Below are 144,179 nucleotides of genomic sequence, written 5' to 3' on the forward strand. Positions count from 1 at the left end.
TGGCTGTGTAGGACCTCTGAGGGTTAATCTCAAACTGTGAATGAGGGCAGTTTGAAAGAAGACTTGCGGATGTGGCAGTCTTGCGAAACGTCTATGAATGTTCTGCTCGGGAAAGCTGTCCTGAGGGTTTAGGTCAAACTGTGAATGAGGGCAGTTTGAAAGAAGGCTAGCTGGAATTTGGCAGTCTTGTGACTCAGGTGAGCTTTTCCCGAGAGCTATCTTTGCAGTTCAAAGAGTGTCAGGTGTCATGTCCTGTGTGTATTTGTCCATTACTGTTTGATATACACGAAGAGGGTGATGGTGCGAGAAAGTGGCTACCTGAAGGATCAGTTGGGCCATAAGCCACTGCTCCACACCACCTCTGACGTGCTAGTTTTGACCCTCGAACAGTCAGGAGTGTGCGAGGAGACCGATCTCTCGCAGGGATGCGAGCCCCCACCCTAGGAATTCTTTGATAAGACAGCAGTCAGAGGAGTATTAACCAATTTGTTGCCTGTATTCTCCTCTTGAGCCGTCCAAAGAAAGAAAGAAAGAGAGAGAGAGAGAGAGAGAGAGAGAGAAGGGAATGCTAGAATGTGATATTAGAAGAGGAGAGAAGATGTTGCAAGAAGCAGAGGAATGGCATGTGCTGATAAAAAAAAAAAAAAGAGGCGCTATGTGTGATAACGGCTTATTGGATGTGGCAGAAGCATGGTTCAGGATGGCAAGGACATTGCAAAGAGGGTTGGATAGAAGAGGAAATCAAGAAAGATGCAAATTGTACTATGTATGTGAATCACAGAGTTAATAAATGTGGCTGTACCGCCCCCATATACAAAAAAAAACTGGAACGAAGGAGGAGAGGGACAACTAACGCCCACTCCCTTCTCACCACCCCAACCCGAGCATAACCCACTGTGACCACTCCCATGCGGCCATCTTGGTACACCCAAGCCCTCGCTTCAGGCACAGCCCAGTGCACTTACTGCCGGCGGCCATCTTGGTACACCCAATAGGCCCAGCCGTGGCATATAACCAGTTCTTCCCATTTAAACCAGGATGGTTCCTACCACACACCTGTCTTCCCTAATATGGAAGCACTACCTTCACAGGCCGGATATGTTAATGATGAAGAAGCGTCCGAGTGGGAAGACCAACAACAGGCAGCAAGGCCACCTGCTGATTTAACCCCTAATCCGGCTCCGGACTCACAGTTCCGAGAGGATCTCAAACATATGCTGACAACCATGAGAAACAGTGCCCATTCTCAGCCCCCGCCTCAACACCAGTCTCGGTTACCAGAAGGGGCACTGGTGATGTACGTCGCTTTTACCCCATCACAAGCAGCAACCTTAGTGACAAGTCTGCCTGACCCAGAGAAACAGCCAATGCTCTTCTATCGCAGGATAGTGCAGATACAAGAAGCTTACTCAGCTGCCTGGAGAGACTTGATCAGCCTATGCCAAATTAAAGCAGGACATGTCTTTTGGCCAGTCATGCAGACAGCCTTCAATGATGCCTGCCTGGCAAGTGCCACTTCTTATACCTCAGGCTTGGAGTTCTGTGCACAACTCCGCGACTGGGCAAAGGAGAAATTGGCAGATCAGACCACCACAATCCAAGATATTGCCCAAGATAAAGGGGAGTCTGTGGAGAAGTATCATGCTAGACTCATACAGGCCTTTGAACATCTGGGCTTCTCCCTCTATGAAAAGACACACACATTATCATCTGCTTTTGTCTCAGGACTCAGAGAGGATATCAGAAAAAGCCTGATGGTGGCCCACCCTGAATATCGCGCAATGAAAATGTCCAATTTACTGTTGGTGGCCAGAGGGATAGAAAACCAAAAAGGAAAAAACCAACGCCCCTCATGGTAACAGACGAAGATCCCGCCTACACTCGTCCACCACCACTGCCCAATAACAGGGAAAAGATCATCTGTTACAACTGTGGGAAGCGGGGTCACATCAGAAGAGTATGCAGAGCCCCAAGACATCTGAGACAAGACAGGGATCCCCGCGAAGGGCAACATGGACATGAACCTTCACCACCACGCCCCAACTCATGCTAGGAAATGGGCAAACCCGTGTCACCCCTTATGACAGTGTCCTCAAATGAGACTGGGGGACCCCTAGCAAAGGTCACGTTACCTATACAAGGAAAACCTACCACTTTTCTCATTGACATGAGTGCAGCCAGGAGTGTGTTGAGGGCTGAGGACCTGCCTGATAATTCTTTCCTTTCCACTATTGATGTTTCCTGCGTGGGAGTGGATGGGGTGCCCCGCTCCAGTCCACTCACTGAGCCTCGCCAAGTGAGGACATTTCCTGATTTGCTTACCAGATTTGTGGTGTCCTCTACATGTCCCTTGAATCTACAAGGAGCTGATGTGCTGTCCAGACTACAGGCGTCAATCATTTTCACACCTGAAGGGGGGGGGGGTGAAGTTACATACTCCCCTATCCTTGGAAGACTCATCTGCTTTGTATTCTCTGCCTCTCCTGATGACACTTCATGGAGCAATAACTCCAAGTTCAATACCACAGGAAGTACTTGACAGAATCCCTGCGTGTCTATGGTCCACAGGCCCGGAAGACATTGGTCACTTAAAAGTGCCACCAGTTTCAGTCAAGCTCAAAGAGGGCGCATCATTACCCCGGAAACCACAATACCCACTTAAGTTGGCGCAATCAGAAGCTATCTCGAAACATGTAGCTGCCTTGGTCCAGAATGGGGCCTTGATCCCCTGTACCTCACCATGTAATACACCTCTTTTTCCTGTCAAGAAGAAAACACCTAAGGGAGAACCTGACAGATACAGGATGGTGCAGGATCTGCGAGCAATTAATGAAGTCACAGTGTTGGACACCCCAATTGCGCCAAGTCCACATACCTTATCAGCTGTACCTCCAATGGCTGAGTACTTCACTGTGGTGGACCTGGCAAATGCATTCTACAGTGTACCCCTGCATCCTTCCTGCAGGTACCTCTTTGCCTTCTCCCACGAAAAGAAGCAGCAACGTACCCAGACAGTTATGCCAAAAAGGGGCACAGAACTCTCCAAGCTAGTTTGCAAACGCTATGGCTATCATCCTTGACATATAACAAGAGGATCACCTGGAAGTGACTCTCCTCCAATATGTTGATGACCTTCTCCACTGTGCAGCTGACTTACCCACTGTTGAAGTCACCTCAGAAAGCCAGTTGTGCTATCTTGCCAAACAGGGCTGCAAAACCTCAAAGCCCAAATTGCAGTGGTGCTCAACATCTGTAATTGTTCTTGGACACTGTCTTGTCCCATGGGACAAGACACCTCACTGAAGACAGGGTGAAAGCAATCTCTGACATCCCACTGCCACAAGGCCAGAAGCCCCTTCATTCCTTCCTTGGACTAATTTCCTATTGCAGAGCATGGATTCCAGAAGGCTCCCTACTGATGCAAGCTTTGTATGATGCCCTGAAAGCAGACCCCTTCCAGATGTCTTCTGAAGCAATATCCAACTTTGAGGCCTTCAAGCACACCATCTTTGGTGCTAGGGCTCCCAGACTACGACAAAACGTTCAAGCTTTTTGTATCCGAACATCTGGGACATGCTACAGGTGTACTCGCCCAATCACACGGCATCTGCCTACGCCCTATAGGATATTATTCCTGTCGGCTGGATGCGATAGCAAGAGGAGGCCCATCGTGTCTGTGAGCTGTCTTTGCTGCACAAGCCTTGTTTGACAAAACTTCAAACTTGGCTCTCGGACTCTGCCTTGTTCTGCTTGCTCCCCATGACATTGCTCCCATACTCCACCAAGATCCAGCCGAAACATCTGTCCATTGCCAGACACTTGAGACTCCTGTGTTTCTACCTTCTAGACAGCATTACTCTATTACGTTGTCAAACACCGAAACCTACCACCCTTCTTCCACTTCTCGAGGGGGGTAAGGAGGAGGATTTGAGTCTTGACTTGTCACCCCATAACTGCATCGAACGAATGCGGCTGGAAACCACGCATATCCCCACCGTGAGTGAAATACCCCTGCAGGATCCAGGTCACCACTGAGAACTCGGTTCTCCAAACTGAAACCTTACCGCCGGTGATGTCTGCACAGGTGGCAGAGCTGCAAGCACTTACTACAGCATGTAAATTGGCAGAGGGAAAAAGAGCCAACATTCATACGGACTCAATATATGCTTTCAGCGTTGCCCATGATTTTGGTGTTACCTGGAAGGACAGAGGGTTCCTGACGGCTGCAGGAACACCTGTGAAACATAACTTAGCCATCAAGGACTTGGACGCCCTGCTTCTCCCAACCCAAGTGACTATTCTAAAGTAAAGCACACGACAAACTAAACTCGAAGGAAGCTCGAGGTAATCTAGCCAATTCAGCTGCCAAACAGACAGGCAGTGTTCCACGGGAAGTGGACAGCAGGGTGGTAGAAGAAGACCACCCTGTGCATACCCTACAGACTCTCCCAGTGGACAGAGTTTATCTGAAATAATTACAGGAAGCAGCAAGTCCGGATGAGAAGGAAAGCTGGAAAACGGAGAGGAGGAACTCTCAGAGATGGACTATTCAAGTGCAACAAGAAGCCTTGTCTACCCAGGAGTATGTACCCAGCCATGGTGCAATGGGCAAATGGAACTGTCCACTTGACAAAGACTCTTATGAACTTATGAGTTACTTCATTGACCAACAACTTCTGCAGATCATGCACTATCTGCGACAAATGTAACCCAGAATGTACAGAAAAGGCACAGAAGAAGCACCTGGCAAAAGCTCTATACCCCTTCCAGAGGATACAAATTGATCACTCCCAAATGCCAAAGGAGTGACAGATTCGAATACGCCCCCTAGTGGAGGTGGACATGACTGCCAGGACCACAGCTAAGGAACTACTGAGTGAGATAGTATGTAGATTTGAGGTCCCAGAGGTGATAGAGAGCGATCAGGCCCAGCCTTCACAGCAACCCTTACAAAAGATTAGGGCAGCACTGGGGGTTCAGTTGGCTCTACACACCCCTTACCACCCTCAAAGTAGCGGGAAGGTAGAAAGGATAAAAGGGACACTAGAAAAACAGGATGTTAAAAATGGCCCAAAAGACTAACATGAGTCGGCCAGACAGTTTGCCCACTGCCCTGTTCAGTGTCAGACACACCCCGGGGGAAATATGCCCTATCTCCTTATAAAATTTAGTTTGGTTCAGCCCCCAGACTTGGCTGTCACTTTCCACAACAGTTACAGTTGCAATCTGATGTGTTGACTAATTATGTGACCTCATTATCACGAGAATTAACCCAAATGCATGTCCAGGTGTTTTCTTCCATTCCAGATCCTGAATTAGATACAGGAACACACCAACTACTGCCTGGAGATTGGGGGCTGGTAAAGAAATTTGTGAGAAAACATTCTCTTGAACCCAGATATGATGGTCCATTCCAAGTTTTGCTCACCACAGCCACCTCAGTGGAATTGGCCGGGAAGAATACCTGAATACACGCCTCCCACTGCAAGAAAGCTCCACCCCCGAGGACAAGATCCCGCCCACTTCATGACGACCATGCTGCATATCCTTTTTCTGTTTGGTCTAGGGGGGAGGCTCAGGAGGTGGTCATCACAAAAAAAAAAAAAAAAAAAATGATAACATAATTACATTTTGGTACAACTCTTCAGGGACACATGTGACCACTTTTACCTTTGATTACTGTGACATAGTACCTTGTCCGTTTGACTCTTTCATGGCAATGCCATTGGTACAGTGACATCCCTGTTGGTAAGGTGAGACATCCCTGATGGTAATATGTGTGTTTTACAGACAGTTACTGGGGCCAGAATTGTGGTTCCTGGGAGGGACAGTGGGTTGGAACATAGGACCAGATTAGAGGGTATCTGGACCGGTGAATGTGCCCTTGAAAAGGTGATTATGCCCCTCCATATCCTAGCAGAAGATACCCCTGATACATACACTGACCCAGCACACAGTCAGAGGAGGAAGCGAGCAGCTCTCTCCGGAAGCTTTGACCCTCATGTGTACATAGATGCTATAGGGGTCCCAAGGGGGGTCCCCGATGAATTCAAAGCCAGGGAATTGCTGGCCAGTTACCCCCCACTTCCTACATGACATTCCAGAACCGGATGGCCTTAGACATGCTGTTAGCTGAGAAAAGAAGTGTCTGTAAAAATAGGAAAAAAAACGGGAACCTGTTGCACCTACATTCCTGATAATACCGGCCCAAATGGTAAAGTAACTTTAGCTATAAAGAAATTAGAAGATTTGTCATTGGAGTTGAAGAAGAACTCCGGTATTACAGACCCATGGGATCAATATTTTAGCTGGATGAGTGGGTGGCAGAAGGTGCTCGCCCAGATAGGGGTAACGGTACTAATAATCTTGGTTCTTTTACCCCCCCCCCCCCGATTGTATGCTGTATTCTACCTTTCGTAAAGAAGTTAATGAGCAAGGCTGTAGACAACAGCCCACCTACATTTCTCCACCAAGAAGAAGAGGACCCTCTTATGATGGAGGGTGACAAACCCTTCACTCCTCTACAGTCACTCCCTGTCCAAAATCTCACAATCCTATAGGGTTATAGGGGTAGATAGCACCTGATTGCCCTTCTCCAGCTGTATCGAGGGGGGTAGTGAACTAGTTGCTGCCCAACTCTATATACAGCTTAAAAAGAGTTGCTGAGGAGAATGGGCCAGGTGAGTAGGACCTTTTAGATGAGGGACAGAAGAAAATAGCCATTTTAGGGGGGACTGTTAAGGAATCCAATGTACATAATGATAATCAGAAAATGTCTATTTGCTTATGTGTATACATGTTCCCATGCTCCTTACTTATTATTTAGCATACAGATTGACCCTGTTCTGCGGAGCCAAGATGGCGTCTACACCCTACATCCCACGCGTGCAGAAGAATGCATTCGAGATAACAGAACCAGCTTCAACCAAACTTCAAGCATCAAGTTTCTTCATTTCTCTTGTATTGTAACCAATAAGATGTACCAATTAGACTGACATAATAATGACGTATCTTTCTGTATAAAATATTAACACCGCCCACGAATAAATCAGTATTTAGAAGTAGCCTGAGCTGAACATATCTCAGAGAGTGTTTACTTCTAATGTGCATGCACATTTAGGGTCCTTTCACACGGGGCGGATCAGTTCTGATCCGCCCCGTGGATGTCCGTTTGCTCAGCGGGGATCACTCCGCCGATCCCCGCTGAGCAGGGAGATGACAGGTCTGTCTCTGCACACTGCGCAGGGACGGACCTGTCACAGCGCCGCTCTCCCCTATGGGAGATCGGATGACGACGGACCGCAGTGCCCGTCGTCATCCGATCCGATCCGCAGACGGATGGAAAAATAGCTTTTTCCTCCGTCACACTTTTTCGGATCGGAGCGGGTCGGATGTCAGCGGACATGTCACCGCTGACATCCGACGCTCCATAGAGCTCTATGGAGCACCCGTTCAGGTCCGCCTGAAAAACTGACAGGCGGGCCTGAACGGCACGTCGGTGTGAAAGAGGCCTTATACTTTTTAATTAGGAATAGCAGCAGATAACCAAGAACTAATTTATAGTTCTTATCCATTTCAGAACTACAGAGTCAGACAGGACAAAATAGATATAAACATACATAAATGTCTTATACAGTATAGCAGCTCACAAAAAAACTTCTCCAAGCTAGACAAATGTGTCTTTAGGATGTCTTTATTAGTGCACCAATGCCACGTACACATGATTAGAATTCCGGGCAGAAAAAGACAGATGAGAGCTTTGCATCGGAAAATGTGACCGTGTGTATGCTCCATCGGAATTTAGCTGTCCGAATTTCCGCCAGCCAAAAATTGATAGCATGTTCTGAATTTTCCCGACGGAAGAACTTTCTATTGGAAATTCCGATCGTGTGTATGCAATTCTGCCACGCCAAAAATCACGCATGCTCAGATTCAACTATGAGGCAGAAGCTATTGGCTACTGGCTATTGAACTTCCTTTTTCTAGTCCCGTCGTACGTGTTGTACGTCACCGCGTTCTAAACGATCAGAATTTGGTGTGACCGTGTGTAGGCAAGACAGCTTAAGCGGAATTCCATCGGGAAAAACGTCAGAGCTTTTTCTGACGAGAATTCCGATCGTGTGTATGCGACAGTAGGGGAGGAAAAACACTCCAAAATCAGGGTTACAGCTATACCTATTAATGACCTCCAACCCAGTAGGGATTGCTTCCACTGCTACCCTTGCACAGGGAATTCTAGTTGCAGTACGCTTAAAGGAGAGATTTGTAGTCACTTGACACATCCAGGGCTCCATTCCGTTATCTCATTCCCAGACATAATGCTAGTTCCAGGACCAGTATGTCACTGGGAATAAGACTGCAGAGGTGCACCCATTACTGAAACCAGCATTGCCTCTGGAAGTTTTGGGAGCAAATGTCTGCATGCTTTTGTTCTGTTCTTGTTACCGGAAAAAAAATATGTGCCAGTAAATAGTGCATAAAAAGCTCTTATTTCACAAATGGACCAGAGCGTTAAAAAGCATGCAATAATTATCACCAGGGTTTAGATGGTGGTATCACATGCAATATTTGTCAAAAAACAGCCTGGGGGTTGGGGGAGCAAGTGCCCCCCCCCTTTCTAAACCATACTAGGTCACATGCCCTCAACATGGGGGTGGGTGCTTTGGGGCACTGCCCCCACCCCGCCCCCACTTTGCCCCAAAGCGTCCCTATGTTGATAGGGATAAGGGCCTCATCCCGACGACTGTGGCCGGTGGTTGTGGAGGTCTGCGGGCAGGGGGCTAATCAAAATCTGAACACCAGACCCCCCCCCCCCATGTGAATGAGTATTGGGTACATCGCACCCCTATCCATTCACCAAAAAAAAGTGTCACAAGATAATAAAAACACACAGTTTTTGACAATTCTCTTATTAAAAATAAAAAAAGAGTGTCCTACGATGTAAATCCACCATCCATCACACAGCCTGCTACCCGCCGGACCAGAAAAAGAGAAAGTAACAAAGATGCTCCCGCCGTCGGTGAAGGCTGGCTGTCTACTGCCCCGCCCCATGTGATGTCACAGACCCGTGCATGCTGGGTTGGTTAGTTTCACTTTGCTAAGAATGCCCAATCACGGTCAAAGAGTTAAAAAAAAATGCATTTTTTCTTGCACATGATTGGATGATGGACATCATTAGAGTTTCACCTCATTCACGTAACTCTGGAGAAAATTCCCTTACAAAGCACAACTTCCACTGCAAAGTGAACAGTGTGTTGATGGGATGTGTGCTACTAAGTGACAAGGATTACGCCATATACTGTAAATGTAAATAATAGATAAGCCCAAAAATGTAATGCTTCTGTATCAAAAGCTCGGGTGTGCAGTCTCTAGATCTAAACTAGGGTGACCAGACATCCCCGGGGACAGTCCCCGAACCATGTCTGTCTCCGGTTTTGCCCCCGGATCTGAATTACATCCCCCCCCCCCCGCACGCTCTGCTGCTCCTACTAGCTTAGGGCATGAGGGTGTCTTTTTTTCATTATTATCTGTGCCCCTTTCTTATGATCATGTGCTGGTCGGAGCCGAGAGAAAATTTCTTCATTTTCGGGTGCATGCTCATTCCGCCCCTGCTCGCATGTTCTTCTGCCTTGGCTCAAGTCCCGGCAAGCCACCTGCCCATCTCCTTGCCTTCCCTGGCCGAATGATCTTTCTCCACTCCCCACCCAGTAGTAGCTGGGGCCCGGAGAGTAAGACTTGACAGGCTGTGAGGTGAGCGGCGGCTGCGACGGGCAGAGAATCGCTAATTGCCGCCATTACTAGTAAAAAAAAAAATATGTCCCCGGATTTCATTTAAATATTCTGGTCACCTTAATCTAAACTCTGTGCCTTCGTTACACTTATGATTACAATGTAGAAGCTCTTGGAACGTCCAGATGAACAATACCCTTTCCTAGTTGTCTGGATGCTGCAACTTTTGCAATGCATGAGATGATTTTCCAGAACCCGCTAGCCCAGTGATCTCATGATTACGTACTCTGCACTTCCTGGCAGTAAGGATGCTGTAATCCTTTTATGTGATTATATTTTCTCATGTTCTATTTCCAAAAAGGAAAAAAAATCCCGTAATCAGTGATATTCGGCATCTCAGCCATAATTAGCTGCACGAGTAAAGTAATTTATAATGAACGGGCCAGGACAAAAATATGGTAGGTATATCATTGCTGACTGGATGTAAAAGGTGCAAGCTCTGGAGCAGTTGTAACTTTATATAGTCAGTCATTAGTAACTAAACCACGGCTCCTAAGGCTGGACTCACACCTATGCATTTTTAGTGCCTTTTGGATTTAGCAGATTTGCTCTACAGATTATGTTCCATAGGAAACCATGTTCAATGGACTGTAGTGAAAATCTGCAAAATGCAAAAAGCACAAAAACTGCATAGGTGTGAATCCAGCATAAATCCTACTAGGATGTGTAACCAGCAACTCAGGGGCATGCAAATTAGGTCTGGTTCACACCTGTGCAGGTTTCCGTTTGCATATTCCATATGCATTTTGCGTTATTCAATACAAGATTTTGATCCATTGAAGTCTATGAAACTAAATACCATAAAGTCTCTGGCCCCTTCCAGAAAATGCACAGATGAACATGGCCCGTAGTAAACCATGATAAATAGACTGCACTGTATTTCTGCAAAACTGAAAACGCACAAAAAAAAATGCATAGGTGTGAATTAGGCCTGAACAAGGTGAACAATAAGTAGTACAATTTACAGTACTACTTATTGTTCACCTTTTCCCCATTCTTCCATATTGTTCATTTTGGGCTGGATTCACATCTATGCATTTTTAGTGCTTTTTGCATTTTGCAGATTTGCACTACAGCCCATTTAACATGGTTTCCTATGAAACACGTTCTGTAGTGCAAATCTGCAAAATGCAAAAAGCACTAAAACTGCATAGGTGTGAGTCCAGCCTTAAAGTGGGGTTATTTGGGAGCAATAATTGTCAAAGCAGAACTATGTTCAAATGAAAAAGTGACATATGCAATGCAGTCTATCACAAGTAATAGCATAGTATTTATTGCTCATATGAGCCCGCTTTAACTAAGCTTTAATCCTACCAGTAGCTGTTCTGCAGTAAAAACCACTGCAGTGCCACCACCCTGAGAGCATGCATGTTAGAGTGCTTCTTATGCACTTTTTCCGAACTTTTCTTCCAAATTTTCCGACAACAAAATCCATTGTCAGAAATTACGATCGTGTGTACACAATTCTGACGCACAAAGTTCCACGCATGCCTGGAATCAAGCAGAAGAGCCGCACTGGCTATCGAACTTCAATTTTCTCGGTTCGTCGTACGTCACTGCGCTCTTGACTTTCGGAATTTCCGACAAGATTTGTGTGACCATGTGTATGCAAGACAAGTTTGAGCCAACATCTATCGGAAAATAAAAACATGGATTTTGTTGTCGGAATGTGCGATCGTGTGTACGCGGCATAAGGCTCCATTCACACCTATGCAGTTTGCTTTTGAGCATTTCTGCAGTGCTTTTTGCAGGAGGGTTTTTTTACCACAATTTTGCCGCAATTTGCCTTTTTATTTTTAAATTTTTTTGGGGCAAATTTGTTTTCGTGCAGATTAAAAAAACACACCACATGCTTTTTTGCAGCTTCTCTATTGAAGTATATTGAACCAAAAACTTGCATTGAAAGTCCCTGACCCTTTCCAAAATTGCAGGGGCACAAAATGCACTGATGTGAATGTGTTCCATAGGAAGCCATGTTAAACAAAATGTCCTGTGTTTCTTCAAGAAAAGAAAACACATTGATGTGAATGGAGCCTTAGGCTGGTTTCACACCTACGCATTTTTAGTGCTTTTTGCAGATTTGCACTACAGAACATGTTCCATAGGAAACCATATTAAATGGACTGTAGTGCAAATCTGCAAAATGCAAAAAGCACAAAAAATGCATAGGTGTGAATCCAGCCTAAAGGCAGAAGATTTGTGTTTTTTTTTTTACCTTAATGCATTCTAATGCCGCGTACACATGATCGGACTATCCGTCGGACTTAGTCAGTCGGACAACCCGCTGGACTTTGCAATGGAGGTCCACCGGACTTTCTTGAGCAGACCTGGCCACACACGACCAGACTTTTCCGGGGGACTAGGTCCGGTGGACAATCCGCTGGACTATGGCGGGAGTCCGCCGGACTTTTGAAACGAACGGACTTGCCCACACACGGAGAAAAGTCCGTTTATTTTTAACATGACTCCAGGTAGACGGAACTAGCGCAGGAAGTGAATGCCACCGCCTCCATCGGCGAGACTGACACCTCGCTAGCCCGTCACCTTGTATAGATTTAAAGGGGAAGCCCTACACCGAAAAAACAGCGTGGGGGTCCCCAGACCCTTATCCGAGCATGCAGCCCAGCCGGTCAGGAAAGGGGGTGGGGACGAGCAAGCGCCTGAGCCGTATCAGGCCGCGTGCCCTCAACATCAACACCTGCGCCCCCCCCACCCCAAAGCACCTTGTCCCCATGTTGATGAGGACAAGGGCCTCTTCCCGACAACCCTGGCCATTGGCTGTCGGGGTCTGCGGGCCCGGGGCTTATCAGAATCCAGGAGCCCCCTTTAATAAGGGGGCCCCCATATTCCATGTACCCCTACCCATTCACCTGGGGAAAAAAGTGTACATAAAAAAACACAACACAAGTTTTTAAAATACTTTATTAGACAGCTCCGGGGGTCTTCTCTTCGTCTGTCTTGATGGGGTGTTCTTGTCGGACTCCTCCACTATCTTCCGCTAGCTCTTTTACTAGTGGAGGAGGCCGGCTTTCTCCTTCGTCGCTGCCGCCGCCCGGGGGTCTTCTTCCGCTCTTTGGGGGTCTTGTCCCGCTCTTCGGTTCTTCTTGCCAGGCCTCTGCTTTCTTCTTCCAGCTCTTTTACTAGCGTTGGCCCAGTCTTCTGTCGCTGTCGCCACCGCCTTCTGCTTCTTCTCTTCTTCTTCCGATGTTGACATGACGCTCTCCCCGGAGGATGCTGGGACTGTGACATCATAAGGGGTGGGGTCACCATGTGACATCACCTGGTGACCCCACCCCTTGTCCCTATATAAGTCGCAGCACAACGCATCCCCAGCATTACGGCCAGAGAGAGCGTCGTGTCAACATCGGAAGAAGGAGGAAAAAGAAGAAGAGGAGGAGGAGAAGAAGAAGCAGAAGGCGGCGGCGACGGTGACAGAAGGCCAAGCCAACGCTAGTAAAAGAGCTGGAAGAAGAAAGAGGAGGCCCGACAAGAAGAACAGAAGAGCGAGACAAGACCCCCGCAGTCGGAAGAAGACCCCCAGATGATGGCGACGAAGGAGAAAGCCGGGCTCCTCCGCTAGTAAAAGAGCTAGCAGAAGATTGCGGAGGAGTCCGTTGAGAAGACCCCATCAAGACTGAAGAAGAGAAGACCCCCCAAGCTGTCTAATAAAGCATTTTAAAAACTTGTGTTGTGTTTTTTTTATGTACACTTTTTTTCCCCAGGTGAATGGGTAGGGGTACATGGTACTCCATACTCATTCACATAGGGTGGGAGGCCAGAATCTGGGGGCCCCGTTATTAAAGGGGGCTCCCGGTTTTTGGTAAGCCCCCCGCCCACGACAACCAACAGCCAGGGTTGTCGGGAAGAGGCCCTTGTCGTCATCAACATGGGGACAAGGTGCTTTGGGATGGGAGGGGCCGCAGGGCCACCGCTCTGCCCCACCCCCTTTCCTGACCGGCCAGGCTGCGTGCTCGGATAAGGGACGGATATGGACTTCGGGGAGGACCCCCACACCATTTTTTCGGCGTAGGGCTTCCCCTTTAAATCCATACAAGGTGACGGGGCTAGCGAGGTGTCAATCTTGCCGATGGAGACGGCAACATTCACTTCCTGTGCTAGTTCCGTCTACCTGGAGTCACGTTCAAAATAAACAGACTTTACTCCGTGTGGGCAAGTACGTTCATTTCAAAAGTGCCGCACCCTAAATGAAAAACCAAACAAAATCATGGCATGTGTAGAGCTCTGTCTGGCTGTATTGTCACGATTTCGGTGGGGAGCAAAACCGTGGCTCGGCTGTATATTTTTACCGCCACCTCCCTTCCACCTCCGCCGATCTGAAAGAGCCCTATAGGAGAAAAAAAAACATAATGGCAAAAAAGTGCAAATGTGCTAAAAAATGCAAAACAAACACATTACTAATGCATGCAGCGCTGTACAGTGAAGGCGAGGATTGCGATGTATGGCTGCATTCGTATTTGGTGTATATCTTAAACACACATTTCTTCACACTTTTTCTGTTCATTTTTTGCATTGGCCACATAGCACAGCCCTTTGATATCAAAAGGTTGCCCTACATGTGACAAATGCTGCAAACAAGTTCATGGAGCCTTTTGTTGTGTTCTGGTTTGTGCATTTTTTACCAGCATTTTAGATAAATGTCTTTTTTGTATGTGTGCTCTGTAATATATTGTTCTGTTTTATGGTCTTAAGGCTGCACCATCTTTAATGCATCTTTTAGGGTGTGCCCCCCAAATATCTTGTTTGTTTCTCTCTCAGGTATACACAGGTCACACGTGTCCACACTCTCAGGTATACACAGACAGGTCACACGTGTCCCCTCTCTCGGGTATACACAGGTCCCCTCTCTCATGTATACACAGGTCACACAGGTCCCCTCTCTCATGTATACACAGGTCACACAGGTCCCCTCTCTCATGTATACACAGGTCACACAGGTCCCCTCTCTCATGTATACACAGGTCACACAGGTCCCCTCTCTCAGGTATACACAGGTCCCCTCTCTCATGTATACACAGGTCACACAGGTCCCCTCTCTCATGTATACACAGGTCACACAGGTCCCCTCTCTCATGTATACACAGGTCACACAGGTCCCCTCTCTCATGTATACACAGGTCACACAGGTCCCCTCTCTCATGTATACACAGGTCACACAGGTCCCCTCTCTCAGGTATACACAGGTCCCCTCTCTCAGGTATACACAGGTCCCCTCTCTCAGGTATACACAGGTCCCCTCTCTCAGGTATACAGAGGTCACACAGGTCCCCTCTCTCAGGTATACACAGGTCCCCTCTCTCAGGTATACACAGGTCACACGTGTCCCCTCTCTCAGGTATACACAGGTCCCCTCTCTCAGGTATACACAGGTCACACGTGTCCCCTCTCTCAGGTATACACAGGTCCCCTCTCTCATGTATACACAGGTCCCCTCTCTCAGGTATACACAGGTCACACGTGTCCCCTCCCTCATGTATACACAGGTCCCCTCTCTCAGGTATTCACAGGTCACACGTGTCCCCTCTCTCAGGTATACGCAGGTCACACAGGTCCCCTCTCTCATGTATACACAGGTCACACGTGTCCCCTCTCTCATGTATACACGGGTCACACGTGTCCCCTCTCTCATGTAAACACGGGTCACACGTGTCCCCTCTCTCATTTATACACGGGTCACACATGTCCCCTCTCTCATGTATACACAGGTCACACGTGTCCCCTCTCTCAGGTGTACACGGGTCACACGTGTCCCCTCTCTCAGGTGTACACGGGTCACACGTGTCCCCTCTCTCAGGTGTACACGGGTCACACGTGTCCCCTCTCTCAGGTGTACACAGGTCACACGTGTCCCCTCTCTCAGGTGTACACAGGTCACACGTGTCCCCTCTCTCAGGTGTACACAGGTCACACGTGTCCCCTCTCTCAGGTGTACACAGACGGGTCACACGTTTCCCCTCTCTCAGGTATACACGGGTCACACGTGTCCCCTCTCTCAGGTGTACAAAGACAGGTCACACGTGTCCCCTCTCTCAGGTGTACACGGGTCACACGTGTCCCCTCTCTCAGGTGTACACGGGTCACACGTGTCCCCTCTCTCATGTATACACAGGTCACACGTGTCCCCTCTCTCAGGTGTACACAGGTCACACGTGTCCCCTCTCTCAGGTGTACACGGGTCACACGTGTCCCCTCTCTCAGGTGTACACGGGTCACACGTGTCCCCTCTCTCAGGTGTACACAGGTCACACGTGTCCCCTCTCTCAGGTGTACACAGGTCACACGTGTCCCCTCTCTCAGGTGTACACAGACGGGTCACACGTTTCCCCTCTCTCAGGTATACACGGGTCACACGTGTCCCCTCTCTCAGGTGTACAAAGACAGGTCACACGTGTCCCCTCTCTCAGGTGTACACAGAAAGGTCACACGTGTCCCCCCTCTCAGGTATACACGGGTCACATGTGTCCCCTCTCTCAGGTATACACGGGTCACACGTGTCCCCTCTCTCAGGTATACACGGGTCACACGTGTCCCCTCTCTCAGGTATACACGGGTCACACGTGTCCCCTCTCTCAGGTATACACGGGTCACACGTGTCCCCTCTCTCAGGTATACACAGACAGGTCACACGTGTCCCCTCTCTCAGGTATACAGGGGTCACACGTATCCCCTCTCTCAGGTATACACGGGTCACACGTGTCCCCTCTCTCAGGTATACACGGGTCACACGTGTCCCTTCTCTCGGGTATACACGGGTCACACGTGTCCCCTCTCTCGGGTATACACAGGTCACACGTGTCCCCTCTCTCGGGTATACACAGGTCACACGTGTCCCCTCTCTCGGGTATACACAGACAGGTCACACGTGTCCCCTCTCTCAGGTATACACAGACAGGTCACACGTGTCTCCTCTCTCAGGTATACACAGGTCACACGTGTCCCCTCTCTCGGGTATACACAGGTCACACGTGTCCCCTCTCTCGGGTATACACAGGTCACACGTGTCCCCTCTCTCGGGTATACACAGGTCACACGTGTCCCCTCTCTCGGGTATACACGGGTCACACGTGTCCCCTCTCTCGGGTATACACAGGTCACACGTGTCCCCTCTCTCGGGTATACACAGACAGGTCACACGTGTCCCCTCTCTCAGGTATACACAGACAGGTCACACGTGTCTCCTCTCTCGGGTATACACGGGTCACACGTGTCCCCTCTCTCAGCTATACACAGACAGGTCACACGTGTCTCCTCTCTCAGGTATACACAGACAGGTCACACGCGTCCCTTCTCAAAGGCACGCTGAAAACAAATGGGCGTGTCTTTTCAGAAGCGCAAGCGTCTCCTGACTGGCTGCCCAGGCGGTGCCGCCCTGTTCCCCTCTTCTCCCATTGGAGGAGGCGCGCCGTGCAGTGACAGGTCTGTGGGCGCTGCCCTAGGTGCTGGCAGCCGGACTGTCGGCAACAGGCGGAGCGGGTCCGGCATGGCGGCTCTGGAGTGGTACGCACACAAGGCTCTGGGGGACGGCGTGTACTGGATCCAGGAGCGCTTCTACGAGTCCGGGAACAGAGCCAACATCTGGCTGGTGCAGGGCTCCCACCAGGACCTGGTCATCGACACCGGCCTGGGGCTCCGCAGCCTGCCCGAATACCTCATCTCCTCCGGGCTGCTGCCGTACGGCAAGGACGGGGGATCGGGGCGCCGGCCGCTCATGGCGGTGGCCACACACGTCCACTTCGACCACGCCGGGGGCCTTCACCAGTTCCAGCAGGTGGCCGTACACCGAGAGGAGGCGGAGGCTCTGATTCGGGGGGACAACTTCGAGACGGTGACCTGGCTGTCCGACAGCGAGGTGGTGAGAGAGCCGGTCCCGGGCTGGAGCGCCAGCCAGTTCAAGGTGGAGGCGGTGAAGCCCAGCCACATCCTGGAGGACGGTGAGAGACACCACGGACTGTCTATTACCGGGGGTGGCACTTTACCTACAAGATTGGCAACCAATCGGCTTCTAGCTTTAACTTCTGCAGTTAAGCCTTGTAAATAAAAGTTAGAAGCTGATTGGCTGCACACAGCCTCCAGATTGTGTCTCCCCCAAAATTTAAGTTGCATTTACACGTGATCGCGAGTGAAATCTGCGCCATTCCACCCTGTAATTTCAAATGGCTGCAAAAAACGCGATTATGATGTCATTACTTCTAATGGCACCCCAATCGTGCCGTGACTGTCTACGCTTTTCACTCAAAAAGGAATACTTTTTGGGCTACAGTGATTTCCACAACAGTCGTGGTAAAATCGCAGTGCCGTTAGAAGTAATGGCATCACAATCGTGCCCTGCGTTTTGCAGCCATTTGAAATTTTCCGATTCTGTCTGCGATCATGTGCAAAGGCAGCCCTAGGGCTAGTTCACACCACATGCAGGCCGCTGCATTCTTTTTCTGCATCAAAAGTGCATGGAAAGGTAGGTTCTATGTTTACACTGGCATAGTTCATACTAGGGTTGCCACCTCATCTCTTTAAACCCGAACACATATGAATTACACAGGTTCTGTGCTGAGGCTAACTAAATGCAGATAAAGCATGAAGTGAGTTTAATTACCACAGAACCTGTGTAATTAATATGTGTTCAGGTTTAAAGGGATGAGGTGGCAACCCTAGTTCACACCAGTGTGGTCAGATTGGCGCGGTTCGAAGCCCTACGAATCCACTGCGAGTTCCCGCATCGCACTCGACTAGCAGGTAGTTCACACTGCCTATCTCAGAACCGCTGGGAGTGTCAATACAAAGTTAATGACACCCCCAGATCGGTTCGTATATCTCAGTGCAAACTGTCAGTTCCGACAGGAATCGGATCACATGACCAAAAAAAGAGTCCTGTATGGCTGAATTTCCATCGCCCAGACATCGCATGTGATTTGCACACCAGTGTTGTGTGAATCGCATGTTGTGTGTCGCACAGCAAAAGGGCCATGTCAGCTCTGCTGTGGAGTGGACACAGCCCACTGTTCTCTATAGACTGGACTGACTGTCATCCAATCCCCTAGACAGGCGGGGCATCGGGAGGGGGGGGCTGAAGCCCTGAATGTGACCTAGAAAAGCCCAGAGTCTCAGGAAGGCACTGTCCAATTGTTAGCCCCGAGCACCGCCAGCCGCCACTGAGCGCGAGCCTTCTGGAGCTATGATGGACGTCCCACTGGTCCAATGCCGGGACCGCGGGATGTGTGACGTCCATCATAGGAGCTCCAGGCTCCAGATGGCGGGAATTACAATGCTGCTGAGCACACATTACTGAGATCCCAGCTCGGAGAGATAGGGTGAGATCTGTGACTATCTGCACTGATGATTGTTATCGGAGGGGATGAGAATAACCAGAAGAGGAGCCCACCGGGGTGTACTGATGACCTGAGCTGTGCTGGGGGCGGATGGCAGAGTGACTGCTGTGACACATGATGGGCACGCTGTACACCGCACACTGTGGCTGAGGCTGAACTGCAGGACACCTGGACACGTGAAGGTAGGTGAGGTCAGGTAGGTGAGGTCAGTGTATGCATGTTAGGTAGGTGTATGTATGTCAGGTAGGTAAGTGTATGTTAAGCAGATGTGTGCATGTCAGGTAGGTCCATGTATGTATGTTAGACAGATGTATGTTTGTCAGGTAGGTCAGTGTATGTATGTCAGGTAGGTGAGGTATGTAGGTGAGGTCAGTGTCGGATAGCTGAGATTATGGTCAAAATTGATGGGCACTGGTAAGCCCCAGGCAGCAACCAGCAAGTGAGCTTACCCCCTGCCACACAACCCTACCGGCCAGCCAAAAATCCCTGTGCTATGACCACCTTTGACCCCCCCCCCCCCCGCCAGCATTGGACTTCGGGCTGAAACCCCTGGTCTTTTTGCCTTCTAGCAACGCCCCTGTGAATGGATCCCCACCCATTTTCATTGGAGCGGATGCAGGCAGGTGTAAGTGGACAGGTTTGTTTACATCCGCCTCCCCATAGAGAACAATGGGTGGGCCAATTGGTTCACATGTGTAAAAGACGGCAGGAAGTAGTCCTGCAGCAGGACCATAATCAAGGGCCCCGTAATGGAAGAAAAGGACCCCAGGATCATTGGAAAAGGCCCCAGGACCAGAGGTCAGATGACCCTTCATGGTTCCTGGCATCGGGGCCTGAAGGTTCTAGTTATGCCTCTGGGCCAAATTGTAATGTCTAGATGACTGGGTCAGAGCAACTCCAAACCTGCAGCTCTTGTTGGATGTTCCTGGTCTGGAGATGACCAAATGTAGTCCAGGGAAGGAAAACCAGGGAACTGGCAATGGGGCCATGGGCGGCAGAGCTGCAGACTGGGCAGCGTACCCACAGCTGTGTCCAGAGCATCAGAACTCGACCACTGAGGAAGGGAAGAAGATGAACTGCTCTGATGAACTCAAGATTGGTTTGAGGAACACAACAGCAAGCTTGTGGTGTTGACTCAGCCTCCAAATTCTCCGGATCTAATTCCAACTGGGCATCTGTGGAATATGATGGAGGCCCTACCTCACAACTTACAGGTATTAAAGTGGTTGTGAACCTCAGACATGAAATCTGAACAACGCATATCCCTTTATAGCAGCCTTTTTTAACCAGGGTGCCTTGAGGTTTCTTCAGGGGTGCTTTGGCAAAATGTCTAAAAATTGCCCCAAAATTGTATACAAGCCGGTGGGTGGATGAAACCTGCCTTTTAGTTACACAAAGCCACAGCTATTCTTTGTACACCATTACAACCTTCTAGCTGCCAACCTCCTAATGACTAATGGCATCTTCCGTTCATAAGGAGAATGTTTGACCCTCCCTTCACTCTCTCCATCAGTGTTTGGGGTCTCATTAGCTGAGTGATGGAGAAAATATAAGGGAGAAGAGAAACCTTGGGATACTAGTCAGTAGCAGTGTGCAAAAGTATATTTGCTTTGGAAGAATAAACTACCGTATATACTCGAGTATAGGCCGACCCGAATATAAGCCGAGGCCCCCAATTTACCCCCAAAAAAACTGGCAAACTTATTGACTCGTGTATAAGCCGAGGGTGAGACATGCCTGTCCATCCCTGTGTGTGTGTCCGTCCATCCCTGTGTGTCCGTCCATCCCTGTGTGTCCGTCCATCCCTGTGTGTCCGTCCATCCATCCCTGTGTGTGTGTGTGTCCATCCATCCATCCATCCCTGTGTGTGTGTGTCTCCATCCATCCATCCATCCATCCCTGTGTGTGTGTGTCTCCATCCATCCATCCATCCATCCATCCCTGTGTGTGTGTGTCTCCATCCATCCATCCATCCATCCCTGTGTGTGTCTCCATCCATGTGTGTGTGTGTGTGTGTGTGTGTGTGTGTGTGTGTGTGTGTGTGTGTGTGTGTGTGTGTGTCCAGCCTACCTTTGTCCCGAGCCTCCGTCCCGTGCCTTGCCTCCTTGCCTCCGTCCCGTGCCGTGCCTTGCCTCCTTGCATCCGTCCCGTGTCGTGCCTTGCCTTGCCCCCGTCCCGTCCCGTGCCGTGCCGTCCCGTGCCCTCTTCGTCGGCGGCCATTGTAAAGTTCAAAAGCTGCGCCGCCGCCTTCGCCTGTGATAGGCGGAACACTGAATTTCCCAGCAGCCTGTGTTCCGCCTATCACAGACGTCGTATCATCCTCGTCCGTAGTACGAGGATGATACGACGTCCGTGATAGGCGGAACACAGGCTGCTGGGAAATTCAGTGTTCCGCCTATCACAGGCGAAGGCGGAGCCGGAGGCGCGGCTTTTGAATAGAATGGCCGCTGTCTGTCTGCTCGACACGCTGATCGAGCGGGCAGACAGCGATGACTCGAGTATAAGCCGAGGGGGGCACTTTCAGCCTCAAAAAAGAGGCTGAAAATCTCGGCTTATACTCGAGTATATACGGTACCTCTAATGTTGGGTGTCCTACGTGTATTGATGTTTCTGCATTATGTAAAACTATTAGTATTTTTACAATGGGGCGCCTCAAGACTGTCCATAATTTTGGAAGGTGCCTCCAGTCTATTTAACCACTTGTCTACCGGGCAATCTCACCCCCTTCCTGCCCAAGCAATTTTTCAGCTTTCAGCGCTGTCGCAATTTGAATGACAATTGCGCGGTCATGTTACACTGTACCCAAATGAAATTGTTATCATTTTCTTCACACAAATAGAACTTTCGTTTGGTGGTATTTAATCACGGCTGTTTTTTTTTTTTTATTCTTTACTTTAAAAAAATATAAAAAAATGGAATTTTTTTTTTTTTTTTTTTAGTAAATTTTTTCAGTAAATTCTGTAATTAAGTAATTTTTCTCCTTCACTAATGTGAGACAGCACTGATGGACAGTAGCCACTGTTGGCTGAACTGGTGGGCACTGATAGGTGGCACTAATATGCCGCACTGATAGGTGACATTGATAGGCAGCACTTGCGGGCACTTATAGGCAGCACGGATAGGCGGTACTGATGGGCAGCAATGATAGGCAGGACTGATTGCTGGCATTGGTGGGCAACGTGGAATGCAGGAAGTTTAACCACTTGCCGACCACTGTCGGCATATATACTTTGGCAGAATGGCACGGCTGGGCAAAGTAACATACCCATACGTTGAATTTCCCACCGTGCGCGCGACTGCCGCAAGTTCTATGACTGTGTGCCCACGATTGTGTCACGGAGCTGAAGAACAGGGAGATGCTGATGTAAACAGCATCTCCCCGTTCTGCTCTCTGTCATCGGGAGCAGCGATCAGGGTCACGTCACACACAGCCCATCCCCCAGACAGTTAGAAACACTCCCCTATGACACACTTAATCCCTCCCCGCCCCCTAGTGGTTAACCCCATCACTGCCAGTGACACTTTTTACAGTAATCAATGCAATTTTATAGCATTGATCACTATTGATGCCAACGGTCCCAAAAATGTGTCAAAATTGTCCAATGTGTCCGCCATAATGTCGCGGTCACAATAATAAAAATCGCTGCTCGCTGCCATTAATAGTAAAAAAAAAAAAAAAGTTATTAAAAATGCCATAGTTTTATGGCATTTTTATTAATATTTTTTGATATCCCATATTTTGTAGACGCTATATTGCGATTTTTACCAAAAATATGTAGAAGAATACGTATTGGCTTAAACTGAGGAAAAAATGTTTTTTTTTATATATATTTTTGGGAGATATTTATTATAGCAAAAAGTAAACAATCTTTTTTTTTTTTTTTTTTCAAAATTGTCCCTCCTTTTTTGTTTATATTGCAAAAAATAAAAGCCGCAGAGGTGATCAAATACCACCAAAAGAAAGGTAAAGCCTTCCGGGGCTGAAGTGCTTAAAGTGGTTGTAAACCCTTACAGACCTCTTTGACCTACAGGTAAGCCTAGATTAAGGCTTACCTGTAGGTGCAAGCAATATCTCTTAAACCTACATGGTTTAGGAGATATTTACAAAAGACAGGCACCGATGCCTACGGCGAATGCGGCGGCGTGCAGGCGCACTGAGCGTGCCATTGCTAACGGCGATCATGTCATTGTGGCTCTGGCCAATCACAGCACCGGAGCTGCGATACCCAGAAGGAAGATGGCCGCTTCGTGGAAGAGGGGACAGCAGTGACATTGCTGGCTCCTGTGTCAGGTAAGTGACACCTAATGGACTACTATGCGATGCATAGTAGTCCATTATGCTTTACCTTTGCAGCAAAACAAAGAGGAAGTAAAACCCACCAGGGTTTACATCCTCTTTAAAATCTTTCTCTGACACTTGTTTCTTAAGTTAAAATTAATATTTTTTTTGCTAGAAAATATATTGTAGAAGAGACCCTAGGGAATAAAATGTAAATTGCTGCAATATTTTATGTCATACTGTGTGACCAGCGGTCTTTCAAACACAATTTTTGGGGAAAAAATACTTCAATGAATAAAAAAAATGAAACAGTAAAGTTAGCCCAGTTTTTTTTTTTTTTTTGTTTTAATGTGAAAGTTCATGATTCACGCGAGAATCGTGATCCATCTTCTAAGCCAGGGCTCGACAAACCCCGGGCTCCAGGTTGCATTTGCGAATAGAATTAGTGACCTGGTGCCTGGGGCAGCACAGCTGGGGGGGGTATCCTGTCTCCGTGCACACCCCTCCCCGCCGGCGTGATAGCATTGGGCCGCGCCACATTTACCATTTAAAATCTCCATAGGCGAAGTTTAAAAAATTCTGCAGGTTGCATGTTTTGAGTTACAAAGGAGATCTAGGGCTAGAATTATTGCTCTCCCTCTACCGATCATGGAGATACCTCGCATGTGTGGTTTGAACACCGCTTTCATATGCGGGCGCTACTCACGTAGGCGTTCGCTTCTGCACGCGAGCTTGGCGGGACAAGGCGCGTTTAAAATTATTATTTTTTTCGTATTTATTTTAACTTTTATTTTTACATTTTTCACTGTTCTTTTAACCACCTCAATACAGGGCACTTACACCCTCTTCCTGACCAGACCAATTTTCAGCTTTCAGCGCTCTCACAATTTGAATGACAATTACTCAGTCATTCAACACTGTATCCATATGAAACTTGCGTCCTTTTTCCCACACAAATAGAGCTTTCTTTTAGTGGTATTTAATCACTAGTGGGTTTTTTATTTTTTGTGCTATAAATAAAATAAAACGTAAATTTTGTGAAAAAAATGCCCTTTTCTTTGTTTCTGTCATAAATCACAGCATATGCATACAACAAATTACACCCCAAAATACATTCTGCTACTCTTCCCGAGTACGGCGATACCACATGTGTGAGACTTTTACACAGCCTGACCACATACAGAGCACTAACATTGATGTAGTACCTTCAGACGTTCTACAAGCAAAAATGACGCATCTCATTTCTCAACCACCTATTACACTTTTGAAGGCCCTGGAGTACCAGGACAATGGAATTTCCCATAAACTGACCCCACTTTGGAAAGCAAACACCCCAACGTATAATCTGTGAGGCATAATGAGTCTTTTGAACGATTAATTTCTTTCCAGAAGTTTTTGGAATATGTGGAAAAAAATTAAAAGCGCATTTTTTTTTTTTTTTTTTACACAAAATTTTCAATTTATTAGATATTTCTAACACATAGCATGTATATAGCAAAAATTACACCCCAAAACACATTCTGCTACTCCTCCCGAGTATGGCGATACCACATGTGTAGGACTTTTACACAGCCTGGCCACATAGAGAGGCCGAAAATTGAAGTAGTACCTTCAGGCGTTCTAGGAGCATAAATGACACATCTCATTTCATTCCTACCTATCACACTTTTGAAGGTCCTGGACCACCAGGATAGTGAAATTACCCACAAAATGACCCCATTTTGGAAAGCAAACACCCCATTGTATATTCTATGAGACATGGGCTGCAAATAGGTACTCGGGTACTCTGATGGCCTGGTGACAGGTACTCTGATGGCCTGGTGACAGGTACTCGGGTACTCTGATGGCCTGGTGACAGGTACTCGGGTACTCTGATGACCTGGTGACAGGTACTCGGGTACTCTGATGGCTGGGTGACTGGTATTTGGGTACTCATATGGACTGTGACAGGTACTCATATGGACTGTGACAGGTACTCAGATGAACTGTGACAGGTACTCGGATGAACCGTGACAGGTAGAGGTCGACCGATATATCAGCCGATATTTGCAGTTTTTTAATTAATCGGCATCGGCCGATTTTGCTGATAAAAAGGCTGATTTAGAACTACAGCGCGACTTGCAAATTACTTCTGTAATAGAAGTCAATGTAAGTTGCCTGAGTCTTCACAGAAACGACTTGTCTCCTCTCTGAGAAGTCTGCCAAGAAAAGAGCAAAAAGATACAATGTTTACACTTGATGAATGAACTCATCTCAGTGTGTAGAGCTCTCAGTTTAACCATTTAAGACTAAATCTTTTCTGACACTTGTTGCTTACAAGTAAAAATCCTGTATTTTCTGCCAGAAAATCATTTGGAACCCCCAAAAATTATATATTTTTTCTTAGCAGAGATGCTAGGGAATAAAATAGTGGTTGTTGCAATATTTTATGTCACACGGCATTTGCGCAGCGGTCTTTCAAATGCAATTTTTTGGGGAAAAAAATACACTAATGATATAAAAAAAAAAACTAAAACGGTAAAGTTAGCCCATTTTTTTTTTTTTTTCGTCCAAAAGTTTTGTCTGCCTGTTTTTATTTAATATATAGTTTTTTTTTTTTTTTTTTTTTAATCTAAATCATACATACAAGTAAACTGATTGGGGGTTTGTTTTGTTTAATAAATGTTTAAATGTAAGAAATTTTCTGCATCACTTATGAAGGCAGCTTTCACACGGGAGCGGGCATGTGTTGATGGTAAAACGCTTCTAGTTTTAGGGGTGCTTTACCATCATTTTAGCGGTGCTATTCAGCTGCTAGCGGGGCACTTATAATCCAGCTAGCGGCCGAGGAAGAGGTTAAATGCGCCCGTGAAGCACCGCTGCCAAATCGCATTGCATGCGCTTCAGCAGTGGTGCCCATTCATATCAATGGGCAGGAGTGGTGGAGGAGCGGTATACATCACTCCAAACGTGCTGCTTGCAGGACTTTTTTTAACATCCTGCCAGCGCATCGCCTCCGTGTGAAAGCACTCAGTCTTTCACACAGACTGCAGGGGAGCCATTTTGCAGGCACTTTACAGCCGCTATTTTAAGCCCAAAAGCGCCTTAAAAAACGCCCCAGTGGGAAAGGTGTGTTAGATTATATGAGATGAAGAGGGATTAAAAAAAAAAAAAAATCGGCCTAACATATCGGCCCAAAAAAATCGGCATCATATATCGGCCGCCATGATTTCTAAATATTGGCATCGGCCAGAGAAAAACCCATATCGGTCGACCTCTAGTGACAGGTACCCGGGTACTCTGATGGGCTGTGACAGCTACTCGGGTACTCAGATGAACCGTGACAGATACTCGGGTACCATGATGGACCGTGACAGATACTCGGGTACCATGATGGGCCGTGACAGGTACTTGGGTACTCTGATGTGCCGTGACAGGTACTTGGGTACTCTGATGTGCCGTGACAGGTACTCGGGTACTCTGATGTGCCGTGACAGGTACTCGGGTACTCTGATGTGCCGTGACAGGTACTCGGGTACTCTGATGTGCCGTGACAGGTACTCGGGTACTCTGATGTGCCGTGACAGGTACTCGGGTACTCTGATGTGCCGTGACAGGTACTCGGGTACTCTGATGTGCCGTGACAGGTACTCGGGTACTCTGATGTGCCGTGACAGGTACTCTGATGTGCCGTGACAGGTACTCTGATGTGCCGTGACAGGTACTCGGGTACTCTGATGTGCCGTGACAGGTACTCGGGTACTCTGATGTGCCGTGACAGGTACTCTGGTACTCTGATGGCCCGTGACAGGTACTCGGGTACTCTGATGGCCCGTGACAGGTACTCGGGTACCCTGATGGGCCAGGACAGGTACTCGGGTACTCTGATGGACTGTGAGTGACAGGTACTATGATGGACTGTGAGTGACAGGTACTATGATGAGTGGTGACAGGCCCTCTTTATTGGGGGGGCAATCAGTGTGTGTTGGTGTACACTGTAGGCGGTAACGAGATGTTACCGCAATCTCCTCCTCACACACGATCGGTGTGTGAGGAGGAGAACCCGGTAACATCTCGTTACCGCGGTTTGTTTACATTTTAGTGATTGGCTGTGAAAGGATCACAGCCGATGACGTGGGTAAACAGCTGGCCAATGGCTGTTTACCAGCGTCGGTGACAAGCAGTGTTCCCGGGGAACATGCCACCACCGACGTGCATGCGCAGCGCGCTCGCGATCGCGCACATGCGCTGTGCACAGTCGGGGTGTGACCGTCTGTGATTGGCCGTGACTTCATCACGGCCGATCACGTGGTAAACAGCCATAACCAATGGCTGTTCACCCCCTTCGGTGGCGAGCGGTGTCTCCGTGACACGCCGCCACCGAAGAAACAGGGATGCGCACTCGCGATCGGTCATATGACTGCCTCCCGCCACAATAGGTGCACTGCCTAGCCGTCGTTTGACTGCCGGCGGTCAGCAACCAGTTAAAAAAAAATTGTGCCACTTTTATTCCCATTACAAGGAATGTAAAAATCCCGTGTAATCGAAAAAAGCATGACGGGTCCTCTTAAATATGAGATCTGGGGTCAGAGAGACCTCAGATCTCATATTTACACTAAAATGCAATTGCATTTTTTTTTTGTCATTTGGAAAAAATAAAAATAGATAAAATGTCCCTCTAAGAGCTATGGGCAATGACTTCCCCTCACTCGTCTCCATGTCAGGCCAGGAACAGGTCCGGATCGCCGTTACCGACCTGGCTCCTAACTTTTTTAGCTGGCTCCTAGATTCCAAGCAAATTTGTCAAGCCCTGTTCTAAGCAAAAAAATTGTGATTCTCATTTTAGCCAGAATCGTACAGCTCTACTGTGCGGCTGAATATGGATCACATTTGGACCAAACTTGTGCATGACCCTTTTTTTTATTTTTATTTTTTTGTCAGCACCAGAATCAGATCGCATGAGTGTTCACACCCATGTGCTGATTCCTGTCCGAATTCACAATTTGCACTGTGATCTGTGAACTGATCTGGGGGTGTCCTTTACTTTGTATTGACATCCGTAGTGGTTCGCAGAGGGCAGTGTGAACTGCTTGCAAGTCAGGTGTGATCAAGGGACCCGCATCGGATTCGCAGGGTTTCCTGCATCGCAACCAGTGTGAACCGAGTCTTATAAAATGACATACGGCCATTGCTGGAGTAGCTGCAAAGAGGCTGCAGGAGGTCAGCAGTACTGAGGTGCGGCAAAGGTTTAAATAAGAGTGAAAACCAGTATTTTATAAAACAGAAACCTGACATTTTTTTATGATATGCAGTGTTTTAGTAAATGTAATGATGTAATTTAGGGTTTACATCTATTGGCTTATAGGTGCCTGTTCTGTATAGGCGCCCACAGGAGAATATTATTTTCAGTGGCATGCTTTTGTCATTTTAACAACTAATAACGCTGTGGAATATGCTGTACCCTTTGTGATAACGGCGTAGTATTTTATTTAGGTGATCATGTAATTTGCCCAGTGCCGCATTCCTTTTGTTTTACCTTTATAAAGTACTCCAGGTCTATGATGTATCATTAAGGGATGGTTTACACTAGTGCGACTCTAGACATCGCATGTGATTCACACTGCATTGTTGTGCAGATCCCATGAGATGTTTGTGCTATGCGAATTGAGCCATAAAAACTGTATGGCTGAATTAGCATCACATTCGGACCAAACTCGTGCCGGACCCCCCCCTTTTTTTTCCGCACCGGAATCGGATCGCACACCCATGTGATCCGATTCTGTAAATCACGCTGTTTTGCAAACTGATTAGTGTGAACCGGCCCTTACACTGTGTGTGTGTGTGTGTGTGTGTGTGTGTTTGTTTTGTTTTTAGCCTAAGCAACTTGCATATGTAAAAGCCGTTCCAATCAGGTCCACCTGTCAGTTTTTCAGGCTGGTTTAAACAGAAGCTCAGTGTCAGTCTATGGGCAGATAGATGCAAACAGACATGCATCAATTTACATCTCATTACTTCTGAGGTCATCTAGGCCAAAAAAACAGAACACAAAAAAAAAAAACAGAAAAGGGTTGTCTCCCTTTTTTATTTATTATTTTTCAGACCTAAACGTGACGGATTGGAGGTTAAAGAATAGAAATGGATTCACATCCATTTATATCCTCCTGACCATAGATCTAACATTTGTTAAAGTGATACTAATAAAAAAAATACACATGTTATACTTGCCTGCTCTGTGTAGTGGTTTTGCATTTACACAGAGCAGCCCCAATCTTCTTTCTTCCTTCTTTTTTTATTTTTCTTCTTCCTCCTTTTTTTGGGATCCTCCCCCAGCCGTCCTGACTCCTGGCCTCTCCTCCGTCATATGCCCCCAATTATATTCCTCTTGCTTCGGGCGCACTCGCTCTCCAAGCCGCGATCTGTGTGTCCATTCACACACAGAGCGTGCTCATTTAGGAGCCAATGAGGAGAGAGAGAGACTCTGAACCTGAATGAACATCTCTGGAGAGATCTGAAAATGGCTGTGCACCATCGCTCCTCATCCAACCTGATGGAGCTTGGGAGGTCCTGCAAAGAAAAATGAGAATTAACTGCCCAAAAATAGGTGTGCCAAGCTTGTAGCATCATACTCAAAGACTTGAGGCTGTAATTGGTGCCAAAGGTGCTTCCCCAAAATATTGAGCAAAGGCTGTGAATACTTCTATACATGGGATTTTTTTTGGTTTTGTATTTTTAATAAATTTGCAAAGATTTCAAACCAGCTCCTTTCAAATTGTCATTACGGGGTATTGTTTATAGAATTTTGAAAATAAATAAATAATGAATTTAATCAATTTGGAAGAAGGCTGTACCATAACAAAATGTGGAAAAAGCTCTGTGAATACTTTCCGGATGCATTGTATCTATGGGCTGCCTTAAAGTGGGGTTCCACCACCTGTTGTACTGCCCCCCCCCCCTTTGACACATTTGGCACCTTTCGGGGGGGAGGATAACTGTCTTTCACAGGTATCCTGTTCCCACTTTCGGGAACCTCAGCGTGGGTATTGACATCACCGCCCGGGCTCCCTCCTCTTTCCCTGGCCGCAGGGCCAGTAGGAGAGAGGAGTAGAGCCTCGTGCATGCGCAGTAGGGTTCCCAGTGTGAAGCCGTAAGGCTACACTGCCGAGTTCCCTTACTCGCAATGGAGGTGACATGCACCCAACAAGCGAGGGAAACATCAGCTGCGGTGCCAACATCGCTGGACTCCAGGACAGGTAAATGTCCTATTATTAAGTCAGCAGCTGCAGTATGTGTAGCTGCTGGCCTTTAATTTTTGCAGCGGTGGGCGGACCTCCGCATTAAGCACGTCTTTTAGGACAACATGCACATTTTGTTATGCCAAACAGCCACTGCTGTACAATGCCCCACATTGTGTTTCTGCCATGAAAAGGTGTGTTTGCACCCCAGGATGAAAGTCCCCAGCCTCCCCTGGATATTCAGTGATATGTTGGGGCTATCCGTGTGATAGTACAGTGCTTGTCTGAGCCAGAAACCAACTGCAAAGACAGCAAGGAGAAGCCTGTAACATTATTATATCTAGGCCGCGTACACACGCGCGGACTGTTCGCCCAACTTTGTCCGCTGAACAGTGTTTGGGCGGACAGTCCGCTCGTGTGTGGGCTTTCAGCGGACAGTTTCAGCGGACAGTTTGACGAACAAGGTTTTACGGAATTTCCGAAAAACTGTCCGCTGAAACCTTGTTTCAGCGAACAGTCCGCCCGTGTGTAGGCTTGTTCGTCAAACTAAGTTCCGCGCATGCTCAGAAAGGATTTACACGCCGAAAGTTATAATGCAGTGTATAGGACGTCGTATTTTTCGTCCCGTCGTACGTGCCGTTCACGTCATCGCGCACGGTTTCAGCAAACTGTTCGTTCGTCGTGTGTGGCCATGTCCGTCCATGCTAATTTTGAGCGGACTGTTTGCCGAAACTGTTTGACGGACAAAGTTGGGCGAACAGTCCGCGCGTGTGTACGCGGCCTAGCTGTACATTTCCTCTATTGTTGTTATTATTATATGATTTTGTGGGTTGTATTCTGCCTGTGGATTATTCCCTCTGGTTTTCAGACTATACTCAATGTTTCCAGCATGCAAATAAGAAACAAAATGCCGGTGTATTTAGAACCGCATCAAGTGTAAGGGGGCCTTAAGGTGGAACTTTGCTTAAAGCAAAAGTCTGGGCCAAAACTTTTTTCCATGTTCTCGTTGCTACCTTCACTATGTCAGCCATGTTCTTCTGAGCTCTGTAGTTCCTCTGCAATAGCCTGCTGAAAAACCGTTATTGCCTGGTGATTTCCTGTTTGTAAGACCGCTGGCTGCTATCCCTCTAGTAACCTCAGCCCCCTTGTAGTCCTTTGAAAGCGAGCAGGGACTTGTACTTCCGCCTGGCTCGCTTTAGTGGGCAGAGGGGTCTCGCCGTCCCTGGTCTATGCCGCCCATAGAGGTGGTGTCCTCTGCTCCCTCCTCCTCCCTGCCAGCACTGCCTCCATCCTCCCCGCCACCACCGCCCGCCATTCCGCCATCCGCCTGCGTTGAGGGGAGAGTTACAGATCATCGGGATGACAGAGCGCATCTCGGGCTGATAGGTCTGTATATGCAAACACCACTGGTGGTACAGCCCCACCTCCCTGTACATTGGAAAAGTGCGCTCTGCGCTGTCTATCACAATTATGGTGCAGGGAGGTGGGGCTGTACCACGAGCGGTATTTGCATATACAGACCTATCAGCCTGAGATGCGCTCTGTCTCTGGATGATCTGTAACTATCGCCGTTCTGCAATGATGGGCACTGATAAGGCACTGGTGACACCGCACTGATGGGCACTGGTGACACTGCAATGATGGGCACTGATAACCGGTTCCCGACCAGCGCACGCCAATGTACGTCGGCAGAATGCACGGCTGGGCAAATGGGCGTACTTGTACCTCACTTTAAATTTTCCGCTGTGCCATCACGTGCGTGCCAGCCGGGACCTCCGTGAGTCAGGTCGCGGGTTCCGTGGGCTCGATCGTAGCAGGGATACCCGTGATCGTCTCACGGAGAGGAAGAACAGGGAGATGCTAATGTAAATAAGCATCTCCCCGTTCTGCCTAGAGATGCTGACACTGATCTCTGCTCCCTGTGATCGGGAGCAGAGATCAGTGACGTGTCACACGTAGCCACGCCCCCAAAGTTAGAAACACACCCCAGTACACACTTAACCCTTACCCTGGCCCTTAGTGGTTAACCCCTTCACTGCCAGTGTCATTTACACAGGATCGCCGCCATTACTAGTAAAAATAAATAAATAAATAAAATGATCCCCTATTTTGTAAACAGTATATAACTTTTGCACAAACCAATCACTTATTGCGATTTTTATTTTTTTTACTAAAAATATGTAGAAGAATATGTATTGGCCTAAAAAAATGTTTTCTTATATTTTTGGGGGATATTTATTATACCACAATGTAAAAATTAATGCGACTAAATTGTCGCTTTTTTTTTGTTGTTGTTTATAGTGCAAAAAATAAAAACCGCAGGGGTGCTCAAATACCACCAAAAGAAAGCTCTATTTGTGGGGGAAAAAAAGACGTCAATTTTGTTTGGGAGCCACGTTGCACGACCGCTAGGGGTGCAACGGATCGTCACCGATCCGTGATCCGAGCGGGTCACCCTGCTCGGATCGGCACATGCCGCGCTCCATGGAGCGCTCCGCTGTCTCGGCCTTAGGAAAGGCCGTGGCTTCGGCCTAGCTCCGAAGCGGCGGCCATCTTTCTACACCCAGGCTGTTTACACTGATCGCTCCGACGGAGCGATCACTTGTAAACAAACCGGCGTCATGTGATGACGCCGGTTCCTCTCTCCCCTCTCTGTACTAACCTGTACAGTGGAGGGGAGAGATTCTGAGATGGAAGCAGCCATCCCTCCATACCCTGCAGTACCCAGCAATACCCTGCCAATACCAGTCTTGCAATACCCCAATACTCTAGCAATACCCCAATACTCTGCGATGCCGTGCCCAGCCATGCCCAGCCTTACTCAGCCGTGCCCAGCCATGCCCAGCCTTACTCAGCCGTGCCCAGCCATGCCCAGCCTTACTCAGCCGTGCTCAGCCATACTAAGCTATGCTCAGCTGTACCCAGCCAATATTACAGTGGGGGAGATTGTGGATATTACAGTGGGGACTATATGGTGGTGGAATTTTCACAGGTTTTTGCAAATTAAATTATTATTTGCTGATCCGAAAAATGATTCGATCTGTGAGTTTTTTGATCCGTTGCACGCCTAACGACCGCACAATTGTCAGTTAAAATGACGCAGTCCCGAATCGCAAAAAGTGCTCTGGTGAGGAAGAGGGTAAAATCTTCCGGGGCTGAAGCGGTTAATCTGCACTGGTGACACCGCAATGATGGCCACTGATAATCTGCACTGGTGACACTGCACTGATGATCTGCACTGGTGGTGGCCCCTGACATTTGGCACTGGTGGTGGCCCCTGACATTTGGCAATGGTGGACACTGACACTTTGTACTGGTTTGCATTTATATTAAAAGGTTTTGTATTTATAACGCTGTAACCTATCATACCGTGAGTTATGTATGGCTTGCTGGCTGCAAAATGAGGGGTGGGATTTATGTTGAAGTGGGCGAGTTCACATTTACATGTACAAGCCTAGTGTACCTCCCATATTCACTTCCACCCCAAGGATTCATGGGAAATGTAGGCTGATTACAGTTAGTGAGAGAAGGAGAATATGATGCAATCGCTGTTCTAAGATATTCCCAGCCAGAAAAGATAATGCATTTTTTAAATCACAGAGCTGACTTCCTGAAAAGTAAATCAGACTTCTCTCTTAAACGGTAAAAAATTTCACAAATGTAATAACGGTTTAGTGTTTTGCGTGTTTATAAGGTGGGGTGGGGGGTAATAATGGGGGATTTTTTTAAAATCTGCTTTAACCACTTTGTTTCTAGGCTGTATATAACCCTTCATTACCAGCACTGTTTTCAGTGCTGTATTTGCTGACAATTTAGGCCGCGTACACACGCGGGGACTGTTCGCCCAACTTTGTCCGCTGAACAGTGTTTCGGCGGACAGTCCGCTCGTGTGTGGGCTTTCAGCGGACAGTTTCAGCGGACAGTTTGACGAACAAGGTTTTACGGAATTTCCGAAAAACTGTCCGCTGAAACTTTGTTTCAGCGAACAGTCCCCTTGTGTGTAGGCTTGTTCGTCAAACTAAGTTCCGCGCATTCTCAGAAAGGATTTACACGCCGAAAGTTATAATGCAGTGTATAGGACGTCGTATTTTTCGTCCCGTCGTACGTGCCGTTCACGTCATCGCGCACGGTTTCAGCAAACTGTTCGTTCGTCGTGTGTGGCCATGTCCGTCCATGCTAATTTTGAGCGGACTGTTTGCTGAAACTGTTTGACGGACAAAGTTGGGCGAACAGTCCCCGCGTGTGTACGCGGCCTTACTCCTTCATCCAACACTGTACCCAAATGAACGTTATATTGTTTTGAGACAGGTGGGAGTTCTACCCACATTTTACACTCCTCATTCAGCACTAATTAAAAAAAATTGACAGTTTTTTTTTTGGGGGGGGGGATCACTTACTTTTTATTTCAGCTTTTCTTTTTTCACTTCCTCCTTGGTGGCCATGACCTCACATGTAATTTCTGGCTTTGCAATGTTTCCGGGGAGAGGTTTCAACAATCCCAGGAGGCAATAGCCAAAGCCAATCTACAAGCTTTTTATACTGCTAGAGCTGCACTGTGCACGGGCAAGATCGGCAGGTGCGTGCTGGGTAGCCAGCATGCACGGAATCCAGGAAGTAATATACTGCGGCTTCAGATGCCCACCCAGGAGATGGCTGCGGCGTGATGGGACTTCCTAAATTTCGTCTGGAACACAGCTTTTAATAACTTTTTCTGTTATATTCACCAACTAACACAGCTCCTCTCTTAGCCATTGGGTTGTTATGCCACCTTTAGGAGAAGACTAGGCATAATATGTTATGAAAAACACAGAACTTTTAGTTCCGCCCAAGGGGCGGTCCCTTAAGTAACAACCCCCCAGCCTGCCATGCAGCCAGTTTTATTTTGCCTAGTGAAGGAGAAGGACCTAGGAACCCTGCGGGCCCATTGGTCCGTGTTGTGTTTTTTTTTTTTCTGCAGAAGCTTTGCTTTTTGCGCAAGATGAAAGATCCTGTGATCTGCTATCAAAAGCCGGGTGACAGGCTGGATCCTCTTGTCCTTGTAGTCTCTCCAGCCTGACCAGCGAGCGTGTGCTGGTCAGTGTTCCGCGCTGGGCCGGCCACAACGTACCTCAGCTCCAGAGGTGGTCGTGAGCTTTAATGCTCCGGGGCGCACATATGACCGGGCTACTGATGTCTGCATCAGTGTGTCGTGGCCAGCAGCCACCCCGTACTGATTAGAGAGTGGGTCTGTGATGGAATGTCTCCCAGCTCTGCTGGACTGGTAAGTACAGCTCTCCCTGCCTTGGTGGGACTGGGCAGCCGGGCATTCCCTGGGAGGTCGATTCGGGGGTCCCTCGCCACCCTCTCTTCTCTCCCTGTCCCTATCTTCCCTCCCCCCCATGTGCAGGGGCTCTCCGGGGGGGCTCTCACCTGGGGGGGGGGGGGGCGTGCTGGCTGGCTGTGCCCTGTGTGTTTTTTCTCTCCCTGGGGTGTCTGTTGAAGCTGTGTCTGTGATCCCTGCAGCGCTGTCCACCGCCATTTTCTGTCACTGTCGCTCATGGTATTCAGTGTTCAGCGACCATCTTAGGTGAGGGCATGGAACAATTTCCTCCGGCTACAAGATGGAGTTCCTCTCTTGGCCGCAAAACATATTCTTCCCCTCCAGCATACCCATACTCCCGGCTCGCCGGGAGGCCCTCTTGGGGGCGGTAAGGGACCTGCTGAATCGTGGGGTGATGGTACCTGCTTTACCATCGCTGGCTTTAACGGCATGGCTATTGAGAGCCAGGTGTTGAGGAGCTGGGGTCTCGGACTCGGTGATCCCAACTATGCTGAGAGCACAAAAATCATCTTCTCGGAAGATATACCATCGTACCTGGAAAGCTTACATTTCCATGTGTGAGGAGAAAGGATTGCATCCGCGCTCCTTTTCTATATCCAGGATCCTGCTGTTTCTTCAGCAAGGATTGGACCAGAAATTGGCCTTGAGCACCATTAAAGGACAAATATAGGCTTTGGCTGTCTTTTTTTCAGCGACCCCCTGGTATCTCACTCTCTAGTGAGTACCTTTTGTCCAAGGGGTCCGGCATGTTGTTCCTCTGGTGCGTCCACCGTTACCCCTGTGGGATCTGAATCTGGTGTTGTCGGCGCTGCAAAAAACGCCATTTGAAAATATCAGAGAGATCCCTATGTCGAATCTTTCCCAGAAAGTGGTCTTTCTAGTGGCCATCACATTGGCCAGGAAAGTGGTCTCGGCGTTTCACATCAATGAGGACATTGTGTTACCACCTCTGTGTCCTATACCAACACATCCTAAGGAGGTGGCCCTCCATTCCCTGCACATGGTTCAGGCTCTGAGGGTGTATTTGTCTGCCATGGCTCCCTTCCGGAAGTCAGACTCCCTATTCATTTCAGCGGCTGGTCCAAAGAAAGGCTTGGCGGTCTCGTCGGCCACCATTTCTAGGTGGATCAGACAGGTTGTAGTACAAGCCTATGTCTTGAAGGGGCAGGTGCCCCCCTTTCCAGTCATGGCCCACTCCACAAGGGCAGTCGGAACGTCTTGGGCCTTCCAACATCAAATGTCTGTCGCTCAAGTGTGTAAAGTGGTGACCTGGTCGTCTGTTCACACCTTTAAGAAATTCTACAAGGTAGATGTCAGTGCATCGGGTGATGCCTGTTTTGGCCGCAAAGTTTTTCAGGCAGCTGTATAGTTGCAATTGCATATGCAATTTTTCCTTTTTTTCCTGTGTTTATTTTTTTTATTTTTTTTTGGGGGGGGGGGGGGGTAAAAACGCAGTACCTTTTAAGTAAATACACTGTTGCATTTGTTACCACAGTTTTGGTGCAGTTTGAGGGTGGTGCCTCTCTGTTGAGGAGCACTCTGTTTTGTGGTATTTTTTTCCACACACTGTCGTTTTTATGGTAAAGTTATACTAGTTCCCACGTGCCATGGTGGATGAAGTTTTCCCACCCCTCATTTTGGCACTGCTTGGGGACGTGCCAATGGCTAAGAGAGGAGCTGTGTCAGTCGGTGAATATAAGAAAAAATAGGATTTTTGTACTCACTTTAAAATTCTTTTCTCTGTAATTCACCGACTGACACAACACCCGCCCCTCCTAATTTTCTCTACGTTATACTGTTTGCTGACGTACTGAGGGCTGCATGGCAGGCTGGGGGGTTGTTACCTAAGGCAGTGGTCATTAACCCCGTCCTCAGGACCCACTAACAGGCCAGGTTTGCAAGATAACTGAACTACATCACAGGTGATATCATTTTCTGCTCAGTGATTGCAGTATTCTAGTCTGCATCTCACCAAGGTAATACATAAAACCTGGCCTGTTAGTGGGCCCTGAGGACAGGGTTGATGACCACTGACCTAAGGGACCGCCCCTTGGGCAGAACTACAAGTTCTGTGTTTTTCATAACATGTTATGCCTAGTCTTCTCCTAAAGGTGGCGTAACAACCCAATGGCTACGAGAGGAGCTGTGTCAGTCGGTGAATTACAGAGAAAAGGATTTTGCTGTGAGTACAAAAATCCCCCCCTTTTCTTTTTTTTTTATTAGAAAGCAATGTAACAACCATAGGTGGTCAGCGGCACTTTAAAACCCCCAGTGCTCTGAAGGTGTGGTGGTGGTGGGGGGGGGGGGGGGGTCTGTGAATAAAATAGGGGGGGGGGTCCAGTGAAGGGAAAGGGTAAAAAAGGGGGCTTAGGACAGTTCTTTGAAGAAAGGGGAGAATAAAATGGGGGGGGGGGGGTGGTTAAGGACAGTACTATGAAGGGGAGGGGGGTGTGAATAAAATGATGGGATGGGAGTTTGTTCAGGGGAAGGGTGAATGGGACAGCGCTCTGAAGGGGAGTGTGTGAATAAAATGAGGGAGGGTGTTCTCTAGAGGAAGGGTGAATGGGGGCTTAGGAGAGTGCTTTTGAAGGAGAAAGGTGAAAAAATGGGGTGGAGGTAAATGGAGCACAGCGCTCTAAAGTGGAGGGTTGAATATGGGGATTAGGACCTGTGGCGGCTGGTTGGTTCTTCTTTGGGGGGGGGGGGGGTGGCGGCAAACAAAACGCCCACCCCACGGCACTGAAACACCCCCGGCGATCCAGCACTTACATGCGGGGCTCTGGTGTCCTCTCCTGGGGAGGAGGCAGTGTGGCCGCAGTGGCTCCGCTGTCTGCTCCTCCAGCGGCTTCCTCCGCCACATGTCTCCTCTTCCACCAGAGTAGTAGGCATCCAATAGGATTCGCCTGAGGCTTTGGCCAATCAGGAAACAGGTTTTACAGACCTGCCTTCTGATTGGCAGGGGGGGAGACTTCAGTGTGACAATTCATTTGCTATGGTCACACAACTGGGTGGCCTCAGAGTGCAATACTCTGCTCTCCGAGGCCACCCTTCTTTTGGAGCCCATTAGAGCATGGGGGTGGGGGGAGGGGGGGTTGGAACAGTTCTTTGAAGGAGAGGGTTCAAAAGGGGGAGCAGGGGTTAGGACAGTGCCCTGAAGGGTAAGTGAATAAAATGAGGATAGTTCTCTGAAGGGGGGGGGGGTGTTGAGGACAGTAATCCTGGGGTAAATAGGGGGGTGCTCTGAAGAAGGGGGGGGGGTTAATGGGAGGCTGAAGACACTGCTGGGGAGGGGGGAACTGTGATGGGGGGGGGGGGGGCACACTGGCCACCTGAGTGTTTTCTGAAGCACCATTTAACGGCACTCCAGAAGTACATGCCTACCACTCAGTTTTACAATACAGTAGGTGGCGGGCCCATCCATTAGGGGTGCCCCAGCGCTGCCCTTTCTCTTCACCACCCCTATATGATAATGGATAAATTCCTGCATAGCATGAATCTATTCATGGCTGGCCCCTTTTGGGTCACCGGGTGCATGAATTACAGCGGCCAGGTTTGAACCTCTGTCTGGACAGTGCTGATCACATGCACCCTCCCAAAAATACTTCTCTAGCTATCCAAACTGAGCATGTGCAGAGTATCTCAAAGGCTCTGTACTATCAGCAGATGTATTTAGGACTGGGGAAGAAGGGGGTGATCAGAGAAGACAGGATCAAACAGCCTTTTTGCACAATGCACAGGATTAACCCCTTAGGTTCCACCGTGAGTATAACAAGCATGCTTTACTGCATATACAGACTGATTTTACTGTTGTGAGTTTAGTAACACTTTAAGGCTCCATTCATCATTTGAAATTATGGGCAGAATCACCTCGATTCTGCTCGCAAATTCCAGAACGTGGCAATCGCTAGACAACACACAATGTCAAACGCAGTGCGGTTCAGCCACACCTGTTGTGTAACAGGATCACAATTGCAGCAAACAGCGCCTTTCAAAAATGCTTAATTGTTGTCCAAAAAAGGCGCAGGAGCTTCATTTCAGCCAACAAGGGTGCATAGGGCAGCCCATTTAAGTGTATGGGCATACCATATGCGATATTTATCTTTTATCTTGTAATAGAATTTGTGTTACAGGCAAAATACCTATTTGTTATTGTTCTGTGATCTGTGCAGCCTTGAGATTGAACCGAGTCATCTCTTCCTCCTGTCATTAGATTGTCTAAAGCTGTGGGAATCATGCCTATAAACTGCTTATCTTTGGATTTGATATCAAAGCTGCAATAAAAGGTAATGAAATTTATCAATTTAGCAACACTCCAGATTCTCTTGTAACAGGAAGAGACAGGCTATATTCTCGTAAGTGCTCAGCCTACCCACCCACCACCGACATATAAATAGATTCCAAGTTGGAAGGGGGGGCTCCATGTACACTAAGGGAGGAAAGATTGAAAAATGATAACCTCTTTGGATATGTTTCAGCTGTCAGAGAATTCAAGAAAATCTTTCATAGGTGCTTTAAAACAGTCATGAAAGAGAAGTATGGACAAATCTTTTTGGCAATGCTTGTCTATTAGGTCACAGGAGTGCATTTACTTTTGTTCTCCTAATACCGGGGTATTACCCACTATTCAGCTGAGGGGGCAAAGCTTGATGAAGGATTCCAACAATATTGTCAGGATCCACCCTTCTTGAGATTCTGCTTTTTTAGTTCATGGCTGAGCTAGAGCCCTTTCCCCAGCCAGCACTCCAGTGAGTGCTGGAGGTGCAAAGTGGGGTGCAGAATTTATGTAATCGCCCATCTCTTGATTTAGAGCAGTGAGATTGGAGGCCCTCTCCTTGTGATGGGTCTTGTCCCCGCTCCCTCCTGTAGTTTTCTGCAGGTGACCTGTAGGGAGTGGAGGCTATGTACAGCACAGGGATGATGTGACTGCTACTTTTGCAAGGTAATACCTAGATCTGTAAAGGCATTCGATGCACAGCTTGGATTTATATCCTTTTTAGTTATTGACGCAAATGACTAAATTAATGTTTTTGTTACCGGAGTTTTAGCTTTAAAGTGGTTGTAAACCCTTACAAACCACTTTGACCTACAGGTAAGCCTAGATTAAGGCTTACCTGTAGGTCCAAGAAATATCTCCTAAACCTACACGGTTTAGGAGATATTTCCAAAAAGACAGCCACTGCTGTCTACAGCGCATGCGCCGTAGACATCGGCGCGCAGGCACACTGGGCAGGCCACAGATCGCGGCGATATGCCACTCGTGTCGGCTCCCGTGCGTGAGTGACGTCATCGCGGCTCCGGCGAATGTGATTCGTCGGAGCAGCGAAACCCGGAAGTCACTCCGGGATACATGGCAGCGGCGAACATGAAGACGGAGGACCGCTTCGGGGGCTTTATTGTCAGGTAAGTTATTCATAATGAGCTAGTATGCTATGCATACTAGCTCATTATGCCTTTGCCTTGCAGGTTGCATTTTTTTTTTTTTTAACTGCCTTTACTTCATCTTTAATGGTCAGATAAGGGGTTAGTATTATTAACGTGATATTAAAGACTTTCGTTTTTTTTTTTTTTTTGTTGTTTTTTTTCTTTAAAACAAACTTGTTCTACTCACCTGCTCCGTCTAATCGTTTTGCACTGAGCAGCCTCATTCCTTCTCTTCTCGAGTTCCACTTGGTTTTTCTATTTATCAAAAGTAAGCAGCTACAAAAAGTGTAGCTGCTGTTTTTTAATAAACACTCACCTGTCCCACAATCCAGCGATTTGGCCATCCAAAGCCTCGCTTCTCTCCCTCTCGCGGCACCAGCATTGCAAGTGTGGGCACCCGGCTGTGACAGCTTGCAGCTTCACTGCACGTGCGCGAGTCGTGCTGCGCATCCTGGATGGTTGAGCAATCTCCTGGGACCTGTGACGTGTCCCAGAAGATTGCTGGAAGAGGAGAGGAGAGGAGGCGTCTCCTAGGCATTGTGAGAAGAAGGGGGAGCTGGGTACCTGTCAAAACTAGGTACCCACTCCACCCACCCCAAAAAAATGATATGCCAAATATGGCATGTCGGGGGGGAGGAGTCCTTAAAGCGGATGTTCCACTTTTGCGTGGAACTCTGCTTTAAGGTAAGAAACGTTTTTAGCTTTATCGGTTTCCATGTTTGGTTTTAATTGTAGAAAACCAATAGCAGAGCTTTGAAGTGTAGGAAGAGATGTGTTTTTTTTTTTTTTTTTTTTTTATTTCCTTCCACTGATACTGCTGAGAAAGTAGCAAACAGATCCTGCAGATAGTCTTACAGTTTTTCCCCCATGAATGCATAATGGAGACATTTACTTCTTTGAATCGATTCCCCATAATACAAATTGAGGTGGTCACCCCTTTTAGCTGTGTGTTTAGCAGGCATCTGAAAACAAATTCGCTGGATGGTGTTAGAAATACAGGCCAGCGGTTTATGTCTCGCATAATAGCTTTTAAATGTTTGTTCACACTGAAATAATCATGAAATAGATGATCATGCATTATGTATGTGGTGGTGTTCGGAGCTTGCTTGTGCATATTATATCGGTGACCCATAATTACTCACAACGGCAGAAGGATGATGACATTGTTTCCTGGAAGCATGTACGTTCCGAGGATTTCACCGGAGACCATTTAGCGGCCATGGTACAACACATTACGGATTTCAGCTTTTGTAGTGAAGCCTTTTAAACACAGAAGGAATTGTTCACTAAAGTAGCTGTAGTGTTTTGCCATGTAGTGGAAATATAAGATATTTTTTGCAACACAAATTCCAGTTTTAATACTGGGCACCTTAAATCACTAGAACATCTGGATGTCCATTAGAATGAAGGGCCACCCAGAAGTCATACTTCAGTGTTGTGAGGCCGATGGATTGAATGGCTTCCTATTGGCTTGTGGCAGAAATGTACAACCTGTCTACCTCGTAGGTTCATGTGTACCGGTGTCTTATTTTTACACTATAGGGATTGCTGCTTCAGAAGTGAAGCTGGCCATAGATTACCCATTTTTTTTTTTTTCATTCAATCAGCTAAGAGGGCAAGAGAGGTGGAGGGAGGAATCCTTCCTTACTGGCACATTGTACTCTGACAGCGGCTGCAGCCGATGATTGGCATTCGTTTTCCACCATTTCCCATTCAACAGAAGTTGATTGGAAACAGCTATACATAGATCAAAATTTGGCGGGTCTATGCAGTTTTATGCTGAACTGGCCAAATTCCGATCTGTCAATGACCAGTTTGAGATGTGAGAGCAGAACTTGGACCTGGAACTGGCAGAACTGGGAATGATTCGCACAGTTCAGTGACCTCCTGCGCTATTGAATACTAGTGGCATAACTGATCTGCAGCACCATGGCAACTGCAGATCAAACAAGGCTAAGATGGCAGCTTACTTGGCTGTAAAGTATAATATGTGTATGCAGTGGAAGCAGGGATTGGTTAAAGCAGATCTGAAGTCAGAATTTGACTTGACTGGTCTCGTTGCTGCTCCAAAAAAAAAAAAAAAAAAAGCCTGGAAATGCCTGCCCAGTCATTGGCGTGGACTTTCCTCTAGGTCAGGGGTCTCCAAACTACAATTCCCATCATGCCTAGTCATGTCTGTGACTGTCAGAGTTTTGCAATGCCTCATGGGAAGTGTAGTTCAACAACAGCTGGAGGGCCGTAGTTTGGAGATCCTTGCTCTAGGTCGATCCAGTTGCTTCCCTGACAATTCTGCTTCTTCTCCTTGGTCGATGGAAGACCTTGTTTGAAGCAAATACTGGTAACTTTTGAATAACCTTTTGACAGCTACCATGTTCCCTTTTTTTTTTCTCTTTCTTATTTGCTGAAGATTTTTTATTTATTTTTTCATAGTACAAAACTAAGCAGCCAATAAGCAACACTTTATTATGATATATGATGACCTACTCCGTGGCGTAAAAATAGACAAAATATACATTTTCTGAAAGTTAGGTCATCTGTTCCCAATTTTCACTTATGAATTCTACTAATCGGTGTCAATTTCTGTCCTTGGTAGGTGACATCATCAGCCTTGGCGACAGACAGCTGACAGTGATGCATATGCCAGGACACTCCCGAGGAAGTATCTGCTTACATGACAGAGATCGTAAGATGCTTTTCAGCGGAGATGTGGTGTATGATGGATCCATGATCGACTGGTTGCCTTATAGTAATATCTCTGAGTATATTCGGTCCTGTGAACGCCTCAAGGGTTTGGTGGACAGGGGTTTGGTGGAGAGAGTGCTGCCAGGGCACTTCAACACATTTGGAGGAGAAAGACTACACCGCTTGGCCTCCAGCTACATTACGAATGCCGGACTGTGCCACAAGGTCTCCACCTGTGCAGTGAGGTCTGTGGCGGGGATTGCACTTCGTGTAACTAATTCCCGGAGAACAACCTGAATTACTGGATGTACCGTGCCAATATTAAACTGAACGGAAGGATTTCTATGCAAACATCTAATACCAAACAAAATAACCGAGCATTCTGTTAAGTATATAGATGCCATTAATGCTACCCATATCAGCTTATATTATAATCAAACTGCAAGCATACCTGGAAAATACATATAAATCTATTAATCAAATAACTTTATCAGTAGGAGAAACTGGATCTGACAGTTGCCTATTACTAAATGGAATGATTTTATGCTTTATTCATTCAGAGTATTTTTTATTTTTTTTTGGCTAAAATACAAAGAGACTTATGTACTGGGAAGTAATTCTAGTGAAAGGGTATACAGGTAAATCCTAAGTATGCTATTGTTGGTCTGAAGAAGCTTAGTTCTTACAGTATAAATTGATTGTTGAAACACAACACTTCCTGTGGTTAAATGGCCTGATGGAAAGCTATTCTGTACTTTGCATTGTCTGGATAGAGTAATGCCGCGTACACATGACCGGACTTTCCGGCAGACTAGGTCCGACGGACTTTTCGCTGAGTTCCGACGGACTTTCCAAATGAACAGACTTGGCCACACACGAATGAATTAAGTCTGTTCATTTTGAACGTGATGACATAAGACGGGACTAAAAAAGGAAGTTCAATAGCTGCCCTTGCGTCGTATTTGGTCCGTCGGACTAGCACACAGATGAATGATTTTCCCGATTTTTAGTCCATCGGAATTGAGTCCGTTGGATAGATTTGAAACCTGTTCTATTTCTAGATCCGTCTGATTTTTTTTTTTTTTTTTTATTGAAAAACAATCAGACTAGTCCAACACACGATCGGATTGTCCGACGGACTGATCCCGTCAGACCTAGTCTGCCGGAAAGTCTGGTCGTGTGTGTACGCGGCATTACAGATCCTCTTGATTGCAGGCAACACTAAAGGTTTATACCTCTCTGCATTCTGCCTTTGTTCCAAACTCCCACTGCATCCTGGATAATTTATGGTTCCTTGCAGTGCCCCCAGCTACTGGACTGCTGCTCTGAGCCACTGTGAAAAAACATATCTCCAGAAACCCTCTAGATATGAATGTTCTAGGGAGGAGTCTGGCCACTGCATTGTGTAGACTTTTGCTATGCAGTCTGCCTATTAGTTGATTGATTATATTCAGACTTGCTTCTGGAACAGTAATCAAGCAACTGATCAGCACAGCTAAAGCCTGCTCCATCAATTGACCAGCAGAGAATTTTTAGTTGCTATAGGGTACAGCTGTTGCTACGTAGATACAGAACATGGGGGGCAGGCTTAAGGCCCTTGTTCTGTATTGCTGTCCACCTGGCTATTTTTGTCTTTGGAGTTTGCAGGTCTATTTGTCTACTGTCCAAGGTTGTCCTGTGCCACAACCCTTTCTCCCTACCTTTTTGTTGTGAGCAAAAAAAACTTTTCTTCAGCTTAAAAGTGACTGGCGCCCATTTTTGCTCCAACCGTCCATGCCCACCATGCCTCAATAAAATGTCAGCCCTCCCTGATGCTGGGGGTCAGGGGGGGTGCTACACTTGCAAAGGGTGGTTTAATGACTACTGATTTTACAGTCGGGGTCTGCTTATTATTCTTTGCTATCTGCCATTTTAGAAGGAGGCGGAATTATCTGAAGTTTTTGAGACAGAACTGCTACGTTCCTGAAACTTTCAGATACAGTGCCTTGCGAAAGTATTCGGCCCCCATTGAACTTTTCAACCTTTTGCCACATTTCAGGCTTCAAACATAAAGATATCAAATTTTTATTTTTTGTGAAGAATCACCAACAAGTGGGACACAATTGTGAAGTGGAACGAAATCTATTGGATTTTCGAAACTTTTTTAACTAATAAAAAAATGAAAAGTGGGGCGTGCAAAATGATTCGGCCCCCTTGCGTTAATACTTTGTAGAGACACCTTTTGCTGCGATTACAGCTGCAAGTCGCTTGGGGTATGTCTCTATCAGTTTTGCACATCGAGAGACTGAAATTCTTGCCCATTCTTCCTTGCAAAACAGCTCGAGCTCAGTGAGGTTGGATGGAGAGCGTTTGTGAACAGCAGTTTTCAGCTCTTTCCACAGATTCTCGATTGGATTCAGGTCTGGACTTTGACTTGGCCATTCTAACACCTGGATACGTTTTATTTGTGAACCATTCCTTTGTAGATTTTGCTGTATGTTTGGGATCATTGTCTTGTTGGAAGATAAATCTCCGTCCCAGTTTCAGGTCTTTTGCAGACTCCAACAGGTTTTCATCCAGAATGGTCCTGTATTTGGCTGCATCCATCTTCCCCTCAATTTTAACCATCTTCCCTGTCCCTGCTGAAGAAAAGAAGGCCCAAACCATGATGCTGCCACCACCATGTTTGACAGTGGGGATGGTGTGTTGAGGGTGATGAGCTGTGTTGCTTTTACGCCAAACATATCGTTTTGCATTGTGGGCAAAAAGTTTGATTTTGGTTTCATCTGACCAGAGCACCTTCTTCCACATGTTTGTTGTGTCTCCCAGGTGGCTTGTGGCAAACTTTAGACAAGACTTTTTATGGATATCTTTGAGAAATGGCTTTCTTCTTGCCACTCTTCCATAAAGGCCAGATTTGTGCAGTGTACGACTGATTGTTGTCCTATGGACAGACTCTCCCACCTCAGCTGTAGTTCTCTGCAGTTCATCCAGAGTGATCATGGGCCTCTTGGCTGCATCTCTGATCAGTCTTCTCCTTGTCTGAGCTGAAAGTTTAGAGGGACAGCCAGGTCTTGGTAGATTTGCAGTGGTCTGATACTCCTTCCATTTCAAAATGATCGCTTGCACAGTGCTCCTTGGGATGTTTAAAGCTTGGGAAATCTTTTTGTATCCAAATCCGTCTTTAAACTTCTCCACAACAGTATTACGGACCTGCCTGGTGTGTTCCTTGGTCTTCATGATGCTCTCTGCGCTTTCAACAGAACCCTGAGACTATCACAGAGCAGGTGAATTTATACAGAGACTTGATTACACACTAGTGGATTCTATTTCTCACCATCAGTCATTTAGGACAACATTGGATCATTCAGAGATCCTCGCTGAACTTTGCTGCACTGAAAGTAATAATTTTGCACGAACCACTTTTCAGTTTATTTGCTAAAAAAGTTTAAAATATCCAATAGATTTCGTTCCACTTCACAATTGTGTCCCACTTGTTGGTGATTCTTCACAAAAAATAAAAATGTAATATCTTTATGTTTGAAGCCTGAAATGTGGCAAAAGGTTGAAAAGTTCAAGGGGGCCGAATACTTTCGCAAGGCACTGTATAAATCTGGAAATATTACTATTGTATTACCAAATGCTCCTTTTGTGGAAGCTCTAATCTCTAAAGATCTACTGAAAGTTTCTTAGCCTTGTAATGACAATAATAGTAAATGGACAATAGCAAGATGGTTGGCTACGATAATTAAGAGTATAAACCAAGAACTATTATGGCGATACGTGAAGTGGACCCCCTCTAACGCCACCAACCAAATAAACCAGCATTGCACACAGCTCTGCATGCCAATATCAGATCATCTTCGTTTAAAAAAAAAAAAAAAAAAATATTCAGCGATTGCTTACATTTACCCACCTGAATCCGAAATATTTACCCCTCTTCATGACAAGGTCATTTTCTGTGAAACAGCACTGCTTTTACTTAATTGACAATTGCGCGGTCGTGCGACAGTGTACCTAAATAAAATTGAGGTCCTTTTTTCCCCACAAATAGAGCTTTCTTTTGGTGGCATAGAATGCATTAAGATAAGAAACCTTCTGCCTTTACAACCACTTAAACATTGGCTTTAAGAAGGAAGTGTGGGATTTGCACATGTAAGGCTTTTCCCTAAGATGTACGGCTCTGTAAGCCAGTTTATGCTTTTGGGAAAAGTTAAAAGTGATACCAAACATACAATGTTTAAATGTCATTATCCCTTCTTTTTATGTATAAAGATCAGACTACTGTATTTAATTTTTTTTAAAAATCATTAGACATGTGCAGACTAGAATATTTCGTTTCGTTTTTTCGTTTTCGTCCGTAAATTTTATTTATTTAGTTACTCCCGAAATTCGTTTTTACTTATTTCGTTTTTCGTGCAAAAATTGCATTCGTCCGAAAATCCACATGAATTACGGTCGAATCTGTCTTGGAAGGCTTATGGTATCTGTCGAATGGATAAAGAAGATTCGATGGAGCTGCTAAACTATATAGCCTATAGGCGGAGCATTCGATTGCCGAAATGTACGATTGCAGTGTCGTATAGTTGCGACGATCCCGTCGAATATTATTATAAACGTGCAACGATCCCGTCGAATATTATTATAAACGTGCAACGATCCCGTCGAATATTATCATTATTTTTTTTTTATTTACTTCCCCCACCCAATTCCAGTATCGTTTCTCTCTGTCGATTCTGTTCTCTCTATGTCGAATATTTACTCTCTGTCGAAGCTTTTCTATATAATAGGACTAATAGAGGTAAACGAAACTTAGGCACATTCGACCACAGGTTCAATAGACATATGGAGTCACGTCGAATCTCCTATTCTATATCGAACGGTCACTTCGAATCTCCTATTCTATATCGAACTGTTGTAACAACGAAAACGAAAAAAAGCATTTATTTATGTCGGATCTTTCGTTTTTTGGAATCTGCACTTTCGTTATCGTTTGTCAAAACGAAAACGAAAATACCTGAAATTCGGACGAAAATGCATTCGTACGAAAACGAATGCACATGTCTAAAAATCATCGGAGTACCTTATTTAATCTTTGCTGTTCAGAGGTCACATGACAATTCTCAGGTCTTTCCTGTTCTCAGGGAAAGTTCTGAGGGAGGAGTTTCTGGTACACCGCTAATGTATGAATCTGTGTCTGCACGTCGCTGATTGGTGCTGTGCTGGTTACATTACATAAAGCTTTCAGAGTAGAGAATTAAAATATAAAAAAAATAATAGCAACAAAGTGTCTTAAACCTATATTTCAAAGCAAATGTTTTTTTTTTTTTTTTCCTCGCTATAATATGGTGTAAGCAGAGTTTAAGTTGACTGACAATAGCTTTCACTTTGTTCACACTGTAAAGATATCTGGAGGAGGTTCTGACAATCAGAGGCTGTGTCACACCCCTCCAGACTGTTTTTATACTGTGCTGGGAGTAACAGAGGTAAAGCCTTCATCAATCACCATCTTATACCCTGCCCCCTTAGTGTTAAGCAATGTGAGGACATGGAGGAGGGAAGGAGGGGATTGTCATTTACCATTGTTTATATGCCCACATGTGTGGCTCTATAGTCACAGGGACTACACAGATCAGAAGAGAGAGAAAATGAAAAGCTTAGAAGGGAACTGAAACTGGGACATGCTCAGTAGAGGTCAACCGTTGGTCTACACAATCTCAGATTGCAGGGAGGGATAATGCACAGTGGGGTTAAGAAGGATTTTTGCTATCCACAGAAAGCAAATGCCCTAGTGGATGAGTGAGTGTGAACTAGAGCTGCCCGATTCTGTCTAAAATGAGAATCACAATTTTTTTTTATTTTTTGCTTAGAATAAAAAATTGTGATTCTCTCAAGATTCTCACGGTGTAACATCTTCTTTCACATTATACAAAAAAATTGGGTTAACTTTACTGTTTTTTTCGTTTTTTTTTTTAATTCATTAAAACGTATTTTTTTGTTTTAATTGCATTTTAAAAACCGCTGCACAAATACGGTATGACATAAAATATTGCAAAAAACACCATTTTGTTCTCTGCTAAAAAATAATATTTCAGGTTTGGGAGTTCCAAGTAATTTTCTAGCAGAAAATTATGATATTTACTTGTAAGCAATAAATGTCAGAAAAGGTTTGGTCTTCAGATGGTTAAACCTCCTTAATTTACATGCCAGATTTCTTTCCTTTGATAAAAGAACGGAAAGATACTTTGTTTCTACTCATTCCCATGTTGTGATTAAACGTGGCAGGCTGCCTGTATGTTTGTTTATTTTATTTTAATTTTTTTCCAGCTGTGAGAACTCTCTGCACTTGTTTAAAAAGAATCGTGACATGCTGTTTTGAAGATCGGGAAGGGAAAAGATTGCGATTTTGATTCTTAATGATTAATCGTGCAGCTCTAGTGGGAACGTAATGTAATGCAGAATGTATTTTTGGGTTTAATGACACTTTAAAAGCTAAGTTCACCTTTTAATGATTTTTTTTATTTTATTTTTTATACAGGAGCCAGCAAAGTATTGGACTTGCAATCAGTGGATTGTGGGTACAATGTCAGGTTTTTACAGACTCTTCTTCTAGCTCTGACCTGTGTATTCATATGGGCTGTCAGTTGGCGAGCTGAAGGACGTGTCAGTGGACAATGAGTGTGACGATTCTACTTATTGGGTGTCTGTAGGTCACACAATCAGTAGTATAGTGGAATCATTTGATTTTGTGAAGGAGCTGTAAAGGAAGTAATCCCTAGAAACAAGTCCCTAGGCCTGACTGTCCCCTGCAGTATGTCCTCAGTATCCAACCACACCTGTATGGATGCATTCTGTTTACCTTCACATTACATACTGTGTACTGAACAATGTGTGGTCTCTGGGTGATGTCAGGGGCCACAGTTGAAATCCCATTCATCTAGTAGGTTGACAACCACTGTTAGGAATCCTACTAAAGTGAGTGAATACAAATCCCTAATCGCACAACACTTTTTAAAAATGCCAAATTGTGGTGTTTGTGTATCTAGCAGTAAGCATTGTGTGAAGAAGGTACTGGATGCATATTTTTTACTTGCAGAGAAGAGTAACTTTGAACAAATATGGGACACTCCGCAGCTATAACAAAATGTAAAGTCAAGATTTTTATACTTGCTGTAAAGTTTATTACTGGGAGTTCATTAAGGGACACAGGATTCAAGTGATATTAAAGGCAATTTTAAAGGAAACAACAAAAAACAAACATGTCATACTTACCTGCTCTGTGCAATGATTTTGCACAGAGCAGCCCCGATCCTCCTCCTCTTGGGTTCCCCGCCAGCGCTCTTGACCCCTCCATCATGTCCCTAGAGCAAGCCGCTTTCTATGGAGGTACCCAAGTAGGCTCGCTTTTGAGCCATTGCGCTGCGTGTCCATTCACATGGCCATGGCTTGGCTCCACCCCTCTCTCTCTCTCTCTCTCTCTCTCTCTCTCTCTCTCTTTGACAGCAGCGGAAGCCAGTGGCTCCCACTACTGTCTCTGGCAATGAGGAAGGAGAGTCCCTGGAGAGCTGAGGTTCTTGTGCACATCGCTGGATCGCAGTGGGACTAAGTTATTTGGTGCTGCACAAAAGAGTTTTTTTTTTTACCTTCATGGATAGTATCCATGAAGGTAAAAAACTTTTAGCCTTTAGAACCATTTTGTTATTCTGATACAATGACGTTATACTGCCACCTATAAGAGGTAATCCAAAAATGACTACCATCACTGTCCCTCAATGAATGATAAAATAACACAAAAATGTTATATTTTCTCTAAAGCAAAGTTCCAAAGCAAAGTGGAACTTCTGCTTTCTGATTCCCCCCAACCACCCCCCCCCCCCCTGCTCCGGTGCCACATTTGCCACCTTTCGGTGGGAGGGGGGAGCGGTTACCTGTTTTTTTTTTTTTAAAGGTACCCTGTCCCCACGTCCAGGAGACGAGGCCGCAGCGAATTACACCACCGTAGGGACCCGGCCGTGAAGCCAGGGGGCATTTTTCTTTTACTCCTGTGACAAGGAATGTAAACATCGGAATAGTACATGACAGGCCCTCTTTATGGAGAGATCTGGGGTCAAGAATAAGACCCCACATCTCTCCTCCAGGCTGGAAAGCCTGAGATCAATAAACGAGTACACGGCAGTATTTACAACTGCCAGGCCAGATGTGATGTCATAAGGTCGTGCCCAGACCTCCGAGAGTCATAGAAACTGCCAGGGACCACCTGGTCACCAGTATTCTTTATGGCGAACTTCCGGCGGCGGCAGATTCCTTCTTCGGCTCGCCGATCGTACAGGCAAGCTGGTAGAAGCATCAGAAGGCGGTGGGGGAGTCCCCTCACACCGCAATCAAGTGGCTCAACTGCCCTTATGATTGTTACGGTGCAGCTAATCGCTGGCTGAAAAGAACAATACCGGGTTGATGCCTCTGTAGGTGTGGTATAACCACTGAAATGAGAAGACGTCCATGTACATCGTCCTGGCGGGAAGTGGTTAAAATCTTTTATTTCTTGAAGTCCATTGAGGGACACAGAATAGTAGTAAGTCTTGGAATTCCACATGTAAGTGGCAATATAAACCATTTGTCTTAGCCCTTGTACACACGGTCAGACATTCCGACAACAAAATCCATCGGATTTTGTCCGAAACTGGTGTTGCATACACACAGACAAAGTTGTTGGAAAATCCGATCGTTCAGAACATGATGACGTTCGTTCGTTAGGACGGGACTACTTTCAGGCTAGTAGCCAATAGCTTTGGTCTAGGAATTTGATCTGAGCATGCGTGTCACTTTGTCCGATCGGAAATTCTCTACAAACGATCGGACAAAGTCCGATCGGATCATGTTGTCGGAAATTTTTTATATCCAGCTCTCAAACTTTGTTGGTCGGACATTCCGACGGAAAAAGTCAGAAGAAGTCCACACATGGTCGGATTATCTGACAACACGGTCCGATCGGACATTTTCCGTGGGAATGTCCGACCGTGTGTACAAGGGCTTAGAATAACTAAAATCCTGTGTTGTCTCTTAATGACAGGTCTTCAGTGTCATCCTGTGGGCAATCTGATTAATCAAACAAGCTTGCATACTGTAGAAATAACTGCTAGGGCACAAACTGCCTTGTTTTTGTGTGAGTAATACAAGTGTATATTTTGCTGATGTTACTGTATTAGTAAAAGCAAGAGAATAATTTTTTTTTCAACATTTTATATTTATGAAAAATAATATATTCTTTATAAAGTGTGAAATGCAACTTGTAAAAATATTTTTGGAGGTTATAATTAAATATTATGAGCTATGGTTATTAAAGTTATAAATTATTTATATTCCTTAGCTAAATCTATCGATATACAGTGTGTGTGTATGAGTATTTATATATATATATTATAATTACACACTATATATACCGTAATATAATTTTAAGAATGTATTTTATGCAAATGCAGAGAAAAGTTGCAGAATGATGTGACGTGCATTTAATTTTTTTCAAAGTATATTTGTAAAGCTTTGCTATACTATAAACAAAAATAAAAGAAACCTGCTGTATCAGAGATATTCAATTTGTGATATTTATCATATTGAAGGATCTATAAAATTTGGTTACATACAGGGTGGATTTGATTTAAATCAATTCAATTTTAAATCCCTAGTAAAAAGACTTGATTTTAAATCGACTCCATTTAAATCATAATTTTTAAAGAGCAACTGTCATCTTTGTCCCGCAGCAGCTCCTCCTCTGAGCCGCTGTTGACTCCACGACTGTCCCATTCACTTTAATGGGACAGCTGGTGATGCGGCAGTGACACAACAAGGTGGGGGATGTGGCGGCAGCAGGTGAGTGGATGCCAGCTAACAGGCACTGCCATGATAGATCTGAAATGACTGGTGCTCTTTAAATGTAAGGACTTATTCTTGCTGGTAGAATCTTTAATATTTGCAAACAAATTGAAGGTTTCCTATTCAGATTAATAAGCTGTCAGGTTAGTAAAACAGTGATATCAAATTCAATCATACAGTTGGCAGATTTGCAAAACAATGGGATAAAGGAATTTTTCTGAACTTTGTTTTATATAATGGTTACTGTGACTTTGTGTGAATGCATCGATGCAGAGCTTGGATTCATTGAATGAGTTTACCAAAAATGTAAATATTGAAGAATATACATTGAAACATTGAGTTTACCAAAAATTTTAATATTGCTGAATATACAGCCTCATGCTACATAACTGAGCTTCATTTCATGCTGAATAAGCAAAATTATTAATGCATCTTAAATAGAAAACTATCTTTAGATAGATTTTTACTCCAAAAGCATTTTATTAAAAAAATAAAAATAAAATTATTAAATATTAAAATGTAATATTAGTGTGATATGCAGTTCTTAGCAGATGAATGAGTAAGATTTATATTTTAAAGGACAAGTTCACTTTTAGGAACATGTTACATGTTCCACCTGTTTTTAGGGTGGAGCATGTAACATGCTCCTGCAGCCTTTCCCCGATCCCTCTTCTAATTGTGACAGCAGTCCAGGGATCTTCTCCCCTCACCACCTGGCACAATTTGAGAAGAATGAAACTGTGTGGGGCTTCCCCCTAACAGTTGCGCCATTCATTCACAGACTTCTGTGAATGGGAGAACTACAACTACTGTCAGCCATTGCAGCTGTTCTCAATGAACTACAGGGTGCTGATTTACACCCTAGGTCAGTGATGGCGAACCTTGGCACTCCTGATGTTTTGAAACTACATTTTCCATGATGCTCCACTACACTGCAGAGTGCATGAGCATCATGGGAAATGTAGTTCCAAAACATCTGGGGTGCCAAGGTTCGCCATCACTGCCCTAGGTGGTCATTGATGCTTGCTGTCATTTAGTAACTCCTTAACCGTACAAGGTATGGGCAGACCGCTACACTGACAGCCTGCAGGAGCCTGAGATTGCACCCACAATCTGCTTATTGCAGGTGCAATGCTTTAAAGGCTCCTAATAAAAAAAAAAGAAAATACATTTTGGGGGCTATGATGTCTGCCACTGACACTAATGCTGGGGATTATTACTGTACCCACTGAAGCCATTGTTGGCTGTTATGTCCACTGACATGAATGCTTTATAATTGTGTCTAATAACACCATGGGTTGTTATCCCTATCACTGACCCCAATGCTTGGGGGTCATTGTGTCCACTGACACCAGTGTTGGTGGTTATTGTGGTCACTGATACCAATGCTAGGAGTTATTATTGCTGTCATTAACACCAGTGCTAGGGAATGTGTCCAAGGGCCCAATCCCACCTGTGTTTTTAATTCCAATAGCTTTTATTAAGTATGAAGTCATACAATTAACATCTTATGGCAGCAGCCATAGTTTAAGTATATACAGATAGAACTTCCAAAATATGAAGCGCATATCATGTTCTCAATTGGATGTTTCTAGGATGCTCTGAGGTTTATAACTTTATTTGTGTAAAACTAAAACTGAGTATAACGAAAAAAACATAGTTATACTATAAACAGAATTAGAATAAAAGAAATGAGGAAGAGAAAAGAAAATCATATAGGTACACAGTCCCGCATATTTAAAATGGAGTGTGATCACCATATTATTACTTGACGTAACCTTTACAATTTAATTTATACCATTTAGTCCACTATTTCCAATGATAAACTCATTACTTGGTAGTTACCCTGTGCTGCTGCAAACCTTAGGGCTTAATGTACATGGGACGTTTTTACAATCTCTCCTGAACGATTTAACTTGACAGATAAAATGGCGCGTTTAGTGGTGTTTTGCAATGTTTTCCCACGTTTGCGTTTTAGGACCACTTGAAAAAAAAAAAAATGTTTAAATGGTCAAAAATGAAAAATGCCTGTGAACAAAACATGGCTAAACACTAGTACCACGTTTTAGTCATGTTTAGTCATGTTTAGCTGTGTTTGGCACCTGAAACGTTGGCAACTTCGCAGTCTGAACTCATTTTTTTTGCCTTCAAAGAAAAGCCTCTAAAAGGCAACTACCTAAAAATTACATTAAATGAAACATGTACACATGTAATAACATTGGATGAGTTCAGGGGCAGCTGAAAAAAGTAGCCAACTGCCTCCGAATGTCTGTTTAGCAGCAGCAGTGTACATGAGGCCTAACTCATAAGTGGTGTGGTTATTAGTCGTCTTAACTACCTTTCTTACAGAAGGCGTTCTCTGGTCCCTCCAGTGTTATTATTGACAACCTAGCGCTAAGAAGAAGGTGTGTTACTATGACTCTTGAAGCTGCCTGGATGTAGTCTATTCCTAGGGATAAGACAGCCATGCCAGCAGATAGAGGAACCTGTATCATCTATATCAGGGATCTGCAATTAGCGGACCTCCAGCTGTTGCAAAACTACAATTTCCATCATGCCTCTGGGTGTCATGCTTGTGGCTGTCAGAGTCTTGCAATGCCTCATGGGATTTGTAGTTCTGCAACAGCTGGAGGTCCACTAATTGCATATCCCTGATCTATATGATTTGTGAAATGAATCTAAATATTCTAGACCAAAAAACATGTATAACTGGACATGCCCACAATAAATGATACATTGTGCCACTAAATCCGCAGTTCCTCTAACAGAGTGGGGAAGTCTGAGAGTTGAATTTTGAGATTTTAAAGGGTGTGAAATACCAACATAGCAGTATTTTGTGTGTTAATTCCCATAAATTAACACTCTCTTTGTCACTGTATATGTAGTGTGAAGGGCTTTTGCCATTGTTCTGTGGTACACATGGGCTTTTGCCATTGTTCTGAAGTACACATGTCTTGCTCCCATGCTTTAATGGCTATGGATTTTGTGAATTAATTTTTGTTATTCAAGATGTAGAATAACGAGATATCTTTGCTGTTAGTGGAGGGATTGGTGAGATCTAGAACTACTCTCCACGAAAGAGTAGAGGTATGAAAATTAGTAATTTGGAGGTATCTATATTGGTCATGATCTTCTTTGCCATATTCTAATTTTATGGCCCTAAATGTTTTTGGTGTAGGGCCCACCATAAGGTCCTCTACTATATTTCTACATTTAGCTACCCAGTGTGTTATGTGTAAGTCCGGAATGATCAAGGGTATGCTAGAGATGGTAAGTGAAAAGATTTTTGTTAGAGTCTCCAAACTGCATAGCTAAGAGAGTCTTCCATGCTTGTGTGGCAATTATAGTGGGGATAGAGCTGTATTCGTGTGCGTGTAGAATCTGCTGGTCAATAACAGATCATATAGATTATTACCAGGGGATCTAGTTCTAGCCATCTAGTGTCGTGTGATTGGGGGAACTACGTCCTTACCTATGCAAGAATCTAAGCCGTGTGGTAGTCTTTAAGTAGTACATTTCCTACTGTGCCTCCCTCCCCCCCCCCCCCCCCCCGCGCTTTCCTTGAAGCTACTAGTTTTCTAAATGCACATCTTGCCCTTTTTCTTTGCCGTAAATTATTTATCAAGGATTGAGTGCTGGAGAAGAAAGAATTTGGGACCAGTATAGGTGGAGTCCTGAACAGATAGAGCAAGTGCAGCAATACTACCATGTTGAAAGCTGCTAAGTGTCCTGACCATGATGTTTCCACCTTTGCTATATCGTGGCGTTTTCTACATAGTATAATGAGAAATGGAGTGTAATTGGCCATAACCAGGTTCTCTGTGGTTGCTGTTAATGTTCTACACATATCCCATCATCTTTCCGAGTGTATGGGAACCGTAAACTGAGTTTCACTTGTAAAGATGAGTCAATATCCAATCCCATTATATATGATTTGCCCACCTTGCGGGGTTGGTGGCCACGCTCCCTGTCCTGTCTGGGAGTGAGGATAATTCCTCCACAACTGCAGTGGTGCACAAAAAGGCGCTGCTTGTCAAACTTATTACATCTGTGCAGGAACCTTTCAAGATGGGGGATGCAGTGGTGGCTGCGGTGGAGAGCTGGTTCCCTTTTGGCACCCATAAGTTGTCTTGCGGGGCAAAAGTGTTCCCTTCTGCCTCTTATTTTTCCAAAGACTGGGAGTGTCCAATGTGCCCTTTGTACTTTCGAAAACGCTTGCTGTGAGGTACTCCTTTGGCTTTGAGGAGTCCCTCCTTCATTGTCTCTAGGCTGCTCAAGGCAACCATGATTTCAATAGAGGCATCTCTGGCTTCTGCTCCCCCTCCAGGTATGTCAGCTGGATCTTTAGAATACCCCTGCCTTTGCTGCATTGGCAGACTTGGCAAAGACTCTCACGTTTTTACCGTTTACATGAATCCCTCTTCTGCATTGTTCAGAGAACGCATAGCCAGATTATACTACCATTCCTGAGGATGGGAGATTATCTGCAGGGACACGCCATAGCCCCTCCACATGCTGATCAGACACACAGAGCAACACGAGCGTACACCCCCCCCCCCCCCCCATACCCGATAATGTCTTTGCAGAGCGTACACATCCACCCCAGATGATCGTCTGTGCATTGCACAGGGGCCCTTCGCTGGCGGACATATCCCCACTCTGCAAACACTTCTCTGCATCCTCCAGAAGCTTTCCACTACCAAACAGGTCTCAACTGGCAGTCTGCCCCAGTCCGCTCTTTAGAGTAGGCTGCAGGAGAACTAACACTGGGAGCTACTGTGACAATACATATTAAATACATCTTAATACATTTCCACAACAGTTGGCTGCTATTTTGCTACCAGTAGACCATGTGCCCTCCAAATAGCCCTTACATAGGATTCATATAATTGATAGCAAAAAGCTGTATCACAGTAACAGTGATACAGATGGAGAGCAGATTATCCTGCTGTCAAATGTGATTAAGACAGAGAACAGATAAGACTGCAGCATTCAAGCAGCTCTCATCCTAAGGTTTATTAATCAGGGAGAATCTAGTACAAAGGTCTGGGAGTACCTTACCCACAGCAACCACTTATATCCCATTTGGAAGTGCAGAATAGAAAAAAGGGAGAATCTGCTACAGGCAACAACCACGTTTACTTTGAATCAAATTGGTTCCAATAGAAATCAACTGGACCTGACCCGATGAAGGCCTCTGGTCCTGAACACGCAAAGTATTGTGCTGCCTGTGTCCACTTGTCTGGTCACTCTGGTTCCTTTGATCAGTTTTATTGTCCTGATAAACCATTCACCGTATACGGTGTGAACTGTTATGTCTCCCTCCTGTACATAGAAACAGCAGTACATACATTCTCCCACGTGTGAAGCGGATGTGCAGCTTTCTGTGTTAGCCTTGTCAGAGGAAGATGACGGGCTCAGAGGTAGAATGGTGGAACTTTGCTGGGTCATTTCTGTACCTCTTGAAGGATAAGTTCACCTTAAACATAAATAAATTAACATGTTTTTGCAGGTAAAATAAATGTGCATTTAATATTTTTTTCTAAGGAGCCTGCAGAGCATTGCACCTGCGTTCAGCGGATCTGAGGCTCCAGCAGACTTTCAGCGTACAGTGGGGAAAATAATTATTTGATCCCCTGCAGATTTTGTAAGCTTGCCCACTTACAAAGAAATGAAGGGTCTATAATTTTTTATCATAGGTGTATTTTAAATGATAGAGACAGAATATCAACCAAAAATCCAGAGAAAACTCATGATGCAAATGTTATAAACTGAGTTGCATTTCAGTGAGTAAAATAAGTATTTGACCCCCTACCAACCAGCAATAATTCTGGCTCCCACAGACTGGCTACAGTAAGTGCTCATATGGTACACAGATTAGTCCTGTCAATTTAAGAAGGTGCTCCTAATGACAACTTGTTATGTGTGTAAAAGACACCTGTCCACGGATTCTTTCAATCTAACCTCACCATCATGGGCAAGACCAAAGAGCTGTCAAAGGATGTCAGGGACAAGATTGTAGATCTGCACAAAGCTGGAATGGGCTACAAGACCATCAGCAAGAAGTTTGGTTAGAAGGAGACAACTGTTGATTATTTGCAAATGGAAGAAATACAAAATAACCATCAATCACCCTCGGTTTGGAGCTCTATGCAAGATTTTGCCTAATGGGGTAAGGATGATCATGAGAACAGTGAGGGATCAGCCCAGAGCTACATGGGAGGAGCTTGTGAATAATCTCAAGGTAGTTGGGACCATAGTAATTAAACTAACTATTGGTAACACAATACGCCACCATGGATTGAAATCCAGCAGTACCCGCAAGGTCCCCCTCTTCAAGAAGGCTCATGTACAGACCCGCTTGAAGTTTGCCAGTGAACATCTAAATGATTCAGAGAAGGATTGGGAGAAAGTGCTGTGGTCAGATGAGACCAAATCTGAGCTCTTTGGTATTAACTCGACTCACTGTGTCCGGAGTAAGAAAAATGCTGACTATGACCCTAAGAACACCATCCTACAGTCAAACATGGAGGTGGAAACATTATGGTTTGGGGTTGTTTCTCTGCTAAACATACATGCCGACTTGCCACATTGAGGGGCCATGTATTGTAAAATCTTAGGTGAGAACCTTCTTCCCTCAGCCAGAACACTGAAGATGGGTCTTCCACCATGACAATGACCCAAAAACATACTGCCAAAGCAACAAAGGAGTGGTTTAAGAAGCACATTAAGGTCATGGAGTGGCCTAGCCAATCTCCTATAGAAAATTTATGGAGGAAGCTGAAACTGTGAGTTGCCAAGTGACAGCCAATAAACCTTAAAAAAGAAGTGTGGGTTTGGGGGTTTTCCCCCCATCATACTTACCTAGGTGGATGCAGAATAGGTCCGATGCTGTATCTGTCCACTGAGCCATTGAACACCACCGATGACTCGGTTCTCACAGCTCCCACAAGCGGAGAGCTATTGACTGTCAGTCAGTAGTTCTCCTGCTCTGCTCTTCCACGCTCAATGGAGTGCTGAGCTGTGGAGGGGCGGGGAGTGGCCGTCTTAGTGGCTCGCTGAGAGGCTGGGACGGCCATCGGTCTAGGCACATGGCGGATCCAGACTCCCAGAGTTAGGATGACGCGGTGCTTGGACTGATCTGTGTGACGTCAGCAGAGAGCGGACTTGAGACCGCTCTCTGCTAAAAATGAGCCACAAATGCAAAACAAATTGCTCTCCTGTAACCCTTAGGCCATGTACACACGACCAGACTTTCCGGCAGAAAAGGTCAGACGGAATCATTTCATCGCATAATCCGATCGTGTGTGTGCCTCAGTGGACCTTTTTTTTTTTTTTTTTTAGCTGTATGCTGTATGCCCGTACCTCATACAGGCAGTACCCGAGAGCAGGAAGATCAATAGACTAGGAGAGCCCAAAAATTTTCCATTCACATTTTGCAAGTGGAAAATGAGGGCTGGCAAGGGTGGGCTGCCTGGGAACGGTGGGGGCTATCGGAGAGCGGGGGCATCTTTGTACCAGCTTACATTACAATTGCTGTGTGTTCCCTGCACGAACGGTCACATACAGCCCTGCCTCCTGGTCCCGATATTTTGATAGACAGATCACCCATCCAATCCCAGGACATGTGTGCTGTTACAGCGATGTCCCCGCTCTCTGATAATCCGGCTGCCTGCTGTCCTCTCTCTTCCCCTGCACAGGTAGGCTGCATTGATGGATACTGGTGAGGTGGCATTATTGGGAACAGGTAGGCTTCATTGTTGGGCACAGGTGAAGTGGCATTGATGGATACAGTTAGGCTGCACTGTTAGGCACTGATAAAGTTGTTAATATTTAGTTTTATAACTTAATTCTGCATAAAACATTTAAGTGTCATTTCATTAACTACTAAAAAACCGCGCTCGAGCCGAATGAAGACTACAGCGTGGCTCGGTAACCCTGGCAGGGCGTACATTGACGTTCTCCGAGAATCTTGCTCGCACGTACCCAGGAACATCTGGACCCGAAACATTATGGATCATGGTAAATGGCCGCGGAGCGATCACTGGTAAACAAATCGGCATCACGTCTGGTTCCTCTCCCTCTCTGTACAGAGAGAGGAGAGATCGGATGCTGCTGCAGCGCTGTGGGCACTACACATCCAGCCCACAGCGCTGCAGCAGCATCAGATCTTTCCTGATTTGTGCCCCATTGAGCCAGCCAGCCATCCATCCATACTGAGCCATCCATACTGAGTCAGCCATCCATCCATCCATGCTCAGCCAGCCATCCATACTCAGCAATACTCATCCTTGCTCAGCCATCCATCCATACTCAGCAATACTCAGCCATCCATACTCAGCCATCCATCCATACTCAGCCATCCATACTCCGCAATACTCATCCATGCTCATCCATCCATGCTCAGCAATACTCATTCATGCTCACCCATCCACCCATGCTCAGCCATCCCATCCACCCCCATCCATGCTCATCAATACCCAGCCATACCCTTCCGTACCCAGCCGTACACAGCCATCCCAGTCGTACTCAGCCATGCTCAGTCATCCCATCCAAACTCAGCCATTCCCATCCACGGCTCATCCATCCCCATTTATACTCACCCTCGCCACATCAGTTCTCATCCATGCCACTATTGTGCCTCACAAAATTGTAATAGGTAGTCAAATTAGATTTGACATTTATGCCCCTAGAACGCCTGACAGTGCTCCCAGCATGTTGGGCCTCTCTATGTGGCCAGGCTGTGTAAAAGTCTCACCCATGTGGTATTGCTGTACTCGGGAGGAGTAGGAGAATCTATTTTGTGGTGTCATTTTTGATATGTACTTGCTATATGTTAGAAATATTGTATAAATGGACAACTTTGCATAAAAAAAGTGTTTTCTTTTTCTTTATACATTTTCCAGCAACTGGTAGAAAAAATGACATATTCAAAAGACTCGATATGCCTCAAAGATTATACGTTGGGTTTCTTTTCTTTCCAAAATGGGGTCATTTTTGTGGCGTTTCCATTGTCCTGGTGCTCCAGGGCCTTCAAAATTCTAAGAGGTAGTCAAGAAATTATATGTATAATTTAAGCTTCAGGAACACCTAACGGTGCTCCCTGCATGTTGGGCCTCTGTATGTGGCCACGCTGTGTAAAAGTCTCAGACATGTGGCATCGCCATACTCAAGAGGAGTATTAGAATGTGTTTTGGGGTGTAATTTGTGCTATGCATATGCTGTGTGTGAGAAATAGCCTTCTAATATAACAATTTTGTGAAAAAAAAATCTTGATTTTGCAAAGAATTGTGGGAAAAAATGACACCTTCAAAAAACTCACCATGCCTCCTACTTAATACCTTGGCATGTCTACTTTCCAAAACTGGGTCATTGGGCGGTATTTGTACTGTCCTGGCTTGTTAGGGTCTCAAGAAATGAGATAGGCTACCAGCACATCAGGTGTGATCAATTTTCAGAGATTGTAGACTCTATAACTTTCACAAAGACCAAATAATATACACCAATTTGGGTTATTTTTTACCAAAGAAATGTAGCAATATAAAATTTGGCCAAAATTTATGAAGAAAAATTACTTATTAGCAAAAGTTTATAAGGAAGTTTATAACGGAAACTAAAAAAAAATCATTTTTTTTATTTTATAGCGTAAAAAAAAAAAAAAAACTAGAGTTGATTAAATACCAAAAAAAAGAATGCTCTATTTGTGTGAAAAAAAGGACAGAAATTTCATATGGGTAGTGTTGTATGACTGAGTAATTGCCATTCAAAATGTGAGAGCACCGAAAGCTGAAAATTGGTCTGGTTAGGAAGGGGGTTTAAGGTGGAAGTAAGCTCCCTTAGACCCCTTTCACACCACACCGCCCTTTGCGTCGGCAGTAAAATGCCTCTATTTTTAGCGGCGTTTTACTGCCGGATTTGCGGCGCATTTCGGCCGCTAGCCGGGCGCTTTTACCCCCCACTAGCGGCCGCGAAAGGGTTAAAACCGCCGGCAATACGCCGCAATAGCAGCGTTTTGCCGGCGGCATTACAGCGCTGCCCCATTGATTTCAATGGGGAGCAGCGGTGGAGGAGCGGTAAACACACCGCTCCTTCACCGCCCAAAGAAGCTGCTGGCAGGACTTTTTTCTGACGTCCTGCCAGCGGACCGCTGTAGTGTGAAAGCCCTCGGGGCTTTCACACTACACACAATGGTGCAGTTTCTTTAGGGCGGATTGCAGGCGCTATTTCTAATGCTATAGCGCCTGCAAAACGCCCTGGTGTGAAAGGGGTGTTATCGTTTTCAGCCAAGGAAGCTGCCATCTTTGCCTCGGTTTAATCTTCAACTGCTATGGTGCTGCACATGTGATTCGTTATGACACCAACCATTGGATGTAGATAGTTGGCTGAGAGCACAGCCAATGTGCAGTTAGCATTCCTGGCATGCCTTTTTTTTTTTAACTGTTTAAATCCATGGGTTTACTTCCACTTTAAGTGGTCAAGTGGTTATTTGAATTAGCGGAATTAGGGGCAGTCAGGGTAGGGGTTGGGTTTTGAGTAACACTTGGGGCTTAGTAGCTCAGGACATGACATTTTGAGCCCTGGACTAGAAGCATGCTCACCAGCGCACTTGTAGTTCATTGAGAATTACAAGCCATTAGCCATAATGGCTGCCAGTACTCGTGGGCACTCATTCACGGGAAACTGCAAATGAATGTTGTGCTCATGTGGGCAGAGCCCTGCAGGGCTTTGCTGTTTTCATTTTTTGACAGCGGGAAGCGCAACATATTCCACCCTAAAAACTGGTGGAACATTTCAAGTGGACCTTCAGTCGTTTTTTCAACTTTTCATCTATTAAATCTTCTGCTCTTGTTGATTTAACTTTGGATAGTAAAACATTTCTTTCTGCCAGTAAATACCTTACAGCCCACTTTTTGTTTCTTGTCTGGTTATTAGCCTTACCTTATTACATCATGCACAGTTCTCTCTCATGCTCTTGAGAGTTTGCCAGGAAGGGAGGGGGGTGAGTCATAAGAGGGCCAATAAGAGCTGGAGGTTTGCCTGTGTGTGTCTGTGTAAATCCAGGAAGTGAACAGGCAGCAGCTTCAGCTGCCCACAGTTAAAATGGATGCAGCCTGACTCAGTGGAGGGAGATTTCTGCAGCATATTTGGCAAGTACAGAATTACAATATATATAAAATAATATGCAAAGTGGTTGGAGGGAAGCTTCAGAATGGCAAAGATATTTTTATTACAAAATATGTGAGCAGACTGCAGTTCCTCTTTAACATGTTCCAAAGGTGAACTTATCTTTTAACCTCTTCCCGTCTGCACTATAGCCGAATGACGGCTACAGCGCGTACCTAAATTGCTGGGAGGGCGTCAATAGAAGTCCTCCCGTGCTCGAGTGGCCTGCCCACCCCGCTCTGTGATCAGCAAGTCAAGGAGACTCAAGTGATCACAGATCGGAGTAAGGGGCCAATCCCGACCCCTTGCCATGTGACCAGCTGTCAGCCAATGACATCTGATCATGTGATGTAAACAGCCGTTTTTTTTTTTGAAAAGCCAGTGGTGTGTGAAACACACCCAAAAACGCCACCCGGTGCCAAAAAAAGTGCACACACATAAAGAGTGACACAAAACTGTCCTCCACTAGGAAGGACCTTACCCTGATCCCCTGGGGCGTTAGGCTCCTGATGGGGACTGAGGTACTTCACTAGGTCCATCTGGCTGAAACCAGACAGACCCCTTTCTCTGGAGGGTCTGCCGAAACAGACCCACCCAAGTACTCGTGGGGCTCCCCCGAAGGGGCATCCGATGAGAGAGGGAGAACTAAGCCAAAAGGCCATGTCCACCCCCTCCCAAGACGTTCAGGGTAGGCCCGAGGACCCACACCCTACTAATCACACAGTGACAAAACATGCAACAACCAACAAAAACATACATAAAAGTGACAAACACAGGATAAATAAAAAGGAAGGAGGGGGAGTGAAAAGTGGCCATTGTGCAGTACAATGGCCGGCCCGTCGGCCAGGAATCAAAAATTCCTCTGGTCCTAGCCAAAAGGCTCGGCCCTAGAGGCAGGTGTGAAAAAAGTGTGTAGTGAAGTGACCAAGGTGCCAAATCTCGAAGTGCCCCTCAACACTTGTGCGAGCTATGGCACCCCTGGACTGCCACTCCAGGGGCACATTCACCATGGGCTTTACGTCACAACCCTGACCAACAGCCCAGACCGATGCAACCTCAACCCAGCCAGGAAGGTATCAGAAGATCTGAGAGACTATGGAGAGACCAAATTGGCGAAGTCTCCACCATCGCTTCCAGTGCTCCCACCTAATTATATTTGATGGTACCAACCAATTCCCTCAATAACACCGAAAAGGGGCAGGCTTTCCCAACCGAAAAACTGAAAGGGGCGGGAACTGTCATTGTCATTCAGTGTGACAGCGCTGAAAATTGGCCTGGGCAGGAAGGGGGTATACATACTCAGTATTGAAGTGGTTAATATTTCATGTGTCCTGAGGGCACTGCCATAGAAGAACTCTGACCTCAACCATAATACTAGTCCATCACATAGCTGTGTAATGAGGACCCACTAAGTCTTGTGCTCCTTTGATTTCTTTTATTACAGGTGCTTATATAGCACTATCAATAATGTATCACTTTATGTATATATATTGTACATTCTCCCTTTCTACTCCAATTCCCACGTTTGAAATTCAGCAAGTCATCTTCACCACGTCTAGATGCCTACGTGCAATGGTTTGCTGACATTTGATTGGCTGATTGGAAAGTGAAGAGGTGTACCTAATAAAGTGCCAGGTGAGTAGATTTGGTGGTGAGTTTGCTGGTCCCCACATTGAGATGAAGGGGGTAGTGGTCACGTGTGTACATGATATACACCAGCACAGTCCATGTATGGGCTGCCTCCATGACACACCCCTATAATCACACAACTGAAGGCTAAGCTCCGCCCCCTGTCCCTTCCCGCCCATTCTCTCTCCCTTAGCGCCAGGCGCTGTATGAACAGCATGGAGCTACGAGTACAACGCCGAGCACCTGACAGGGCGGAGCCTTTCTGTACTGCGGTTTATCAACTCCGCGCTGTCACTGCTGAGCTCCGCCCTCTTTGAACTTCACAGACTTGTAGAGCTCCATCTCGGTAACTGTCCCAGTGTTCTACAAGACGGAGGTTCGGCAAATCAGAGCACTAGGTGGCACGTGACTTCTGTACGAACCAATCATGTTACGTTATTACCTCCAAGCCGGTCTGGTTACTAAGGGGAAGTGACGAGTTCTCCACCAATCACATGGATCGGATCGTGTTTACTGTATGCTGTCGGCCCCGTCTGTAAGCGAGTGTGAGCGGACGGAGAGAACATGAATGTGCCTGTGAGGTGAGGAGGAGGAGGTGGGCTGTATGGGGGGCTCAGCTATTGTAGTCAGGGATGTGTTGTGACTGCTGTTATCGGCCCCTTGTTTCTCGGACAGTCACATGATATATAGCAATGAGGAGGAGAACCTGGGCAGCCAGGACACACAGGGAGATCTACTAAGACTGGGGAGTGCAGAATCTGGTGCAGCTGTGCATGACAGCCAATCGGCTTCTATCTTCAGCTTGTTTAGTTAACTGCTTGCCGACCAACCGCCATCGTATGCCAGCAGGTCGGCTCTCCTAGGCGAATTGGCGTAGCTGTACGGTGGCTCATGTAGTTGCTGATATGCACCCACTGCTGGACCGTGCCTGCGGATCGGGCGAACTCGATGTCCACTGGCGGCCCGCGATCCTCTAGTACAGAGGCAGAACGGAGGTCTGCCAGTGTAAATAAGGTGGATCCCCATTCTGACAGATGACATGACAGAGATCTACTGCCCCCAGTCATTGGAAACAGGGATCTCTGTCATGTCCCTGGCAGCCCCCCCCCCCCACAGATAGAACACACTTAACCCCTTGATCGTCCCCTAGTGTTAACCCCTTCCATGCCAGTGTAATTTTTACATTGATCAGTGCATTTTGATAGCACTGTGTCACTGGTCCCCAAAAAGTGTAATTTGGGGTCGGATTTGTCCGCCGCAATGTCACAGTTCCGCTAAAAATCGCAGTTAGATGCCATTACTAGTAAATATAATAAAGAAAAATATGTAAAAGTCTCAATCTATCCCATAGTTTGTAGACGCAATAACTTTTGTGCAAACCAATCAATATACACTCATTGCGTTTATTTTATTTTTATGTTTTTACCAAAAACATGTAGAAGAATAGATTTTTATAGATTATTTTTTATTTTGTTTGGATATGTATTATAGCAAAACTTATTTATTTTTCAAAATTGTTGCTCTTTGTTTATAGTGCAAAAAATAAAAAACCCACCAGTTAAAGAGACGCAGTGCCATATTGCAAAAAATGGCCTAGTCATTAAAGTGGTTGTAAACCCTTACAAACCACTTTGACCTACAGGTAAGCCTAGATTAACCTCTTCCCGCCCGCCCTATAGCCGAATGACGGCTATAGAGCAGGCGCTTTCGTCCGGGAGGCCATCCCTGGACGTCCTGGTGTTTACTTCCCCGATGCACGCCCACGGCGGCGCGCATTGCGGAAGTTCTGTGTTTGCTGTGTCCCCCGGAGACAGGCAAACACAGATCGCTGTAAACGGCCAATCACAGCGGCCGTTTACAGCGCGATCGGCGTTTCCAATGTGAGATGATCTCATATGTAAACATGTGAGATCATCTCTCAGCGCTGCTCTCCCTCCTCACACAGACAGTGTGTGAGAGGGGAGAGATGAACGGCTGCAGCGGCCGTAAGTGGGAAAATAAAAAAATAAATAAAAAAAAAAGTGCCATCCGTCCCAGTGCCACCTGTCGTCAGTGCCACCTGTCATCAGTGCCACATAGTGCCATCTGTCATCAGTGCCACATATTGGTGCCATCTGTCGTCAGTGTCACGTGTCATCAATGCCATCTGTCATCGGTGCCACGTATTAGTGCCATCTGTCATCGGTGCCACGTATTAGTGCCATCTGTCATCGGTGCCACGTATTAGTGCCATCTGTCATCAGTGCCACGTATCAGTGCCACATATTAGTGCCATCTGTCATCAGTGCCACGTGTCATCATTGCCACGTATCAGTGCCATCTGTCATCAGTGTCACGTGTCATTGTCCTGGTGCTCCAGGGCCTTCAAAAGTGTAATAGGTAGTCAACAAGTTAGATGTGTAATTTATGCTCCTAGAACACATGATGGCGCTCCCTGCATGTTGGGCCTCTCTATGTGGCCAGGCTGTGGAAAAGTCACACAAATGTGGTATTGTAATACTCAGGAGGAGTAGCAGAATTTTTTTGGGGGTGTCATTTGTGGTATACATGAAAAATCCTAATTTTGCAAAGAATTGTGGGAAAAAATGACAACATCAAAAAGCTCACCGTGCCTCTTACTAAATACCTTGGAATGTCTACTTTCCAAAAAGGGGTCATTTGGGGTTTTTTGTACTTTCCTGACTTGTTCGGGTCGCAAGAAGTGAGATAGACCACCAGTACATCAGATGTGATCAATTTTGTGCGTTTCGCACCACAGCTTGTAGACTCTCTAACTTTCACAAAGACCAAATAATATCCACTCATTTGGGTTATTTTTACCAAAGATATGTAGCAGTATAAATTGTGGCCAAAATTTATAAAGAGAAAAATTAATAATTTGCATAATTTTGTCACAGAAACAAAGAAATATGTGGTTTTTTTTTTATAGCGCAAAAAATAAAAACCCCAGAGGTGATCAAATACCACCAAAAGAAAGCTCTATTTGTGGGAAAAAAAGGACAAAAAATTCATTTGGGTACAGTGTTGCATGACTAAGTAATTGTCATTCAAAGTGTGAGAGCACCGAAAGCTGAAAATTGGTCTGGGCAGGAAGGGTGTTTAAGTGCCTAGTAAGCAAGTGGTTAAGGCTTACCTGTAGGTCCAACAAATATCTCCTAAACCTACACGGTTTAGGAGATATTTGCCAAAACGCAGGCACCTCTGTCTACGGCGCATGCGCCGTAGACAGCGGCGCACTGAGCGCGCCGATATCAACGGCGATGTGCCGCGAGTGGCGGCTCACGTACGCATGCGCGGGAGTGACGTCATCGCGGCTTCGCCGAATGACAGCACCAGAGCAGCGAGACCCACCGAGAAGATGGATGCTCCGTACACAAGGGGACATCGGTGACTTCGCTGGCTCCTGTGTCAGGTAAGTGACGCATAATGGACTACTTACTATGCGATGCATAGTAGTCCATTATGCTTTACCTTTGCAGGGAATCAAAGAGGAAGTAAACTCATCAGAGTTTACTTCCTATTTAAGGGGGCAAATCCTTCCGGGGCTGAAGTTGTTAAGCTTTGACAAAAAAAAAAATTGAAGCTGATTGGCTACCATGCATAGCTACAGCAGATTCTACACTTTTTAGTTTTAGTAAATAAACCCCAATGTGACTTCTATTGGCAGCAAGGAAGGGTCAGCTTTACATTGTTCCTTAACCACTTTCAGTGGCAGCCTGTCCATTAGGGGCAAACAGGCACCGCCCCCCCATCCATGCGTTCGTCCCTCTGATCTACATGAGGTATGCTGAACACATGGATTCCAATCAGGTTTTTTTTTTTTTTTTTTTGAAGCATGTGATTAGAACCAGAGACTTTAATAGGCCTCAAAAAAGCCTTACAGACCAAAAGATTTGGCTGCTGAATGACCAGGCCATTTTTTGCGATTTTGGTTCTGCGTCACTTTAACTGACAATTGTGCGGTTGCGCCAATGCTGTACTCAAACAAAATTTGATATCCTTTTTTTCCCCCAAATAGAGCTTTCTTTTGGTGATATTTCATCACCTCTGCGGTTTTTATTTTTTGCGCTATAAACAAAAAAAAGTGACAATTTTGAAAAAATAAACAATATTTTTTACTTTTTGCTATAATATCCCCAAAAATGTTTTTTTAAAAAAAAAACACATTTCAGTTTAGGCCAATATATATTCTTCTACTTATTGTGGTTAAAAAATCGCAATAAGCATATATTGATTGATTTGGGCAAAAGTGGGAAAGATTTACAGCGTTTTTTTTTTTTTTTTTTTTTTTTTTTACTAGAAACGGCGGTGATCTGCGATTTTTAGTGGTATTGCGGCGGACAGATCAGACACTTATGACACATTTTTGGGACCATTAACATTTATACAGCGATCAATGCTATAAAAATGCACTGATTACTGTGTAAATGTCACTGGTAGGGAAGAGGTTAACACTAGGGGGAGATCAAGGGGTAAATGTGTGTTCCCTAGCTATGTTCTAACTGTGAGGGGATAGGACTGACTGGAGCAGGAGACATATCTTATTTGTTCCTACTAAGTAGAAACAATGATGTCTCTTATCTCCTGCCAGTACAGGGATTTGTGTGTGTGTGTTTACACACAAATCCCTGTTCCTGCTCTCAGGATCGCATGTGGCCGGTGGCGATCGTGCCCCCCCAGCCACGTGCAGCGGGCATGCGCCTGCTATCACCCTTAAAGGCACAAACGTACCCATACGGCGATTTCACGGGAACTAACCACTTTGCCAATGTATATCGGCGAGGTGAAGGCTCCGTTTACATATATGCAAATTGAATGCATTTTGAACAGTTTTCAATTTGCATAACACTTGAACTGACAGCCTTTTGTATGGGGCTGGTTCACATATACTGTATGCAGTGCAGGAGCACCACAAATTGAAAAAGAGTCTTGTGTGTTTTCTGAGCACAGTAGTGCGATTCAGATGCAAATTGTAGGCTCATTGCCTTCTATGGGGATGCATCCGAAGCGCATATCTAATTTGTTTTGAACACCAATTTGAATTTGACCTGAAAGAAAAAAACAGCCTGAGGGTTACCCCCAATCCATACCAGGCCCTTTTGGGTCTGGTACAGATTTTAAGGGGAATCCTATGCCAAAATTACAAAGAAGACAGAAAACATGGGTTCCCCCCAAATCAGTCTGGTGTGGATTTTAAGGGGAACCACCATACCAAAAAGAAAAATGGTTTGGGGTCCCCCCCAAAATCTATACCAGTTCATTATTTTGTCTTGCAGACCAGGAAATGGAGGGGGTGCGACAGGTGAACGAACCCTGCCTCCCCCAAAACCCCTCCTTTAGCCCCGCCATATAAATGAGTAGGAGATACACTGCCCCCCTACACATTCACCAAGAAAAGAACAAAAAAAATGCCCCTCCCCGGTTTATCGTTCTTGCCAAACCAACCTATTAACCTTCTATGAGGAGTTGAGCTGCCATATAGATGAAGGAAGGCCCGTAGATGTGGTGTATCTGGATTTTGCATTTGATACAATTCCCCATAAATGTTTACTGTACAAACAAAGGTCTGTTGGCATGGACCAAAGGGTGAGTACATGGATTGGAAAATGGAGGCAGTGTGCAATAGAATTGTTCACACAGAGGCAGTATGTCCAGGGCACAGACAGAAATACACTGAATGCCGAGTCCGCAGCAGCCGGCCTCTTGTGCAACAGTTGGATTTTTGGAAAAATTGAAAAAAATGCTACATTAGCACTTTTGTCTTTTTAAGATTGAAAGTCATTCTGTTAGGAGAACGTTGAGAGACTATGTGCATTGCCATCATTGTTGTCCTCTTCACTTTGATCCATGAAGGATGTTTTAATGTCTACAGGACACTCGTTACATACAACAATGTGTTTTGTCATCCTGGTAGCATTTGGAAATGCATATTTCATCTGACAATATTTGCAAATCACATTTTTCTTTTCAGAAGAACTTGTAATGTGAAAATGCCTCCATATGCTAGATGTTGGTCTCACCATTTTTCTGAGGGGAGTAGGAAATAAAAACAAGAAAAGACTACTTTGCAAGAAGACACTAATTATAGTTGTGTGTGGGGGTGGGGGAAGAACCAGATTACTGGTAATAAAATTATTATTTACACAAACGTTTATAAATCTAAACTAATGTAGCTAAATGATTCAGTTTTCTGGATTCAGAATCAGATAAATGTAAACTCTTACCTTTTTTAATTAAGTATATACTTCCAGGTCCTTTTTGTTGCTCTGTATTTTCTTCCAATGCTTTTGAGGCCTAGTGAAGAGGACAGAACAAACCAAACACACCCACTAACATGCAAAAGCAAAACTGAAACCCTTTTCTTGTTACAATAGCAGCACAGCGCCTACTAAAGGAAGAAATGCATACTGTTCTTGCATTGGAGGGTTCAGTTTGTTACCTAGAACTTGCTTGTCCTCGCTCAGTGCACAGAAATTAGAATAATCTGATATCATACATTTTTTTTAGAAAATATTTGAACACCCTCTTAAAATATTTTATTCATCATGCTAAAATAAAATATTCCCCAATTTTTTTTTTCTTTTTTCAATTTTTGGGGAAAAAAACAAAAAAGCCTGAACAAAAAAATGGAAGACTTTTTTTTTTATTTATTTTTTTTCCCCGAATTTTTCCATTTTCTTTTTCCCGGGCCTTCCCATCTCTAAAATCGCCTCTGGTCTCGTTCGCCCCCAGGCTTCAGCCATCTGAATAAAGGCTGCTGTGTGCACCCTTTTGATCATCTCCAACTCGGCTCACGCCGGCTGACGTCACCGGGTCCGTCTCTCCACACTGCGCATGCGCAGAGACCTGCGCGTGCGTGACCATAGACGGGAGGCAGACAGAACGCCCATCGCCCAGGTAGGAGGGGGGGAGCGTTTCCCAGATCAATTGGTTTTGGGGTGCACACAATGCGAGGATACCGAAGATCAGGAGGATCATTTGAAAAAGCCTCCGGCTCACTCTCCATTACTACAGAGAGGGTGGTGACACTTTTGATCCAGGCGCTTCTTGCTGAGCCATCTGCAAAGTGAACCCAGAGGATGCAGTGGAAGCGGGCACAAGTGGCACCAGCCTAGCACTGGTAAGGGAGATTGCATGGATGCAGACTACTTACCTGTATTAGGAGGGGGGGGTCTGTGTCCCATCCCCCAATCCCATGGGACTGTATGACTTTGTTTTAGTTCCGTATAGTCACTTGTTGGCTCTGCCTAAAGATAAGCAGCTGGCTACAAAAATGAAATGTCCATTGTGTATGGTCAAGTTAAAGGATAGCTGGAGCAAACCTCTAAGTCATATATCTGTATGGGCAAGCTTGTACAGAAAGAGTCCTTCCTTCAACCGTTAAGGAGGAAATTTCTTAAATTTTTCAAATGTTTATGTCCACATTATCGGACCTTAGTTCTACGAGTCAACCCCCTATGGTGACATCTGTTTCCATTCTGGGGATTCCAGACAGGAACTGGGAAACAGCAGAAGAGGTGGCGGATTCTCTTGAGGAGATTAGTGATGCTACCTCCTGAAAAATACACTGGACAAGGATTCCAGATCCTCCAGATACAAGCTTCCTTGGAGGAAATGGCAATGTATGAGACTCTAGATATTCCTTATCCCTTCATAATTGTATTTATCAGACCCTTAACCACTTCCTTACCAGGCCAATTCTGACACTTCTCTCATATATGAAAAAATCTGTTGCATTAACCCTTTCCATACCAGTACCATTTATACAGTGATCAGTGCATTTTTATAGCAGTGGTCACCAAAAAGTGTCACTTAGGGTTAGATTTTTTCCCCGCAATCCCGCTAAAAATCATTGATCCCCACCATTACTAGTAAAAACAATAAAAGAAAATAGTCCCTAAATCTTTCCCCTATTTTGTAGACGCTATAACCTTTGCACAAACGAATCAATATATGCTTATTGCAATTTATTTATTTTTACCAAAAATATGTAGCAAAATACATATCGGCCTAAATTGATGTTTTTTTTTCAAAATTGTCGGCCTTTTTTTGTTTATAGTGAAATAAATAAAACCTGCAGAGGTGATCAAATACCACCAAAAGAAAGCTGTAATTGTGGGGAAAAAAAGGACATCAATTTTGTTTGGGTACAACGTCACACGACAGCGCAATTGTCAGTTAAAGCAAAAAATGGCCTGGTCTTTGAGGGGGTAAGGGCTGAAGTAGTTAAAAAAAAAAAAAAACCACAATATATAGATTGGAAAAAGAAGTAGCAGGTTTGGCGCTGTTCTAATTAGGAAGGTTTTGGGATATTTGATTTGAACCTATTTTAATGATAATTCTATGTTGCTTCCTCTGCAGGTTGCAATGATACAAACTTTAAAATCCAAAACATAAATAAATAAAATATATAAAAAGTGATAGTGTATATTCTATCTAGTTATACCAAAGCATAATATGTATATCCTCTGCAAGATCCAATGAACCATGTACTAATAAGCATGTTGCAACCTTTGCCTGATACAGCAAGCTAGGACAGAAGCCCTAGGAGGAACGTTCTGTATTTGGTGATACCACTTACTGAAATAAACCAAATGGTGTAGACAAAAAATTTGGAGAAGTGCAGCCCCTTTTGGTAGAATTCCGTTTTACAGCCAAGCGTTTCTGTAAATCTACCTCAATCCCCTTTGCGGTAATCTGCTTATCTGAGAAACAAATCTTCAACTTTACCACGCTTCACTGGTGCCAAGGCCAATCTGCATATCCTTGCAAGATAGATAGAGCTATATATATATATATATATATATATATATATATATATAATTAGTGTGTGTATCTCTCAAAAAAGTGAGTACACCCCTCACATTTTTTAAAAATATTTTATTATATCTTTTCATTTAACAACATTTGTAGAAATTACACTTTGCTACAATGTAAAGTAGTGAGTGTACAGCTTGTATAACAGTGTACATTTGCTGTCCCCTCAAAATAACTCAACACACAACCATTCATTTCTAAACCGCTGGCAACAAAAGTGAGTACACCCTGAAGTTAAAATGTCCAAATTGGGCCCAATTAGCCATTTTCCCTCCCTGGTGTAATGTGACTCATTAGTGTTACAAGGTCTCAGGTGTGAATGGGGAGCAGGTGTGTTAAATTTGGTGTTATCACTCTCTCTCATACTCGTCCCTGGAAGTTCAACATGGCATCTCGTTTATCACAATTTCTTTTCCCCTTGCGATCTTGAAAAAAGTGTTTTCACGATTCTTGCTGTGCAAAGAATTCTCTCTGCTCTTCTGAAGCCACAGCCATCAAAAGAAAGGATGAAAAAAAAAAACAATGGGCAGTCTGCCAAGAATCACAATGTTCTGTAGCAGTGGAACTTAAGTATAAACATTGTAACAATTTGTCAAAGGAATCGACTTTGTATGTAAATGAGCAAAGTTTAACCACTTAAACACTAAACCTTTTTCTGACATTTGTTGGATTCAAGTTAAACTTTTTTTTTTTTTGCTAGAAAATGACTTAGAACCCCCAAACATTTTATTTATATATATATATATATATATATATATATATATATATATAATTATTATTATTTTTTTGGTTGTTGCAATATTTTATGTCACACTGTATTTGCACAGTAGTCTTTCAAATGCAATTTTTTTGGAAAAAATGACTTTAATGAATTTAAATAAGAGAAACTAACCAGTAAAGTTAGCCCAATTTCTTTGTATAATGTGAAAGATTTTATGTCGCGAGAATTGTGATCTTTTTATTCTAAGAAAAAAAAATAGTGATTCTCATTTTGGCCAGAATCGTGAAGCTTTAATGTGAGAAAGGATGGAGACTTCTGAAGTGGACACTGCAGGAACCATGGAGCAAGTACTAAAATGTTCCCAATGGCTGATGTAAAGATATGCATACCAATAACTTATAATAACCTGATAGAACACCTTTGGGATGAACTAGAGCAGAGACTGTGACCAAGGTCTTCTCGTCCACATCCGTGCCTGACCTCACAATGCGCTTCTGGAAGAATGGTCAAACATTCCCATAGACACACTCCTAAACCTTGTGGACACCCTTCCCAGAAGAGTTGAAGCTATTATAGCTGCAAAGGGTGGGCCCACTCAATGTTGAACCCTACGGGCAGCACAGTGGTGTAGTGGTTAGCACTTTCACCTAGCAGCAATAGGGTCGCTGGTTCAAATCCCAACCACGACACCATCTAGCTGGAGTTTGCATATTCTCCCTGTGCCTGCGTGGGTTTCCTCCGGGTACTCTGGTTTCCTCCCACACTCCAAAGACATGCTGGTAGGTTAATTAGACCTTGTCTAAAAAAATTGGCCTTAATATGTGTGTGTATGCCAATGTTGTATGTGTTTGTAAGCATGTCAGGACCTTACAGGGTAAAGGACCACGCAAAAGCCGCAGATGGACTCTGGTGGCAAGAAAGCGCCCTGAGGCGATTTGGTTCGCATAGGTAGCGCTATACAAGTCACTCATTCATTCTTTCATATGGACTAAGTCTGGGTTGCCATTAACCGATTGCCGACCGCCTCACACTGATATATGTTGGCAGAAGGGCTCGTACAGGCAAACGAATGTACCTGTACGTTGCCCTTTAAGAGTTGGCCAGCACCCACAGCAAACTCCGTGAGTCGGTTCGCAGATCGCCACAGAGATACCCGCGATCATCTCGCAGAGAGATGCTAATGTAAACAAGCATCTCCCTGTTCTGCCTAGTGACAGTGTCACTGATCTCTTCTGCCTGTGATCGGGAGCAGAGATCAGTGATGTCACACGTAGCCACTCCCCCCCCCAGGACACACTTAATCCGTACACTGCCCCCTAGTGGTTAACCTCTTCACTGCCAGTGTCATTTACACAGGAATCAGTGCATTTGTATAGCACTGATTGCTGTATAAATGGCAGTGGTCCCAAAAAATTTGTCAAAAATGTCCGATGTGTCCACCATAATGTCGCAGTCATGATAAAAATCACTGATCGCCGCCATTACTAGTAAAAATATTAATAAAAATGCCATAAAACTATCCCCTATTTTGTAAAAGCTATAACTTTTGCGCAAACCAAGCAATAAACGGTTATTGCAATGTTTATTTTTTATTTTTTCACCTAAAATATGTAGAAGAATATGTATCGGCCTAAACTGAGGATTTTTTTTTTTATATTTCTCTTGTATTCACTGACTGACACAGCTTCTCTCTTTAGACCAGGGGTTGACAAATTTTCTTGGAATCTAGGAGCCAGCTAAAAAAGTTAGGAGCCAGGTCGGTGACGGCGATCTGGACCTGTCCCTGGCCTGACATGGAGACGAGTGAGGGGAAGATAGCCCCCAGCCCCCCACCTGTCTCCAAGTCATTGCCCATAGCTCTTAGGAGGGACATTTTATTTGTTTTATTTTTTTCAAATTACAATTTTTTTTAAATTGGATTTTAGTGTAACTATGAGATGTGAGGTCTCTCTGACCCCAGATCTCATATATAAAAGAGGACCTGTCATGCTTTTTTCTATTACAAGGGATTTTTACATTCCTTGTAATAGGAATAAAAGTGACACACATTTTCTTTTTTTTTTTAAAAGAACAGTGAAAAAAATAAAAATAAAAGTTAAAATAAGAAAAAATTTTTTTTTAATGCACCCTGTCCCGCCAAGCTTGCGTGCAGAAGCGAATGCATATATGAAAACGGTGTTCAAACCACACATGTGAGGTATTGCTGCGATCGGTAGAGTAAGAGCAATAATTCTAGCCCTAGAACTTCTCTGTAACTCAAAAGGTGCAACCTGTAGAATTTTTTAAACGTCGCCTATGGAGATTTTAAAGGGTAAAAGTTTGTCACCATTCCATGAGCGGGCGCAATTTTGAAGCATGACATGTTGGGTATCGATTTAGTCGGCGTAACATTATCTTTCACAATATAAAAAAAATTGGGCTAACTTTACTGTTGTTTAATTTTTTTTAAATTAAATTAATAATTTTTCCCCCAAAAAAAGTGCGCTTGTAAGTCCGCTGTGCAAATATGGTGTGACAGACAGTATTGCAACGACCACCATTTTAGTCTCTAGGGTGTTAGAATAAAAAAAAAAATACATTTTATATATATAATATATATATATATATATATATATATATATATATATATATATATATATATATATATATATATATATATATATATATATATATATATATATAATGTAATGTTTAGGGGTTCTAAGTAAAGGGAAGGAGATAGCTCCATTAGCATTGCTGGTTGTAATTCCAACGGCCACCACAAGAGGGCGCCAGATTCCAGAAGGAACCATAGGATCACAGAAGGCCTCAAAGCCGGGGGCTCAATTACCGGGCGTTGGCGGCGCAGCCCGACGCGATCACGCCGGGGGGGTCCACGGAGACGGGATACCCCCAGCTGTGCTGCCCCAGGTGCCAGGTCGCTAATTCTAGTCGCAAATGCGACCTGGCGCCCGGGTTTTGTCGAGCCCTGCTTTAGACCATTGGGTTGTTATGCCACCTTCAGGAGAAGACATGTGATAATAAAACTAGAACTTTCTAGTTCCGCCCAAGGGGCGGTTCCTTAGGTAACAGCACATCAGAATGCTACTGCAGCCTCAGTTTTATTTTTTTGTTTTTATAGTGAAGGAGAAGGACCTAGGAACCCTGATGGGCCCATCGGTCCGTCTTTTTTTTTTTTTTCTGCAGAAGCTTGGCTTTTTGCACAAGATGATAGAGCCTGTGATCTGCTATCAACAGCCGGCTGGGTGATGGGCTGGATACCCTTTATCCTTGTAGTCTCCCCAGCCTGGCCATCAAGCGTGTGCAGGTTGCAGCGCCGCGCTAGGCCCACCACAACAAAACCTCAGCTCCAGAGGTGGTCGGTGAGCTTTTATGCTCCGGGGCACACATATGACCTGGCTACTGATGTCTGCATCACAGTGTGCCGGGCCAGCAGCCACCCTGTACTGATCAGAGAGTGGGTCTGTAATGGAATGTCTCCCAGCTCTTCAGGACTGGTAAGTACAGCTCTCCCTGCCTCGTTGGGGCTGAGCAGCTGGGCATTCCCTGGGAGGTTGAATCGGGGGTCCCTCACCTCCCTCTCTTCTCTCCCTGTCCCTGTCTTCCCTTCCCCCTCCCTGTGGGGGATGCTGCAGAGCAGTGTGTGTGTGTGTGTCTGTCTGTGAAGGGGCTCTTGCCTGGGAGGGGGGCTGCGCTGGCTTGCTATGTCCTGAGTCCTGTTTTTCATGCCCCTGGAAGGTGCCTGTAAGGCTGTACCTGTGTCCTTTTGCAGCGCTGTTTTCACGGCCATTGTTTCTCTCTGTCCCTCGTGGTTTTGCATTAGTGGCCATCTTAGTTGTGGGCATGGGAAAGCATGCTCTTCTGGGCTTTGGCTGCCATTTTCCCTGTGATTTGTCCTTTTATACTGAATGTCGGCGGCCATTTTCTGGAAGCCCGAACACGTTTTTTTTCAGCGTTTTCTAACGCCAGCATGTGCTCTGGTGGCCAGTTTTCCCTGTGCTTTATGTCCTTATACTGGACGCTGGGTGGCCATTTTCTTTGAGCCTGAGCACATTGCAGAGCGGTTTCAGCACCATTAGCAGCAGCTTCCACCGACAGAGCTGATTCCTCTGCACCTGGGAGCCAACAGAGACCACAGGCACTACCTGCTGGATAGCGCAGAACCTTTTCAGGGTGGTGAGTCCTGCGGGAAAGAGCCCCTCAGCTGGCAGCAGTAAGGAGAGTGCCCCTTTGAGGAGAGCCTTCTCAAAAAAGTTGTCGGCTCCTCTGGTCATGGACCCCCCCCCCCCCCCCCCCCCAGTTTCCAGGTTAAACAAAGTAACCACGATCCCGGTAGAGGGGACTCCTGCATTTAAGGATCCCACGGACAGAAAGGCAGAGGCAGTGGCTCATTCCTTGTTTATGGTTGTGGGTTCAACCATGCGACCGGTACTGGCATCCGCACTTGTGAGGCAGACACTGAGTGGGCAAAACTGCTGCACCACGAATTTGGCTTTGCCTGTCTGCGTGGAACTAGCAGACCAACTAGTGCATGGCCTTAAGTACGTTGAGACGTGGCTATGGATACCCTCCCCCTGTTATCGAGGGCTTCAGTGTCTGCTGACCAGGCATCCAAAAAAGCCCTGGCGGATCTTCACTTCCTTGGCGACCGGCTCTTTGGAGCCTCTTTGGATGACATTATTAAGAATGCCACAGGTGGTAAAAGTACTCTACTCCCACAGGCCAGTAAGGCTAAGGAGCCACACCATAGGCATTTTTTTTGGGGGGGGGGGGGGGGTAAAAACGCAGTACCTTTTTTAAGCTAATGCACTGTTGCATTCGTTACTGCAGTTTTTGGTGCGGTTGGAGGGTAGTTGAGGAGCACCCTGTTGTGGTGGTTTTTCCACACACTCGTTTTTTTGTGGGTAAAGTTTGTACTAGCTCCCACATGCCATGGCGGATGACGTTTTATGCTGTTTTGGCACTGCTTGGGGACGTCCCAGTGGTCTAAAGAGAGAAGCTGTGTCAATCAGTGAGTATAAGAGAAATTTTTTTGTACTCACTTTAAAATTCTTTTCTCTGTAATTCACCGACTGACACAGCACCCACCCCTCATATTTTTCTATACGTTATACTGCTTGTTGATGTACTGCGGCTGCAGTAGCATGCTGAGGGGTTGTTACCTAAGGGACCGCCCCTTGGGCGGAACTAGAAAGTTTTAGTTTTATTATCACAGGCTAACATGTAATGCCTAGTCTTCTCCTGAAGGTGGCATAACAACCCAATGGTCTAAAGAGAAGCTGTGTCAGTCTGTGAATTACAGAGAAAAGGATTTTACGGTGAGTACAAAAAAGCCTATTATTTTTGGGGGATATTTATCATAGCAAAATGTAAAAAATGTGTGTTTTTTTTTTTTTTTTTTTTTTAAATTGTTGCATTTTTTTGTTTTATAGCGCAAAAAATAAAAACCGCAGGGGTGATCAAATACCACCAAAAGAAAGCTCTATTTGTGGGAAAAAAAGGACGTTGATTTTGTTTGGGTACAACGTCTGACGACCACGCAATTGTCAGTTAAAGCAATGCAGTGCCGAATCGCAAAAAAGTGCTTTGGTCAGGAAGGGAATAAATTCTACCGGGGCTGAAGTGGTTAAAGTTCCTGTGTGTGTAAAGACAGGCGTCCCAATAGCTATGGTAATAGTGTGTGTATGTGTATGTGTACAGTATGTGTGTAATGACTGATTTTGACCATTAGATGTCACCAGATTTCAATTATGAGTAGTACTAAAACATAGCTGAGAGTGGAGATAACCTAGTGAAAAGTGTTACCAACTCTTGTAGATTAGAAATAAAATTGTACAGCAAGGTCCTTATTGAGACAGTGGAGAGACAAGCCATTCATATTGAAGATCCAGGATATTTCATGTGCACACAGAAGTGTAAAGCCTTCACTCTCTGATAAATGACTACTCCGTTGTAATATTATTAATAATAATAATAAAAAAAAAAAAAAAAAAAAAATATATATATATATATATATATATATATATATATATATATATATATATATAAATATTAGGGCTGTTACTGGTTAAAAATTTTGTGTTCAATTAATCGTTTTTTTTTTTTTTTAAATGATCGACTAATTTCGATTAATTATAACGCACATACAGATCCAACTACTTTTAGCTGATCTCCTTGCATTGCAACTCTGCATTAGTCAGTGGTAAATGTGGTATACACTATATACAATCACCTGACACTAGTTAGTTTCCACAATCCATGACTTCACAGTTCACACAAATACGTTCAAATTCAAACTGTAGCACTGACGTAAGTAATTTTTTTTTTTTTTTTTTTTTTTTTTTTTTTATAAAATTTTAAGAAAAAAGTTATTTTAGCTTTAATTATAAAACATATCTAGTATATTGACTGTCAGTCACTTTATTTTTATTTATTTTAGTTACTTATATAGCGCCTTCAATTTACGCAGTGCTTTACATATAAATTGTACATTCACATCGGTCCCTACCCTCAAGGAGCTTACCATCTAAGGTCCCTAACACACATTCATACATACTAGAGACAATTTAGACAGAATCCAATTAACCTACCAGCATGTCTTTTATTATAGTAGGCATCACTTTAGCCAGTCAGGCAGACATACCGACATAAAGACAATGTTAAAAACTGAGGTTATCAAATTTGCCTACACTTGGCTCACTGAATGATCCCAGTTAACCACATCCATGTTTACCATCACTGTCCAGGCTGTCCGGTGACGTCACCGGATCTCCGATGGAACTCTCTGAAGACCCGGAAGCCGGCGGAGAGGTGAGTACCGATCAAAAGAATTTTGATCGACCAAAAAAAATGAACGATTAATCGAGGAATTAATCTTTCATTTTCCCAGCTCTAATATATATATATATATATATATATATATATATATATATATATATATATATATATATATATATATATATATATATATATATATTATACATTTTTCATTTTTTACTAGTAGTGTTCACAGTATTCCCCTGCTGAGCTAGTTGACATGACGGGTGTACTCCAGTACTGGGCTGTGAAATACAGATGGTCTATTCTGTGTACTGGGCTGGTTCTGAGCTTTGCTTTGGTTCCCTCATCATGCTTGGTCACCAGTACCGGTCTCTCCCAAGCTTATTTAAAGGGACCAGTACCTCTCCCCTTTACTCTGATGAAGGGGAATGTCAGCTACTCGCTTAGGATACAACTTTGATCCCCTCCAATCCTCCCTTTATTAGCCACTGGGGACATTTTTGTCATTTCTCACTCCATGGTTCCTGCATTGTCTATTTCGGAAGTCTCTATCTTTGCTCACATCTTCTTCTCTGCTGCGCTAGGTATCAAGAAAATGTAACTCTCTTCTATGCATACAAAATGCAAACATTCTTTAATATCTATAAGTCATGCTATGCATTGGGGGGTGCTGCATTGGAAACAATTGTGTGTCCCTTTTTGGCTGCTCTGTGGTCCTTCTGCAGCCTTTTCAAAATTGATGGGCTACCTTAATGCAATAATGTGAGCTCCTTTAAGGCAAAGCAGTCCCAAAGTTTGAATGGGCTATATGGTTTACATCTACTTTAGGGGTCTATTTAAATTCCCGCTTATAAATTTTGTGTTTTACCACTTGCTACAGAATGCATGGTAACGCATGGCTGGTTATGCCTTGCAACTCATTTAGAATGGCACCCCAAAAGATTGTACAGTAGCTGTCAACACACCCGTAGCACAGGGCACCACAAAACATTTACAAAATACTGCTTGTTTTAATCTTAATCAGAATGATGTGACTAGGTGTGTTTTATGCTCACTCCCCTCAAGCTTCATTGTATGTTCTGCAACTGCAGACTGTTTTATTTTACTGCATTTCTCAATAAAATGTCTCGGATAGCAAAATAATATGAAATAAGTTCTCCATAGTGTACATTTACCTATATGGGCCCTAAAATATGAGTTTTTTTTTGTATTTATTTTATTTTTTATTTTTTTATTTTTTTGTAGAACAGATTTGGCAGTTGATAAAATGAAAAAGAAGAAAAAAAGAGAACTAACAGAAGAGCAGAAGCAAGAGATTAAAGATGCATTTGATCTGTTTGATACGGACAAAGACAAAGCAATAGATTATCATGAATTAAAGGTAAGATTTTAATATTTAACCTAAACCCTTGTGATAATACCCTTCCCAAAGTAATACTTAAAGGGGTTGTAAAGGTAAATGTTTTTTCACCTTAATGCATTCTATGCATTAAGGTGAAAAAACATCTGACACTGCCGGCGCCCCCCAGCCCCCCGTTTTACTTACCTCACCCCTCGAAAGTCCCATGCTCGTTCCCCGACATCCTTTCCACCATTCAGCCTGGCCGCTGATTGGCTGGAGTGGAGGGATGGAAAGCAGCGCCGCCATTGGCTCGCGCTGCTGTCAATCACATCCACTGACGCGGAGCGCCGGGGGGCGGGGCCGTGTGATACAACAAGCGGCTATAGCCACCGGCTGTATCACAGGAGTGCGCCCGCAGATGCTTTTCACCATGCGAGGGAGCTCGCATGAACGTGAGAAGCACCTGCGGGAGGGAGCCGAGACAGCCGCCGAGGGACCCCAGAAGAGCAGGTTCGGGGCCACTCTGTGCAGAACAAGCTGCACAGTGGAGGTAAGTATAACATGTTTGTTATTTTTAAAAAATAAAAAAAATTCACTTTACAATCCCTTTTAAGTGGGGTGGTGTGTGTGTGTGTGTGTGTGTGTGTGTGTGTGTGTGTGTGTGTGTGTGTGTGTATATATATATATATATATATATATATATATATATATATATATATACTGTATTGTGACACCTGTCTTTACATGTACTTTAATGGCATCCCAGTCTTAGTCCATAGGGTTGAATATTGAGTTGGCCCACCCTTTGCAGCCATAACAGCTTCAACCCTTTTGGGAAGGCTGTCCACAAGGTTTAGGAGTGTGTCTATGGGAATGTTTCCGTTCTTCCAGAAGCATATTTGTAAGGTCAGGCACTGATGTGGACTAGAAGGCCTGGCTCATAGTCTCTTCTCTAATTCACCCAAAAGGTGTTCTATCGGGTTAAGGTCAGGACTCTGTGCTGGCCAGTCATGTTCCTCAACCCCAAATTTGCTCATCCATGTCTTTATGGATCTTGCTTTGTGCACTGGTCCAAAACATTTGGTGGAAGGAGGAATATGGTGCAAGGTTGTTTTTCAGGGGTTGGACTTGGCCCCTTAGTTCCAGTAAAGGGAACTCTTGAGGCATCAGCATATCAAGACATTTTGGACAATTTTATGCTCCCAACTTTGTGGGAACAGTTTTGGGATGGCCTCTTCCTGTTCCAACATGACTGCATACCAGTGCACAAAGCAAGGCTCATAAAGACATGGATGAGCAAATTTGGGGTGGAGGAACAGGACTGTCCTGCAGAGTCCTGACTTCAACCTGATAGAACACCTATGGGATGAATTAGAGCAGGGACTGCAAGCCAGGCCTTCTCGTCCATATCAGTACCTGACCTCACCAATGCATTTTCTAGAAGAATGGTAACAATTTCCCATGGACACACTCCTAAAACTTGTGGACAGCCTTCCCAGTAGAGTTGTAGCTGCAAAGGGTGGCCCACTCAAAATTGAACCCTCCTAACTAAGACTGGAATGACGTTAAAGTTCATGTGGGTGTAAAGGCAGGTGTCCCAATACTTTTGACAATATAGTATGTGTGACTCGCTCACTCACACTTAAATTACTCAGATCATGAAACAAATTTGATTATTACACAAAGATAACCCGAGTAAATACAAAATGTAGTTTTTAAATGATGGTTTCATTTATTAATTAATCAATAAATTATTGCGATAGCTGGCAATGAGTCTTTTTCATTGCTGTGGAGAAATTTTGGCACACTGTCTTCTTTGCAGAACTGTTTTAATTCAACCACATTGGAGGGTTTTCCAGCATGAACGGCCTGTGTAAGGTCCTGATACAGCATCTCAATTGGATTTAAGTTTTTTGCTTTGACTAGGCCACTCCAAAACCTAAATTTTGCTTTGTTTGAACCATTTGGAGGAGGACTTCCTGTGTTTCGAATCATTGTCCGGCTGCATGAGCCAAGTGCACGTGAGCTTGAGGTCACAAACTGATGGCCGGACATTCCCCTTTAGGATTTTATGGTAGAGCTCAGAATTCATGGTTCCATCAATTGTGGTAAGTCATCCAGGTCCTGAAGTTGCAAAGCAGCCCCAGACCATGCCACCACCATGTCTGACTGTTGGTATGATGTTTTTGTTATGAAATGCTGTATTAGTTTTATGCCAGATGTAACAGGACACACACCTTCCAAAAAGTAATTTCAGTCCACAGAATATTTGTCTAAAAGTCCTGAGGATAATCGAGATGTTTTTTGGTAAATGTGAGATGAGCCTTTGTTATTTTTGGTGAGCAGTGGCTTTGGCCTTGGAACTCTCCCGTGGATGCCATTTTTGCCCAGTCTCTTTCTTAGAGCCCGCTCACACTGGAGGCATTTTTCAGGTGCTTTAGCGCTAAAAATAGCGACTGTAAAGCGCCTGAAAAATGCCTCATCTGCAATCCCAGTGTGAAAGCCTGAGTGCTTTCACACTGGGACACTGCGCTGGCAGGATGTTGAAAAATGTCCTGTAAGCAGTATCTTTTGGGGCGCTTTTAGGAATTGGAGCGGTGTATACCCTCCGTCAGTGGTGCTTTGCTTTGCTGCTAGTGGGGGTTAAATGCGGGCAAAAAGCTTTACTGCCGATGCCCCCGCACTGTCAGTGTGAAAGTGCCCTTATTGTTGAATCGTGAACACTGATCTTACCTGAGAGCAGGTTTCTGATTTATGATTCCAATTTATATTTCAAGATTGAAGACTTAGTTTGGATCTTTACAGAAGAAATTCCTATCTCTCCTTTGCTGCATCAATGCCACTGTGGCAATAAGAGCACCTTAGGTTGCAAGCAGACTTTTAGGTTATTTGTTGCAGCCATGGCCTCTTGAGTGCCAATTTAAATGGTCTTGTTGCAGCATAACGCGCAACACATTTTGGAGCAAGTCCTGAGACACATTTTGGCAAATAGTGGTCTCTTCTGTGTGAATATTCCCATTCTCTGTAGGATTGGCACTGCCCTGCCCCTGACTCAGAAAAACTGCCGACAGGCACACTAGAGCTCCAGCCTCTACTCTGGTACAGTTCGTGGCTGAGCCTTGAGCCTTCCCCGAGCTATCCAGCAGCCTCAGTCGTGGGTCACAGGATGGCTGCACCCTTCCTGCTCTAGATTAACAGTATCTGAAATGATTAGGGTTGTGAATACCTCACAGGGGATCCCCACACTCTCGCAGCTTTGTTTTCCGATAAAGTGGAACTCCTCCCAAGAGGATCAGCAGTCAGTCTCAATCTCTCCAAAGCTAAAAGAAACTATTAAGGTTTTGGTAGACAAGGTGCTCTCCTTTTAGAACCATTTCCACCTGTTCGTCTAAGTTCCCCAGTATGGCATCTCTTTGCAAAACCTTTAGAGATTAGAGACCCTCCTTAAGGCTGGGTTCACACTGCTGCGGGGGGAGATCCGGATGTGATTTGCACCGCAAATCACATCCGATCTCCGTAGCGATGCGAGTACAGCCATACAGATAGTATGGCTGAATTCGCATCGCTCCCGCAGCAAACTCGCACGGGACCCTTTTTTTGGTCCGCAACAGAATCGGATCGCATGGGGGTTCACACCATGCGATCCAATTCCTGTGCGAGTCGGCAGATCGCACTGCGATTTGCGGACGGATCTGGGGGTGTCATTAACATATCATTGACACTCCCAGCCGTCCGCATAGGGAAGTGTGAACTGCCGGCGGGAGTAATGCGATGCGGGAAAACGCCGCGGATTCGCGGCGTTCCCGCATCGCAGCGGTGTGAACCCGGCCTAAAGCCTATTTTTTCTTTACCTTTCTGCTGTGTGAAAATATTTTTCCTGTAGTTGCTTCAGCAGGACTTTTTAACAGCTTGAGCCTGCAGTAATTTCAGGGAACAACTGAGCTCTCCTGTCACACCATTCTTGCAGCCCCACACAGCCAAGTTTCCAAAGCCATGCCCATTAGCGGAACAGCACTTTTCTTTGCCTCCCCTTTGTGCCCTCGCTGATTGGATGTATTTCTATGTTTATTTATTAGCACTGTACTGGAGGATGTACATTGCTCCCATATTGCCAGTCTGTTTTATGTCCCAGCATCTCCTACGGATCTGACAGGGGAGGTTTCTACTGCCCAGTTACAGCACAAGAAACCGCCTGTAAAGCCGTGGCTCTTAGAAGGGTTGTGTTTGGATGACTGTAATGTGCGGTTCCAGAATGTCATTCTTATCCTTCCTCACCACTTGATCACTGACCTTGAATGGGGTCTCAGCTGTTGGAACACTTGATATGTGCATGTTTGTTCTGGCTCAACTGACTCCAAAGATTGAAGGGGGAATAAGGTCAAGCACAGTTTTTCTAACTTGTCAGGTTTCTTTTACAGCTGTGGACATCTATAGAAAATTCTGTAGAGAGCTCAATTTGAACGTGGATGTCTTATACCGCGTACACACGAGCGGACTTCTCGTCGGACTGAACTCTGATGGACTTTTTGATGGAGTTCCGCCGAAACAGACTTGCCTACACACAACCACACCAAAGTCTGATTGTTTAGAACTCATGACGTACGACGGGACTAGAAAAAGGAGGTTCAATAGCTGCCCTTGCGTTGTTTTTGGTCCGTCGGAACAGCATACAGACGAACGGTTTTCTCGATAGGAATTGGTTCCAGCGAAAAGATTTGAAACCTGTTCTATTTCTAGGTCCGTCAGAATTTTAGAAAGAAAAAGTCAGATGAAGCCCACACACGATCAGAATGTCTGACAGAATGATTCCGTCTGACCTTTTCTGCTGGAAAGTCCGGTCGTGTGTACACGGCATAAGCCTATCTTGAAACTGAAGAAAAAAAAAATAGATTTCCAGACCATTATAAGGACCAGAGGTGCCTATGACCACTGTTATCAGCTCAAATGTATACAATCTATTTGGGTGGACATTTTACATTTTCAGGAACTTTCTTTAGATTATCTTTGTAGATTTAAATGCATAGTACATCTAGAACATTTTATAAAATTATCTTCTGAATGTAGAGGTGTTTATCTGGTTGATTGTACTTCCAGACAAACATGTTTAAAGTCTTAATCAACAGATGTTTGTAAGGACTTGTGATATTGGCAGGTGGCGATGCGAGCTTTGGGGTTTGATGTGAAGAAAGCAGATGTTCTAAGAATCCTAAAGGATTACGACGGTGAAGCAACAGGGAAAATTTCTTTTGATGACTTTAATGAAGTTGGTAAGTTCTGTTTTATCTTATAATTTACTTAGGCAAATACTGTTTTTTTTTTTTTTTTTTTTTTTTTTTTTTTTTTTTTTTTTTACAGTGAATAGATGGCTCTTTCAATGAATTTACTAGATCTATAATTTAAAGCAGAATTCCTGTCAAACAGCTAAATTCACAGAAATGAATATATAAAAGCTGTTTTCCTTTTGCCAAATATATGTATATTTTGCCTATTCTATCCTGGGATTTACACAGCTCTACCACACAGCACAATTTTGCCTTTCAGGGAGGGGGAGCTCCGTTTTCTCTGCTGCGTGTTTTTTTTTTTTATTTTTTTTTTTTTTTTTTTTTTTTACTTCTACTTACAGATCTCCTCCCCACTCCCATTCTATGATGGGAAGGTGGAAGGAGAAGCGGCAAACTGATTCCATCACTCTGTTTTCACCTCCTATTATCATACTCATTGCACTGCAACACACCTGATTGGCTCTTTGTGCAGCTTCTCCCTCCCCCTCTGTAAGCTCTGTTGTACAGGATCTGCAAGAAGCTGATAGCAAGGCAAAAAAGGTACTTACACTGCTTTATTTAAAATAATATATATAGTATTTAAAATGGTTGTGAAGGCAGAAGGCTTTTTTTTTTTTATCTTAATGCATTCTTTGCATTAGGATAAAAAGCCTTCTGTGTGCAGCAGCCCCCTAATACTTACCTGAGCCTGAGTGGGCTACAGGTGGATGGCCAGGTATGTGTTACCTATGGCCATCCACATGTGCAAATGACAGCCCAATCTGTGCCAACAGTGTCCACAAATGGGCACTGACTGGCACCATCACGTACCAAATAAAATCTGTGATGCTCAGCAATGCCACCCATCAGTTCCACCCAGCAGTGCCGCCTATCGGTGCCACCTAATCAGTGCCCATCAGTGCCACCTTGTCAGTGCAGCTATATCAGTGCCCATCATTGAAGAAGAAAATATACAAAAATTTTTTACAGAAACAAAAAAAACCTTTTTTTTTTTCCAAATTTTCTGTCTTTTTTTATTTGTTGCGCAAAAAATAAAAACCGCAGAGGTGATCAAATACCACCAAAAGAAAGCTCTGTTTGTGGGAACAAAATGATAAAAAAATTTGTTTGAACACGCAATTGTTATTCAAAGTGCAACATCGCTGAAAGCTGAAAATTGGCTTGGGCAGGAAGGTGTCTAAGTGCCTGGTATTGAAGTGGTTAATGTAAATATGAGGTCTGAGGTCTTTTTGACCCCAGATCTCATATTTAAGAGGACCTGTCATGCTTTTTTTCTATTACAAGGGATGTTTACATTCCTTGTAATAGGAATAAAACTGACACTTTATTTATTTTTTTAAACAGTGTAATAATAAAAAAAAAAAAAAAATGTAAACGCGCCCGTCCCACCAAGTTCACGTGCAGAAGCGAACGCATATGTGAGTAGCGCCTGCATATGAAACCGGTGTCCAAACCACACATGTGAAGCATCACCACGATCGGTAGAGCGAGAGCAATCATTCTAGCCGTAGACCTCCTCTGTAACTACATGCAATCTGTAGAATTTTTTTAAACGTCACCTATGGAGATTTTTAAGGTTAAAGGTTTGTCGCCATGCCATGAGCAGCCGCAATTTTGAGGCGTGACATGTTGGGTATCAATTTACTCAGCGTAACATCTTTATTCATTATTGGTCTACGGTGTTAGAAAAAACATGTACAATCATTGGGAGTTCTAAGTAATTTTTTAGCAAAAAAAAAAACTGTTTTTAACTTGTAAACAAATCTCAAAAAGAGGCTCGGTAGTTAAGTGGTTAATATCGTTAATAATGCAGTACGTATTTATGATACTTTTCTTTTAATACAGTTACAGATTTAATACTGGAGCGTGATCCCCAAGAAGAGATGCTCAAAGCTTTTAAACTGTTTGACGATGATGACTCAGGGAAAATTAACTTGAGGAATCTACGTCGGGTTTCCCGGGAACTTGGAGAAAACATGACAGATGAAGAGCTGCGGGCTATGATTGATGAATTTGACAAGGATGGTGATGGAGAAAGTGAGTTTTATAAATGTGTTCAATGTAGTGTTTTTATTTTAGTTATTGGGGCAAGAGATGAAATACAACTCCCATTTCAAAAACATTGGGACACTTTATATCTTTAAATGTACATAAAAACCGAATGCAATGATTTGCAAATCTCATAAACCCATAGTTTATTCACAATAGAAAATCAAAAACATATCAAATGTTTAAATTGAGACAATATACCATTTTAGGAAAAAAATAAGGTTTTAAATATATCAAAACACATATACTTAAAATGCCAAGATGCCATGAAAGCATGTAGGTTGGATCACTAAAGGGCTGCCCCAAGCTGCTGTCAAGGATACACTTGGAATAGCGATGAAAACAAAGATGAACAGCATACAGGACCCTCAGTGCAAATAAAACAAATCACAGTAATTCACCAACACAGGATCCTGAATGGATGTAATTCTAGTTGTAAAAAACTGCCCAGTAAGTTGTAAAGTACCCTTGTTTATTCCAGAGCTTATAAAATAACAAGTCATTGAACAATCAATGATGGCAAGCAGTATAATATGCCAGGTGTTCTGGGCCGTGCTGAGACATTGCACTTATTCCCCGGTGAAGAGCCCAGTATAGGGCTGGCAGGATAAACGCCTATGGACCATGATGCAGCCTTGTGTGCCGACTAGGCACACCATGGATGACACAATCACCAGCTGCCAGGAGATAGTAGGAAGGAGCCAGTGTAGACCACGAGCATGGGGGTTGATGTGACGACTCATTTAGCATGCATGCGCTTTGTCAAGTCAAGGGGATACGGGCAAACCGCATATTTTTTATAATTGAAATGGATTAAAAGCCAAACAAGGAGGCGAAGAATGGGCAAATCAACTAAGGAACCTGAGTGCTGATCTCCCATTATTGCCCTTACATAATTAATAAGATAGATTAAAAAGTTACTATTACTCCATTATTAACCACTTAAGGACCGTTCCTCCTTTTTTTTTTTTTTTTTTTTTTAGATGTGGTGTTTACAAGTTTAAAAACATTTTTTTTTTTTGCTAGAAAATTACTGCGAACCCCCAAACATTATACATTTTTTTTCCTAACACCATAGAGACTCAAATGGCGGTCGTTGCAATACATTCTGTCACACTGTAGTTGCTCAGCGGTCTTGCAAGCGCACTTTTTTTGGAAAAAATTTAAATTAAAAAAATAGGACCACAGTAAAGTTAGCCCAATTTCTTTTTTTATTGTGAAAGATAATGTTACGCTGAGTAAATTGATACCCAACATGTCGCGCTTCAAAATGTTAATTAATTTCATAATCGATTAGTTGTTGATGAATCGATTAGTTGTTTCAGCCCTACTTTTATTCCTATTACAAAGATTGTAAACATCCCTTTTAATAGAAAAAAGGCATGACAGGACCTCTTCAATATGAAATCTGGGGTCAAAAAGACCCCAGATCTCATATTTTACACTAAAATGCAATAAAATAAGAAAAAAAGAGAAAACTCATTTAAAAAAAAATGGCGCTTTAAGAGCTATGGGCGGAAGTGACGTTTTGATGTCGCTTCCGCCCTGCAGTGTCATGGAGACGGGTGGGGGCCATCTTCCCCTCACTCATCTCCATGCACAGCCAGTGAAAGGACCGGATTGTGGCTGCCGACAGCTCCGGTAAGCAGAGGAGGACACCGGAAAAAAACGGCGTGAAGGGGGGTGGCCTCCTCCCGCTGCCGATAAAAGTGATCTTGTGGCGAATCCACTGCAGAGACCACATTTATCTTGTAGCCGGCCAAACATGGGGATACCAGGATTATGGCAGCTAGCTGCTGCCATAACGATATCCTTCCTCAAAGTGAGGACGTATATCGGAGGTCGGCAAGTGGTTAATTACTTCTCTTGTGATCGTGATCCAAACAAATGCATCACCAAAAAAAATAATTACTAAAAGTTAGAGGAGGGCCATTTAAAAAAATAAAATTAAAAGTCAGCAGCTGCAAACACTGCAGCTGCTGACTTAATAAGCACACGAGGAGAGAAGACAGAAGATCTCCGCGGAGTAGGAAGAGGTAGATTAGGATTATGTGCCTAGCAACAGGCATTTCTGGTAAGTAAAAAACAAAACAAAAAAATGTTTTTTTTTTTTTTTTTTTGTAATTTTTAATATTTTTTTTTTTTTTCAGGGTGGCCCTCCACTTTAAATGAACATTTAACATTCTTAATGCAACTGGACAACAGTTCTGATTCATATTGATTAACAAGTAAATGAGAGAATCCATAGATTTGTATAACACATTTACTGTGAACACTTCCAAGGTTCTACATTATACCATTTTAATGCCAACAAAAATGGGGAAAAAAAAAAGAATATAAATGAAAATAAAAAAACATCAACAATATTTTTCAGGAATACATGAAAAAAAATCGCCGTCAGTTAACACAATTCACTGTGCCTTCCTAAAATGCATGTTAAAGCTCTATCACTCAAAGAAAAAGCCATTTATGAACATGATCCAGATACACCATGCTGAACAATATATCCAAGTTTTAGAGCAGCATATAGTCCCATCCCGAAAAGGTAATTTTAAGGAAGGCCTTGCGTATTTCAGAAAGGCAATGCTAAACTTCATACTGCAACAGCATTGCTTTGTAGTAGAAGAGTCTGGGTGCTTAAAGTAGAACTACATTATAGGCAAAACTTTTTTTTTTTTTTTTTTTCCCTTCATTTAGGCTGCTTTCACACTGGGGCGGTGTGGGCGTCGGCGGTAAAGCGCCGCTATTTTTAGCGGCGCTTTACCGTCGTTTTAGCTGCGTCTGCGGGCGCTAGCGGGGTGGTTTTAATCCCCGCTAGCGGCCGAAAAAGGGTTAAACCCGCCCGCAAAGCGCCGCTGCAGCGGCGCTTTGCCGGCGGTATTGCCGCGCTGTCCCATTGATTTCAATGGGTAGGAGCGGTGAATACACCGCTCCTTCACCGCTCCAAAGATGCGGCTAGCAGGACTTTTTTCACTGTCCTGCCAGCGCACCGCCCCAGTGTGAAAGCCCTCCGGCTTTCACACTGGAGTGAAAGGGGCCGGTTTTTTTCAGGCGCTACACAGGCGCTATTTTTAGCGCTGTAACGCCTGAATACCGCCCCAGTGTGAAAGCAGCCTTAGGATAGAGTATCTTCGAAATAGGATTAGCATTCCCTACACTTCCTGTCCCATAGCCAAGCAGAAAGTGGGAGGAAATCTCTGCAAATTAAGGGAATTTCTTTGGGCCCCCAGGTCACCAGAACTAGTGTTCCCATTGGAAGATTTTCTCCCGATTACTTTTCACTTTCAATGATAAACAGGACAAATCAAGAGGAGGAATCTCTCCTTAGCCAGAGGCACTAACAGCAGTAAAACATGACCGGTGTTCTAATCTCCTCTCCATCCAATAATACGTTTTGCCTTTAGTTATACTATAACTGGTCTGCCAGACCTTTCATCAACTGAAAATATTTGGCGCATCTTAAATCGAAAAATACGACAAAGATGACCCAGGACTGTTGAGCAGTTAGAATCTTATATTAGGAAATAATGGGGCAACATTTCTCTCCCAAAACTCCAGGAACTGGTCTCCTCAGTTCCCAGATGTTTACAGAGTTTTGTTAAAAGAAGAGGGGATGATGCGTGGTAATTGTGGCCTTATCCCAACTTTTTTGAGATGTGGTTCTGCCAACAATTTTTTTTTTCTTAAAATGGTACACTATCTCAGTTTAAAGATTTTGATATGTTTTTTTTCTAAAGTGAATGCCGTATTTTTCGGACCATAAGACGCACTTTTTTCCCCCAGAAATATGGGAGAAAATGTGCCTGCGTCTTTTATGGTATGAATATATGCTTAACACCAACCCCCGCCGTGCTCCGGAGAGCTCCGCGGCTTCGGCCTAGCTCTGAAGCGGCGGCCATCTTGGTGCACCCGCCATTTGCAATGTGATTGCGCCATCAAATAACGGAGCAATCACTTGTAAAAAAAACGGCGTCATGATGACGCCAGTTCCTCTCTCCCCTTTGTGTACAGATCTGTACAGTGGAGGGGAGAGATCGGATGGCAGCAGTGCTGTGGGCTGCATCTGTAGTGCCCACAGCGCTGCTCTGTGACAAGTGCAGTCACAGCCATCCCTCCATACTCTGCCAATACTCTGCCAATACTCTGCCAAACTCTGCCAATACGCTGCCATACCCTGCCATTACTCTGCAATACCCTGCCAATACTTTCTATGGTAATGGCCACTCTGCATTTCATGGGCAAAATATATTTTAGTACACCATTTGGTTCAGAATATTTTTTTTTCTTGTTTTCAACCTCTAAAACCTAGGTGCGTCTTATGGTCAGGTGCGTCTTATGGAGCGAAAAATACGGTAATATATGGGTTTATGAGATTTGCAAATGTAGATTTTACACAACGTCACAACTTTTTTGAAATTGGGGTTGTAAAAATGTTTTTTATCACTTGTTGGAATTTTGATTTTGAAAGCTTTTCATAATATTTTTTAGTGTGTTCTGTAGTGATTTTAGTGATTGCTATTTATTGTAGAATATACTGAATTATATTTATCACTATTGGAATTTTAAATAGACATTTGTGCAACTGGACTAAACAGACCCATAAAGGAATATATAAGATTGATGATGGATATGTAAGGAGACCTTTTCAGCTTTTCAGTTCTCTTTCAAACTTATCTTGGCACCTTGTTATCCGTATAGGCCTCTTTATCAAGCTGTAAGTTTATACTACCTACTTTATTCTGGAACCAACAGTAGGGAGGCTAATGATGATTCCATTTGAGAGCAAAAGCTTTTCCTAATAAGACAAGAGTTCTATTGGCACCTTTTCAGTATTTGTGGAAGCACACTGCCCTTGACACAGGCATGGACAAGGAAGTATTAATAATTGTCATGATATTGGCAACTATATCTGCACTGTATCCAAAAATTGCAGGGTTATGCATAGGAAAAAAAAAAATGAGGTCAGTTCTCCAAACAACTTGTATGATGTGGAGAGATGGGAAGAAGCAGACTTGGAAAGGATTTTGCATTTCAAGGGCTCGATTGAGTTACCCTCCAGGGCTCAGTTGGGTAATTTGAACTCATCACTTTTAGAGGCACAGAGTCAGTCTTATGCCGCGTGCACACGACCGGACCTTTTGACAGCAAAGGTCAGGCGGAACAAATCCATCTGACAATTCCATCGTGTGTGGGCTCCATCGGACCTTTTGCTGTCCAAAAATCTGAGGGACTTTAGAAATAGAACATGTTTCAAATTTTTGAGCCGGAACTCCCCCGGACCCAGTTCCTATTGAGAAATCCGCTCGTGTGTATGCTAGTCTAACGGACAAAAAACAACGCTAGGGCAGCTATTGGCTACTTGCTATAAACTTCCTTATTCTAGTCCGGATATACGTTGTCATTTTTGAATCTGTCGGACTTTGGTGTGATTGTGTTTGGCCAACTCTGTTCATTCGGAAAGTCTGTCAAAACTCTGCCGAAAGTCCGTCAGGAAGACCACCGGACCTAGTCTGTTGAAAAGTCCAGTCGTGTGTACGCGGCATTAGGAGTTAAAGTGGTTGTAAAGCTTCCATTTCTTTTTCTTAATATAAACATGTTATACTTACCTGCTCTATGCAGTGGTTTTACACAGAGAATCCCTGAATCTCCTCTTTTGCGTTCTTTTGTGTTCTCTCAGCCATGGGGGGGGGGGCTCCCCCTGCCGGGAGAACAAGATAGCTCAGAGAGGGATTCCCCCATCAACACTGACTGTGTTTTAAGGAAATCAAACTATTTTCTTTGAAAGAAAATTACTCAATCTATGGCTGGCTTAACTGAACTCCTTTTGTAGCCAAACTTTCATTATGTTGGATTGAAACAACTAATCGGCATAATCGATTAGAATTGATTATGAAAATAGTTGTCAACTATTTTCATAATTGATTAGTTTGTCAGCCAATTAGTTGTTCTGCATACACAGTGCAGCACACATACAGCTCAGTACACCGTCCATTCATGTCAGAATACACAGTGCAGCACACATACAGCTCAGTACACCGTCCATTCATGTCAGAATACACAGTGCAGCACACATACAGCTCAGTACACCATCCATTCATGTCAGAATACACAGTGCAGCACACATACAGCTCAGTACACCGTCCATTCATGTCAGAATACACAGTACAGCACACATACAGCTCAGTACACCGTTCATTCATGTCAGAATACACAGTACAGCACACATACAGCTCAGTACACCGTTCATTCATGTCAGAATACACAGTACAGCACACATACAGCTCAGTACATCACTTCACCGTTCATGCATGTTAAGTAAGTGCCTGAGAACTTGTGAATATGTGAGGAGCAATGCCTCATAGGACATGTAGTCCTGGCAGGAGAAGGAAGTGAGTGATTCCAAAGGCAGAAAAAAAAATGTCCTCGCTATGAGGACACTCTACTATACTTTGCGGCTTGCTATTGGGGCACTCCGAAGGCAGAAGCCAGAAGTGTCGGTGAGGGACCTTTTTAGAAGAGTAGAATCAGGGCTGCTCTCTGCAAAACCATTACACAGAGCAGATAAATATGACATGTTTGTGGTTTAAAAATAAAACATCCAACGATTACAATGACTTTAGGGCTCTGTGCAGGGAAGATCAGCATCTGAACCCAGTAAAGCTGGAGGCTGATATGCTAGAGGTATAAGGCATTACAAATATAATGTAAGTTAAAATAACCTTTTACCAGTAATTGTGCATTATATTTAAAATAGTTATATCCATGCAAAAAAAGTCTCAGCCTTTAGTACTACTTTAATATAAAATATTTCTATCCCCCCTTCCACCCTTAATATAGCTTCATGTCGTTTAAAATACCCCGTATATCCTATTTCTGGGTATATATAGATTTTTTTTTTTATATAGATTTTTATGATATAATTTATATATATATACATTATAAATTAACCCCTTATCATAGTGATTATCTGCTGTGTTTGTACTATAAAGGGGTAATTTTTTTTTTTTTTTTATCCCCATCATGACAAGTGGGAAAAAAAACCTTCTGATGCTACTAAACGTCTTTTGCTGGCCATACACATATCGGTTTTCAGACAAGAATATTCATACCAATATATTGTTTGTAAATTCGAAATTGACTTGCTTTCAACACTCAGTTTTAACCTCTTTGTGCCCACGCTATAGCCAAAAGACAGCTATAGCACAGGCCTAAATTGATGGGAGGGCGTCTGTATGTCCTCACATGCATGAGCTGTCTGTGTGCTCTGTGTTTGGAGTAAGGGATCAACCCCCGATCCCTTACCATGTGATCAACTGTCAGCCAATGACAGCTGATCACGCGATGTAAACAGTTGGTAATCGCCTATTTTTTAAAGCTGATCACCAGCTTCTGTCCAAGGGACATCGGTCCCAAACAGCCAATGCCGTCCCATCAGTGCCGATCATTGCTGCCCATCAGTGCCGATCATTGCTGCCCATCAGTGTCGCCTATCAGTGCCACCTGTTAGTGCCCATCAGTGAAGGAGGAAAAGTTACCTGTTTGCACAATTTTCGGTCTTTTTTTTTGTTTGTTTAGCAAAAAATAAAAACCCCAGTAGTGATTAACCACTTCAATACCGAGCACTTTCACCCCTTCCTGCCCAGTACAATTTTTTATCTTTCAGCGCTGTTGGACTTTGAATGACAATTGCACAGTTATGCAACATTGTACCCAAACTAAATTTTTATCATGTTCTTCCCACAAATAGAGCTTTCTTTTGGTGGTATTTGATCACATCTGGGATTTTTATTTTTTGCTAAACAAACTAAAAAAGACAGAATTTTTGGGGGAAAGAAATGATTTCTTTGTTTTCTGTCATAAAATTTAGTTTTCTCCTTCACTGATGGGCACTGATGAGTTGACGCTGATGAGGAGGCACTAATATGTAGAATTGATGGGCACTGGCAGGTGGCACTGATGGGCACTAATAGATGGCACTGATGATGAGGTACTGACAGGTGTTACTGATGGGCACTGATTGGCACTGTGGTGGGCACTGATTGGCACTTTGATTAGCACTGTCAGAGGCTCCTTACTATGATCGGAGTTGCAGTGTCAGACTGCCACACAGCACCTCCGATCGCCGTTTCACGCCCGCTCGCATGCACGTCATAGGACATCCAGTCAGGATAACGGAACCACTGCGCGGCCATCAATCTGCTATAGGCCGGGCAGGGAGTGGTTAAATGCCACCAAAAGAAGGCTTTATTTGTGTGAAAAAAAATTATAAAAATGTTATTTGGGTACAGTGTAGCATGACCGTGCAATTGCCATTCAAAGTGCGACAGCACTGAAAGCTAAAAATTGGTCTGGGCAGGAAGGTGTATAAGTGCCCAATAGGGAAGTGATTAAAATGAATGTAATGATAACCAGATACACTGTCTGAAAATTCCTTCGACCAAGGAGTTTTCTATTCTGCTCTTTTGAACTCTCCCATCACTGTGGTTGAAACGAATGTTGATTTGACCCCACGTATGATTATAAATTTAAAGCGGGAGTCTGCCGTTTTTTTTTTTTTTTTTTTTTTTTTTTTTTAAAAGCCAGCAGCTACAAATACTGCAGCTGCTGACTTTTAAAATAATGACACTTAACCGCCCAGCGCGCCCGTGATGTCGGCACCCGAAGCCGATCTCTCGATCGTCTCTCGGGTGCTGCCGCCGCCATCTCGGGTATGGGAATCAGGAAGTGGAGCCTTTCGGCTTCATTTCCCGGTTCCCTACTGCGCATGCGTCAGTCGCGCTGCGCAATAAGGATGGTCCCCTCTGTCTCTGGGATCAGTGTGTTTCCCAGCAGGCAGCGGGGGACCTTCGAAAAGGGGCGTAGATTCTGCGGAAATGGGCGTACCTTCTGCAGAATCTACACCGGAAGTGGGTGCAGATACCTGTACTGTACAGGTACCTGCACCCCCCTCCCCCCTGAAAGGTGCCAATTGTGGCACCGGAGGGGGGGAAGGTCCACTTTAGGGTGGACCTCCGCTTTAACGAACATTCTTAAAATGATGATTTTCTAAAGAAAAAAAAATAATTTGTGTATGGCCAGCATAATTGACAGCAGGCTCAGGTTGTATCAAGCTACTTGCCTATGACAAGGGTGTCTGCATAATATTCTATTACAAGCGTGTCTTAAAATCCTGTCTGATTTAAAACCAGAACAATAATCAGCCAACTAATCGATTATGAAAATAATCGTTTGTTGCAGCCCTAGATTAATGTCCAATTAAAGCAGAGTTCCACCCAAAAATGGAACTTCCACTTTTCAGATTCCTCCTCCATCCCCCCCCCCCTCCGGTGTCGCATTTGGCACCTTTGAGGGGGGAACATATATACCTTTGTAATCCAGGTATTTGCTCCCACTTCCGGGGCATAGATTGCCGCAGGCTCTGCAGTGATCTACGCCATGTCCACACCCCCCCCCCCCCCCCCCCCGCTGTCTTCTGGGAGCCATAGAGGTCCCAGAAGACAGCAGGGACCAGTGAGGAAGCACAGCACTACTCACGCATGCACAGTAGGGAACCAGGCTGTGAAGCAGCAAGATGCTGGCGCTTCCACCCAAGAGCCGAGGGACAGATCGGCTTCGGGTGAGGACATCGCGGGCACCCTGTACAGGTAAGTGTCCTTAATTTAAAAGTCAGCAGCTGCAGTACTTGTAGCTGCTGACTTTTAAAAAAATATATAAAATTTTGGTGGAACTCTGCTTTAATGTCTCCAATATGTGGCTTGGCTGCTGTCTGGTGTTTAGCATGGGAAATCTATTCCATGGCAGTTGTAAGGAGGACATTTTTGGCAGTTAGCAACTTCTTTCCTATCTGGATAGATTCCTGTATGGCAGTGCTAGTTAATGGAAGGGAGGTGATGGTGCCTGAGGATTGGGGTACTTTTGGAAGAACATGTTGCTTTTATAGCATGTGGAAAGCTCCCCCTGTATAACAGGAATGCATGTGGTGATGATCCTGGCTTGGCAGTCCCAAGCGTCCTAGAAGATGGGAAGGCAGGAGAGTAAAGGCTCATTTACACTTGCTTTGGCTTCAACACACGTTAAAGCGCCTAGAGCTTCAACATGCTTTTATGATGTGTTTTTGATTTGTGCGTGCTTCGATTAAGCTTTGCTGATGCTTTTTTGAAGCTTAACAAATGCCGTGTGTGTGTGTGTGTGTGTGTGTGTGTGTGTGTGTGTGTGTGTGTGCGTGCGTGCGTGCGTGCGCGTGTGTATGTGTTCTATGGAGGCTTTGAAGACGCTTTAAAGCACCACTAAAGCGACATGGGGTATAATTTTTGAAGCAAAGCAAATGCAAGGTGTAAACTGGACTGTAAGCTAACCATTGTATTTAGTGACAGGGGCTTTGAGTGGTATCCAGAGAGCTTTAACAAAGCCTGTCCGAAGCCTTGTTTTGAAGCACGTGTAAACTAGCCCTAGAAGCTAAAACAGGATAGTAGTCCTTGCAGTCAGCTGCATCAACATCTGCTCCGAATCACGTCCCTGCAAATACGTTTTTTTTTTTTTTTGCACGCTTGGTTGTCAGGAGCATGAAGTTAATTTAAAGGTATTTTTTTTTTTTTAAATAAAGGATACTTGTCCAAAAATATTTGTTGGTAATTTTATGGAGCCTTTGTACAAACAAATAGGGATTACTGGAGTACTTCTTTTAAACAGGGAAAGTCACCGTAGAGGTCAACTAACTGCAGTTCATAGTGCGACCCCTGTTACAACTGCTTAAAAAACACATTGCCCCCACCTGTGTAAAATGAACCCTTACTTATGTTGCATATAAGCTAAATATTACTGGATTGATGTCTAAAACATACCTTTTGATTTTTGTTTATACAGTAAATATAGAAGAATTCATTTCCATAATGACTGGCGACATTTAATGTAAAGCGGAAGACCCGGTTTTCTATGTGTTAGAACTTGCCAGCAGCAGGAATCATTGTGAACACTTTCATTGTGGACCAACTCTGATGCAGAAGTCAGTATTTTGTAGCATATTTATGTTAAGGTGGAATTCTTCTCAATTTTGAGTATAGTTCTATTTGTAAAATAGTTATTATTTTTTTTTTTTTTATTTTTTTTAGTTTTTTTATGCAGCTGTAATTAAATTGCACAATACTTTGTAAACTGGAGTGGTTGGTGTTTTCCTTTATCACAGTTCAGTTACTGTACAATTTCTTATACACTCATATACATCCACATTCATACACTGTATTGCTATACATAACATTACCATCACATCACAAAAGATGAACACATGCAGTATATTCATTACTATGCATAATTTACTAATTTTGTTCACCTTTTATTTTGTTTGTTTTACTGAAGATTTACTTGGAATTTTCACCATGCACATTATGTTTACTGTTTTTATATTATATTATATAAAACTCAATTTTATCATGGGCCACGTTATCATTATGGTTTGCCCTCAAAGGGCGAGTTAACATAAGACTTAGTCTTGGTTTTTTTTTTGTTTCAAAATAACAAACCTGTTATACTTACCTGCTCTGTGTAATGTTTTTTGCTGGCGCTCCTGGTCCCTCCCTCATGCTAAATGCCCCCACAGCCAGCAGCTTGCTATGGGGGCACCCAAGCCGAACCGCTGCTCTGTCAATTCAGACACAAAGCCGTGACTCGGTTCCACACCCCCTCTCTCTCCTCATTGGCTCACGGACTTTAGATAAAAGCAGCGGGAGCCAATGGCACCCACTGTGTGTCTCAGCCAGTCAGGAGGGAGATTCCTGAACAGCCAAGTCAGCAATATTTTTTTGCTATAATAAATATCCCCAAAAAAGCTTATAAAAAAACAATTTTTTTATATTCTTCAACATATATTTTTGTTAAAAATCGCAATAAGCTTTTATTGATTGGTTTGCGCAATCTGTATAGCATCTACAAACTATGGGAAAGTTTTATGGCATTTTTATTATATTATATTCTATTTTATTATTGTCATTTTATGGCAATCGGTGCTATAAACATGCACTGATTACCGTGTAAATGTCACTGCCAGGGGAGGGGTTAACACTAGGGAGCAATCAAAGGGTTAAATGTGTGTTCCCTCAGTGTGTTCTAACTGTATGGGAATAGGACTGACTAGGGGAGGCGACATACCGTTGTTCCTACTTAGTATGAACAAACTATATGTCTCCTGTCCCCTGACAGCATAGGGATTTGTGTGTTTTACACACACAAATTCCCATGCCTGGCTCTCATGCAAACGATGGTGCGTGGCCAGCTAATTGGGTTCCCCACCGTGCAGCGGATGCGTGCTAGCGGCTCTTAAAGGTAACCCTGTATATATGTAAGGGATTTCGTGCAGCGGTGCCATTGTGCCTCAGTAAATATACGTGAGCCGGTCAGGAAATGGTTAAGCCGTGAAGAGCAGGTGCAGACCAGTATGGAGCCCACTCGCACTCCTGTAGCAGATGATGCAATTCTGAAACAGAGGGTCACACACCACTGGTATCCTCAAGAAAATGTATTGGAGCCAGTTCAGACAGAAAATAAAGTTTCTTATGAATAATGCCAACAGTGTGCAACCCACCTTTTCAACTGGCATAAAATTGTATCATCATCATTATAAGCAGATGTCCAGAGCACCCCCTTACTTTCAGAAGTCATGAGTTACCCCCCACCTCCTTACAACAGATGTCCAGACCCCCCCCACCTTCACAACTCATGATTCCCTCACCCTCCCTTACAATGTACTGGGATGCAGTAAGCGCAGAGAAGTGGAGGAGTTCTGCCCTCTCTGCTGCTAACCACTGAGACCAGGTGGATGTGAAGATGAGGAGAGGAGAAGAGAGGTGCGAGGGCCATATAAATTGACCTGGCAGGCCTTGCCTTTGACAACTATGGTCTATGAACAAATGTATCCTCGTAGGGAATAAATTCGCTAACATTTTTGTAACACAATTTCTGCTACAATCTAGCATTGAAGCGTATTTAAATAACAACTTTGGCTATAGCATCTCACCAGTCCTTAGATGCAATTTTTTTTATTTTTATTTTTTCCTTCAGGCTTTTTTCTTTTATTTTTAGGTGTTTATCCTGCCAGCTACACACTTCTAAGCCCCTGTACACATGGTCGGAGATTTCCACAACCAAATCCGTCTGATTTTGCCCGTCGGATTTTGTCCGTCGGATCTTGTCCGAAACTGTTGCATACACACGGTCGGACAAAGTTGGCGAAAAATCCGATCTTTCAGAACGCGATGACGTAATTTCGTTACGATGGGACTACATTCAGGCTAGTAGCCAATAGCTTTGATGTAGGAATTTGATCTGAGCATGCGTGGCACTTGGTCCGATTAAAATTCTCTACACATGATCGGAGTATGTCCGATCGGCCCAGTTGGTCAGGAAATATTTCCAACATGTTGGAAAATTGGGTCCGACGGATATTCGGACGCAATCAGTCCGATGCATACCACACACAGTCGGATTATCCGATGACACGGTCCGATAAGACGCATTCCGACGGATTCTCCGACCGTGTGTACGAGGGCTTAGGGTGAAAACACTCACTCATACTTTGCCCATGCAAAAGTAGTGCTTCCACCCTAGGACAGGAAGTTTTTTAGGACTACAGTGTTCCTCCTTCGTCTTTACAACATAGGCAGGTGTTCTGTAGTGTACAAAGAGATTTGAGAACAACGCTAAGTCTGGGATTCTTGCCTGTAGAAGTAAGAAGATGGTTATCTGTAGGTGCAGAGCCTAGAAACTCAAAACATTGGGGGCAATACACAGGTGTAAATTGCGAGAAATAATTTTTAAGCTAAAGTTTTAACTAAAAGAGAAAAAAACGCATTCTCTATAGCTTTAGTGACCCAACTTACCTGTAACAGTCTGTCTCAGCCTGTCCTGTAGAAATCTTCTGTGCAGAGATGCCCTGTCCTCTTCCTGTCTCTGAAATTTTGGCACTGCGGGGCTTAAACGTTTCTTAGGTCTTCCATGAAGCTGCAGTGAAAAGTAACCACTCCCTCCTCCAATAGGAAAAGATGTTTCATAGTGTACACTACATGTAACATGATCTGTGAATGGGGGAGAGTCCCATGAATCACAAGATTCTCTCCCCCATTTGCAGATCATGTTAGAGGCAGTCAAAGCAGTGAAAAAAAACAATTCTCAATAGAATAGGTCCTTGAAGGGAACTTTATCACAACAGCTTCACAGAAAACCCCATGCTATTAACCTCCACAGTGCCAGACGTTTACAGAATGGATGAAGATAGGTCTTCCTGAAGTGAAGATTTCTCCAGAATCTGGCTGCATGGACAACATGGAACATCCTTCATAGCTCACTTACGTTTATATAAAAATGTATTTTGTGTGGCTAAACTTTAAATATGGGGAAAGGCCAGCTGGTGGAAGTTTTTCAGCATTGATTGGCTCTCGGCTATGATAACCCGGAAGCAATGACCCGACATCACTTCCAGTTTACTGGGATGTCAATGGTGCCATTTAAAAAAAAAAAAAAAAAAACATTCAAAAACACAGATCTTTGTGTTTTGAATGCTTTTAAGGGCAGAGGAGGGATTTAGATCTCTCCATAAAGCACACCTGTCACATGCCTGTTGCTGTCAATGTTTACATTCTTTGTGACAGTAATAAAAGTGATTTAAAAAATAAAAATAAAACAGTGTACAAAAAAGAAAAAGTTTTCATTGATCATTGATCATGAATTTTTTTTTTTTTTTTTTTTAAATGCCCTCGTTCCCCCCTGTTTTTGCACGCAAAGGCAAAAGGGTGTGTAAGTTCCGCACTCACGTAAACAGTGATCGACCTACATATTTGAGGTAGCACCATGAACGTCCGATCACGGGCAGTCATTTTAGCACCAGACCTCCTCCGTAAATCTAAAGTAGTAACCTGTAAAGGCTTTTAAAGCGCTGGAAAGCAAAAGGGGTTTTGGGACTTGAAAATGAGGTGTATGATAACATGCACCTCCATCCCTAAATCAGAAACAAGAAAGGTTTTTTTGGGACTTTGAGTGAGGCACAAGACATGTGGTAGGGGAAATGATAAAATTGTTTAATGATGACATGGATAGGCTCGATGCGCTTTGTGGCCACTCATCGGGAGCAAATGCATAGCATACCTGAAAAAAGGTACCAAATCGTATCTAATGTTTTTCTCAGATAGTAAGAAGCAAGGTAGGGGTAAGGGGAAACAAGATTCTCCCTAGAATACTTATGTATAAATTGTTCTAGATAAGCAGTGTTGCAAGTCAGGATCTGAGAGGAAAGTCTGTCCCGAGAGCTGAGGGAATGAACCCAAGGAGGAAGCAAGCGCACCGACGCACCCCAGGAGCACTCTCCAAACATAATGGGCCAGGCTGAAAAGATTCCAAATATGTCTGTAGAGTAAATGATATTGGACCAATATGTGTGAATGGTGTGTGTGTGTGTGTATATGTATATATAAATATAAATAGTATTTCATGAACTATAAACCAACACCCATTATTACCTGAAAAAGTGAAAAGCGTAGTAGATGCAGAGTGAAAAGAATAATATATCACATAAAGAGAAAAAAAAAGTGAAAAATCCCAAAAGCATGTTGGAAAATGTCTTCTGGTCTGATGAAACCAAGGTTGAACATTTTGGCCATAAATCCAAAAGATATGTTTGATGCAAAAACCACACTGCACATCCCCAAAAGAGCACCATACCCACAGAGAAGCATGTTGGTGGTAGCATCATACTTTGGAACTGTTTTTCTTCAGCTGGAACAGAGGCCTTATTCAAGGTTGAGGGATTCCGAACAGGTCCAAATACCAGCCAATATTGGCACAAAAACTTCAGGCTTCTGCTAGAAAGCTAAACATGAAAAGGAACTTCATCTTTCAGCATGACAATGACCTAAAGCATACATCCAAATCAACAAAGGTATGGCTTCACCAGGAGAAAATTAAAGTTTTGGAATGGCCCAGACCTGAATCCAATTGAAAATCTGTGGGGTGACCTGAATAGAGCTGCGCACAGGAGATGCCCTTGTGATCTAATAGATTTGGAGTGTTTTTTGCTAAGAAGAATGGGCAAATATTGCCAAGTCAACATGTGCAATGGTGATAGACGCATACCCATAATGACTGAATGCTGTAATAAAATCAAAAGGTGCTTCAACAAAGTATTCGTTTAAGGGTGTGCACACGTATGCAACCATATTATTATTATTATTATTATTATTATTATTATTATTTTTACTTCCCCTCACCGAAAAGATTTTAGTTTGTTGTTCAATTAAGTTGTAGGTTCATAGGTCACATTAAAGGTGAAAAAGGTTCTAAATTGATTTCTTTGTCAAATTTTTTTTACATCACAGAAACTTTACATTTTAACAGGAGTGTTGAGTTTTTAAATCCACTGTACACACCCTTAACCTGGCACTTAACACTAAAAGTGGTTCTAAAGTCCCAAGCCACATTTATGCGTTTACCAGAAATAGTGTGACTCTCAACATCTGAGAAGTCAAAACACGCTGTATGTAACTGACGATCTGAAGCCAATATACTTGGTTATACAGCCCTCACTAGTCCAAACAACTTTGCTAAAAAAAGGTTAAAAACACAATCTCCTAGGTCAAAATCTGTATACATAGACTATAATCCCCAGAATCTCAATGGTGGCTGCGCATGTGTAGTGACGTCACAGTTGCCATCACCATGCATTCACCGCCATTGGGATTCTGGGGATTGTCTGTATACCCAGGAGTGGCTTCAGGCAAATTTTTGGGGGTGTGCTGTGCTGCTGTTAGAAGTATAAGGGTAAAGGGCTGATGCCGCTTGCGCAGCTTGCTGCTGTCTGAGTACTTGTGGGCAAGTTGAGTGTGTCTTCAAGGTCAACATAAAATATGGAGTGATCAGTATTATCTAATATACAACATGGCATATATAATGATGTAGCATATACCCGTAGAGTGCAGGGTTCAAGATTATTTACAACTTTAGATGCTCAGTGCGCCTCCTTACATTGGTGGTCAGTGTTTAATATACTCTCTTAAACTGGTGGTCAGTACTTAGTGTATCCTGCATTGGCAGTCTGTGCTCAGCGTACCTTCCTACACTGGCATACAGTGCTCAGTGAAACCACTTACCCTGTTTCCCCTAAAATAAGACCTAGCGTGATTGTCGGTGTTGGCTGCAATATAAGCCCTACCACCCAAATAAGCCCTACTCTGTTTCCTCAAAAATAAGCCCTACCCTGAAAAGAAGACCTACAAGGACTTTAACTAGGGCTTATTTGGGGGGTAGAGCTTTTATTGCAGCTATCACCGACAATCACACTAGGTCTTATTTTAGGGGAAACGGGGTACATACACAGTCACTGCTCAGTGTAAACTCTTACATTGACAGACTGTGCTTAGTGTAACCTCCTACATTGGTGGTCAGCCCTCAGGGTAACCACTTACACTGGAATACAGAAAACTGCGCTACCCTAAAAAAATAATTAAACAAATAAAAAGGCTGCAGTTTAGGTGGGATAAACACAGTAAACAATATAAATAGAAAAAAACTGCGCCTGCAATAGGTCCAACTAGGTCTGGCAGTCCAGAGGGTAAATAACATCCAAATTGGGTATTAAACACAATGAATTGAACCATTAAAGTCTCTGAATAAAATGTATGTCCAAATGTATGGTTGAATAAACAATTTGAGTCCACAATTTGAATGTGAGGAACCACCACCATATGGATAGCTGCTTACCAGAGGGCCAACACACACCAGCATTCGGCTATAACCCAGCCACAGCCTCTTACATCTGAATAGAAGACCCCGGAATTCCTCAGATATTGCAGGATCCTAGGCTCTTTCCATAGAACATGCAGTCTGTGAAATCATACAGCATATAGAAAGGAAGGGCACCATAGCATAATTCCGTAATGCAGGACAATTTATAAAAAAAAAATACTGGTACTTACAAACTTAGGTAGATAAAGAACATGTAAAATATGCCGGCCGGCACAAAAGGAGCCCTTCTTCCATCTCCATTGAAAACATCTGCGTATGACGAAACACGTCTGGGAGGGCATGCAGTGACGTCACAACGTTGACTTGAAGGAAGGAACAGTATATTTAATACCCAACCACTTACATTGGTGGTCAGCCCTCAGGGTAACCACTTACATTCAATTCAAAACTACAAGCCTTCAGCAGCATTGACTGACAGTACTTATAGGCATTCCTTCACAGGATACTTCGAATGAATGACATGGTCACGCTTTTTTCAAATTGTGATAGCGGGTGCGGGGAGAGGCTCCCTCACCTGCTGTAACAGTAAGGGGGGGGGGGGGTGTTGAGAGGCTGCAGATGCTGTAATATGTTACATGTTCCACCCTAAAAAAACGGTATAACATGTTCCAAAGCTGAACTTATTTATTTCCCCAAAAGTGTTATTTTGCTTTAATCTTTTCTGAAGGGATGAGAGGGCCACCACACTCTATTTCAGCCTCTGTATGTGGTACCCAAACCTGAGCAGTATATTAAAGATGCTGCAATGCTGATGCTTTTGTATAGTTGTAAAATTGTATTTTTCTCTAATATAGGAAAGGATATGTTCTATCTTTAATAATATCTATCTTTAGAAGCTGCAGTTTGGCCCTGTATGCTTTTTTTTTTTTATCAAGTCTGTGATCCACAAGGACACCCAGATCCCTTTTCATCATTGATTCACCCAGCCTCCACCAACCTTTTCCAGATTGTACATTGCGTGCATATTTTTAGCTAGGTTACATTTTCTATGATGCCTTTTTATTGAAGTATCTCCAGCCTGAAAACCTTTACAGGGTCTATGTATTTTCTACATATTGTCTTCTTAAAACAGAAGGTGGATACTTGTTATAATATCCTCAGAAATCTGAAAAAGGGCCCAGGCTTAGGCTTTAATCTATAATGAGAGTGCACCCATGGAAGTCATTCCTTTTGCACCTGTGGCCTACTATGCCTACAGAACACCGTGTCTATACCTTTTATAGAGCCATTTATCCAGGCAGTTGTTTTAAGCTTGTTATCTGTCTAAAGTATGCTAAATATGGCCTCTACTATATAGAGTTTTGGGTAGCAGAACATAATACAATCATGAAGATTCTGGGAATATGAGCCAAAAGGTACCATCAGTGTACTATCATTGTTCTGCAAGACCTTAAACAGCAACCTTGCATTTTGCATCTTGTACACATGAGAATGAATAACTTAAGGCCTCGTTCACACTGCTGCTGTTAGACTCAAGTTTTTGTGAGTTTAGGCATTTTTTTTTCCTACCTTGAATTCCCCTAATGTTATCCTGTGTCCATGCACACATAGATGTTTTTAGCAGTTTAGTAGCAGGGAAGTTTAAAGGATGTTTTCCGAATGCCCTAAAATCACGTTCAGAAGAGGAAATTTTAAACACAAAAAACGCTGAATGCTGTTAAACGCATGTAAACGCTGTTAAACATGTCTAAACTCTAGGGCGTTTAGGGCAATGTTAGAAGAACCTGTTATGCCACGTACGCACGACCGGACTTTTTGACAGCAAAGGTCCGACGGAACGAGTCAGTTGGACAATTCGATCGTGTGTGGGCTCCATCGGACCTTTGCGTTGCAAAAATCCATCGGACTTTAGAAATAGAACATGTTTTAAATTTTCCCACCGGAACTCCGCCGGACCGAGAAATCCGTTCGTGTGTATGCTAGTCCGACGGACAAAAACCAACGCTAGGGCAGCTATTGGCTACTGGCTATGAACTTCCTTATTTTAGTTCGGACGTACGTCATCACGTTTGAATCGTCGGACTTTGGTGTGATTGTGTGTGTCCAAGTCTGTTCATTCAGAAAGACTGTCAGACCTAGTCCGTCGAAAAGTCCGGTCGTGTGTGCGCGGCATTAGAGTCTGCAAAAGACTTGAGATTGGGGTGGAGGTTCACCTTCCAGAAGGACAACGACCCTTACCATACAGCCAGAGCTACAATGGAATGGTTTAGATTAAAATATATTGATGTGTTGGAATGGCCCAGTCAAAGTCCAGACCTAAATCCAATTGAGAATCGGTGGCAAGACTTGAACATTGCTGTTTGAAGATGCTCTCCATCCAATCTGACAGAGCATAAGCTATTTTGCAAAGAATAATTGGCAAAAATGTCACTCTCTAAATGTGCAAAGCTGGTAGAGACATACTCAAAAAGACTTGCAACTGTAATTGCAGCAAAAAGTGGTATTGACTCATGCACACCATACCTTTCACATATTTATTTGTAAAAAATATACATAACCATTTATCCTTTTCCTTCCACTGCACAATTATGTGCCACTTTGTGTTGGTCCATCACATAAAATCCCCCAAAAAATACACTTATGTTTTTGGTTGTAACATGACAAAATGTGGAAAATTTCAAGGGGTATGAATACTTTTTCAAGGCACTGTATAACGTTGATTTTCTTCTGTCAGGATAAGCAGCGACAATAAACCAATGTGCATGACCTAAAACTGATTACTGTGTATTTAGACAATATTTGTGCTTTAAGCCAGTTTCCTCTGCCAAGTTAGTTAAGGTGAAATACATTGAACCAGAACTTTACCCATAATAACTTAACCGTTTCCTGACCGGTGCACGCCAATGTACGATGGCAGAATGGCGCGGCTGGGCAAATGGGCTTACCTGTACGTCCCTTTAAATTTGCTGCCGTGCCATCGAGTGCGCTCCTCCGTGAGTCGGGTTGCAGGGGTCCCGCAGACTCGATCGCCACGGGGATACCCACGATCATCTCACGGAGAGGAAGAACGGGGAGATGCTAATGTAAACACGCATCTCCCCATTCTGCCTAGTGACAGTGTCACTGATCTCTGCTCCCTGTGATCGGGAACAGAGATCAGTGACATGTCACACGTAGCCACGGCCCCCCACAGTTAGAAACACTCCCCAGGACACACTTAACCCTTATCCTGCCCCCTAGTGGTTAACCCCTTCACTGCCAGTGTCATTTTTTTTTTTTAAATCCTCTTTATTATTTTTCTTATAATAAATACATCAAACCATTACTTTCAATCTCAAGGCATTTGGGGTTTACACATATCCCCCCAATGTCTTCACATTCATACATTCCTTTACATATCCATAATAATATTGTATGGTGGCTCTAGAGGGGGGTTATTGGAGCGGAGATATCCTGTGGAGGAAAAAAAAAAAAAAAACTTTTAAAAGAAAAATAATAATTTTTTTTCTTTTTTTTCTCCTTTTCCCTTCTTTTGTGTCACTTCCTCTTTTTATGTGTTCTTATTGTTCCCTTGTGATTCCTTTTAAAAGGAAAAAAAAAAAGGCAAAAAAGCGAGATATTTTTGTGTTTGTCCTTTCTCTTTATTAATTTATTGGCCTTCGGCCTTTATTTATTATTACATGAGTTTATTCCTTCTATAACCTTCCTTTGGTGCATTATTTATACTTTGTGCTAAAAAAAAAAAAAAAAAAAAAAAAAAAATTTTCCCTTTCCTTTTTTTTCTTTGTGATTGTGATATTTATTTTGGTGTCTCCACATATGGTCATCTCCGCTCTCCCCCCCCCCCCCCCCAGCCCTTTCCAACCCTTTTTTACTTCCCATTTATCTTAAATCATACTACAAACAATAACAATACAACAAGACAACAAAATTTAACGGTTGTGGTTCGGTTCTCATTTCCCTCTTTCTTTCCCTCTCCCCTCCCTTCCCTTTTACCCTTTCTACGGTGCACCTTTGGGGGATACGTGCTTACTCAGCAACTTCTTGATTATTCTCTCCCTTCCCTCCCCCCTCTCCTCTCGGAGATCTCTAGGGGGGTTTTAGGTGGGATTATCTAGGTTTTTAATCTGACATGGCCTACTCTTACTCTATTTCTTGGGAGTAGTACTTCCAGCCTGCCCACATATTTTTATGTTTTTCCTGTTGTTCTTTTATATTGTATATCCATTTTTTAGCTTCCATTATTTTATCTACCTCTCCCTTCCATTCCAATAAAGTGGGACATGCTGTCTGCTTCCAATATCTAGGTATTAATATTTTGGCTGCGTTCAACAAATGTGGTGTAACGCCCTTTTTATAAGATTTGATGGATCCTTCTGTCCCATGAAACAGATATTGTAGGGGTGTCATTTCTATAGGTTTTGCTGTTATCCTCCCTATCCATTTAGCTACTCCCTCCCAAAAATTCCTGATTTTTGGGCATTCCCACCATAAATGAAGATATGTCCCCTTATCCTTACATCCTCTCCAGCAATGCCCATCCGCTGTTGGATATATCTCTGCTATTCTAGCTGGGGTTCGGTACCATCTGGCTATAAACTTATATGACATTTCTTGTATTGCTGCACTTATTGATGTCACATGTGTCATTTCCATGATTTTTTTTACTTGTGTTGGTTTAAATGTGCATCTTAGTTCCTTCTCCCACTCTCTTATAAAGTAAGGGGTTGTGCTGCTTTGTTCACTTAGAACTAATTTATACATCTGAGATAGTAAATTACTTGGTTTTTCTAATTTCAGACACATCTTCTCGTATGTCGTGAGGGAGCTCAGGGGTCTTACTTGGGGTTCTAACTTATTGAAAAAATCTCTCATTTGATAATATCTCCATCTCGACATATGTATATCTCCTTGTGCTGATATTAGTTCTGTCAATGGGAGTAAACTTCCCCGTGGAGCATATCTTAAACACCTTGTATTCCCCCCTGACCCCCAGGAGCCTAATGCTCCCTTTTCTTCCCCCAGTGGAAACCATGGGTATCCCCCTAGTGGAGCTAGTGGTGATGTACGTGGAGCGTATTTTTCATTTTTATTCATTCTGTCCCACACTGCTAACGTATTCCGTGTTAATGGTGATGTCCACTTTGATAATACTCTATTCGTGGCCTGTATCCATGGGGCCCCTGCTAGATTTCTACCCGCCATACTTTCTTCCACTGATACCCATGCTTTATTTATGGAGTCATGGCACCAATTTAATATACGTACCATAGCCATCGCTTTATAATACATAAAAACATCTGGGAGCCCTATTCCTCCTTCCTTCTTATTTCTGCGCAAGATGTCATATGCTATCCTAGGATTTTTCTCCTTCCATTTAAAAGATATAAACATTTTACGTATTCTCTTGAAAAAGACCTGAGGCACTGCTATCGGGACAGTGTTTATGATATATATTATTCTGGGTAATATATTCATTTTCAAGGTATTTATCCTTCCGAACCATGTCAATGAATGATCCTTCCACCTATTTAAATCTTTGGTTATTTCTGTTATTAAGGTTTCATAATTCAATTCATATAAAGATTTAGCCTCTGCCGTTATATGTACTCCCAAATAATATAGTGATTTATTTTCCCATCTAAATGGAAGGTTATTCTTCATTGATATTGACATAGATAGAGGGACATGACAGGGTAATAATATGGATTTTTCCATGTTTATTTTAAAGTTAGACATTCTTCCATATCTCTGAACTTCCTCCATCAATGCCATTATTGATCCCTGTGGTTCTGAAAGATAAAATAGTAGGTCATCAGCATATGCTGATACCTTGTGCTCTTCAGATCCTATTCTAATTCCTTTTATTCCCTTATTATTTCTCACCCTGCACAGAAATGGTTCAAGGGTTAAGGCAAACAGTATTGGGGACAGGGGACACCCCTGTCTTGTGCCATTTCGTATTTCAAAGCATCCTGATAGAGTACCATTTACTTTCACTCTTGCCCTAGGTTTTGCATATAGGGCTACTATCCATCCCATCATTCGGTCTCCCATACCTATTGCTCTCAGCACTTCTTTCATAAAGTCCCAGTCAACTCTATCGAATGCCTTTTCGGCATCCATTGATAGAATTGTCCTGGGTAATCTGTCTGGGCCATTTTGCATCCAATGAAGTATATGTAGAGCTCGAATGGTGTTATCTTTGGTTTCTCTACCTTTCATGAAACCCGTTTGGTCACGATGGACCAGTTGTGTTACCTCTTCTTGTATTCTAGTTGCTATGATTTTGGCTATTAGTTTAGTATCTGAATTGAGCAATGATATGGGTCTGTAATTGGCACATTCCTGTGGATCTTTCCCCGGTTTCGGTAAAACTGTTATGTATGCTAGCAATGCTTCTGGGGACATTGTACTAGAGGCAGAGATTTTATTGAAATATCTGCATAAAGGTGTTTCTAGGATTTGAGCGAACTTTTTATAATATGCATTAGTTAACCCGTCGGGTCCTGGGCTTTTCCCCCTGGGCAGGTTCTCTATTGCTTTTCTAATTTCCTCTTTAGTTATTGGTTCTTCTAGTTTTTCTATTATCCTAGCAGGGAACATTGATATTGTAGAACCATTAATGTAATCTTTCATCTCTTCTATCCTCCCCCTATCTTCCACCTGCTCCGGAATGGGTTGGATATTATATAGCTTCTTATAGAATTGTTGAAATTCCTTTGCTATTAATTTTGTATCTTTTACTTGTTTATTATTCACTCTGATTTCATGTACATGGGATGATTCCCTCTTTTTTTTTAGTTGACTAGCCAGTAATCGGCTGCATTTGTTCCCATGTCCATAGAATCTGTGTGCTATAAACCTATATTTATCCCTGACCCTTCTGTCCAGACACTTGGAAAGCTCCTCCCTCATAATTCCCAACTGCCTGGCATCTTCTGGTTCGCGAGTGCTCTTATGTTTGTTCTCTAATTCCTTTATTCTTTCTAACTGCTCTTCTATCTCTTTTCTTTTTTCCCTCTTTACTCGTGTCCCATGAGCTATTAATTCTCCTCTAACTACCGCTTTGTGGGCTTCCCACACAGTTTGCTCAGATACCTCCTCTGATGTATTTAATTCAAAGTACTCCTCTAATTTATGTTGAAGATCCTCTATTATTTTTTTATCGTCTAATAGTGACTCGTTTAATCTCCATGTTCGTTCCTTATGACCTGCGTGTGTAGGGGCGATCACCGCCACCACCGGGGCGTGATCTGAAATCGTTATTGGCTTTATATTTACTGCTTTTACATATTCTAAATAATATTGGTCTACCAGGATCCAGTCCAACCTGGAATAGGTGTTATGGCTCTTTGAATAGTAACTATAGTTTTTTTTTCCTCCATTTAGTGCCCTCCAACTGTCTACCAAATGTGAGGATTGAAATAATTTTTTTACCTGTTTAAGTGCTCTAAATGATAAAGGTGTTTTCCCTGTTGTTGTGTCTAGTTTAGTGTCGACTATAACATTAAAATCCCCTCCGAGAATCAAAAACCCTTCCCTAAATTTTTCTAACGCTCTTAGTGTTTTTCCCAAAAAATCAACTGTGTGTGTATTTGGTGCATATATTGATGCAAATGTGTACCCTTGTCCCTGTAGTGTTCCTTTAATAAAAAGGAACCGCCCTTCTGGGTCTGTGTTCACCACTATAAATGTCAAAGGGCACGTATTCCCAAAGGCTATTGATACTCCTCTAGCTCTCGCAATTGGCGATACTGCATGAAACCATTGGTTGTATGGGAATAACGGTAGCCTTGGTATGGATCCTGATGTGAAATGTGTTTCCTGTAGAAATATTATATCTACAGCTTGATGATTTAATTCCTGCCAAAGACGGCCCCTTTTTTGAGGTGAGCACAGTCCCCTTACATTATAAGTCATTATTTTTAATACTTTTGCCATTTCTTTACTCTGAGTAATTGTATACCATTCTTATTCTGCTGCTGAGTGTCTCTTTTCCCCACTTCCATGTACACCTGTAGAAAACTCCAGAAGGAAAAAAAAAGAAGAAAAAATTCCGTTCCGACCACATCCACAACTTAACACTTTACTTAGTAAAATGTGCCAACTAATGATAGGGTGAGCCCGTTTGGTTGCTCCTTGCTCCTCCCGAGCCCTCCCCCCTTCCTGCATATTGCAGGTTTGGTCAGTCCCTTTCCTCGGGACCCACCTAATTGGGAAAGAAAAAACTAAAAAAAAATAAATAAAAAAATAAATAAAAAAAGGTGAAAAAGAAAACAAACAAACAAACAAACAAAAAGGAAAAAACAAAACAAAAAAAAAACCCCAAGAAAAAATAAATAAATAAATAAATAAATAAAAATTACGATAAAGTTAGGTGAGGGTTTGAGTACTGACCCACACTTCCCCCCCTCCCTCTTGACTTTACTTATTTCTATTTCTTCATAAGTCTCTCTTCCCTTCCCTTCTTTCAATTCTTTTATACTAAAATGTGCTATCTTCTTTCGTTAGCCTTTCCCTCCCACTTGGGACCATGGCTCCGGTCGTTGGATTAATGTCTTAACATTAGTGGTTCTCCAGTCCTGGAAATCTGCGAATGGGAGTTCTAATATTTCTAAAAACTCTTTTAAATCGTCTCTAGTGCGGAGTACTGCTGTTTTCCCATTCCTTGATGCTATTAAACGAAAAGGGTACCCCCATCGGTACCTAATATCTGCTGCCTGTAGAGCTTCCAACAGTGGTCGGACCATTCTCCGCTGCATTAGTGTGCGACGGGATATGTCAGGGAACAGAAGGATTTGGGCTCCTTCGTATTCAATTGTGGGGGTGTCTCGTGCAATCCTGATTATTGTTTCCTTTATTGTATACTTATGCAGTTTGCATATCACATCCCTGGGCTTCTCTTTGTTTTGAATACCGAAGGAGGTGACACGATGAACTCTGTCCATTTCAATAAATTCCGGCGCAGCTGTTCCCATAATTTGACAGAATAACTTTTGAACTACCGTTGGCAGATCGCTGCTATGATATTTTCCCGGTAGACCTCGTATGCGTATATTCTGTCGCCGATCCCTGTTCTCAAACTCGTCCATTTGATCTCTATAGTTATTCATTACTTCCTCATGGTATTTAATAGTGTCTTGGGTCTCTGCTACCGCCTGTGCCATCTCTTCTTGGGTATTTTCAATTCCTTCCATTCTGTTACCTATTGCCACCACCTCTTCCCTTAATTCCTCTACTGCTAATTTACATGATTTCTCTACTGTTGCTATTAGCTGTTGAATGTCCGCCTTCGTAGGGAGGGCCTTTATATGCTCTCTTAGGTCCCATTCTATATTTATACTTTCCGTCTCTTCCCCCTCAGAACCTCTTTTGTTTTGCTCTTTCATACTAGGGTTTTCCAAACTCTCTTTTACCGTTTCTTTCCTTCGTGTGTCGACCTGAGATCCTTTGTGATCTTTGCCTTTCTCCCTTTTTTCTACTTGCTCTTCCTCGGGTATATTACCTCCCTTATTAGTTATACCTTGGGTTCCCTCGTTTTCGCTGACCGTTGCTCTTTCTTTAACGGGGGGTCTTTGTGAGTCCAAGCCCTGGTCTTTTGGGGTACCTTCCATTATTGAGAGTCTTTTTTTTTCCCCCCTTGCTCCACCGCCCCTCCAGTCCTCTTTCATACCTCCTGGGGTTTGTATTCCTTCTCTTTGCCTTCCCTCCAGGTAATTTCCGCTTACTCTCCGCTCTTCTCTGCCTGTAGTTTGTAACCCCAGACCATACCCCATTGGCTCCCTGTGATCCAGTGTTGATGTTCCTCGTCCCACCTTTGTATGCCCGCCTGCCATCTCCAAGCTCCCCCGTCTCCCTTCTTGATTTCGGGTTGCCAATCGTTCTCCCTTTGGCGGCGTCAGGTAGGCCCGCAATACACTTGCCGAATTCCTACTTCCGCCTGCAGCTGGTTGTAATGCCGCACGTCTACGTGTTGTCATTCCTACTACTTAGACCTCTCCGCTCCTGTTTTTCTTTATTATCTCTTTAATTCTTTTTTTTTTTTTTTGTTAAAGTCCAGTCTCTTTGCTACCCCAGATTATGCATTTGTACTTCTGTTGGGTCTTAAAAAAGCCTGAGTATGCGGGGGGGAGGGGCTCTTTAACTTTATTCAGCTCACCAGCTTCTTTTTGTAGCTAGTCTATCTCTATAGCCGAAAGCAACTTCCCGTATATAGGCGTTTACAATGACATGTGCCAGAGTTCGTCTGTTATTCAGTTCCTATAAGTCAAATCACTAAAGTCCATGCGCCTTTATACATATAATTATACAACCCTATATATGCATTCAGGGTAGCTCAAGTCTGTATTCAAAGTTACTTTCCCATAGAGAATATAAAGATGAGTTCTCTCTCACCATCTGATGCTCTCCAAGCTATTCTCCAGGCTGTTCTCTTATGTATCTTCGGTCCAGGCAGGCAGGGGGCTCACAGGGGGCTCGCAGACCCGCTCCGCCATCCGAATGAAATCCGTTCGAACGTCCCGCCTGACCTCCTCCAGCAGCGCCAACACGATCTGTCGATCCCTTCGTAGCTCCGCTCTTGAATGCAGAAGGTCCCGGAATCTCGCGAGATCCTCAGCTTCTCCCGCCGATCTCACCGCTCCGCTGTTCCGTCACCTGCTCTGCACCGCTCGGCTCCCCGCCGGTCCGCCAGCTCCAGTAGCCGGGCGCCGCAACGTGACGCGGGGGATAACAGGAGCCGTTGGAGAAAAGGAGGAGGGGGGCAGCAAGGAGGTGAGACCTTTCTGGTTTTTACGGGGGGATATCCTCAGGCTTGCCGCTAGTTAGCCATTTCGTCGTCCCTCTCTGAGGGGGTAGGGAAGTCGGACATACGTCCCGCTGAGACTGCTTCCTAGCGAGGGAGGGGGGAGCGGCTTCAGTCGCTCATTCACTCACACGCTCCTCTCCGCCGGAAGTCCGGCATGTCCAACAAAGCACTCCTCCTGCCAGTGTCATTTACACAGGAATCAGTGCATTTGTATAACACTGATTGCTGTATAACTGACAATGGTCCGAAAAATGTGTCAAAAATGTCTGATGTGTCTGCCATAATGTCGCAGTCACGATAAAAATGGCCACCATTACTAGTAAAAAAAAAAAATATATGAATAAAAATGCTATAACTTTTGCGCAAACCAATCAATAAATGCAATAAACCAAAAATATGCAGAAGAATACATATCAGTCTAAACTGAGAAAAAAAAGTTTTTTTAAAATATATTTTTGGGGATATTTATTATAGTAAAATGTAAAAAATAATGTGTTTTTTTCAAAATTGTCGCTCTTTTTTTGTTTATAGCGCATAAAATAAAAAACGCAGAGGTGATCAAATACCACCAAAAGAAAGCTCTATTTGTGGGAAAAAAAGGACGTCAATTTTGTTTGGGAGCCACGTTGCACGACTGCGCAATTGTCAGTTAAAGCGACGCAGTGCCGAATCGCAAAAAATGCTCTGGTCAGGAAGGGGGTAAAATCAGTTAAAAAATAATGTGCTTTAGCAAGGAACATACATTCCACATTAATAATCATGCTACCAACATTATTGTGTGCTGTAAATTGCTTCCAGCATTGCTCCTGTTTCTTCTTGCTGCAAGGCTGCCATTTTGCTGAAGCCCAGAGCCCCTGAACAGCAGTAAATCATAAAGCAGGACTAAACCCATTGATTTAAAGGTTTCAAAAACAGTTACATTCCTGGAATGCTGGGATTGCTAACTGTCACGTTTCCTTGTGTCCTCAACCAAACTGTCAAACCATCAAATAGCTGGTGTCATAACTGATCACATGTGCAGCACCATAGCAGTTGCAGATCAAACAGAGACAACTTCCTTGGCTGTAAAGGATAGGAGTAATTCTGCTTTAAGGCTGTCAGCAGATCGGCCTCTACAAATTCAGCAGTGCCTAAAAAGAGAGAGTAACTGAGCATGTGCAGAGTAGGGTGAGACAATGCATTACTGGATTTTAAACAGTATAGACACTTATTTTTAATGTTTTACATAGCTATACCTGCAAAAGGGGCCAGCCTGAAGTAATAAAAAAACTGAAACCAAATGCCTTGAAAGTAGCACTGTGCTACAACAAGACACCAGAAACCCAGACTCGCTCAAGCTGCAGACCCCCAGTGTGTGTCTTCACCAAGTCTAACAAAGCAAAAATTGCAGTCACTCAAATCAATAGCCACCTCAGACTCCTTGGTGCCTCTCACACACAGAACACAAACAACAAAAAAAACAAGACAAGTTTCTTACTGCCACCAATAATGTATGGTTGACAGGTGATGGAAGAAGCAGGCAGGTTATGCAATGCAGACTTCTGGGGGTCTCTTCATTCCCCTTACCCTGTATAGTACAGTGTGTGCTGATGGGTGCATGGGATTATAGAGAACTCACATTAGGCTAAACTGACTGAACCTTATGACTTTGGCACACCATCAGCAATCAGCAATTGTTGGTTAGCATTAGGAGCTTACTATCTGGTTTCTCTTGCCATGGGCGTCCGCAGAACTTTTTTGGGGGGGGGGGCATAATTTTATGGACACCCATGCTTGGCCCCTTTTTCGACAATGTCATGAAGGGGAGGGGCTTATTCCGGGTCTGGGCGACTGAATAGGGCGTGGCAGCCATGACCATAGTTAGATTCATGCAATGCATGAATGCATATAATCAGAGGATTCCACTGTAACTTTGGGAGACTGTAAAGAAGATGTCTCTCCTAGACTTCGAGTCTCTATCTTTTTTTCAGCTGGAAGCATATCTGTACTGGCTCTTCCTCAACTGCCACAACCACATCACATCAGCCGATCAGCGGCACAGAGAGAGAGTTATTGTAATAATTACGCCGCACTGCACCAGTAGGAGGTGGGTGGAGCTGCATCGCTGGTTGGCCTCTGTGTTCCCTGCACTAGTTGCTAGTGTCTGTGCCACCTGGCACCTAGCAACCAGTGACGTCAGTGAGTCACGCCGGAGCCGCTGCTCATGGGGAGAGTGAGAGCCCCAGCATTTAGAGCAGAGTTTTACATCGGCAGACCGCTTTTTTACATCAGCAGACCACTGTTCTATCTCTGTCGGGAGCAATCATGGCTGGGCGATGGACATCGCTTCTGCCAGACCCGCTGATTGGCTCCCCCTCTGGCCAATCAGTGTGCGCGCCTTCACTGCCTACTGCACGAAATGGCATACAGTTCTGTAAGCAACACCTTATTTTCTGGCAGTGCCCCTCATTGGAGTAGCCTCTGTATCTGCCCCTGTGCTCATCTGCCCCAGCACTGAACCCCCTGCTCATCTGCCCCAACACTGAACCCCACCCCCCCCGCTCTTCTGTCCCACTGCTGAACCCCCTCATTTCTTCCACCACTGTACCTCCCTGCACATCTTCCCCACCACTGTACCCTCCTGCTCATCTGTCCCACCTCTGAACCCCTCCTGCTCCTTTTCCTCACCGTTGTACCCTCTTGGTCATCTGCTCCACCGCAGATGTACCCTCTTCTCATCTATGATATGCGTGATATGCAGAGTGGTGAAAGGAAGCAGAGATGAGACACATCTACCTGTCCTGGCACACTCATCCTGCTCATCCACCTCTCTCATCCAGCCCACGTGCTTGTATGTGATGTATATGATGTCACATACAAGCATCTGGAATGGATGCGCAATGATGAGCTCAGGTCAGGGGCATGAAGACATTTCCCTTTTGCTTTTATCATTTATTTTCCAAGTGACTGGTGTGTATGTTGTTACTCGGCCTCAACGGTGTTCATCCCTGCTTATTGTGAACATAAATCTTATGTGTAATTTTGTCTCATTGTAGAGTACCAATACAGCAGTGTTACCTTATACGACATACCCCTGAAGAAAGGACTCTTGGGACTCCAGAAACATGTTGGGATCAGTATTGAAGGATCTGCTTTTTTTAATTCATGTCTATGCTGTATATACAATATCTTTTCTAATGCTATATGCACCTATATTTTTATAAATAATACGTTTCAACCTTTTTTACCAATTATTGATCAATTGCCCTAAAAGTCCCTAGTATTCCTTGGAGGGTACTCTCTTTATAATATTGAACCCCCAAACATTATATGTATTTTTTTTTTCTAACACCCTAGAGAATAAAATGGCAGTTGTTGCAATACTTTCTGTCACACTGTATTTGCGCTGCAGTCTTACAAGCGCACTTTTTTTGGAAAAAAATAGACTTTTTTGAAATAAAAAAAAAGACAGCAGTAAAGTTAGCCCATTTTTTTTATATTGTGAAAGATAATATTGCGCCAGGTAAATTGATACCCAACATGTCACGCTTCAAAATTGCGCCTGCTCGTGGAATGGCGATCAACTTTTACCCTTAAAAATATCCATAGGCGACGTTTAAAAAATACAGTTTGCATGTTTTGAGTTACAGAGAAGGTCTAAAGCTAGAATTATTTCTCTCACTCTAACAATCGTAGTGATACCTCACATGTGTGGTTTGAACACCGTTTTCATATGTGGGCGCTGCTCACGTATGCGTTCGCTTCTGCACACGAGCTTGGCGGGACGGGGCGCATTTAAAAAAATAATAAAATTCTTATTTATTTTACCTTTTATTTATTTATTTTTTTACACTGTTCTTTAAAAAAATGGTGTCATTTTTATTCCTATTACAAGGAATATAAACATCCCTTGTAATAGAAAAAAAGCATGACAGGTCCTCTTGAATATGAGATCTGGGGTTATACTTAATGTGATTGTAGCCGTATTAGTGCAAATTAGTGCAATTATGACAGAGAAAATTGAGTACTGTTTTTATTTAAACATACAATTTTTTAGGACAAGCTTTCGGGGTATGTCCCCTTCTTCAAGGTCCAAGCAGAGGTTAAAAAGACCTCAGATCTCTTATTTATACTAAAATGCAATAAAAAAAAAATGAAATGTCATTTAGAAAATAAAAAACGTCTCTTTAAGAGCTATGGGCGGAAGTGATGTTTTGACATCGCTTCCGCCCTGCAGTGGTATGGAGATGGGTGTGGGGGCCATCTTCCCCTCACTCATCTCCATACCACACACGGAAGAGGACCCGACTGCCTCCGTTGCTACCGGCTGCTCCGGTAAGCGGCGGAGGCCACCAAAGTGTGGCTGGAGGGGGGTGACCCTCTCCCGCTGCCGATAAAAGTGATCTTGCGGCAAATCCACTGCAGAGACCACATTTATCTGAAAGCAGACTGCCCACTGAAGAAGAGGATACCGAGGTTATAGTAGCTAGCTGCTGCCATAACAACGATATCCCTCTTTAAAGTGCCGACGTATAACGACGACGGGCGGTCCGTAAGTGGTTACAGAGTGCAGGGGTTCAGTAGTAAGAGACACCAAGGTTCAGGAATAACAACAACAAAGTTCCCAGAAGCTCAACATTAATTCCATAAACTGTCACCTGATTGTGGTTTTCTCAATCAGTGAAATCTATTCTTTCTGAGATTGGTAGTAGCAACCAATCGAGTCCTCTTCCTCCAGATGGTGGGCGGGGCTAGCAGGACAGTGATTGGCTTTAGCAGTGACCAATGACAGTCCTCCTCTTCCTGGAAACAGGAACCACCCCCCCCCAGCAGAACTGCACCCAATCTCTTCCCCATCACAAAAGTTGACGATCGCAGCTACAGCAAAGTTGGAGAACCAATGTGTCCCATCTTTTACAATGTGTGGGGGTGCAGTATGGGGAATTCTGAAATTGGAATGCATTAGTGTCTCACTGACACTTCCCTCCCTGCGCTGCTCTGCTGATGGGGAGGGAGTCGAGTGCCAGCAGAAGAGGCTTTGTGTGCAGCTTGCCACCAGTGCCAAGGGTTGCCTACCCCTGATTTAAACCTGATTTAAACATTTGCAACTGACAGAGAAAGAAACAGAAAATGTGTCCATTTATTCTTTAACGTACAGTCAATTATTTACCTATAAATTTACAATATAATATACTGCATAAGGTTTCCTAAAACGCAATATCCTGGAAAGCCACTAGATGTCCCCATCTTACAATACTTGAGGAAGAATGCACCAAACATAAACACATGGCTCCATACTGTATACTGTATGGTATATTCATTCTGCTCTTTGTATAGAGTAAATGTAAAGTATGTTTGATGTTTTATTCAATAATATGAAGTCTGATAAATCCTAATGTTGTATTCTTATTCTTCAACCTTTTAAAATCTGGAATTTAAAGCTTTTTACTTTTTAAAATAACATATATTTAAGTAAACAAAATGTTATGAAATGCACTTTATTCTTTTTCTTAAAAAAATACTGATTTTAAAAAATTGAGTATGGTATACACAAGAAAATGTCTTGGTGGCATCATCAATATAGGAAATATGATGTAGTTGATAAACCTGTACATATATATTTTACTACTAAACGTTCTCTTTCATGCTCTGAGAGTATTTGTCAAATAAAATGGTCCTAAAGGCAATACATTTTTTTTACCCCAAAGGAAAAGTATGGGCTTTAGGAAAAAAAGATAAAATTATACGTACCTAGGTGGCCGCAGCATCGTTCTGATACTGCATTTGTCCCCTACTGGCTCTGCACAGAGAATTGAGTGACCAAAGACCGTAATCGCTCAGTTCTCCTTCTCTGCTCTGAGCAGAGAGCCGGAACTGTCAGTTCCTGGCTCTCTGCTCTGTCCCTCTAGGGGCATTGGGGTGTGGAGAAGCTGGCTCAAGCTCTCAGCAGATCTCTGAAAGGCTGATCCAGCTGTCAGTCCTGGCTTCTGGGTGGATCCTGATCATATGATCAGGATCTTTTCAGCATCTGGACTGGCTCTGTGATGTCAGCCGACAGCAGGCTTCAGCCTCTGTCGGCTGAAAGCAGGTCACAGGAGTGCAGAACTAACTGCACTTTTGTGATCCATAGGACAAGTATAGCAAAAATATCCTTGGCTATACTTCCCCTTTAATTCTTTCCCTGTTTTAAGGAAAAACATTTCTCCATAAGTGTATTACCCCCACACATTTTATATATACTTGAGTTCTATATTGATCAAGTGCTGTGCCTGTCTGTAACCGTGCTGCTTTAATCTCCATCTTCACACAGGCACAAAGACAGCAGCAGGAGCCATTGGTTCCTATTGCTGTCAATCAATCAAATTGTATGAGGAGGGAGCAGAGGGCAGGTCCAAGATGCACTGTGTGTGTCTATAGACACACACAACCTGGCTCAGGAGTGAGCACACGGGTGTGCCCTAATAGAAAGTTTCCTGTGGTGACGCACAAAGAAGAGGTGAAGCTAAGAGTACCGGTGGATGACCCCAGAAGAGGAGGATTGGGAATGCTCTGTACCATTGCACAGAGCAGGTAAGTATGACATATTTGTTTGCCTTTACAAACACTTTAATTTAATCTTTAATCAATTCTGTATATTTAAACATATCTACCTATCAAACACTGTAAAATAATTCCATGCTAGAAGGTGCACAGTGTTAGTATTTTTGTAATACTTTTACATTCCTGATCTTTCCCGTGTTTACAATGAGTGGCTAATCATGGAAATCACATGACTAGTAGGGATGAGCCGAACACCCCCCGGTTCGGTTCGCACCAGAACTTGCGAACGACCCCCGCGTTCGGTACGAACGTTAGAACCCCATTGAAGTCTATGGGACTCGAACGTTCGAATTGGAAAATGCTAATTTTAACGGCTAATATGCAAGGTAGTGTGCTAAAAAGGGTTTGGCGATCTGCCTCCTGCCTCAGGGGACATGGGTCACTGCAAAAAAAAGTTTTAAAAACTACCGTTTTGGCGGGAGCACTGATTTTAATGACGATTAAAGTGAAAAAAAAAAGTGAAGTATTCCTTTAAATATGGTGCCTGGGGGGTGTCTATAGTATGCCTGTGAAGTGCCACGTGTTTCCCGTGTTTAGAACAGTCCCTGCACAAAATGACATTAAACGGAAATAACACCATTTAAAACTGCTTGCGGTTTTAATGTTATATCTGGTTCCTGCAATATGGTTGAAAATCATTCAGAAAAATGGCATGGGTAGCCCTCCCTGCCCATTACCAGCCTATTTGGGTCTTGTACGCATATTAAGGGGAACCCCGTACCCATATTAAAAAAAGGAAATGCGTGTGGCCCCCAGGCCCTATATACTCAGAACAGCAGTATACAGGCGATGCAAACAAGACAGGGACTGTGTAGGTTTGTTGTGTTAAGTTGAATCTGTTTGTCATTTTCAACCGGTACATTTTTAAAGTGTAGCTCCAGTCAAAAAAAATATTTTTAAGCTTTTTGGAAAACATAGGGAAGGGTTATCACCCCTGTATAATTTGTTTTGTCGTCCATATTTTTTCATCTCACTTGCTGCTGTCTCCTTGCGTTTGCAAGTAGGAGATGTTTGTAAGTTGGATGTTTGAAAGTAGGGGCCTGCCCTATATTATAGCGGTATGTACTGGGTACAGAGCACGCAGACAGCACGCACTATCTCCTAACACTACTGACTGCAAGCTCTATTATTAACCACTTGTTAGCCCAATGTTTGCATAAAGTGAAAGATGAAGTTATGCTGAGTAAATAGATATCAAACATGTCACTCTTCAAAATTGCACATGCCCGTGGAATGGCGCCAAACGTCGCTACTTAAAAAATCCCCATAGGCGACGCTTTAAATATTTTTTTACTGGTTACATGTTTTGAGTTGCAGAGGAGGTCTAGGACTAGAATTATTGCTCTCGCTCTAACATTCTCGGCGATACCTCACATGTGTGGCACATGCGAGCACATGGGGACATGGGCGCTTTAATTTTTATTTTATTTTTTTATTGTTCATTTTACTTTATTTTAGTTTGACATTTTTTTTCCCAAAAATATATTTTTGATCACTTTTATTCCTATTACAAGAAATGTAAACATCCCTTGTAATAGGAATATGGGGTGACAGGTCCTCTTTACAGTGAAATCTGGGGGGTCAATATGACCCCACATCTCACCTCTAGGCTGGGAAGCCTGAAATAAAAAATAAAAAAAAAGATTCTGGCTTTGATCGTACCGGCGAGTTGGTAGAAGCACCGGAGGGCGGTGAGGGGTGGGGGGCGTCTATGGCTGGGTACTTCAGGGTATCACCGAGTATGGCTGGGTATCTCTGAGTATGGCTGGGTATGGCAATTTATGGCAGGGTATTACAGAGTATTGGCGGGGTATTGGCGGGGTACTGCAGAGTAATAGCAGGGTACTGCACTGCAGAGTAATAGCAGGGTACTGCACTGCAGAGTAATGGCGGGGTACTGCACTGCAGAGTAATGGCGGGGTACTGCACTGCAGAGTAATGGCGGGGTACTGCACTGCAGAGTAATGGCAGGGTACTGCACTGCAGAGTATTGGGGGTACTGCAGAGTAATGGTGGGTACTGCAGAGTATTGGGGGGTACTGCAGAGTAATGGGGGTTACTGCAGAGTAATGGGGGGTACTGCAGAGTAATGGCAGGGTACTGCAGAGTATGCACTGGTATTGCAGAGTATTGGCAGGGAATTGAGGGGTTAAATTCGGTGAGCAGCGATGTGGGCACTGCAGATGCAGCCCACATCGCTGCTGACACCGATCTCTTTCCCCTCCGCTGTACCGATCGGTACAGAAAGGGGAGGGAGGAACAGGCGTCATAACATGACGCCGGTTTGTTTCCAAGTGATCACTCCGTCATTTGACGGAGCAATCACGTGGTAAACGGCCGCTATGAGCGGCCGTTTACCGTGATGCGCCGGGTCCTATGGACCCGGCGGTCACGGATGCTCTCGAGTGCGCACACCTCGGGGCACGCGAGAGCAGAATTCTGGGAGGCCGTTAATTAACGGCCTCTCTGAGTTAAACAACCGCCCTGAAGCCGTTAATCGGCAATGGGCAGTTGTTAAGTGGTTAAAGCTAGATCACTAGCTATATAGGTGAGGTGAATATAGTGGTGTATACTGCAGTCAGGGCACAGACAACAACCACTACACAGCAGCAAGATAGGAAATCAGCCAAAAACGATTGGTGTGTACTGTGTTGAAGGTACACAGAACACCCACTGCTTCAGATGCAAAGTAACACACTACAGGAGGCCGCCTTAAAGGCGGCCTTATATAGTGTGGGGCGTGCACTACACAGCCTGAGCTATGATTGGCCACAGGCATCCTGCCTGTGGCCAATCATGGCTCTCCTCGCTGCCGGCGCTGCGATTGGCCAAGCATGCGGGGTCACAGTGCATGCTTGGCCAATCATCGGACAGCAATGCACTGCGCCAACGCAGTGCATTGTGGTCCGCGCGCGCGTCACTCGAATTTTGACGCGAACGGCCAACACGTTCGGAATTCGCCGAACGGGCGAACAGCCAATGTTCGAGTCGAACGTACGTTCGACTCGAACACGAAGCTCATCCCTAATGACTAGTAACTATCAGCCAGACAGCTAATAATTCATAAGCAAATCTGATCTTAGGCTGGATTCACACCTATGCAGCTTTAGTGCTTTTTGCATTTTGCAGATTTGCACTACAGAACGTGTTCCATAGGAAACCATGTTAAATGTACTGTAGTGCAAATCTGCAAAATGCAAAAAGCACTAAAACTGCACAGGTGTGAATCCAGCCTTAAAGTGGACCTTCAAGAGGGAGTCCACCTAAAAAAATATATTAAAAGCTAGCAGCTAAAAATACTGCAGCTGCTGACTTTTAATAAATGGACACTTACCTGTCCCAGGGTCCAGCGATGTAGGCAGCCAAAGCCAAGCATTTGCTTGGCTCTCGGCTGCTGCCGGCGCCATTCTCATTGAGAGAATCAGGAAGTGAAGCATTGGGGCTTCACTTCCCGGTTCCCTCGTGTGCATGCACGAGTTGAGCTGCGCGTCGCAAGTGGTCCCCGCTATCTCCTGGGACCTGTGTGTTTCCCAGGAGACAGCGGGGGGGGGGGGGGGGGGGGTTGCAGGAAGGGGCGTGACTCAGGCGGGAGACTATTCCCAGAAGTGGGTGCAGATACCTGTATTATACATGAAAGAGGGGGGATGAGTCATAAGAGGGCCAATAAGAGCTTCAGAGCTGGGGGTGTGCCTTTGTGTGTCTATATAAATCCAGGAAGTGAACAGGCAGCAGCTTCAGCTGCCCACAGTTAAAATGGATGCAGTCAGACTCAGTGGACGGAGATTTCTGCAACATATTTGGCAAGTACAGAATCACAGTATATATAAAATAATATGCAAAGTGGTTGGAGGGAAGCTTCAGAATGGCAAAGGTGTTTCTATTACAAATTATGTGAGCAGACTGCAGTTCCTCTTTAACCTAAGCTAAAGATCTTATGGAACTGATTTGGAAACATCGCACTTTTCGCTTTTTTTTTTTACTTTATTGAAATGTCACAAACTGAAATTTCATTCATCTTTATTTACCACAAAGTATTGTGCTGTGCTGTATAAAAATTAGCATGATGGATTTTTTTTTTCAGTCACAACACCACAGCACAGTGATTTGAACTGAACACAAAGGACGTGTGACAAAATGCCCCTGGCCCCAAGCACATACATAAACCATGTGCTGGGTGCGACTGTGTACAAAAATGATGATTGCTCTAAATACTGTATGTTACATATCAGAGTGGGAACAATAATTCTATGGACAACATTCACAGTTAAAGGGGTTGTAAAGGCAAAAGTTTTTTTTTTAAATATTAATGCATTCTATACATTAACCTCCCTGGCGGTATGATTAGTTCTGGTTTTAGGTGCTGAAAGCGGAACAATTATTTTGCATGGAAATTTGGCGTTTTATATTGTAGGCCTGTAATTCTTAGGAATAACTCTCTTAAATCTGTTCAAACCAGAGTCTAGCAGACATCCCGGGTATGATATAATTTATAATATAATAAATAATGATAATAAATAATAATAAAAATTATTCAATAATGTAATCAAATCCAAAAACACTGAAATTTGCTCATTTGCAGAATTGTCGCTGTCATTAGATTTAGTGTTTGATGACGAATTTCCCCACAAATCGCTATCACTCAATTCTGCAAGTGATTATAATTTATTATCGCTGTTTTCTAGTTGATCTAAAATCACTTTTGACATAAAGGGACACTTTCTGGTTGCTATGGACAATCTCCAAATTCCAGGCAGAAAAAAAACAGTATTTATAATATAAAACTACACGCAGGGCACTGCACAGACCACTAGGGACAAATGGGATGTGTATTTTTTTTTATACAGTACTGTAATCTGTAAGATTACAGTTCTGTATGTGTAGTGTGTGTTTTTACTTTTTTGAATTTGGCGCCGATCTCTGCTCCTGTGCATCATAACATTGCAGGGAACGGAGCTTGGCGGCACTCGGGCACTGTGTGAATTGAGCGGAGGGTGGCTCACACACACAGCGTGGAGGACATCGCTGGTTCCAGGGGACAAGGTAAGTAAGTATCCCTGTATCCTCCCTGTATCCAGCGATGCGATCCCGAGTCTGGCTCGGGATTACCGCCCGTGGTACTGAAATCCCAGCCTGTGCCAGATTCAGGATCACCGCTAGGGAGGTTAAGATAAAATAAAAAACCTTCTGTGTGCAGCAGCCTCCCCTCACCCCGCAATTACTTACCTGAGTCCCCTCTTTCTCCAACGATGTCCAGGAGTGTCTAAGCCATCTGGGACATGCCTCCTGATTGGCTAAGACACAACAGGGGCGCCATTGGCTGCCACGGCTGTCAGTCAGCCAATCAGGGGAGGGAGGGGTCGGGTGGGGGCTCCATTTCTGAATGGATACACGGATGCCTTAACTCAGCTCGGGTGCCCCCATAGGAAGCTGCTGGCTGAGGGGGCACTCGATAGGGGGAAGGGGCCAGGAGCAGCAAAGAGGGACCCACGAAGAGGAGGATATGGGCTGCTCTGTGCAAAACCAACTGCACAGAGGAGGCAAGGATAACATGCTTGTTATTTAAAAGAAAAAACTAGACTTTACAATCACTTTAACTATAAACTGATGACCTGTTTGAACTTAAATATTCACCTACCCTGGACAGTTTTGGGTACCAAAGTGTGTCGGCATTTCACAGGAATGCACAATTTTAAAGTTTGACATGTTTTGTGTTTATTTACTCCATGCAACCTCATCTTTTACATTTAACCAAAAAGTTTGGTAATATATTCTGTTTGTCTGCCCTAAAGTTAACTTTTGTCTATTTTTTTCTTGAAAATGTGCATTTGATTAACAAATGTTCCAATCTTGTGTGTTATAAACATTTGCAGCTACCTTCATTTTATTCTCCAGGATCCCTGCTCTCAGAAAATATATAATATTTAGGAGGATTTAACTAATCTTCAGGTGTAAACTGTTCATTTTAACGTGTTTAAAAAGATGCAAAAATGGCTCAGGCAGAGATAGGATTAAAGCTCTTTTATTGCATGTTAAGGAAATATACAGTTTATAAATATGTATGTAATAGCCTGATGTCCATATTCTGGGTGCAAGCGCCCTCTGTTGGCAAATCTACAAACCTTTATATCTAAAAAATTAAATAATATGGAAGAGCCAGCATTCAGAAAAAAATCAGTTACATAAACGCATTATTATGGGAAACACTGGTGTAATAACTAAATACATTTCCCTTTCCTTTTAATGAGGATTTTTTAATCATGGTTATCACAGGACTGGCAGCCATGTAATTGGTTTCAAGCACATTAACCACAAGCTTAGGCTACCAGCAGCTTCTGTTCCCAAAGCTGACAGCCTGCATTGGAGCATGCTGCTGAAAAGTATGGCCATCCAGTGCAGGAAGCTTCCAAGTTGTAGGTCAATTTCGAGAACTTAAGATAAGAACAGGTTTATATTACCCTTTAGGCCTCATGCCCACGGACGTTTTTACAGACGCTTTTAGGAGCATTTTTCACAGCTTAAAAACGCCTCTCCATGTTAGACTATGGCCTCATGCCCCCCAAGGAGCTGTGAGTGGCATAGGCAGTTTTAAGCTCCAAAAAAAACCCCAGGAGCAGCGCGTTCTGAGGCTCCAGTGCTAGAGCTGTAAAAACGCCAGACGCCGGTAAAGGGTGTTAATTTGCGATTTAAAGCAGCGTTAAGCCTTGTCCGGCATTTCTGCCTCTATTCAAAATCAGTGGTTCCCTATGGGAGCCCATTGATTTGAATAGAAGTTGCACCAGAAGTCGGATCAAGATGATCCGACTTGCGGTGTAACTTGTATGCTGAGAATCTTAAAGGGGAACCCCACCACAATTTTGCATGAGGTTCCCCCCCAAGATCCATACCAGACCCTTATCCGAGCACGCAGCCTGTAAGGTCAGGAAGAGGGGGGGCGACCGAGCCCCACCCCCCTCGGACCATACCAGGCCACATGCTCTCATCTCGCCCCCCACCCCAAAGCACCTTGTCCCCATGTTGATGAGGACAAGAGCCTCTTCCTGACAACTCTTACTCAGTGGTTGTCGGGGGCTGTGGGCGGGGGCTTATCGGAATCTGGAAGCCACCTTTAACAAGGGGGCCCCCAGATCCTGGCCTCCCACCCTAGGTGAATGAGTATGGGGTACTCATTCAACTAAAAAAAAAAGTGTCAAAAATAAACACACTAGCATTTCTCCCTCTTCTGGCGACGTCTTCTCCTTCCGGTCCTTCTCCCCTCTCTGGTTCTTCTCTCTGTGCTGTCCTTTCTCTCCGCTATCTTCTAGCTCTTTTGCTGACTCTTCTCCCGCTGTTCTTCTTCCGATGTTGACTTCGGCTGACATTTTTCCACCTGGCTGCTTTGATTTTCAGATCAAAGTTTGTCACGCCAGGTGGTGCCAACAGGGCCACCCATCACTCAAAGTTCGGGTGATTCATGTCAGCCAACATTCATGTATGGCTAGCTTAAAGGCATTTCATTTGCTTCCATAGACTTCAATGGGCCAGAAGAACACAGGTAAATGCATAACATATTGGACATAATTTGGCCTAATTTTGGGATGTGAATGGCTTTACTGAAAAAAAATTATTTTCATGACACATTTTTTCTCCTGCTGCAATGTGCACATAAAAACTCACAGGTGTGAACCAGGCCTAAGGCTCCATTCACATCTCCGCATTCTGTGAACGCGCAAAAAATGTAGCACTGGCCGGAGTCAGGCGATGTCACTTCTGGTCTGGAATCAAAACCAAATTTGGTGAGAAACTGCATCTGTATACATTACTGCAGAGCCTGCTAGGGTGAATTCACACAGTAATGCAGAGCTGCAGTAGGGGGGAGTGTGGTGAGCAATTCAGCGCATTACTCGTCTCCCCTCTTTTTTTTGTACAAACTTTGTTTGAAGTGTACAAAACTTACACTAATTCATGACAATGTGCTGTGCTGCCGTACATTGCAATGCAATTTGGCTCGGTGCACTGCAATAAAATGCAGCATATCTGCATTTTATAGCAGCACTTTGCAGCGCAGCCATATGCTGCGTTGCAGTGTTAATGAGACACATAGGAAACAATTATTTCCTGTTTGTCCCTGCAATGACAGATGTTTTATAATGCAGTAAAACATCTGTCAGCGCACATAATGGTTGATTTACTAAGGGAAAATCCACTCTGCACAACAAGTGCATTGCAAGTGCACTTAAAAGTGCACTTGTAAGTGCAGTCACTGTAGATCTGAGTAGGGTTGCCACCTGTCCGGGATTCACCCAGACAGTTCGGGTTTGGAATCATGTGTCCGGGTTTCAAACTGCCTGAAACCCGGACACATTATTCAGACTGGACTATGGCCTCCCAGCAGGGTTGCTGACTCCAGTTGCCTAAGCTGAGAGTGTCTGTTACACTTTTTCACGCTGCCCAAAGCCAGCGCTAACAGATCCCCAACATACAGACAGGAGAGGAGAGAGGGCTCGATCTGCTCCTCTTCCTCCCACCCCTACCCCTCTGTGTCTGCCCACACTCCAATCCCCGGCACTGTGCCTCAGAAAAGGAAAGTGGGGCCTGTAAATTTGAATTCTAGCAACCTTAGATACATCAGGATGAGAGGTGCTGACTGTCAAGTGGTGAGTGAGCTCCCCATCCATCCCTGTCTGTGACTGAAGTCCCACGTTATCTCTCCTGCCTCTGAGTGAGTACACTAAGGTAAATCAGGGTTCTCAGAGCACCCCTTATTTCACAGTTCCCCTTTACACCAGAGGCTACAGTGTTCCCCTTTACATCAGAGTCCTCTCCGTACATCAGAGTACTCAGCGTTCCCCCTTACATCATGGTTCCCAGAGCATCCCTTATGTTAGAGTCCCCAGAGTTCTCCCTTACATTAGAGTCTGCAGAGTCCCACCTTACAGTGTAAGGGAAGTGTTCGGGTTTGACTTGAAGAAAAGGTGGCAACCCTAGATCTGAGGGGAAGATCATGTGCAAGCAAACATGCTGTTTTTTATTTTCCTTGTATGTCCCCCTCAGATCTACAGCAACTGCACTTCCAAGTGCACTTGGAGTGTAAAGTGGATTTTCCTTTAGTAAATAACCCCCATAGTGTGAATTAGCCCATACACACTGTTTATTGTCTATGTGAGTGTCATTTTTTCAAATAAAAATGTAACATTTTTAAAATGTATTGCACTATTGGCAATATCTCATTTATTTTGAGCATTGTTCCCAGCTGCTTTTATCTGAGCTCAATCCATATCCATACGTTCTCAATATGTTTCCTTTTATGCATCTAAAGCTTATTGGGACAAAAGTAAAGCCATTGGGGGTAATTTACGAAAGGTAAATCCACTTTGCACTGCAAGTTCACTTGAAAGCGCAGTCCCTCTAAATCTAAGGGGTAGATCTGATATGAGTGGAAGCTCTGCTGATTTTATCATCTAATCACGTGCAAGCTAAAATGTTGTGTTTTATTTTCCTTGGATCTACAGTGACTTTACTTCCAAGTGCACTAGCAGTGCAAAGTGGATTTGCCTTTCGTAAATAACCCCCATTGCCTATTGTACCAAACAAAACTTCTGGTCAATTTTCACACTGCTCCGATTCTCAGCAATAACCTGTTTATGTATACAGTATATTCATATTGCATATATATCTCCTAATGCAGAATGCAGTATGTATCCTCAAAAATGTATTATGATGACAAGGATCTTCATGAAAGCAAAAGGCAAATCTAAGATGTGTGACAAAAGGCAGCATATTTTTTTATAAACTGTAAATGCTACCTTGTGTGTGAAGCCTGCTGTTTGCATGCCCCGAAGGTATGGAGTCTGTATTGTGGGTTTTTTTCCCGTCTTTCGACAAAGAAGATAAATATATCTGTGTTAAACTAAAAGACATATGATTAACCATAACTACAGCTGACTTTCATTTGATAAAGGTGTAAGGCGAATGTGTGAATTTATAAAAATAGTTCTAGCCTTGTTATTAGAAGAGCATTAAGTAAGGCAATATAAGAATATCAAAAATGAATTGTGGTGCTGTTATTTTAAAGCTGAACTCCAGTTTTATCTTCAGTCTTGCACAGTTGTGCAGGCTCCTATCCTGTTCTAGATTTGCTTACTCTGATTTACTTGCACATTGTGAGCTTTTTAGGCTGGATTCACATCTATGCAGTTTTAGTGCTTTTTGCATTTTGCAGATTTGCACTACAGAACATGTTCCATAGGAAACCATGGTAGATGGACTGTAGTGCAAATCTGCAAAATGCAAAAAGCAATAAAACTACATAGATGTGAATCCAGCCTTGCAGTGTGCATTCAAAGTTGCAAGTCAGAACCCTCCCCATTTTCTGGTTGGTGGATGTACATCACCATTTAGCCCCATCTTTTTCAACCAAGGTTCCGTGAAACCCTAGAGTTCCTACAGAGCTTGCTACGGGTTCCTTGAAAAATGAGCAATTTCCTTCTTCTTTTTTTTTTCTTCCTTTCAAAAATGTTTATTATTATTAATGAAGACAATCCGATATCACATACAAGCAGCTATTATATATATTATATATAAAAAAAAAAACATAGTATGCAAACAAACATGTCAAAGTAACGATTCATAAGCCACACATCATGAAACAGACCCATGTGCATGGAGTGAGATGAATGGCAGCCTCAGGCCAAACTCCAGCCAGGCCAAACCTCCAATGTGTTTTGCTCCGCCGCCTTGGAGCTTAATCATGGGGATGGGAGTTCTGAGCAAAAGGGAGTGTTTAACCGCTTCCCGACTGGCGCACGACGATGTACGTCGGCAGAATAGCATGGGTAGGCAAATTGGTGTACAGGTACGTCCATTTGCAGTTGGCGCCGTGCCATCAGGCGCGCGCCGGTCTTGACCCCGTGAGTCCGGTCGCGGGTCCCGTGGACTCGATCGCCATGGGGATACCCACGATCGTCTCACATGGAGGCTGAACGGGGAGATGCGGAAGAAAACAGCATCTCCCCGTTCTGCCTAGCAACAAGTGATACTGATTTCTGCTCCCTGTGATTGGAGCAGAGATCAGTGTTCACTAACACACAGCCACACCCCCCACAGTTAGTAACACGCCCCTAGGACACACTTAACCCCTACACTGCCACCCCCTGGTTAATCCCTTCACTGCCAGTGTCATTTACACAGGAATCAGTGCATTTGTATAGCACTGATTGCTGTATAAATGACAATGGTCCCAAAAATGTGTCAAAAATTTCCAATGTGTCCGCCATAATGTCGCAGTCACAATAAAAATCGCTGATTGCCACCATTACTAGTAAAAAAAAAAAATTATTAATAAAAATGCCATAAAACTATCCCCTATTTTGTAAACGCTATAAATTTTGCGCAAACCAATCAATAATCGCTTATTGCAATTTTTTTACCAAAAATATGTTGAAGAGTATGTATCGGCCTAAACTGAGGAAAACTATTTTTTTTATATATGTTTGGGGGATATTTATTATAGCAAAAAGTAAAAAAAAAGTGTTTTTTTCAAAATTGGCGCTTTTTTTGTTTATAGCGCAAAAAACAAAAACCGCAGGGGGGATCAAATACCACCAAAAGATATCTCTATTTGTGGGCAAAAAAAGGACGTCAATTTTGTTTGGGAGCCACGTCGCACAACCGCGCAATTGTCAGTTAAAGTGAAGCAGTGCTGAATCGCAAAAAGTGGTCTGGTCTTAAGCCAGCAAAATGGTCTAGTCTGAAAGTGGTTAAAAGAGCATCATTGGCTGTCATGTGATAGAAATGGATGACACAAGTGCTCAAGCAAGAAATCAAGTGGATAAAAACATCCACAGACGTTAAAGCTGGTCACAAACATCTCCCAGGGAACCAATGTTTGCTACAATAGATGTACCTATGGGTGGAACGTCTGTTTTATGTGTCTTGGGAAGATGATGGAAAATGGGTGCCACTGGATGGGGTGGCACCAGCTTCTTGGCCTCCAAGTCTGTGAAGATCCCTATAGATACAGCCTCACTGGCAATGAAATTAAGTTGTTCGTTGTGAAGGAAGGTGGGGTAGAAGGGAGACATGCATTGGTGTCTTTATCAGAGAGTTGTCACAGAGCCTAATTGAGATAATCTGAAGAGTTTAATATGATGACAGCTCCCCCTTTATCTAATCCCTTGATTACATATGTGGAGTCATCCTGTAAGGGTTTTAAAACTGTCCTTTCCAATATAGTGAGATTAGGATGGTGTGTGGTGGTAAATGAATAACTTATTACTAATAATTACATCGATCATCTTCAATGAATAACTAAACAATATTGTTTTGCAATTTTTTGCAGTTTTGTTATTCCAGTTTTCCTTTTATATGTATCTGCTGTATAGCAATCTTGATGTCTGTGACTGTTTTTATCCACTTGATTGCTTGCTTGAGCACCTGGTTGTCATCCGTTTCTATCACATGACAGTCAATGATGCTCTCATAAACACCTCCTTATGCTCAGAACTCCCATCTAAATGATTTAACTCCAAGCGGCAGAGTGAAACGTGTTGGGAGTGTGGCCTGGCTGGAGTCTGGGCTAAGGCTGCCATCTCATCGCACATGGTCTTAAGGATAAAAGTTTTGTTTGCTTGTCATCTGTAAATTATTAGCACCACATCCCTTAAATTGTTAACAATATATAGAGAAGGATTGGGACTTTATAGGTGCAAAAACACACAAGGTAATATCAATTTTTTTACCAAAATTAAAATCAATAAAGCATGATTCATCAAAACAGTAAAGAACAGTTTCAGAGTGTGCAAAGATGACAAAATTCTCTACATGTTTCACCGCTGGTTTAGTAGCTTTTTCAGGAGATTTACATTTGTCAAATACTGTCTACTGAATAACAATAACACACATAAATTACAAATCATTAATATACAATACGTAACAAACATCCATATAAGTATTAATTATTATCTTCTATTTTTATCCCAAGATTGGCTGGGGTCAAAAGGGACCAAACAAAGAAAAGGGAACACATATTTACCTGTATTGAAACTGATTTATAAAACTGCAATATGACTGCACCATGGCCAAGACCATACAGTGATTTAACAGGACAAGTTCCACTCAGAACAGGCCTTGCTATGGTCAACCAGAAGTTGAGTGCATGTGCTCAGTGTCATATCCAGAGGTTGTCTTTGGGAATTAGAAGTATGAGTGCTGTCAGCATTGCTGCAGAGGTTGAAGGAGTGGGGGGGGTTAGCCTGTCAGGGCTCAGACCAAACCTCACACGTTGCATCAAATTGGTCTGCATGGCTGTCGTCCCAGAAGGAAGCCTCTTCTAAAGACGAGGCACAAGAAAGTCTGCAAACAGTTTGATGAAGACAAGCAGACTAAGGACATGGATTACTGGAACCATGTCCTGTGGTCTGATGAGACCAAGACAAACTTACTTGGTTCAGATGGTGTTAAGCGTGTGTGGCGGGAACTAGGTGAGGAGTGAAAAGACAAGTGGACTTGCCTACAGTCAAGCATGGTGATAAGAGTGTCATTGTCTGGGGCTGCATGAGTGCTGCCAGCACCAGGGAGCTACAATTTATTGAGGTAACTATAAATGCCAACATGTACTGTCACATACTGAAGCAAAGCATGATCGCCTCCCTTTGGAGACTAGGTCAAAGGGAAGTTTTCCAACATGATAATGACCCCAAACACACCTCCAAGATGATCACTGCCTTGCTAAAGAAGAGGGTGAAGGTAATGGACTGGCCAAGCAGACCTAAACCCTATTGAGCATCTGTAGGACATCCTTAAATGGAAGGTGGAGGAGCGCAAGATCTCTAACATCCACCAGCTCCGTGATGTCGTCATGGGGGAGTGGAGGAGGACTTCAGTGGTAACCTGTGAAGCTCTGGTGAACTCCTTGCCTAAGAGGGAGGGTTAAGGCAGTGCTGGAAAATAATGGTGGACACGCAAAATATTGACACTTTGGGCCCAATTTGGACATTTTCACTTAGGGGTGTACTCACTTTTGTTGCCAGCAGTTTTGACATTAATTGCTGTGTGTTGCGTTACTTTGAGGGTACAGCTAATTTACACTGTTATACAAGCTGTACACGCACACGTTACATTGTAGCAAAGTATAATTTCTTCAGTGTAGTCACATGAAAACATATAATAAAGTATTTACAAAAATTTCAGCCGTGTACTCACTTTTGTGAGATACTGTAAATGTAATAAACACATGATGGATTTAAACACGGCATTTGAAAAAGCTTGACACATTTTGTGATCCACTCTTCAGGAGCAGGCACGTGGTCTACATCTGCAATTAAATGTATGGATTTCTATATTGTCTGCCATTGTTAAAGAAAAAGCATAAAATATGGGCTGGGGGAGCCCTCCTCACTAGGTGAATTACAAAACAGCTGTGTGTTGAAGGTGTGGCACCGAGAACCGGAAACCCCCGGGGGCATCATTTGCGGGAGCTGTGGCAGTGTGGCAGTGTGGACCGCATGCACAGCCCAACACAGGACGACATCCAAGGAGGACAAATATTCTTCAGTGTAGTCACATGAAAACATATAATAAAGTATTTACAAAAATGTCAGCCGTGTACTCACTTTTGTGAGATACTGTAAATGTAATAAACATGAATCCCAATCCCAACGAGTGACCATGAATATTGCCAAAACCGTCTTGAAAGGACTTCTGTGAAAAGTATAAATATGTGTATTAGTCCATGATGTGCAACCTATCTTGTACTCTTAAATAGAGCAGGGTGAGTGCAAATATAAACAGTGATATCAGTAAAGCTCAAACAGAAGGAAGTGGAGGATAAAAGAGGTAAAGTGAAAGATGAGGGACTATGCCACCAAGAGAAACGAATAAAGCCCAATTGCATTGAATGCCAGAAAAGTATAGTAGTGAATTCCATGTGCCAAAAGCTACCTGATGCTGAGACATTGACATACATAAATATACATTACATTTTGACCTGTGTATGCAACTGCATGCTTCATTTAAAGTCCCACCCCTCTTCTTTCTTCTAATAGCAAAACAGGCTGTCTATCAATTAACAAAGTCTATGGGGTTGATTTACTAAAGGCGAATCCTCTCCGCACTACAAGTACACTTGAAAGTGCAATTCTAAGTGCGGTCGCTGTAGATCATTGTAGATCTGAGGGGAAGCTCTGCCGATTCTATCATCCAATCATGTGCAAGCTAAATGCTGTTTTTTATTTTCCTTGCATGTACCCCTTGGATCTACAGTGACTGCGCTTCCAAGTGCACTTTCAGTGCAAAGTGGATTTGCCTTTAGTAAATATCCCCCATATGTGTCCTTTTTTATGTGCCTCCCTGTTTCTGTTTACCATTGCCTGGCGAAATAAAAAATGCAAAGAGCAGGTGGTAACCCATAGCAGAGATTTGTGGTATTTGGAGTCAAAGAAGGGACTTATCCTTGAAAAAGAATGGGGACCACGCTTAGGTAGGTTCTAAGGGTCTAGTGCAGTGATGGCGAACCTTGGCACTCCAGATTTTTTGGAACTACATTTCCCATGATGCTCATGCACTCTGCAGTGTAATCGAGCATCATGGGAAATGTAGTTCCAAAACATCTGGGGTGCCAAGGTTCACCATCACTGGTCTAGTGGAACTGTTTAGAAAACAAGAATGCATGGTGCCAGGTAGGGATTCACAGTGTGATTCTCAGGAGGCTGGTTGCAGATAAATATTTACCCACCAGGAATTCAGGGGGAAAAAGGGGGGGGGGTATTAAGGGATAAGTTCGTTAAAATTCTCCCTGCTTGTAAACATGAACAAAATGGGGGTTATTTACTAAAGGAAAATCCACTTTGCACTGCAAGTGCACTTGGAAGTGCAGTCGCTGTAGATCCGAGGGGGACATGCAAGGAAAATAAAAAACAGCATTTTAGCTTGCACATGATTGGATGATAAAATCAGCAGAGCTTCCCCTCATTTCAGATCTACCCCTTAGATTTAGAGCGACTGCACTTCCAAGCGCGCTTTCAGTGCAAAGTGGATTTGCCTTTTGTAAATAACCCGCAATGTGTTGTATGTACACAAAATGTTGTCTTTATATATTGGATAAAATATTGCCGAACAATTGTTGGTGTGTGTATCACAGTAAATAGCTAGAGCATTAAACTCCCCTTATTTGACAGTTTGTATCTGTTTATGAAATAAAAAGAAATACTTGATTTAAAAAGTTCACATTAAACATTTACTGGTGTTTATGGCCAAAGCACATGTCATAAGGGAATTGACTGACTGACAAGTGACATTTTGTACTTTAACCTGCCTCGAACTTCACACATTTTTCATCTTCCCATGAGCCTGCCAGATCTGAACTGTCAATTAATAGCTAATGTGAAAGCACTTGGAAGCCATGTAATGCTGTTATCCATGTAGAAATACTTCAAATGCAAGTCCACTCTCAAGGCTATCGCGTCTAGTAAAAGTCGCTTCCCTGGGGAAGACTGCAATTGACAAAAGCTCAAGGATTATACATTGAAAAGCTATCTTAATGATACAAAATGACACAGCCATTGACTTTCACCTAAATCTCTCTACAGACTGTATTATTTAGACATATGTTTAGTGTTCTCACATGACAGAAGATATGCTTTGACAATATCTGTTACAGGCAGTCATGGTTACCGTAGCCTTTCCTTTGTATGTGCTGCAATGGATGGCAGTAAAAATGTGCGCTGCATTGTATCTGATCTGGCATTATAATCATTTAACTTTTCTGAACAGGATGAGGATATTAAAACGGAGCTCCAGGCTTTTTTTTTTTTTAACTAAAAGTCAGCAGCTACAAAAAGTTTAGCTGCTGACTTTTAATAAACAGACACTTATCTGTTCCACGGTCCAGCGATGCGGACGCACGGAGCCCCGCTTCTCTAGCGCACACTGCGCATGCGCGAGTCACACTGCGCTATCCCAGTGGACAGGCAATCTTCTGGGACCTGTCACGTGTCTCAGAAGATTGCCTAGAGGGAGGGGCCGTCTAGGGGAAGAGGAGGAGTCACCTAGGCGGTCTGTAGCCAGAACCAGCAAGTGGGACAGGAAGTCCCCTTCAAAACTAAGCACCCACTCCCCCCAAAAAAATGACATGCCAAATGTGGTATGTAAGGGGAAGAGGAGTGCTTAAAGCGGAACTTCCACTTTTGGTTGGAACTTTTAATGTTTTTTCCTGGTGAAATGGTTTATGTTCATAAACAGACTACAGTATAAGTACTGTATTTGTTCTGGCCTCAGAGGTAAAACAAAATATTAAAATGGGGAGTAGTGTTCTGCTTTCAGGGTCTGTACCTTCTATCCTGGCTTCTAATGCTTCTAAAAAACATCGTAGCTGTACATCGCTCGTTTAAGACATCACAGCAGGCGCACACACTGCCAGAA

The 144,179-nt window shown here is 43.9% G+C and overlaps 2 protein-coding genes across 5 annotated transcripts; both read left to right on the plus strand.

Annotated features, from left to right (window-relative positions):
- Positions 1-17,224: 17,224 nt before the first annotated feature.
- Positions 17,225-53,606, plus strand: MBLAC2 (metallo-beta-lactamase domain containing 2). Of its 2 annotated transcripts, XR_013263926.1 has the most exons (3): positions 17,225-17,738; positions 43,955-44,681; positions 50,561-53,606. XR_013263926.1 is itself a non-coding variant. In XM_077462405.1 (2 exons), exons 1-2 carry the CDS (start codon positions 17,288-17,290, stop codon positions 44,338-44,340), a joined length of 837 nt encoding a protein of 278 aa, XP_077318531.1. In that variant the 5' UTR covers positions 17,225-17,287; the 3' UTR covers positions 44,341-45,028. The 2 variants fall into 2 exon arrangements, 1 of the variants encoding a protein (XP_077318531.1); XM_077462405.1 differs by lacking the exon at positions 50,561-53,606 and having other exon boundaries at positions 43,955-45,028.
- A 13,501-nt stretch (positions 53,607-67,107) lies between these two features.
- Positions 67,108-102,826, plus strand: CETN3 (centrin 3). 3 transcript variants are annotated; one of them, XM_077462407.1, is made up of 5 exons: positions 67,108-67,265; positions 84,248-84,383; positions 89,497-89,611; positions 91,472-91,663; positions 102,539-102,826. In XM_077462407.1, the coding sequence occupies exons 1-5, from the start codon at positions 67,249-67,251 to the stop codon at positions 102,580-102,582; spliced, it is 504 nt and encodes a 167-aa protein (XP_077318533.1). In that variant the 5' UTR covers positions 67,108-67,248; the 3' UTR covers positions 102,583-102,826. The 3 variants fall into 3 exon arrangements, with proteins under 3 accessions (XP_077318533.1, XP_077318535.1, XP_077318534.1); XM_077462409.1 differs by having other exon boundaries at positions 67,132-67,265; positions 84,253-84,383; XM_077462408.1 differs by lacking the exon at positions 67,108-67,265 and adding an exon at positions 73,563-73,581.
- Positions 102,827-144,179: the final 41,353 nt, after the last annotated feature.

Source organism: Lithobates pipiens, unplaced genomic scaffold (assembly GCF_037356315.1).
Source record: "Lithobates pipiens isolate NorthernLeopardFrog02 unplaced genomic scaffold, aLitPip1_a1.2 Scaffold_3, whole genome shotgun sequence".
NCBI classification, from domain to species: domain Eukaryota; kingdom Metazoa; phylum Chordata; class Amphibia; order Anura; family Ranidae; genus Lithobates; species Lithobates pipiens.

Bases quoted from the DNA above. Each gene is read 5' to 3' on its own strand.
- CETN3 (XM_077462407.1), top strand. The intron at 84,384-89,496 runs GTAAGATTTTAA...TGATATTGGCAG, and splicing joins TAGATTATCATGAATTAAAG to GTGGCGATGCGAGCTTTGGG. The intron at 91,664-102,538 runs GTGAGTTTTATA...TTGTTTATACAG, and splicing joins CAAGGATGGTGATGGAGAAA to TAAATATAGAAGAATTCATT.
- MBLAC2 (XM_077462405.1), top strand. From the start codon at position 17,288: ATGGCGGCTCTGGAGTGGTACGCACACAAGGCTCTGGGGGACGGCGTG. The intron at 17,739-43,954 runs GTGAGAGACACC...TGTCCTTGGTAG, and splicing joins CAGCCACATCCTGGAGGACG to GTGACATCATCAGCCTTGGC.